The sequence below is a fragment of the Euprymna scolopes genome, chromosome 8, assembly GCF_053919585.1.
Source record: "Euprymna scolopes isolate OS-2025 chromosome 8, ASM5391958v1, whole genome shotgun sequence".
In the NCBI taxonomy this organism is placed as follows: domain Eukaryota; kingdom Metazoa; phylum Mollusca; class Cephalopoda; order Sepiida; family Sepiolidae; genus Euprymna; species Euprymna scolopes.
In genome coordinates this window covers 72,319,473-72,463,651 of record NC_136489.1, presented here as the reverse complement: position 1 = coordinate 72,463,651, position 144,179 = coordinate 72,319,473, and the positions used below count along the sequence as shown (strand labels likewise).

The 144,179-nt window shown below is 33.6% G+C and overlaps 1 protein-coding gene across 1 annotated transcript; it reads right to left on the bottom strand.

Moving 5' to 3' along the window:
• Positions 1–52,329: 52,329 nt before the first annotated feature.
• Positions 52,330–140,239, bottom strand: LOC145284047 (uncharacterized). The gene is made up of 3 exons (XM_080133130.1): positions 140,106–140,239; positions 110,150–111,514; positions 52,330–52,876 (listed from the first exon to the last, which is right to left on the bottom strand). The coding sequence occupies exons 2-3, from the start codon at positions 111,492–111,494 to the stop codon at positions 52,701–52,703; spliced, it is 1,521 nt and encodes a 506-aa protein (XP_079989256.1). The 5' UTR covers positions 111,495–111,514; positions 140,106–140,239; the 3' UTR covers positions 52,330–52,700.
• Between the last annotated feature and the right edge of the window lie 3,940 nt (positions 140,240–144,179).

Here is a 144,179-nt window from a genome sequence, read left to right as displayed (position 1 = left end):
TCGAATCCGTTACGTCTAATTTGGCAGCAAGTTCTCAGAAATGGTGGACGTAGATTGGATTCGACTAAGGCCTTTAATTGATCATTGTCAATATTCGATTGCCCGACGACTATACTCATCATCTTCAAGATTCTCATCGCCGCCACAAAAATTATTAAACCATCATTGTGCTGTACGTTCAATAGTGATTCCTGGGCCAAACGCTTCGTTGATATCGTGAGTGACTTCAGCAGTTTTTTTGTTTTTTTTTTGTTTTTTTTTTTTTGCCTAGCTTGAACTGAAATAAGAAAATTGTGCGAATTTGCTTTATTGTATTCAACGTTTTTAAAGGATTGTTTTAAAACGACTGTAATTCAAACGATTAGATAGAGCGAAAAACGCTCTTTAAAATGGTATATAAAGTAATAAAGGTTATTTTAACTTATTTGAAAATACATCATTTAAAATACAAATTATAAATTTCGCAAGAACTTTCTTTTCAACCTAATAGATAATTTTTATTCGTCAAAATACTATCTCAAGCGAGATCTAAAATTCAAGGAATCTTGTTTAATAGGTGTCTAGCAGATTTGCAATGCATATGATTCATAAATAAAACAACATCCCTTGAGTTTCTATTACGTCGGAAAGTTCTTAAACTCACCCTTAAATTTTAGGTATTTTCTAGAATCAAAATTATTTAAGAAATTTCGATCGAAATTTAAATAAGTCTTATAGACATAAGTTTAAATATCCTTACATCTTGATTTTAATCTTCGTAAGAAGGCATAAAATGCTGAAAAACACTTCTGGTTGGGATATCATTTTAATCGTCACAGGTTAGATTTTATATTATCTATCAAAAGAACTCGCATATATTGATTATCCTTAATTCTTGTGCATATATAATCCCATTTGTTGAGGTCTAGTGGGTTTTTTCGCGTGATTTTGAAAGTATTTTACCAGCGTCAAGGTCGATGGTGCATATTTCTTCACCAAAACTATTAGTTTTACTAAGCTTCGCTTCGCCAATATCTCAATGGTCTTTCTTGTAACTTGCACGCGTGTTGATTCGGTCACTACATGTAACTTTGGTATAAGTTATTAAATAACCACATTAAGGCCTTTAATACATGCATCATAGTCCACTGCATTGATGCCTCACAATCATAATACATCGATGATGCTTGTATTTACCTCTGATGCCACTCCTGTAGCCAAGGAAATTGCGTCTATCCAGACAATATTTTCGTTGCCATTCACGTACGAGTTTCCCTCAGCAGGTTATAATTTGCATACTCTATCTAATATTTTACTCTACTATGCAAGAGAGATAGGCATCTCTTATTCAGACTTCGCGCACTGTCTTGGCGCTTAAAAAAGGGTATTAACCCAACTACATGCGAGGAAATTTACCGCAAATTCCCGACATAGTGTAAATATATGGCTACTGATCACTATGCGATGAATTTTCAGATGCTTATCGCCTCGTCTCTATCGAGAGAAAGACACTCTCTACACAAACTTTCAGATTCAGGGCCTTAGTTCCTTCTCTCAGTCACTACAGATATTTATAAATGAACTTTAAATCTAAAAAGTGAATATGTCGTCGAATTATTTTGACGTGGAGTTTTTAATTTTGGAATGTTATCACTGCATACTGATTTCATGAAATGCGGTTCCACAGTTTAGCAAAACTCTAGATGTGTACGCAAAATCACTTTAACTTGATGAGTAGTGTTTGAAAGAGTCATACACCTTTGTCAACGTGGCTTCGTGGGTAGGTATTTCTAAGATTTAGAAGTAATATATCAGTTCCTTGTCGCACACATCGGCATTAGGAGTAAACACCCCCATAAAGCCGTTCAACTGTTAAATATGAGCGAGTAACACACTTGTATATAAAAACAGTTAACAAAAAAACAGGAAAGACTAGTTCTGTCGGTGTTGGTTTGCTGAATGACAAAACCGTGGGAATTAATTTAAAAATATGTAACAGGGTATTATACAATGATTAACTCTTTGTGTCCTCCATCTCCACTTGTCAGTGACTTGGGAACGACGATCAATTCGAATTAACTTCCTCTGTCTTTCAACAGTTTTGCCTCAACTCGTTTTGAAAGCATACAAAAGGAACTTTGATTTCAAGACGACGAGCTCTCACTCTGGAAGAATAACACAAAAGGTCGCTTACCAGAACAATCGGCTTGCAAGGTATGCATAATAATTGTCAAACTTCCTGTGTTTTTTGCAATAATGGTGGTAGCATGATTTCCTACATGTATGACAAAAAGTTGAACAACTTCCGATAGTCGAGTTCATTCTTATTGTTCGATTAGCTTATTGTTAGGAATTAGCCTTTTGGGTGAAACAAGTTTTCTTTTTCTCATGATATGTTGCAACAGCCATCCGTTACGATGTGACAATGCAAATAATTCCTCGAGCACTGTACTGTTTCTAATTTTTATCAGTCCGATGATCGGAATTCACACAATTCTGCCAAGTGCATTTATCCGCGCTCCTTGATCGTATAAATTCCAGTGAACGGATCCACAATCCGGATATTATGGACTAAACCTATTCGATACTCAACTGTAATTGGTCAGTAGTCCAACTTCATAATCCAACATTGACATAAGGTCTTGTTTAACAATGTCTGTGAGCATCCGGAATTTACCAGCATCCGGAATTTACCAGCATCATAAACTGTTGTCAGTCTATGAACACTTTTACAACAAGAAAATTTCGGTTTTTCATTTCTTTCCCCCTTGGATTTTTTCTTATCACTTGGATAAAAAATGTTTTTATTTCCATCGAATCGAAATCATATTTTTCACAGAAGAACCTACCCACCCTAATATGTGATACTTTCGGGTATTCGTACATACAATTGCTCACAATATTGTTAGATCCAAAGTAATAGTAGCAACTTAACAGTAACAACTTCTGCGCTAAAACGCCGTCGTTCTACGCATGAAATAGCGTATACATGGCCCCCTTCATTATCCGCCATAATAGCACAGGTCAAAAGATGCTCTATATTCATCCTCCACATAGTGGATGAGGATTGAGAAGCAACATTGACCCTTATGCAAACGCCAACTATAGATCAGCTTCTCCAACTAGCCGAGCCAAGCGATACTACGAGAAATAAACTCGCATCCTCCGATGAGGTCTGACGTATCAGAAATGGATCGCAAATAATTACAAACACGTATATGATTTCCTTTGGAAGACATCTGTTCAAATTTGCCAAAATAGTAGGTCCATTTTAGCGATCGTAGCCTGTTAGTTAATTTGTATTCCACAATTGTTGATAATCATATTTCAATTCCACAAATGGAATTCAATAAATTTAAAGTTCATATTATTGAATAAGAAGAGAAATTATATTCTGGGAGAAAATATCTCCGATAAAAAGAAAACATGGTGAGCAATACCGGATTCATGTTGACAGTCCAGCGTTCCGGCGACAACTGCCAACTGCAATACAAAAAATGACGGGTTTAATTATACTGCTTATTAAACCCTTCGAACAATGAAAGGTAGGAGTAGAAAAGGAAGCGGATAGGTGTGAGTCACATTCACAGCACAATTTCCAACACACAAGCAATACATCTCAGCCAGAATGTCGTCTATTGTTTACGCCAAACGAAGATGTCGTTTTACGAATTGGTCGAATACGTTCAATTTATCGATTAGGTATGCAGTGATAAGTGACTTTGTTATGCCTCTGCCTTTTGCTCTTTACTAAGCTGCCTATACACGGCGATATATTGTTTGTAGCGCAGAGTTTATAGAATTATTCTACACTTTATCTTACGAGAATATTGATTGTGGCGCTGTTGACTTTCAAGATTAACCGCACATTGAAGGCCTTGCTGTTCTATCTTAAAAGAAATGTATACGCCGAGATAGATTAAAAGAATAAAAAATAAAAATGGGAAAGCTGGTCACTATAGATGGAAGCAATTTGTTCACCATTGCAAATTTATTACGTGGTATAATTTCTCAGATAACACCGTGTTCATTGCAAAAATGTATTTGTTATTAGATCTTTATCGCGTAGTCGACTTTGCTACAAGAACGAATTTTCTTTGTATTATTACGCTTTTTTTGGACAACTGCTCTCATCCTGAGTGTTAATTTCACAACTTTTCGATTGATGTAATCGACCTTTTTCAAAGTCCTTAGTAAAGATATGTGAGTAAAGTACTTGTGAAAATTCAGTTGTAAGTTATACTCTTCTGGAGGTTAAAGTTTCAATTTTCAGTGCAGGCGACGCTCAAAATACAATTTCGAATTACTTGGGACTTCTACCTAATCATGGCTGACGAAACGAGAGCATGGTACCTTCGTGGATTGAATAAAGTGAATTACGATTAACGTTTTAAGGTTTTGAATAATATTGAGCTCAATTTCCATGTAATGGTTTCCATAGCAATTTATTTCGAATATGTAAAATGATTGCTTTTCATATCATCACACACACGCTCTCTCTCTCTCCCTCTCTCTCTCTCTCTCTCTCTCTCTATATATATATATATATATATACATATACATATATATATATATATATATACGTTTTGTTGTGAGTATTTATGTCATAATCTACAATTTGAGCAGTTAAGAAAGTAGAATATAAAGAGTTTTCTTCCGTTTTATAATCGGATAAATTATGAAGCAAATAAAAAGTAAAAAATAAATGGTTGAAAAGGAATTAAAAAACACAGTCTAACAAATAAAACTAAATAAACACTCAATTCGAAACAGGTGAGAAAGGTGCGGAGCGAGTTGCCACATAAGACGTGTTGGCGCCCTAAGTTATGTTTTGAAAGCAAAGTAATTATCAATCGTTGGCTCCCACTGGCCATTCTGTCGCCTAGTGTTCCATAATACGAATCGGACGCAGAGTAAGAATCACAGCGTGTGACAATTGTAACAACAATAATTACCAGTATTTTTTTTTATCGCTACATCACTCATTAATGGTGTTGTTATTATCGAAGACATGACGCTAACAATGATTGATGATTTGAAGGCGTGTTTAGGGGATAGGTAAGCTTGAAATCGGCGCAGGAACTTCAAAAGTTTTAAATATTCTGAATTAAGGACTATTTTAATTTTACTCTTTACGGCATTCACGTATAGCATTTTCAGTCATGCAAACCATTACGTATATTTTCATCTTTGCATATAGTTTTGCATATAAACTTTAGTATATATATATATATATATATATATATATATATATATATATATATATATATATATATATATAAGTGAACGTGTCTGTGTGTGTGTATATATTTCCATACGCAATAACTCTGTCAATTTTTAGTCTACGGACTGGAAATTTGATATACAGGGTACTGAGATTGAGGAAAATCTTTGTGATCGGTTTTCGGGCAGAAATTTGGCTGTTAAAGGGTCAGAGTTAAACGATTTGACCTTTGAGAACTCTACACAAATTCCTCCGACAATTTTGGATCTAAACACTTGAAATTTTAGATATAGTTTCCTTGGCATGGACCAAACTTAATAACTTGATTTGAGCCCAAAACAATAAACGTTAAGGGTCATAATAGGTCCAAGTTTAAAAAAATTGACCGCTCTTTTTTTTTTTTTTTTTGCTCAACTCAACCTACACCTCCAAACACCCGGGCAACGCCGGGCTGAAATGCTAGTATATATATATATATATATATATATATATATATATATATATATATATATATATATATATATATATATATATATATATAATTATCAGTATTTATACTCATTAGTTTACACGTTTACACACAGGGAATAATCAGAGATTCCTCACTGATAACAATCGGTGGTGTTTCCTGAAGTCTGACTGACAACAAATCTCCACAGATTTCCAGTACATTTCGCTGGCAATGACCATTGGTCATCATTAGAATTTTGATGGCCTTCCCAATGTTTTAGTCCTTTTTACACCCATCCAGTAAAAGTCTGATTAGTGCTACCTCAGTCTTCCTATCTGCCTTGACCCTTCCACTATTTAGTGTGGTGTCAGTCAATGCTGGTAATACATTTTTTATTTTATTTTGTTAGTTTATTGTTTGTTTTCTTTCGGGGGAGGTAATCAATTTACAATTTTTCTGTTTCAGTTTACTTCGCTGCATTTATGTTTTACTTCTATGGCAGTTTTTATTTGTTAGCGTTTTTTTTTTCTCATGTGGATTAGTTTAAGCATCCGAAGGGTTTATATATATATATATATATATATATATATATATATATATATATATATATATATATATATATATATATATAAAGCTGAACGTCTGTGTGTGTGTCTGGGCAGGAATAGGCTCCTATATGGTTGACTATTATAGAAAACTGATCACATATAATGATCGAAGATGTATCGAGACACAGGAATGGGTATGTTTGATCTGGCATAATGATGATTCATTAAAATTGTGGGGTCTGCGTTCGCGCCTGGTCCACAAAGTATGGAAATAAAAAATTTAAAAATTAAAAAGAAAAACGTTTACAAATGTTTTTGATATAGATGTACATAATAATACTTTGATAGGTATGTTTTAACTTAAATAGGGATGGTATAATAAAATTGGAGGGTCTGCGTTCGCGCCTGGCCTCCATAGAATTGAAATAGGCACAAACTTTAATAAAGACTTTTCATATCTATCTGCGTAAGTATACTTTGATAATTATGCTTCAGTTTGAAGAAATATGGTATGATAAAATTATGGGGTGTTCGTTCGCGCCTCACCTCCATAGAATGGAAATATATCACAAAGTTTAACAAGGTTTTTTAGTATAGATCCACAGAATATTGTGATAAGTGTTTCAGTGTGAACAGGTATGGTATAATAAATTATGGGGTTTATCTATCTTATTTTTACTTTCATCATATTTTGCTTTAGTTTTGATACCCCCAAATTCGAAGCTATCTCTTTACAGCCCTTCCTTTTCATAAGCTATCATATTTTCATAAATCAGAGTCCATTTTCTGTAGGCTATTTTTGAACCCAGTCAACGACGGGTACTTTTGCTAGTATATATATATATATATATATATATATATATATATATATATATATATATGGAGAGAGAGAAAAAAAAAGAAAGTAAGAGGGATAGAGAAAGAGAGAAGATAAGTTCAAAAGATAAAGTAGGTTACATAGGAAAAAGACGACATTATAAAAATGTAAAGATAAAAAGACAACACCAATTCAGATTAGAATTGGAAAAAAAAATTAATGAAGAATAATATGATGAGAATAAAAAAGAGCAGAGATATGAAAAAACAATAAAGGCTAACATATATATATATATATATATATATATATATATATATATATATATATCATAATGTTTTTAGGGATACAAAATTTAAATATTGCAATTAGGAAGGGAAGACTTTTATCATTTATGATTAAAAGTAAATTTGTATATATATATAAACATAGATATATAAATATATATATATATATATATATATATATATATATATATATATATATATATATATATATATATATTCCTTTAATCTTCTCTCCAAAAAGGGGAAAAAGGGGAACAGGAGAGGAAAGAAAGAGAAATGGGGAGCCAGCTCACCGGTTTCGACCATCGCTTCTCAAAGCTGTATCGAAGAAGAGAAAGAGGTGAGTCTTGAGGAGGATGAAGTTTGTAAAGTCAATTTTGTGGGTAAAAGTGTTTCGTGTACGACTAGAGAATTAACGCGAGTGTTGTGTTTAAGGTACCGTTTAAGTTTTTAAATATGGGATTTTATATTTCGGCTGTTTCTCCAATATAAAACATAGTACACGAGGCACATTATATTTTGTAAATTCTTGCTAATAAATAAGTTTTAGAGTAGAGGTTGAGATGGTGTTCGATACTGAGTAAATCCTTAATTATTTTCGGAATTGAAGTTACTATTTTTATATCCGATTTAAACTGTTTTTATACGAAAATATATATATATATATAGGATCATTGGGAAAACTATGTTAGGTAATGGCAGATCTATTTTCTTACGTACCTATTTGTATATCGATATCGATAAATATGATTAAAAATGAAATTGTAGTTTTATAGAAGGCAGAACAATGTAGGGCAAAAATAAATAGTGAAATAAATTTCAATGTAAGTTTTATAGACATAGCTTGGTCATCGAAATAGAAGAAAATCTCAATTCATTCTATATATAACATGTTAAAATTAAAATTATCGAAATTAAAAATTAAAATAAAAATGGCAGTTATGATTTCTGCCAGTAAAGTACATAGAGGCTTCGGTATATTTTCATACTACTACAACTAATAATAATAATAATAATAATAATAATAATAATAATAATAATAATAATAATAATAATAATAAATTATTATCACAGCTCTACTCATGTATTGAGCTCTCTAGAAAATGAGAATCTATACACAATAATACCATATACTTTATATTATATGTGTATATACATGTAAAACAATTATATCTATCTATCTATCTATCTATATATATATATATATATATATATATATATATATATATATATATTGCAAATTGCTGTCTGCTCGTTTGTTACTGCTGTCAGCAGACTTTCCACTCTCTATAAACCTGTTGTTTATTAACGAGTCAGTTTGCTTTACTTACTCTGCAAGGTCATTCAGTACGTTAGTCAAACAAACCTTTTTAAGGCAACACTCAGACAGACAAAAGGCAGCGATTAACCGGACAGCATATGAGCCAACTCGTCTGTCCCTTTCATGAGACGCGCCAGCCAGAAACGATTGTATTGATCTTAGTTCGAATTAAAAAGCCACGGACGATCCGGACTTTATTAAAACAAAATAGACTTTGAATTGTACAACACTGCTCAAATAAGTTAGCAACAGATTAGTTAGATGTATTAATATACTACTCGATGTATCCATCTACGTCAGGCTTTTTTTATTATTTGCCTTTTCCGAACGTCACGTGAATGAAACAGGGATATAGTTCTAAATTAATCGAGAATGAAAATTAAAAATAATTGTACACTTGTAGTAGGGATTTTAAGAGCCTGCATCACTTAAATATCTGCTGCTGCTTTTGATGAGAATTAATCATTCATTTCCATGTGCATCCGATGACATTGGTTTTTCTGATATCTTTCTAGTTAGAATTCGTACTAGAAAGACATTGGGTGCTTACGAAAAGGGCAACGTTAAGGTTGCCAACTTTCTTAAGTGAAAGTGTCAGTCCGTGTCGTTAACCACTTAGCTGTTATAACCTTTTTAAAGTTGTTGTTATGGGTAATGCTATTCATGCTGTAGTAATGACCATTGAAAGGTGCTAGTCTAGCCGCACTGATGAGCTGTGATACAACTAAACATTACTGTAGGTGGATGACTATATATATATATATATATATATATATATATATATATATATATATATATATATTAAGTAAAGTGATTTACAATTTAAAAATTAAAAAAGAAAAAAAAATTTTTTTAATTTAAAAATCAAATTTTAATTAAATTAAAAATCAGTTTCATAAGAAGGAACAACAACATGAAACTGATTTTTAATTTAATTAAAATTTGATTTTTAAATTTAAAAAAAATTTTTTTTTTTTTAATTTTTAAATTGTAAATCACTTTACTTAATATTGAATTAGCTCTAGGACATTTAACTATCGAGCTTATTATATATCTAAATTACAACGAGCATTTCCTGTATTTTAATTAAACTAGTAATTTCACTGTTACATTAAAATGCACTTAGCTCTTTAGACTATTATTCTAATCTCCTTTAAATTATATATATATATATATATATATATATATATATATATATATATATATATACCAGCACAAGTACGCGTCGTTGTTCAAAAACAGACTACAGAAAATGGAAATGGACTGTGATTGATGAAAGTATGATAGGTTATGAAAAGGAGGGAGTTGTAAAGAGATAGGTTTTGATGCTCAAAAATTTTACCCTAGCAAAATATATTGAAAGTAAAGACAATTTTCACGAAAATATATTTTTATAACAACTTTGTTTCCATTCGTAGCCAAGAGTGACCAACAAAATGACGTTTCCTTACAAATAGAAAATGTTATATATATATATATATATATATATATATATATATATATATATATATATATATAATAATATCGAAAAACAAAGAAACAAAAACAGTTTGGAAAAATAATGAAGCTTTACTTACTTTATCAAAATAATCCGAAACAGCAAAATGGGATATTAAAAAAGTAAACAGGTAATTACTTTAGTTTTTTTAAAGCAAAGAAGCGATATAAATATGAATAAGAAGAAAATGGCGCCCTTTTCAAGCAGAACAGCTTCGTTTCAGTTTTACAGTATTAAATGGTGTAGTATTGCGCCGTCGGATTCAGGGTTGTACTATTGTAATGTAAAGAACACGCAGAAAGGGTTGTAATCAACTAAATTCCTTCTAGTACACTAACAAAACAAGCTTAAACAGATATATAAATAAAAATAAAAAGGTTATGTAAATCTTTTTAAAAAGACACGTAATCACGTGAGCAGGATGTTTTCCTTCTTTTGACACGATAACAAGTGACGTTCTTATTTTTTATTTTTTATCTATTTTCGAAAGAGTGCCACGTGCAAGACGTGCAAGTAGAGAAGGTAAAAACTAGAGTTATGCAAAATTTGTGTCGAGAATTGTCTAAAGTTCCGACTTTTTTTATTTTATTTTTGGCTTTCGTTTTAATAAGAACGTGAATTTATGAGGTGAATTTATTCGACACAATATGATTCAACTCAAAAAAATTAATAAAAGATAACGTGATTTAAGATTAAAGTTAACGTGTTATTGTGGACCCTCACCCCTTTTAAAAACCCTTGTTAAACTTTGTGACATATTTCCATTCTATGGAGGTCAGGCGCGAACGAACACCCAATAATTTTATTATACCATATTTCTTCAAACTGAAACACAATTATCAAAATATACTTACGCAAATAGATATGAAAAGTATTTGTTAAAGTTTGTGCCGTATTTCCATGGAGTACAAACGCGAACGCAGACCCTACAATTATATTATACACTCCCTATTTAAGCTGAAACATACTTATCAAAGTATTCTTATGTACATCTATATCAAAAGCCCTTGTAACGGTTTCTTTTTGCATTTTCATTTCCATACTTTGGGGGCCAGGCCGAACGCAGACACCACAATTTTTATGAACCACCGTTCTACCAGATCAAACATACTCATTCCTTATCTTCTATCATTATATGTAATCAGTTTTTTAAATAGTCAACTATATAGGAGCCTATTCGTGACCACACACACACACACACACACACACACACACGCACACACACACAGACGTTCAGCTTTATATAATATGTCCATCCTTTCACGAAACAGCTGTAAGAGCTTAACGCCAAAAAAGTGAATTTCTATTCATGTAGGTTGTGATTTTATTCAATTTACGTATATATATATATATATATATATATATATATATATATATATATATATATATATATATATATATAGCACAAGTTGCTAACCATTTCAAGTCAAAAATATTGGAAGGGTCACATTCAGATAGATTTTAACCTCATTGTCTATGCCCGTGCCCTTCCTGCTGGTAACTCTGCCTGCCTTGCACTCATGTTTCCATCATTCACGCTGAAGAAGACCAAAGGATCGGTCGAAAATATTCACTTTTTAAAGAAATATTTTCGGTTTTTTGTTGTTTTTTTCGTCAACACATAGGAAATAAATACGGAAAAGATATAGACATTTGCATATTTTTTGTATTGATTTTTATCCCCCATATATATATATATATATATATATATATATATATATATATATATATATATATATGTCTTCTAACAAAGATTAAAATGAAAATACAATAAAACTAAACTTTAGTTGTATTTTACTTTTTTATGCCAAACAAGGTATATTTCTTCTCAGACAGTAAGGGGCTACTATTTGGGATCGAGTGTAACAGGAGACTATGAGAAGTTGAGCGGTGAGATGTCTGTTCACATTGCATTTAAACTTCTGTAAAAGTGTACAATCAGGGAAGCAGATAACTGGGAGGGAATTCCAAATCATAGCAGTCTGAGGAAGAAAAAAACTATTAGAATAGAAGTCTTTTTGGTATCTATGTACCTCAACAGTGAATGGATGGACGTTTTCTGTTTGTCGGTTAGTCGGGCGGTAGTACGTCAAGGGCGAACAAATGTTATGAATTAATCAAAGCACATTCTATTAAATTCCTTGCAAAACAAGGATTCAAGTGCGGTGATACGATAGAGATTACTCTATGTATGGACAAATTGTGGAGATGGCAAGTATTACAATTTTGATCGATATCAATGGCATTATTTTCAATAAAGAAATAAATTTTAAAGTTTAAGATGTCTTACGAGGGCGTTAAAATTCGGGGAATCTTGCTCAATTGGTGTAATGATTATGGATAAAATTCGATGAAAACCTTATGTAATTGAATTTTATTAATGGTAGTCTGTGTCTATATTGTGTTCGCAAAATCTTTTTAACCCTCAGTAAACTAAAATGCTTGATATCCGATAAAGTATATATATATATATATATATATATATATATATATATATATATATATATATATATACTAGCAAAAGTACACTTCGTTGACTGAGTTCAAAAAACAGCCTACAGAAAATGAACTCTGATTTATGAAGGTATGATAGCTTATGAAACTTATGAAAAGGAAGGGTTGAAATGAAATAGCTTCGAATTTGGGGGTATCAAACCAAAGCAAAATATGATGAAAGTAAAAATAAAATAGATAAACCCCATAATTTATTATACCATACCTGTTTACACTGAAACACTTATCACAATATTCTGTGGATCTATATTAAAAAAAAACCTTGTTAAACTTTGTGACATATTTCCATTCTATGGAAGTGAGGCGCGAACGAACACCCCATAATTTTATTACACCATATTTCTTCAAACTGAAACATAATTATCAAAATATACTTACGCAGATAGATATGAATTATTAAAGTGTGTGCCTATTTCCATTCTATGAAGGCCAGGCGAACACAGACCCCACAATTTCATTATACCATCCCTATTTAAGTTAAAACATACTTTTCAAAGTATTATTATGTACATCTATATAAAAAAACACTTGTAAACGGTTTTTTTTATTTTTAATTTTTTTTCTATACTTCGTGGACCAGGCGCGAACGCATACCCCATAATTTTAATGAACCACCGTTATGCCAGATCAAACATACTCATTCCTGTGTCTCGATACATCTTCGATCATTATATGTGATCAGTTTTCTATAATAGTCAACCATATAGTAGCCTATTCGTGACTAGACACACACACACACAGACGTTCAGCTATATATATATATATATATATATATATATATATATATATATATATATATATATATATATATATATATATACTGACGAATCCTAGCGTGGATGAAACGCGGAATATTCTGTGTAGCTTAATTGCCATATATATTTTTATAACATATTATATATATATATATATATATATATATATATATATACTGTGTCAATTGCTTTATTGCAGATTAATAAAATATCAATATTTCACTTAATATACGTCACAACAAAATGAAAATTATACTATCAAACGACTCCTTTAAGGTTAGTTATTTCCCAAAGTTTTATTCAAATTAATGCGATATTCACGAAGTTATGACATTTTATTCTTTATCGAAGAATTTCCACTGTCCATAGCAGGTCTCTTAAAATGTTGTTTTATGGCAATGTCTTATCTTTTGAACTTTACTTTTTATTATATTTTCTGTTAAAAGAATAATAAACAAACACATGGGCCTCATATAAATTATTTATAGACATATCCACCATTTTTTTAATAACTTAAAAGAATCTTTTGTCCACAAAGGATGTCAATTCTTTGATCTTAAAATGGTTTATGGCTCTAGCAATATCAACTATGTTCCTCCACAAGGTATCCTTAGAAGTAAATTGCTCTCCTCTCTCATGAACTCCTCTTTTTAATATTAAGCAGATATATTCAATGGGGTTAAGATCTGGAGAACACGGTGGTCAGGTCATGAGAGTTTCCCCAATGAATTCTATAGATTCAAGGAATGATGCAGTTGCCTCAAGCAGAATGGGATGGTACATTGTCATGTATAAAAATCATCTGAAAGCGACGTGACAATGGTAGGTCATCTAGCCACGTCGACAAAAGATTATCCAAAAAGGCCGTGTATATTGGTAAGCTTTACACCCTCTGGAACTTGGAATAATCCAACCCCTTATCACTAAGATTCCCAGCCAAAACATGATGCTTCCCCCTCCTTGTTGGCGATGAACTCTGAACGGGTCTGAGTTCCGTTCGGCTTTTAAACTTTGTTCCATCTATCCGGACCGTCAAGAGTAACATGATACCTGTTGGAAATCCATTTTCATGTAATTCTGTGTCCAAGCCATCCGTTTTCTCCTATGCTGTTTGTTCAATGAAGACATTGGAACAGGTTTGATGTTCCTTGCAATCTCATTCAACACATTGTATTTGGCATGCCTGGATCTTGGAGCGATTCCAGCTTTTCAAAAACGAAAGCACTGGTGTTGTTTGTGATTCCGTTGACTTCCCTACGAATTTTCTAAATATCACGATCTAAAAGGTTTCTACCGATGCCCTTATCCTTTCTGGATTTTGTGGTCGGGTCGTTCAATAATGTAGGTCGCATTCCAGCTCCGTGGCTAAATTTTTGATGGGCAATCCTTCTGCGAGTCCAGCAACTATCCTTTGCTTTTCGATAACTTTTATTCGCCTGATTTTTTGGCATTGTAAGAGATCTGTAATAAAGCGATGGACAGTAAAATTTCTTTGACAATAAATAAAATGGCATGACTATATAGCATGAATTTGAATAAAATTTGTGGAAATGACTAAACTTAAAGCAACTTTTTGATGGTATAGTTTTCATTTTTTGTGACGTATATTTAGGAAAATATTGATATTTTTCTCATCTGCGATAAAGCGATTGACAGTTTATATATATATATATATATATATATATATATATATATATATATATATATATATATATATATATATATATTAATCCCACGGAGTTTCACCACAACAACTAAGTTGTTCGGAAATCTATGCAAATAATGTGTTTATAGTGGTGAAGACTGTGTAGAATCATCTGCACGTTTTGGTACAACTACTAATCTCAAAGCTGCCACAAGACCGAACAGACAGTAGACCTCAGATTTCACATCAGAGTTTCCCTTCAACGAGATGCACGACTCAAAAAGACTGGGGGTAATCTCTTCTAGCGGATGAAACGCACGCGTAGATACCAATTTCGGAATTTCTGCGGTATATACAACGCCTAGAAATCTTAAATATGACTGTTACGTCGCAAATGGACAAACAAATAAAGCAAATAAATAAATAATCGGCAATCAACAATCTTCCCTCCCTACTATTCAACCATCATGAGGTTGCTTGCAACCAAGAAGGATGGCATGCTTGTCAGTCAGTTTGCCTCAAACTCTAGATTGGACCCAGTAAACCAATCCCTCCATGATTTTCTTTTGCGGACAGAAGCCATATTAGACGATGTGAAAATCGCCCTTTCTCAAGTGCATGATATCATAAAAATCTTGACACTTCAAAAGCATGTGCACCTGATCTCGTCCAGGCTGCACTCTTAAAAAATGATCCGCTGAAGTTGCTTCAGTTCTTTTCAAACTTTTCAACAAATGCTTTTTACGAATCTTGCTTTCCTAGCTGCTGGAAAACTAGATCCGTGATACTAGTTGACAAGAATTCTGGCGAAAGAACTGACCCATTAAATTATCGACCCATTAGCGTCCTTTCTCTCTTTGCCAAAAACATTTGAGTGCATAATTAATCAAGTTGCTACAAGCCCGTTCTACTGCAGATATTCTAATTGTAATCTCTGAACTTATAAACCATGCACTGAATAAAGCAGGAGAAGGTAGGGCAGTAATCCTAGATATATTTAAGGCTTTTGACAGCGTTTGATACGATGGTCTTCTCAGAAAAATAAGATCATATGGCATTACTAGACGAATACTTGTATAATTATATCCTTCTTAAATAAGAGAAGAAACCAGGTTGCCCTCGATGGTATATGTCAAAACAATATGATATAAAGGCGAGTGCATCTCAAGGGTCGATCCTTGGACCTTTATTATTCTTGATATTCATAAACGACCTCTCTGATAAAATTATTTCTAAGATGGGTATATTTTTCGATGACACCACGCACTATAACAGGCACGAGGGAAAACAAATGAACACATATCTAAGAAAATGGTAAAAATATTAGAGGAAGTCCTCCAATTTGTAGTATAATGGAGACAAAAGTGGATGGTCACATTTAATGCCACCAACACTAAGCATGTTTCCTTCAATAATTACAAGAAACCCTCTCAAGCACCAATAGTCATGACTAAAGATACATTACATGAAAGTACTTCAAACTTTCAGTTTTCAAACTCCTCTGCTTAACGTTCAAAGGGAACATGAGCTGTAACAGATATATTGAGAGCATTGCCAAGGCCGTTGCGAAGAATGTTGTCCCCTCTACCGAAGAGGAAAGCTACTTACACCTGAAAATATCCAGCATCTCTACAAAGCCACCATTCGTCCATGTATTGTCACATTTTGGCTGGTTTACCTGCTATTAGTCTTTCGCTCCTGGACAGAGTTCAAAAGAGAGTCACCAACATGATAGGCCCTGAACTATTCTCTAAGCTTCAACCTCTGTCCCATTGACGAAATGTTGCATCCCTCTGCCTGTTCTACAAGTATTTTAACGGAGAATGCCCCGACGAACTACAAGACTAGCACTCCTTCGACGTAAATACCCCCGACAAACCCGACAAGCAGAAAATGTCACCCCTACACAGTTGAGATTCCTAGATGTAAGAAAGCCTTTTACTCTAATATTTCCCCCCCCAGAACTGCTTGACTCTGGAACTCCCTTTCGGGTTCCTGCTTTCCCAACCGTACTACTGGCATGCAGATGTTCAAGTGTAATGCAAACAGACATCTTGCTGCTCAACTCGCTACAAAGTATTCCTGGAACTAATTTCCCCGATAGTGGCTTCCAACATCAAAGTAGCACTGTGCCTTTTTTGGGTGAAAATGGAATTTAAAAACAATTTAGGCAGTATGTTTTCATTTAGACAGACATTGTTAAATAGCGCTGATTGTTTCTGCTTAATCATTTTTTGGGTGGGAGGTCATTTCTCCATTTTTCGTATGGTCGTTCTAATATCTCGGTTGAATTTGCGTAAGAAAGTTCTATAGTCGTTTTCGTCTATCTGCTTTTGGGGTTGTTTGCAAGTACTTTCAACTGATCTTATTCAGTCGCTTTCGGGCGGTTTTTGATTACGGTTTCGTTTAAAATCTGGATGCTTTTATATGATTCAGTTCTAATAACATGAAAATTACTTTAAATAGTGAAGTGTCTCGTGTGTAAGCATATCGTGTGTTTTTAACGTGTTAAGAACATGGCTAAAATAAATGTACAATTAAAAGCGTGATTTACAAAATGGTATGAAAGTTACAGCTTTTTGTTTCTTATTTAATTAATTTGTAAATTTACATTGTGACACATATATAGATATACATATGTAACTATACGTGCATATATATATATATATATATATATATATATATATATATATATATATATATATATATATATTGGATGGTTACGTACCCAATCACTTTAAAATGTTATTACTGTTTTCAAAGTTTACATTGTACAATTTTGGCTGTTTATATAAAGTGTTTCCGTTATTTTTATATTTTCATGTTTGGATCCATATGAATGATTTTCGTGTTTTCAACTAGGATTTTTCTAAATTGGGAATGTGGACAGCACTCTATTTTTAGGTGAAGGGTGTAGTGTTAATCGTCTGGACAATGTTGTAGATGTTCATTAATGAACATTGATCAAATATATTTTAGCCATTTGTGATAAAACACGGGACAAATATTTTATCTCCTATGTGAACAATAAGTCAAATACGTATGATGATAAAACGTTGAAAGTAGATGATCGGTTGGCTAAAAGGACAACTAAAAATGTTGAACTGTTTATTACTAGTGTTTCGTTTTAAATTATCTTATAGATTATATCGGTTATAATTTTAAACAGTTTTATACAATTTATATAATAAATAACCAATAGCGTAAGATATATGATAAAATTTTATATAAATTCATGATTAAAATCCTTGTTTTTAAAAATATATTAATTCGTACCAATGTGTCGTTAAAACAATCGAAAATGTTTATGAGATTTTAATTTATACATTTCTTAATATTTTATTTCAGAATAAATCAGCAGATTGAATGTTTGTTAATTTGTAGGGAAACGAGAGTTCGATGATTTTCGAATCTTACAAAGACCCAGAAAATATTGTAATGAACCTGGATAATTCTACTTCACAAAAAAGGCAAGCATGAAGGAATAATTTATTATAAAACAAATGACACGTTAAATACATCCAGGAGGAAAAGAATGCAATGCATAATCACCTTTTGAAAGAATTGAAAATGTTGGATCCGTTTTTTCCTCGCTTTAGTCAAAGGCTGAGCGTTTTAATGGTCGCCAGTCATCATCAAATTCTGACGTGCAAGCTAACACTTGATTCTATTTTTATTGCTTTTCATCTTCTCTCTGGGTCATCTTCTCTCTGAATAATGTGGATGCCAAGCTTTCTCCATTCACTCTTTCCACTTTCTTATTTGTTGTCGCTCTATTTCCAACATTAGAGAAATTTTCTTCGTGGAGAAATCCTTGATGGTGAGGCTTCCTGAAATTTGAGGCACAGATAGATATAGTGCTTTTGAAGCTTAGAGTGTGGAACAAAACTGACATATTTGTCTCCGTTACACTGTAGGAAGGAGTGATTTCCCTGTGGGTGCAAATACCTCAGATCGCACTATTTAATACCTCCTTGCAAATTACGATTACAAAGTGGGGATGAAGTGTAAGTAAAGCAATTCGAAGAAAGAAGTGTCGTACTTTTCTACATTAGAGCAGAACCTTCGAGTTGTCTTCGATGATATGAAGTACAGAAAGATTTCCGGCTAATGTGAGGTAGAAAGCAATACTTCATGTAAAGTTCTATATAGTTAATGTTGGTTCAAATAATATAATGTTCGTCTGATTTGTACTTTTTTGTACTTGTTTATGCAATAGGGTTATGGGTGTTTGAAATCACTTCATTAAATGAAATGTAACCATAAGAACATCCTACAACTGAAATTGGCGAATACATAAAAGAGGATGTTAAACGTAAATAAAGAAATCACCATGTTATTTTAGCATCAGTGATCAACATGAAATATACTTATCCAAGTACTTTGGATGATCAAGTTTCAGAATGTGCATGGTTATGAAGATCTTTTTGTAAAAACATAGGATTTGGGGGCTAAGATAAATGTTGTTTAAAATCGTTTATATATATTTTAAGTTGGAAAAATTTTCTTCACGAAAATGTTCTTGGTGGTGATTTTCTGGGAAGTATAAGTGAATTCTTGAATCCACAGATGGTGAAGATTAATTGTTTTACTTTGCCTAAAAGGTTTCAATTATGTTTTAACGAACTTATTTAAACGGATTCCGTCGAATTCTATAATAACCCTAGTAATGTAAATGTTTGTTTCTGACATTTTTAGATGAGGAATGATAACTTATTAAGATTATTCGGATTACATTTCTCATCTTGAGTACTATGTTCACGGCATTTCAATTGATGTAACCACCGCTCCTTTTCAAGTATACCTTGGCGAACTCGGGAATCTTTCTGTCGAACTTTAGAATCTGCGTGGAATTTCGAACGAAATTATCTATTTAATCGGTTTTCATTCTTCGGTCAGTCATTACTGTGTAGACGTCCTAAGTAACTGTTAAATGATTATTTTATCAATATTATTCCTAATATTAGGATTATAAAGATGATTAATGTAAGATAAGTATTAAAATATGTAAACAAGTTTTATTATCATTATTATTACTATTATAATAATAATAATAATAATAATAATAATAATAATAATAATAATAATAATAATAATAATAGCTTCCAGTGAACACCACAGGCTTGTGGACCAATAATAAAAATTCTCTAATACAGAGGGAAGAATGAACCACCTGACGTACATGGACGATCTCAAACTTTTGCAAGGACCAAAAAGGAACTAGAGACACTAATTAATTAGGATATTCAGCCAGGATATTGAAGTGGAGTTTGGTAAGGAAAGAGTGTGCAGTACTAGCTATAAGAAAGGGAAAACTGGAGACAACAGAATGCATGGAAGTACCCAATCAAATGAGATGAAAGCTCTAGAGAAACAAAACGGCCATAAATACTTGGGAATTCTTGAAGCAGACACCATTAAAGCAACAGAAATGAAAGAGAGAAGTGGAAAGGAATACCTCAGAACAAGAAAACTCCTGGAATATTAATTATACAGCAAAAATCTTATAAAAGGTATGAATACATGGCAGTATCATTAGTAAGATACTCTGGACCATTCATAGGGTGAAGAAAAACTGAGACAACTCGATCAGAAGACCAGGAAACTCATGACCATGCACAATGCACTACACCCAAAGGACGATTTTGACCGACTCTTCGTGAAAATGAAAGACGGCGGGAGAGCACTGGTTTGTATAGAAGACTGTGTGCATTACACCAAAAAAAGAACTAGAAAAATACATAATGAAGAACACGGAAAGTGTAATAATGGCAGTGAGAGACACTGAAAAAAATCAAGAAAACAGAAAACAGAAAGACAAAGGATAAGACGAGAAAAGAAAAGTGGGAAGAGAAACAACTACACGGACGATTCAGAGGAATGACAAAAGATGAGAATAACGAAAATACCTGGACATGGATGCAAAAAAGACACGTAAACAAAGAAACTTAATCCTTAATAACTGCAGTACAAAATAACTCGATAAAAACCAACCACATTAAAGCAAAGATCGAAAATACACAAGAAAACAACAAATACAGACTCTGTGGACAAAGGAACGAAACGATAAACCATATAATAAGCGAATGCAGCAAACTAGCCCAAAAGGAACACAAGAACAGGCACGACCAAGTGGGAGGGTAGTACACTGGGAATTATGCAAACAATTGCATTTCGAAAGCACGGAAAAATGTGTACAAGCATAAGCCAGCAACAGTACTTAGAAACGAGAATCGCAAAATCCTATGGGACATGAACATACAAATAGACAACCCCATCCAAGTAAGAAGACCGGATGTCGTAATAATTAACAAGAAAGAAAATTCCTGTCAAATCGTAGATTTTGCTGTCACAGCTGACCACAGGGGGAATATCAAAGAAATGGAAAAACGGAGCAAATACACTGATATAGCTAGAGAACTGCAAGGAATATGGATGATGAAGAAAATCAAGGAAATATCTATAATAGTGGGAGCACTGTGAATAATTCTGAAAAGCTTTGAAAAAGAATGGGAGAAATTGGAATCAGAGGAATGGCTGGAAAAATACAACGCATAACAATAATGAAAAAAGCTGAAATATTAAGAAACCCTTGAATGCGAGAACTAATACACATGAGCCACATGCTCGGGACAGACAAACTGCTGCGGAGGCAATACGTGAAGAAGCCTTACATTGAACCAAGAACATTGAAGTTACATATTTATAAGTTCTCTATCCCCGCCTCCACCAACTCCCATGTCCCGATAACCGCCCCCCTCCAGGAATATGATGTAAAATAATCGAGAACGGTCAAGGGGGATGGAAAGACTGAGGATAAAGCCGTGATCAGACCTCCGCTGTACAAGCACGGAAAGAACTGGGACCACGGGAGGCTTATTGCCACTCAAATTACCGTGAAAACCAATGGCCACTGTCAGCAAGAAATCAATGATAAACAGCTGTTGCGATAACGCAAAGTCATTTGCAAATGTTATCGGAAAAGGTGGAGAGTACTGGAAACCAGGGGAGACTTGTTGTCACTCAGCTTCCAGGAAACACCACAGGTTGTCTTCAAGAAGAAATCTTTGATGACCTGCGTAAAAACTCCTTGTGAGAGAATAATAATAATAATAATAATAATAATAATAATAATAATAATGATAATAATAATAATAATAATAAAATAAGAAGAAGAAGAAGAAAAAGAAGTAGAAAAAGAAAAAGAAGATCAAGAAGACAATATCATAAAGTACGTCGTGATAAGAGTACTAATTGCTACCACGAAAGTCTTCTAATTTGGAGGGGATGATTGTCGTCATATTTTGCCTCACTGAGGTCAATGGCCGAAGTTTTGATGGTCATCATTTCTGACATTGTCGAATTCTGACTCTGAGTCTTCACTAAAGATGCTCACTGATATCTTTTTTCCATTTCATTTAACTTTTTCTGTGGGTCCAAGCCAACACGTGATTCATTTTGTTTGATTTTCTTCCTTTCTCTGGACCATCCTTCTGGCTCTGCTCATACATTCTGGGCACCATCTACTGTCGCTTTGCTCTCAACATTAGAGAAATTTTCTTCATGAATATATTCTTGATGGTGAGGCTTCCTGAACTTTGAGGCACAGATGGATATGGTGCTCTTAAAGCGTAATGTGCGACAAAACTGGTTTATCTCTGTTCAAATGTATTGGGAAGTATTCCTCCATGTTGGAATTACTCCAAATTATCCTACTTGACTCATGCTTGCAAAACAATGACGATTATATAGTGGAGATCAACTGTTAGTAGAGTAATTTGAAGAAAGAAGTTTCGGCCTCGCATGCATTACGGTTGAACCTTCAATTTGCCTTCAATTACATAAAGTGTGATTTAAAAAATAACTTCTGGCTAATGCGGAGTAGAAAGCAATACGTCATATGAAGTGATATATATTTAATGTTGGTTCGAATAATGTAGAAAGCAATACGTCATATGAAGTGATATATATTTAATGTTGGTTCGAATAATGTAGAAAGCAATGCGTCATATGAAGTGATATATATTTAATGCTGGTTCGAATAATGTAGAAAGCAATACGTCATATGAAGTGATATATATTTAATGTTGGTTCGAATAATGTAGAAAGCAATACGTCATATGAAGTGATATATATTTAATGTTGGTTCGAATAATGTAGAAAGCAATACGTCATATGAAGTGATATATATTTAATGTTGGTTCGAATAATGTAGAAAGCGATACGTCATATGAAGTGATATATATTTAATGTTGGTTCGAATAATGTAGAAAGCAATACGTCATATGAAATGATATATATTTAATGTTGGTTCGAATAATGTAGAAAGCAATACGTCATATGAAGTGATATATATTTAATGTTGGTTCGAATAATGTAGAAAGCAATACGTCATATGATGTGATATATATTTAATGTTGGTTCGAATAATGTAGAAAGCAATACGTCATATGATGTGATATATATTTAATGTTGGTTCGAATAATGTAGAAAGCAATACGTCATATGAAGTGATATATATTTAATGTTGGTTCGAATAATGTAGAAAGCAATACGTCATATGAAGTGATATATATTTAATGTTGGTTCGAATAATGTAGAAAGCAATACGTCATATGAAGTGATATATATTTAATGTTGGTTCGAATAATGTAGAAAGCAATACGTCATATGAAGTGATATATATTTAATGTTGGTTCGAATAATGTAGAAAGCAATACGTCATATGATGTGATATATATTTAATGTTGGTTCGAATAATGTAGAAAGCAATACGTCATATGAAGTGATATATATTTAATGTTGGTTCGAATAATGTAGAAAGCAATACGTCATATGAAATGATATATATTTAATGTTGGTTCGAATAATGTAGAAAGCAATACGTCATATGATGTGATATATATTTAATGTTGGTTCGAATAATGTAGAAAGCAATACGTCATATGAAGTGATATATATTTAATGTTGGTTCGAATAATGTAGAAAGCAATACGTCATATGAAGTGATATATATTTAATGTTGGTTCGAATAATGTAGAAAGCAATACGTCATATGAAGTGATATATATTTAATGTTGGTTCGAATAATGTAGAAAGCAATACGCCATATGACGTGATATATATTTAATGTTGGTTCGAATAATGTAGAAAGCAATACGTCATATGATGTGATATATATTTAATGTTGGTTCGAATAATGTAGAAAGCAATACGTCATATGAAGTGATATATATTTAATGTTGGTTCGAATAATGTAGAAAGCAATACGTCATATGAAGTGATATATATTTAATGTTGGTTCGAATAATGTAGAAAGCAATACGTCATATGAAGTGATATATATTTAATGTTGGTTCGAATAATGTAGAAAGCAATACCTCATATGAAGTGATATATATTTAATGTTGGTTCGAATAATGTAGAAAGCAATACGTCATATGAAGTGATATATATTTAATGTTGGTTCGAATAATGTAGAAAGCAATACGCCATATGACGTGATATATATTTAATGTTGGTTCGAATAATGTAGAAAGCAATACCTCATATGAAGTGATATATATTTAATGTTGGTTCGAATAATGTAGAAAGCAATACGTCATATGAAGTGATATATATTTAATGTTGGTTCGAATAATGTAGAAAGCAATACGTCATATGAAGTGATATATATTTAATGTTGGTTCGAATAATGTTCGTCTTATTTGTACTCGTTTGTACTTTATGCCATAGGATTATAGGTGTTTGAAGTCACTTCATTAAATGAAATGTAATCACAATAATATCTAAAAATTAAACTTAAAGATTATGTTAAGCGTGAATAACGACCTCGCCATAACAGTGTACCAACTTTGATTAAATGAAATACACTTGTCCTGGGTAATAAAGTTTCAGAATGTATATGGTTTGGTAAGTCTATATCTAAAAACCTAAGTTTTGGGGGCAAAGATTACAGTCTATTATAATTTAGATTCTCGGAACTTTTTTATATATTTTAAGTAGCGTGTCCCCTCACCTTTAAAGTAAATGTGATAGTGTGGTATCTGCAATGATTCTAGCTTAGTATAATATAAGTAAATTGAATATATAAAGGATGATCAACGTATTATATTTTCCTTCCCATGACCTAATTTGTTAAAAAATTATACTGGATTTTATATATTTTTCGCAATAAAGAGTTCAAAGTTTAGTATCTGTTGTGATGCTACACTACATCTGTTCTATTTTCGATCAATAAAGGAGAAATCTGACTAGATTAAAGATTTTTTTCTTATTTACTTTTTTGTTCCAATCAGAGTACACCTTATAATATAAAAGAGAGTATAACCGTGTATTGTTTTGTTGTATTCTGAAGAACAAAATATAAAACATTAAAGGTTGTGCCTCTACCTCTGATATAATTAAACCCAACCTAGGTTCTACCATTAATGATTATCACCGTGTTATCTCACTGTCTACCGAACACTCAGTGACCCTTATCCTAGACTGACCTCCAGGCTTTAATAAGCGGTGACCAAATAAAAAAAAGAGTATAATGAATCCTTAGAGGATGGGTATTCTAAATAAGATGACTATATAGGAAAGAATTTCCGATCGCATACATTCAAGGTAGAATAATTCTTTCTGGCACAGGACATATATTAATAATCATAACAAACAATATTTACGAAACGAAACACCTACGCACACTGGTCCGCTCCCTCAAAAGATATGCATAGATTATTGTGTACACCCTCACACACACACACACACACACACACACACATACACACATGAGTGTTTTATTTATATTTGATGTTAACCGAATTATTTTCTTTGTATTGATTGTTACTATAGGCGCTGCGAAAAATCCCACAAAAACGCGCTGTGTGTATATTTCTTTGTTTCGACCTTTGTTGCTTCGGGTGGCGCGTTTTGCGCGGAAAAAAAACTTTTAATAATTTTCTTCTCTTACATTTGCTTATGACACGCCCTCAATGAAAATCAAACAAAACGCACGCACACGCGCATACATGTACACGCGCATGCGCAATCATATATATATATATATATATATATATATATATATATATATATATATATATATATATATATATATATATATATATATTGAGGTGAGAAGAGAGTTCTTGGGGAATTTTTAATTTTGATTTCAAATTGTGTATTTTCAGATAAGTTTTCGTTATAATACCTTTAATTTATATATCATTTTAAAGAGCCTTTTTTATCTCTACCTAGTTAAATTACAATCGTTTTAAAACAATTATGTCTTCTTTTCAGAATGTTGAATACAAGATAGAAAAACTAAATTCGCACATTTTTCGTATTTCAGTTCAAGCTAGACCGAAAATGATTCTATTCCTACGATACAGAGTCCTCCTCAGTAGACTCGTCTTTGTAAACAAATAATTGTGTTCATTTATTTTGGCCTTATTCTATAGCCCTCACCCTACAAATACCAATGGAATATTGGTGACCAGCTATGCTGCATGTCTTGGATAATTGTACGTCTTGGACTTTTTCCCTTTCTTGCATATTAGTAAAATAAAACAGACACATAGCCGTTTATATATTAGAGTATATAAATTTTATAGGAACAGCTCGCTATACCAACGAACCACTACTGAACGCACATCACAAAGATGGTTCCAGAAATTTTGTGACGACGACAAGAGTCCTGAAGATAATGAGCGTAGTGGTCGGCCATCGAATGTTGAAAATGATCAATTAAGAGCCTTATCGAAGCCAATCTATGCACAACTATTCAAAAACTTGCTTCTGAATTAAGACGTTACGTATACGACGATTCCAAACACTATATATATATATATATATATATATATATATATTATATATATATATATATATATAGTGTTTTGGAATCGTCGTATACATAATATATATATATATATATATATATATATATATATATATATATATATATATATATATATAGTGTTTGGAATCGTCGTATACGTAACGTCTAATTCACTATATATATATATATATATATATATATATGTGTATATATATATATATATATATATATATAGTCATCCACATACAGTACTGTTTGGCTGTTTCACTGCTCATCGGTGCGGCTAGACAGGCAACTATATATATATATACAGTGGCGCCAAAAAAGGAAATCCATACTTGACATGTTTTCAAATACTGTAAATTTAAGCTAAATTGAATGTATCTGTTTGAACAACATATACCTCATTTCATTCGACTTTTATTCCTCTGTAATTTTACTTGTTTGTATTTGAATTTTAATGGAAGTATCCTATTGTTCACGTCAATTTAAAAAAATTAATTCAGATCGAGAAGAACAAAAAGAAATTCCGCACAATGGAAAATTGTTATTTAAATGTAACTTTAGAATACAACCACAAATACAACCGAAACACAATGAACTAGCTAATATTTAATAGAATAGCCCTTCTGCAATTTGATAGCCTACAATCTTTTGGCCATTCCTTGAATAAGTCTCCGGCAATACTCCGATGAAAGGGCATCCCACTTCTCTTTAATTTTTGTCCAAAGTTCTTCCAGTTTTCAAATTTTATTAACTGTTGCTTGATATAATGCCATAGGTTTTCGATAGGATTGAGATTTGGAGATTGTGCAGGCCATTTCAATTTAAAGGCAAATACGAACAGGTAAAATTATAGATGAATAAAATGTGAATCAAATGAGGTGTATAGGTTGTTTAAATTTACGTTTTTTGAAAAATGACTGGTGGCAATTTTCTTTTTGCTGCCATTGTATATATACTGTGTGGTGTTTTGGGGACAGAATCCAAGCAAAGAAAAATTATTAGAACATAATATTTATTTGAAAATGTTACAAAGGTCAGAAAATATCGGTTTATAATCCGATATAATGAAACTACTTTATAGTCGAAATTATCGAATTTTGTTTAGTCTTTTTATATCTGTTCCCACAAGAAATGGCGATCGAAGGTTTATATTGTTTTCAGGTTGTTATTTATTTATTTTATTTATGTATTTTGTGTGGCTATCTATTGTTGATAAATTACTTTGCTTTTGTTTCCTATGAATCCCACCAATGTGGAACTTTCGGTTTATTGAGTGGCAGGTTCGGAGAAAAAATTCGGAGTTTCAAAATATCTTTTTTATTTAAATTTAACGATTTTTTTTTTTTACATTGGAATTCAAAATAATGACTTTTTTCAAAGGAGATTCCTCTTTAAATTTCAATTAATTTATGAATATCGGGTATTTTTTGTTTTCCTTCATTTTCTTACAGGCGTAAACACACATGACCCTTTATATATATACCTTTTAATATATTTGGGAAGAATTTTTTTCTTTTATGAGTGTTTTGTTGAGCAGCAGGGATAATTGCTGTTTGTTTCTCTTCCCGGCTGGTAAAAACGGATCGCAAAAGAAGCAAATTTGAATTATCCTTGCTGTTCAACACACACACACACACACACACACACACACACACACACACTAATATATATATATTACAACGCTATTTATAGTGGGAGGGATGATACTAAGTCACATTTTAGACTTAAAAATAGATGGCCGTGTTGGAAAAGTGGATGCCAAAATAATTTTGTTTCTATAGTTTTGATTTTTAGTATATATATATATATATATATATATATATATATATATATATATATATATATACATACAAAAAACAAAACCATAGAAACAAAATTATTTTTTAAAAATGAATAGAAGTATAGGTGGCAAAAAATAGAAATAGAGTTACACATGTGCAAAATTTATATATACTAAAAAAATTGGACGATAATAGCATTTTGTTGGGGGGTTAGTCGTATATGTGCTAATAGGATGTTTTAGAAAGTGTGTATCGTTATTTAACCTGTTAACGTCCACTTCTAATCGTTGTGCTTGTTTAATTTTATCTTAAAACTTAAATTAGCTATTAAGACTTTATACTTTCCATGTTAGTTGGTCAGTGTTAAAATGAGTGATTATTTGGGAATACCGGATGCTTTATGTGCTTTCCGCAGATCTCGGCATCTTCATAGCTGTCTTATGAGAAGTTTAGTTGGCGATTGGACAACCATTGCTTTATAATCACACACATAGGTACCCTTAGAGGGAGTATCCATGACTAATTCATTTAATCACATAAATCAATATACGAAAGTATGAATTTATACGAAAACTTTAAGTATTTACTTCAACAGTTCTCAATACGTAGATAGAGCTACGTAGTAAGTTATAAAATATATATGGCAATTAAGCTACACAGAATATTCCACGTTTCATCCATGTTAGGATTCATCAGGCTTGTGCAAGGAGTTGTGGTAGTCTCGCGTTTTTATATATATGTTATATATATATATATATATGTGTGTGTGTGTGTGTGTGTGTGTGTGTGTGTGTGTGTGTGTGTGTGTGTGTGTGTGTGTGTGTGTGTGTGTGTGTACTATTTGAATTTTTCATACATAAATTATCATTTTAATAAACGAAATGAAAACGTTTTGATGTTTTTTGTTTGAGTAAGTGATTTCATCCTAATTTCATTTCATGACATGTATGAGATGATGGTCTGCCTTTACATATGCTTCTTCTCAACACTTGAAATAGTTTCGTTTGGTAGATTAGTTCTACTTGCAAACATTTGATTGGAGGGTCACACACACACACACAAACATATATATATATATATATATATATATACATACATACATACATATTGTATGTATGTGTTTGCGATGTAGAGAGCAACGTTTTTCTACTTACATTCGATATATACTCATTTCACCATAAGTAATACGCTTGTATTCTTTTTAGATTATGGGAACATTTTTGCTGGCGTGCTTTCATCTTGAATAAATATTTTATTCAACAATAGAGGGCGGATTTCAAATAAAATAATAGGTGCCGCTAGCTACTATGGGTATTCACAAACCTTATTAAAATTTTACCAGCTCTTTGGTGTAAACTTATTAAAGCCTTCGAAAAAACACAATATCATTCTCCTATAGGTATAATAGCATTTGGTCATAAATCGGTTATATACAATTATTTTGATATATCATTTATATGCTGCAAAATAAGCAAACTAATCTTTTAAATTATATTTTCTGCAAAAAATGAAACAGATATAGTATATTAAAAAAATAAAGTATATTATTTCACCCGTACTGGCGTTGCCCAGTATTATTTTATTGCTGTTAGTGAAAATCTACCCGGGTGTCATTGACAAATCCATATTTTTAATGTTAGTGTTTCACAAGTACACATGTAATGAATAATAATAATAATAATAATAATAATAATAATAATAATAATAATAATAATAATAATAATAATAATCTCAGAGGAACAAGAAAACTCCTAGAAACTAAATTATATAGCAGAAACCTAATAAAAGGTATAGATACATGGGCAGTATCATTAGTAAGTTACTCTGGACCGTTCATAGGGTGGACTAAAAATGAATTGAGACAGCTCGACTAGAAGACTAGGAAACCCATGATCATGCATAATTCACCACATCCAAAGGACGATGTGGAGCGATTCTATATGAAAAGGAAAGACGGCCGGAGAGGACTGGTTAGTATTCCGCGTTTCATCCACGCTAGGATTCATCAGCCTTGTGCGAGGAGTTGTGGTAGTCTCGCGTTTTTATATATATGTTATATATAGCCAGTAGAGTTTAGTTTCCTAGAAGTACATCCAATGAAACAACATGGGTCTACCAAAATAGTGCTCAATGAGTGAACAGAGCAGGTATATTAACCCAACCAGACCCGAAATTGGAAAGATTAGTAAAAGAATATTAGAGAAAATCAATCTAGAATTAAAACGGCAATTCAACCTGAACCTATGGATAAATACGGCGGATCCGGTAAAATGGTTTCTTGACATTGCCAATAAGAAAAAATGTGCCTTCGTGCAATTTGACATTATGGATTACTACCCGTCAATCACAAAGGATCTCTTTGGAAAGGCAATTGAATTTGCTAAGACCTATACCAATGTCTCCGATGAGGATTTGGATATCATTATGAAATGCCGCACAACTGTCCTTGTCTATAACGGAGAACAATGGGCAAAAAATGGGCAAAACGACTTTTTCGGGGTATCAATGGGATCGCTGGACTCTGCAGAGGTAACAGATCTCGTTGGACTTTATATCATTTATAATTTAACAAAAGATAATATTATTGATAGAAGGGACATGGGCCTATATCGTGATGATGGGCTCATAATAGTGAAGAAATCTACAAGTGTTAAATGTGATCAGATTAGGAGAGCAATCCATAGGGACATGAAAGATTTTGGCCTAAAAGTAGAAGTTAATTCTAACTTAAAACAGGTTAATTTCCTTGACGTTACTTTAGATCTGGATTCGAATACTTATAAACCATATATGAAGGATAATGCTAATCCTATAATCCTATTTATATACACCCGCAGTCTAACCATCCATCATCCATTATTAAAAATATACCATTATCTATTGAAAGTAGAATAAATAACAATTCATCTAATGAAGTAACTTTCAATGATTGCAAAGCTATTTATAATACAGCACTTAAAAATAGTGGGTATAAGGACATAGAGATAAAATATAAAGTAACTAACACTAGCACAAATGGATCTAGAAATCGTGGTAGGAAAATTATTTGGTTCACACCCCCTTGTAATATTATGTTGAAAACAAAACTTGGTACAAAATGTTTACAACTTATTAACAAGCATTTCCCACCAAATAATATATTACATAAAATATTTAATAAAAATACATTAAAATTAAGTTATAGCTGTAGTGATAACTTAGAAAGGATTATAAAAAAGCATAATGGAAGAATTTTAAAGACGACTAATAGAGAAAATGAAAATAATAGTGCAAACACTGCGGTGAATAAATGTAACTGTAAAAAGCCTGAGGAATGCCCAATAAAAAATGAATGTCTGACCTCATCAGTGATATACCAAGCTAGGATATTCCCGGTGGAGAACCCAAGGGACGAAAGATTCTACATAGGGAGTACCCAAATGACTTTCAAAAATATATTCTATTGACATACACGCTCGATGAGTAATCAAACATATGAAAAGGACACTTCCTTATCGTTATATTACTGGAAATTAGTTAGAGAAAATAAAACACCTAGTATAGAATGGAAGATTATTAGGAGGGCCAATACTTGCCACTCATTGAACTCACCATGTCCATTATGCTTATCAGAAAAACTTGAGATAACTAGGCTTAAAGACAGAGAAAAATTATTAAATATTAAAAAAGAAACTGCTATATCCTGCAAATATTTAAGAATGCACGCACTTAAAGAACTCTAAATTAGTAGACTAGAACAACTATGAGTACAACTAACCCCCATAAAATACCCCCCACAAAGAGGATAAGTGAGGTCGCAACTATGATCATACCGGTATGGGTTACGTAAGTCGCTTAATATTCTACTTCATCGAGCAGTTATGGTATTACTAACCGAAACAAGTACCTGTATGAAGGTATATTTGTAACCAAACGAGTAATAGACTGTTTTGTGTGAACCTCGTAATAATGTATGCATATGGATATTTTTGGGTGTGTGCATGTATGGATATAAGATCTTTATATACCCGGGTAGGAAAAGTAATTTATAAAAAAAAAATAAAATAAAATTTAAAAAAATGAAGAAATATATAGATGAAAGAAAGTAAGGAATGAAGGGTGAATGAAGGAAAAGGGGATAAGGAAATTATGGTGAATAAACAAAGATGAAGGTAAGTACTACAATATATAAGCTTGTATACTCGGTTTGTATAACCTAAATACTCTGATTTCTGTCATGTGTCATTATATGTTATTATTGTATCGTGATACATCTTATGTATATCTGCCTTACCATCGAAAGAGTGTTTGCTTAATATGAGGATAGGCCTATGAACTTCATGCTGAATTCAATATAAACTTTTACGTAGTGTAAATTTTTACGAAAAAACCTATAACTTAGGAAACTGTAACAAGCGGGTGGGGCTATGAAATATAACTATGCGTGTGGAGTTTGATAGAAAAAGGGAATTTATATGGTAAATGTATTCATGTCTGTTTCTACTTTAGATGTATCATTTGGTGACAATGTACAGGTATATATGTATATGTCTATATTTGTGTGAGTATGTATATATATAAGTGTATTTTATGTATGCATGTATGTTTGTATATTTATATATGTGTATTTATATATCTGTGTGTATGTTTGTATATGGATGTATTTCTGTGTGTATTGTATGTAGATGTATATATGCATATATATTTCTGAACTATTAGAATAGGCTGCCTCGTATATGATTGTTGTAACAATATAGACTACAAGAATGTATGAATGTCCGAATGTTGTTTATATATATGTTATATGTGTATGTATATGTGTGTATGTATATATGTATATATATGTATATGTATATATATGTATGTATGTGTGTATGTGTGTGTGTTTATATATATATATATATATATATATATATATATATATATATATATATATATATATATATACCCGTCTGGAGTGTGGTAGCATACTATTACATGTACGAAGGGTTTACCACGCTACAAAAGTAAAGAAAAATGCTATTATTCGTCTCTGTATGTCTGTAATGTGTGTGTGTATATATGCGCGGGTGTGGCAAAGTGTAGGCATTTATAAGTATATTGATATACGTATATAGGTACATGTGGGGTTTAGATAACTTTCGTGTTTTATATTTATTCATATTTTGTTTGTTAATTTGTTTTTATTTTATTTTATTTTTATTTATTTTTATTTAATTTTATTAATTTTTGTTTTGTTTTATTTACCTTAATGTAATTTTTAACTCTACTCCTGCGTAGTTTCAGAGTTATTGTCTAGTTTCAGTATGTGAGTCGTGAATAAAAAAAAGCGTACAGCATGGATTCGCTTTTGGATATACGTATTAATGTGTGTGTGTATGTGTGGCGGTGTCTGTGTATGTGTGTGTTGTATGTGTGTTGCATGTGTGTGTGGGTGGATGTAGATTAAAAGGCACCGGTCAGTACTTAGCTGACCATCGCTAAGGTTCTTAACTTACAGACTCCAAGACAAGAAAACTAAATTCTCAAGTACCTTATGCCATAAAACCAAAAGTTAGGTTGGAAGCGGAAGGGGAAATGAAAAAGATGTTTATTATCTTCAAAGACCTCACTCATCCGTTTACCGTTTTTTATGACTCCCACCCAGGTTGCATGCTAACTTGATAAACGAAATAGGAAAATGTATTTGGTGGAAATATCACTTTCGACGGTAATTCTTGGCCTGAAGACGTAATCCCCCAACGTGGGTGATTACAGAAACATGTATGCACATATGTAGCCATTAATGTTTGTATAAATAAAATTGATATATGTTATATATATATATGTGTGTGTGTGTGTGTGTGTGTGTGTGTGTGTGTGTGTGTGTGTGTGTGTGTGTGTGTGTGTGTGTGTGTGTGTGTGTGTGTGTGTGTGTGTGTGTGTGTGTGTGGGTGGGTGGGTGGGTGTGTGAATGACACCAAAAAAAGAACTAGAAAAATACATAATGCAGAACACTGAAAAGATAATTATGGCAGTGAGAGACACTGAAAAAATCAAAAAAATATAAAACAGAGAAACAAAGCATAAGACAAGAAAATGGGAAGAAAAACAACTACACGGAAGATTTGTAAGGATGACAAAAGATGAGAATAGCGAAAACACCTGGGCATGGATGCAAAAAGGACACGTAAACCGAGAAACTGAGTCTTTAATTAATGCAGCACAAGATAACTCGATAAGAAACGATCATATCAATGCAAAGATCGACAAAAGATCAAGAAAACAGAAAATGCAGGTTGTGTGGACGAAGGGACGAAACAATAAACCATATAGTAAGCAAATGCAACAAACTGACCCAAAAGGAATGCAAAAAAAGGCACCCAAGTGGGGAAAAGCAGTACACTGGGAATTATGCACAGAACTGCATCTCGAACGTACAGACAAATGATACAAGTAGAAGCCGGCATCACTTGAAATCGACGACAATCACAAAATCCTAGGGGGCATGGACATACAAATAGACAACCCCATCCAAGCAAAAAGACCAGATATCGTAATAATTAACAAGAAAGAAAAGTCCTGTCAAATCGTAGACTTTGCTGTCCCAGATAACCACAGGATGAATATCAAAGAAAAGGAGAAACTGAGCAAATACACAGAGTTAACCAGAAAGCTGAAAGTAATATGGATAATGAAGAAAATCAAAATAATACCTACAATAATAAGAGCACTAGGAACAATCCCGAAAAAAATGCAAAACGAATGGGAGAAATTGAAATCAGAGGAATAGCTGGAAAGATATAGCGAATAACAATAATGAAAACAGCTGAAATATCAAGGAAACCCTTTGAATGTGAAGACTAATACACATCTGCTGCAAAGGCCAAAAATTAAGGGTTACATGGAAACATTGGAGCTGCATATCTAAAAGTCCGCTATCCCATTCTCCCATTATTTCATCATCGATCCCCCCTCAAAAGTGATGCCAAATAGCCGAGAAGGTTCAAGGAGGATGGAAATATCAAGGAGAGAGCGCTGACCAAACTTCTGCTGGACAAGTACGAAAAGAACTGGGAACTTGGGGAGGGTTATTGCCACTCAAATACCAGTAAAGACCAATGGCCGCTGCCAGTGAGAAATCAATGGAAAGCAGCTGTTGCGATAATGGAGTACTGGAAATCTGAGGAGACTTATTTACACTCAGCTTCTAGGGAACGCCAAAGATTGGCTTCAAGCAGAGATCTTTCATAACCTGTGTGAAAGCGCCTTATGAGCCAATAATAATAATAATTATTATTATTATTATTATTATTATTATTATTGTTGTTGTTGTTGTTGTTGTTGTTGTTGTTCCAGATTCCCTTGTAACAGAAAAAAAATAAAGAAAAATTAAAATAGAAAAAAGAACGACATTGAAGGAAGCCAATTACATCGAAATATGAAGATAAAATAACTATTTCACATGAAAAATTGCGCTGGCTCGATACATTTTGAACTCATCTATTTTAATTATGCATATTTATATATCTGAGTTGTGCTTTAATAAGAACGAACATCATTGGTTATGTTTCACATTAATGGCAGCATGTTAGTATTGTCAGTGGAAATGAAATGGAAGAGTAGCATAACGAAAAGTAATACGCAAACACACACACATACACACACACACACACATATATATATATATATATATATATATATATATATACATATATATATATATATATATATATATATATATAATCATGTGGGTAACCCTAATTCTGGTTGGCAATACAAAAAAAAACACGAGACGAAATAAGTTAGGGACGTAAAAAAAAAAAAAAATTATCGATGTGTGACGCAATAAGTTGATTTACCAATCTCGCGAATAATGGACTTACATAGAGACTATAAATATAGTCACATCTAAACACCGATGTAGCAATTCCCAGCAGTAATGGCTCAAAGAATCAAAACGTGTACTTCTGTAATATACTTTCGCTAATACTTTTTTTTTGTTATTTATACTATTGATTTTGTCTTAATTATTACCATTTCGAAAGGTTACAACAATATTAGGATCCATAGAAAGCCGATTTCGTTAATATGGTTTATACAATATAAATTCTTCCCAAAACAGAATAAAACAGATTGTTCGTTTACTGGGCAACTTTTTGCCTATTTAAATATGAGATTAAAATATTGCTCGCGTAAATGCAATAAACACGCAAACAGAAATAAGATGGGTCATTTGTAAAACAAGTTTATTTTTTAAAATACACACAAATACGCACAATTCAAATTGCAGGACCCTACAGATCAACACGACTCTACTACTGAGGATTTCAGAATTTACCTTATTAAAAGGCAAATTATTGTCACCCAATAATGAACTTGGAAACATACTGTGGCGCTTGATGAACTTAAAAGCGAACTGAAAGCGCTAATTACGAATAAACCATGTACGGAATTCTGACATCTCGTTATACAAAGGATTCATCCTATTTCTTTTTTTTATCAATGTTTTCTTATAAAGTGATATATAACGAATAATATATATATATATATATATATATATATATATATATATATATATATAGTAGAAATGGTAATTAATAAAAACCTTAAGAGAGTGCTCAATGCTGCTGTAGAGCAAATATGCGTTTTATTTTTTATTACCGTATTTTTCTGTTAAGTTACATTATTGTTTCAGACGGCTGAAACAATCATGTAACTTAACAGAAAAATACGGTAATAAAAAATAAAACGCATATATATATATATATATATATATATATATATATATATATATATATATATATATATATATATATATATTAACCAGTGGTGAATGTGTAGCCAGAGCTACAAAAAATAAAACGCATATATATATATATATATATATATATATATATATATATATATATATATATATATTTACCAGTGGCTCAATGTGTAGCCAGAGCAGTATATAAGAAATTTATTACTGTGAGTCCATTAATTTATCCTTCTATTTTTCCGTTTCTTTTTCTTTTCCTTTTTTATAAACAATAAATATCTCTCAATCTCTCCCCGCCCGGCTAAATCACTTTAAACCCCATTTTCAACCCGTTCCTTCCTCCTCCCACCACACCATGCCCACTGACATTAACTCTCCAACCTGTTGCCATGGTTATCCTTTAAATTAACTGTTACTTATGCCGTTATAAATATGAATAGCGTCTTTTAACTTTAAACCGTTATAAACTAAAAAAAAAAAACGTTTATAAGAATTAACACATAATTAATATTTAATTATAAACCCCTCTCTTACCGCATACACTCCTACTACTTTAAATTCCAACGTCCTCTCCCCTCCACTCCCCCCTATTTTTCTAACTCCCCTTCATCTACGATTTTTCCATTCTTATTTGATGTTATAACTTAGTCCATCTATGAATTCTGACGATGCTAGTTGGATATTTCCTCTCTTTGAGGATCTTCCTCTAGTTGAAACAATATGTAAACTCATTTTGGACTCACAGTAATAAATTTCTTATATATATATATATATATATATATATATATATATATATATATATATATATATATATATATATATATATATGTATATATATATATATATGGTAGTCCAGGTTAAGAATAAAAATCTCGAGAATTGTTACCGGGTTTATAAAATAATGCTCAGTAGTAAATTGAGCCACTTATATTAATGTTTATTTATACATGCATGTAACAGTGGCATGACAATGTTTCGATATGTGATTAACAATAACTGAGATTTCATCACGTAAAAATAGTCTGTCTTTTCGTTTAGGTGTTGATATTGAAATAAAGAGAAAAAAGGAGCGGAAAAACTTTAGCTTAAAACTGATGAGCGTGTGATCTGATTTAAAAAATAAAAACTCTTTTTTTCTCTATGGGCACCTACATGAAAAAACAAACTTCTTTCGCCTGTAGAGATATTAGCTATTAGTAACTACGAATCGAAGCATTCTTTTTCCAGTGTAATTTGTTATATGTCTGTATAAATAAATATTAATATGAAAAGAGTTGTGTTTGAATGCAGTTATGGAAACACTGTGGATTATAAAAGAATAATGACAGTAATGACAAAGAAATTTTAATAATTTATAATTATAATATATTTATTTACCAACATGATTGGGTTTATCTATAGAATCAAGCCTCTCCAGGATACTAGCGTAACTACCGTAATATGATGGCCTAGCGACGATTATAATTTAGTCTGGTGATGTCATGAACATCGGTCTGTTGAAATTTGGTCACGTGTCTCATGACTAAACTGGAAGTTGGTTTAAAGTTTTGGAGGGTTAAATAAATTTAAACATGCCGTCGAGATGTATAGTTCCAAAATGGCGAGGTAACTACGAAAATGGACCAAAAGTTACCGTGTTTTCATTTCCCAAAAAAAAGGAAATAATTTACCAGTGGATTAATGCAATAAAAAGAAAGGATTTTACTCCGTCTAAATATAGCAGAGTAAGTGTTAAAATGTTTGAGATATTTAAAAAAAAAACGCGCTTTTTTTATTTTTATTTATTTATTTTTTTAGAACGTATTTTAAAATAAAAATGAAAGTATGTCTATAAAAACTGAATTTTACATGTAATTTAAGTTATGTGCTGAAATAATAAATTATTATTTAGAAACTTATTTAAAATGGGGAGTATGGTGAAAATATTATGTACTTTCACCTAACAATTTAATAAAAGCGATATCGTAAAAACGGAATCCTTGTTTAAATAATTCTAAATAAGAAAAATCATTTATCTTTTTAGTTCAACTATTTTACTGTGCAATATTCATAGGATTCTTCAGGCTTGAAGTAGTTATATATATATATATATATATATATATATATATATATATATATATATATATGCGTGTGTGTGTGTGTGTGTGTGTGTGTGTGTGTGTGTGTGTGTGTGTGCTAATGCAGAGTGATCCGTGCTATTTTTTAAATCGTAAATTTTTACGACGTGCCCCAGCGTATTATAAACACCCCAACCTCCACATGTTAAGAACGGCTTTCGAAATAAACACTCCCAACCTCGAAAGCCGTTCTTAACATCGAGAGGTTCAGGGGGTGTTTATTCCGAAAGCCGTTCTTAATATGGGGAGGTTTGGGGTGTTTATACTACGCTGGGTCAGGTCGTAAAAAAATATCTTATTTTTTGTATTTTTCTCCTTTTTTTTTACTTTTGTTAGTTTACAGAAATTTCCCCAATTGTTTATGCTATTTTTTGCTTATTAAATTGTTAGATGAGAATAAAGTAAGCGACCCCTCTCCTTAAATTAAGAATAGGTTTCTAAATAAATTTATTAGGCACTTCTGCAGTTTAACATTCGCAAACAAATTTAAAAAGCCACTTTCGGCACATGGATGCGGGAAGGCCTTGTTAACTTTTACGTTGTGCGGACCGAACTCTCCTAAAATGAAAACAATTTGTTTGTAGATGTTAAACTGCACTAATACCTGTTATTAGTTACGTAAACTGCATAAATGCCGATTTATTTATTTACCAAATTATATTGTTATATTGAAGTTTCCAGCTGTAAGATGGTTACCATTAAATTAAAGCTTTATAACAATTTTGATTAATTCATAACTTAATGTCCAAACAAGTGCGTAAACTATTAATAGTTAATGAAATAAAAATAGGTTAATTTTTAGATTAAATCCACCTCTACAATTTTATTTTAAATGACTACTTTTATAGGTTTTCGACTATCCTGAATACGGAAATCGCATTGAAATTTTGCAGAAATAAGTAGTTATCGAGATATAAAAAGTTGTTTTATGCATTGTATTCTTTGGCGGACATCTTTTTTACGCGCGTACGCGCGCGCCATAAAGATGGCCGCCAAAGAATACAATGCATAAAACAACGTTTTATATCTCGATAACTACTTATTTCTGCAAAATTTAAATGCGATTTACATAAACTTTATGCCCTATAATCTCAATCACTTGTGAAATATTGCTATAAGTTGACAAAATGTTAATTTGGTTTTGCAAATTTTCAACGAATATACTATTCAAGGTTTGCTAACCTTAGGAAAACAGGAATGCTTGCCAAATTAGTCAGAAATCGCAGAATACATTCAAAAGTTCAAATTTCGAATTGTGCGACCGACGGTTCAGTTATGTAAAGTCCCACTGGTAATTGTTACTGAAACATGTATATGAATAATAAATATATATATTTTTTTTTAATATGTGTAAAACCACTTTCAAGCCGAACAATTTAATCATATAATCAAAAAATGTTTTCAAAAATGTTTCAGCGTTGAATATTTTTACCATTACAATTAAACATTGATTAACAAAAAATAAATGCTCTGCTATCTGGAATAAAGTATTTCGTTCTGAGTAACTTCAAGCCTCTAACTGCAAGCATAAAGACAGTTTGGGCCAATTCAGTCAAAGTTTCTTGCTTTTAAGATTTATATTTAAATAGATTGGCTTATCCAACGATATGCGATTCATTTAAGAGGATTGTGTAATCTACTTTGCAGCCAGTTTTCAAAATAAAAAAAAATGATAGTTTTTATATAAATCATATTTCGATAAACTATATAGTTGAATGATTCCTGTAAATGCTTTCATTGGGAAATTGCATTAACATGAACAGCTTTTTAACATTTAGGACACATTTCGATGTGATTCTCCTGCTGATATGTAAGGAAAAGTACATCTAGTTATATAGTTCTCTCAAATGGCAAAGTTATGTATTCTATAAATTTCTTTTAAGCCGTGAATTCATTATTTGCGGCTAAGGCAATTCTTATTCATGAAATAAGTTATACAATATGAAAAAAAAATCAAACTGGAAATGCTTGAATAATCCTAATGAGTTCTGTGATTAATTTACGGAATTTGGTGAAAAACGGAATGAAAACGTACAATTTAATAAAACCATTTTATTTTGCATATTTGCATAAAATAATACTTCAAGTTCAAAAAATTAATAAACAAAGTGTTGGCGGGATATATTTTGGCTCAGAAAAAAAAAGCAATTATTTTCTCTTTGTCAGAAACATCGCTTATGGAATTTGAGGACTAAAGGACAAAATATTGGAAGCTTCGAAAAGTAAAACATAGGGTCACTTTCTACTCTTGTTTAATTATGCTTTTTAGTCGATGGCCCATTTTTGTTATCCCTAAAAACAATAAACTGCAAAATTGTAATAAAAAGGATTTCATATATTTCTCTACGTGAAGTTACGGATATATTATTGACAATGATATATGATTGTTTTATTGTTGACATTGACATGTTACGGATTTATTGTTGACAATGATATGTTATTGTTTTAATGTTGACATTGACATGTTACGGATTTATTATTGACATTGACATGTTATTAGTTTATTGTTGATATACATATGTTGGTGGTTTATTGCTTACATGGTCATACTATTAGTTTATTCTTGACATGGGCATTTATGTCCGAATAATCACATCATATTGTTTCAAGTGACATTAGTTTGATTATTTGGACTATTGTTTATCATTTGATCTTTTTTAGACGCGTCTTGTCGAACTCGAGAATCTTTCTGTCGAACAACAATCTGTACATAATTTCAAGCAGGACATTAGTTTAATCTGCAGGATTAACTGTCTTTCGTTCTGTCAGTCAAGTCTTAACTAATTCGTAAGTGTATTCTTTATATCGCTTATAATGAAAAATGAACCTTCAACTACAAGAATTTAGAACATTGAACCATAGGTACTTTCAAATTGGTTATACATAGTTATATTGATGATTGTTAATGAACATGAAACTCGTATGAATCGAAAGTTACTTTGACTGAAACGTTGTGAACATAACATCCAAAGTGAGAACAGTAGTTCGAATGATCCGGCTAAGTTTTAATACTGAAAGGTGCATTCCTTTTATGGTAAGCTTCTTCTTCTTCTTCTTCTTCTTCTTCTTCTTCTTCTTCTTCTTCTTCTTCTTACAGTTGCCCTTACACAATTCTTTAAAGAAATAAGTCATAAACAACTTATATGTTCTTTTCAAAATATTAATTACGATATAAATTGGCGTAGAAGGTTTTCTAAAGCAGAAACTTCTTGGGCTAATTTTCTTGCATTTCATCCGCCAAAGTGATGTATCCAATTAATGTTCTTCATTTATTGTTTCATTCAAATTTATTGTTGTAGTAATATCTGCATAAGTCGATTTATTTTCCGAAAGCATATTGGATTTGTTTGAATAAATAAATATACTTATTTATTTCTTAAAAAAAAATGTCTGCACTAGTTTTGATCTTAAAATTGTTAAAGTTTGAATTTTGTATTCCATATATTATCAGTGCTTACAAACAGTGAGTCCCTATATTATATGACACGCGCGTTGACCGACGCTCACACTGTAATGAGCATTCAAGACTTCAACAACATCTGAAGATGTTCCAAGGATTATCACCGGCATGTGACGTAAAAAAATAAATAAAAATAAAAACATTTAAATTTTCCTGGTGAAAAATTCGTTCTAACTCGAAATATTGAAATTATTTTTATAAAAATAAATATTTATCGATTTAAAAAATGTATGCACTAGTTTTTGTCTTAAACCCCATAAAATTTTAATTTTTTATTATTTTGTATATATATATATATATATATATATATATATATATATATATATATATATATATGTTATTTTGTGTGTGTATATATATATATATATATACAAAATAATAAAAAATTAAAATGTGTCCAAAAAGTCACTGAAAGGTTGAAAATATGTGCCATTTTACCATTAATGATTATTTTTTTTCTCTATTTCAGATATTTTACAGATAATATGTTGTAAATTAATTATGGATAAGTATAGCATTGAAAAATGTACGCAAGATCTGAAATTGTTTTACCAAAGTTAGGCAACGCTTCGACGACAACATTATCTCTTTAATGGCGATACCATCACGTTCCCCAGACTTGACTAACCCCGACTTTTTCTTGTGGTGATATCTTCAGGAAAGAGTCATTGTTAAATAAACCCAAACGCTGCAAGAATTGTACTTTAACAACCCCCAAACACTGCAATAATTTAGGGCAATCATCAGGAATTAAAATAAGGGAGTTAAATCGCAATCCAGAGATTCTGCAATTTGTCATAAATAATTTTGTGGAAACAGCAGAAATATGCGAAGCTGAAACTGGGCAGCATTTAAAAGACAGTATTTTTCATAAAGAAGATTGTTTACAGAAATTACAGAAAGATATCATTTTAAATAATAATAATCTATTAAAGTTCCAAACTCTTCGGTGCCATTTTGGACTCTCTCTCTCTCTCTCTCTCTCTCTCTCTCTCTCTCTCTCTCTCTCTCTCTCTTTCTTTCTTTCTTTCTCTCTCTCGTTCGCTCTCTCTCTATCTTTATATATATATATATATATATATATATATATATATATATATATATATATATAATGTTTCTCGGTCTACATAGAATTGCATCTGAAGAACCAATATTTTATTCTGGTTATCCAATACTTAATTTTCTTCTTGAAAATGTATTCTAATTACAGTTATTATTACAATTCTACTTTCTCAGTTGATTGGAAACGATTGGTGGAGGTGCTGCTGCTTCTGTTGTTGTTGTTGTTGTTGTTGTTGTTGAGGAGGAGGAGGAGGGGGAAGGAGGAGGAGGAAGAGGACAAGAAGAAAAAGGTGAGGCATTATACATTCATTTCGCATGAATCAGATGATCATTGTTGGTATTAGTTTCCCAGATATCTTTGTAGTTAGAATTCTATCTAGAAAAACATGGGTTATTATATGAAGGACCATGTGAACTTTGCACATCCAGCTTGCTAGTCCGTGTCGTTAACCATATAGCCAAAGTCATCTCTGCTGCTGCTGCTGCTGTTGCTGCTGTTGCTTAAGTCTTAAATCTTTAATAAAAAAAATCAGTATATTGCTCCAGTGTTCAGAACTTTCTGATAAAAAGTATTTCTTTAAATTTCGCTTTTGTTAAAGCATTTAAATTGCAACTTTTTTACTCTTGTTCACCCCAATTGCCACTTGGACGTAAGTAGCTACTATTTGAAATCATGTCTTGTTGATTTTTTTAAACGATAATACGATTAATTAGCGTCTTCTCCTTGAAGATCATTTTTCATAGAAAATCTACGGACATGAATGTTTCGAGATCTTATCCCTCTTCAACATAGCTTGACTCTTTCTAGGAATCGAACCTTAGACCATATGTATTACGGTTTGGTGCGTTATCCGTTACGCCACGAAATTTTAGATAATTCTACTGCTATTTTTCATCGTTTTTAAACTTATGTAGATTTCTTGTTGACTTTTTTAACGATAAACACGTGTATTTGTTTATTCATTTTCAGATGTTATTTATTATCTTTTAGCCCACTGGTGCCATTCCGATTTTTGTTGAACGATTTTGCCTGTCGTTGAATGCTCTCTGTCTGTTCAAGTTATTTTTGCAATTCTACTTTCTCAGTGGATTTTTCTTGATAAAGACTTTGAATTGATAAATGTTTAACTTCCCCCTCAATCATTTTGTTAATTGCTTGTGGGTGGAGGTAGAATGCTAGCTTACAGAGACAAAGTTGACTTTGTGATTGGGTTCGAATCTCCTGACTAGCAGTAATTATCACTTCCTACACTTATGATTGCGTAAGTATGAAACGCTAATGTTTGTAAGGCGTGAGATAATTGTCAATAAAATTACCTTTATATATATATATATATACATATATATAGCTTTAAGTAAAAGAGAAAAGAGAAAGATCAACTCCAGCATTGGACAATGTCCATCCGCTGAAAAAATACAGTTTTTCGCCAGCCAAATTAGGAGGAATAAAATTCACCAGACAAAAACATCCAAGAAAGACCAACCCAAAAAAAATATTTTGAGAAATATGGAAATTTAAAGGACTGCTATAAACTATACTTTTGGATCTCTCGGAGATTAATACTACTACATAAGCAGTTATTGCGATTCGATGAACCTGTACCTCGTGTTTACAAACGAAAAAGTATGTATTCATCTTTCTAGGCCTGGTCTGTCTATATAAACATAATTTTGATGGCCTTCTAATCGAACTTCAGGAAATTTACCGTTCCCAGTGAAGCAATCCTTTAATTTAAACCCACGGGCCTTTGTTCACCGAGCATTTACGCTTTCCAGGCTTATTATATATCCATTTTTTAATACGGATATATTTATGTGTATGCGTACATATATATATATATATATATATATATATATATATATATATATATATATATATATATATATATATATATATATATATATATATACATACATATATATATATATATACTCTATTTTACTTTATTTATACGAGTCCACTCACCACTAACCCCTAAACCCCATTTCCTGCTATTTAAACCCCCCCTCCCACCTGCCTGTATCCTTTTATTTTACGCAACCCTAATGATTTAATATTAGCAGTACTTACATTATTATTATTGGTAATGGTTGTGGCGATGTTTGGAGGTGGTGGTAGAAGCATTATCATAATTATTACTGCACTGTTTTTTTACGCTATTACTATTGTTATTATTATTACTGCTTTTATCATCATTATTATAATTATAATCTTCATTAAAATTGATATCATTATTATCACTCCCGTAATTGCACCATAATTGCTACTATTATCTCAATCTTAACTGTCATTAACAGTAATTTGGAATTTAATTTTATCACAACTATTGATAACATTATATTTAATGTTTAAATTTAATGTTTATTTTTAATTTTGCCTTTATTTTCATTTTATTTATTTTATTCTATTTTTCGTAATATTAATTTTTTTTATATTTAATTTTACATCTAATTTATATCCAACTTCATTATTACTACTATTATTATAATTGTCATTACTATTATTTTCCATACTATTATAATTACCCCACCATTATTTGGCATATTTTCACCACTCTCATAAGTAGCTATGGTTCCCTTACTCTCCCATTTAAATATCAATATGTATACTTAACCTTTTACACCAAGTTATACGCACTCATAGTCATTGCCACCCTAATCTCCGACCACCACCAAATTAATCAAAAATTAATCTCCCACCACCACCAAATTAATCAAAAATTACCCGCTCCATAGAAAATAGACACCCCATAAACCGTTAAAATAAATCACCACACAGCAGCAATACACTCCCTATTCAACCATAACACATTTACCCCTTAATCTCAATACTATGTTCGGCCCTGTCGGTGGGGTATTAGAATACACCGACTGCCTCCCTGCAGAGGGTAAAAGTCCCTCAATGGGGGGTCCTGGATATGACCTTAAACTATATCCAGTGGTAAGGCCCCAGCTTGCGGGCTTTGGGGAGTGTGGAGCCACCCTTTAATTGTCATTGCTCCCAGGTCAACTCTGACCCGGAGTGGTAGTACCTGTCATGGTTCCAACTATGGGTTAAATAGAAACCGACTTGAAAACAGCAAATATATTCTATTAAAAATTTTTTCTTCAAAATCTTTGGATTCGGCATTAAATAACCCGAAAAGGGTTGATATGCCGTAAAACAAAAACAACCAACAAATCAATACTATGTTAAAGACAATTTATATTCTTATATATCATACTATATATAATAAGCTTCTCCTTATTTATTTAGAATTCATTAAATATTCCCCCAACGCTCTATAATTCCTCTCAATCGTTTTTATCCCTAACGAACCTTACGCTAGACGCCACATCTCCACCATGCTAGCTAGCACCTTCTCTACTTTTCTGATGAGAAGCGTTAGGCTTCGAAATGCCCTGGCATAAACAGTCCCTTCTATCCCCCAAATGTTGCCTGTATTCCATTATTCAATAAATGATCCATTCTATATCTACCTATATATAGTTTTGTGTCTTCATTTCATTCTCTTGTTGTCCTATTATATATATATATATATATATATATATATATATATATATATATATATATATATAAAAGAATTATTTCATTAATAGAAAAACGAGAAAAAAATTAATTTCCTGGAGGTTGACTTGAAACGACGTGTTCAGGATTAAATTAAATAAAAATAGATGACAATAAAATAGGAAAAATAACTATAAAATGATACGTAAAAAAGTCCCCTTTGCATTTTACTCGAAATATTCATGTATGAGTGCATAAGTTGTTGTTCTTCATATTAAAGATGAACCATTTTAATTGAGTATCCAAATCTCTCGCGCGCGCGTGCGCGCGTTCGCTCGCTCGCTCGCTCTTTCTCATTCTCTTTATATATAAAGCTGTACATATTTATGTTTATTTCATCATTTTTAAGCGACTTAATATAACCAAAAGGCCATCCAAATCGATGAAGGGTCACCATGTACATATCAATCATCAATACAATTGTAGTCCTTTTCTTTTATATTCCCGTGGATAGCTCTGCTCTTGGCGGAAATCGATTCTGGAAGCTCTTGATCTTTCTTTCTTATTAAGTCATTCTTGAGGTTCATATATCGGATCCATTGCTTCTCCTAAAGTACGTTCTTTCTTTCGCTCATGGCATTTTCTCAATTATTTATTAGTCACATATCTCCACAAATCTGCTTTCAGGCCTTATATAGAGTATTGTTGCCATATTTGGTGAATCTCTATCCCATTTCAGGGTTCTGGATTAGGTGCAGAAACATAGTCTTTTTTTATAAATACTGTTATGGTATGCGTTCTTCAGAACTATCTGATATATTCCATGCTTCCTTTGCTGCAGCTTGTTTGACTTGTTTGTCTAGTGGTCTCCATCAATTCGCTATTTTTTAATAAATAAATCACCACTTATCAAGGCCCAGAGGCCACTCGAGGATAAGGATTTAAGAGTGTACAGTAATCAAAGGGACAATATCATATGAATCATTAGAAGTGTAAATTTGGTAAATTGGATTACTTAAGGGAAATGGCTCATTTGAATACCTCATTTTCATTGAGCTTCCTATTCTTGTAGCTTCTTTTCAAAAAGTGTACACTATAGAACTATCTTCTTGCTGACCTTCGTTGTTTTAAGACTAAAGTCAATAGGCATGTCCTGTCTTTTGTTCCTGTTAGTTTCTTACATTAAGTGGCTTCACGATTTTCATAAAAATTCTAAATATCCTTTGAATTATATGCTATATGCTTCATTAGGAAACTTATATGCATTCAAATAACATTTCTCCTAAAATAAATGTAATTTGTATTATTTAGATTGTTTGTACTACAGTTCCCATTTCATAACAGTTTCAGCCGATGCAATTTGCTGTCTTCTTCAGGTACATATCGATCGACAAACTCTAGAATATGTATGCTAACCTCGAGAATTTTTTAATGGAAATCCTTCAGTCAAAGCATGAAGCCATTTGATGTAAGGAACTAAAAAGGTAATAATATTTTAAGGTAAAAAAAAACTAATCAATAACAAATGTTGTATGGATAGATCATTGCTCATTGAATGTGCGGACTAAAGTACAGAATAAGAGAATCAAGAGTTACAAAACTGAATAAGTTCGGAATTCCTTTATTTAATCCACGGATGTAGATTCCTTTCTTTTCTAGCAGTCATGACTTGGTAGGTCTTAAGTAATTTGTAATTGTATTGTTAGCATCGCTCGTACTGAATATTGAAGATTAGAACAGCCAGAAGACTCTTATTTAAAACTAATTATTTCGCCACGGGTTTTTGCGGAAAGAAAGAACAAGTGAACAAAGGAGGTTAGGAAAAGAGAATGAAAAATGAAACAGAATTAAGATAAGAAATGAAGAACATAAAAAAAAGAAAAAACAGAGGGGAGAGAAAAAGACAGAAGAAAAACAATTAACGAAGCAAAAAAGGAGACAAACTAATAAAAACAGCGCCTTACACTTTACACATGGCAGTAATACCGGATTGTGACAATAGTTGAATAATAAACCTAGCAAATTATGCACACTAATTTAATAGTCACATATCTGGATCTTATTTATTGAAGGCACGTAACGTAAGAAAAGTAAGAGAGAAGGTTGTAGAAAACTGCACAATAAAGATAAGCTTTATTTTCACAAATAATGTACTTAATCACCTTATAATCTTAACAAGTGTAGAGATCTTTTTTCGCCCACTCCTTGTTCGGACAAATCAGGCTTTGGACTGAGATAACCACGACAATTCTTGGGTCGGATTACGAGATTTACCAGGTAAAATATGTTTGCTTTGTTTTTAATGAGATTCAGATCGTTAACGAATACGACCCAGATAGCGACGAAAAAAGGATTGGTAAATTTAGTCAAGCATTGAACTGAATTATAATACAGGGTGTCCGCAAAATCGATGTTCGAGATTTTTGCCGAGGGGGGGGGGGATCAAAACGTATAACTGACTTATTACTAGTACCTGGTGGAAATATTCCTGAAAATGATACTCACCGAAGATCACCCTGGTTGGCAAAGTAATTATCCAAAAGTTATAAGAAATAAAAGCAACGGCCTGATATTGTTCTGTCGTCAAGAACATAGAAAAGACTCATCCTCATGGAATTGACAGAACTTTATGAGAGCCGGGTAGAAAAGCAACATTAATACAAGATAGAGAAATATGAGGATCTACAAAGAGAGCTGATCTGTGAAGGTTATGTTGTAATCCTTCGAGCTGTTAAGATTAGAGCAAGAGGTTTCCTTGCAGGTTTTTTATATCAATTTTTAGTGAGTTTGGAATTAAAGGCCGAAAAAGAATCGCAGCAAAACAACGCCCCCATAGAAATAACTGAACACTGACTTTGGGCAAAAAGGAATACGGCATGATATAGTAGCAAGTGTCTACTGTGTACTTATCTCTAAGTACATTTATTTATTAAATCATTTAATTATTAATATTTCAATTTTATGTATTATTTAAATTATTTAATTTGTTTTATTTTATGGGGGGTTTTTTTTCAATAAGAGCGCGTCTTAAATTAATGAAGTCTTTAGACGCAGTCTTTGAACATTTCAACGACACGCGCAAAGCTGTTGCTCGTAACAGAAAACGTTAAATTATTAATCGTAAATTTTTATTGTATTGTGCAGTAGATTTCAATGCAATTAAAATAATCGTACCTTTTATCAGTGAGTGGGTCTATATGCCAAAAAGTCGTCGATGGAAAAGCCCCTAAACGGTACGTATTCTCTCCTGACGACACGATATTACTTAGAGGACGAAATGAAATATTCCACCGGAAAAAAACACAATAAACACGATTATATACAAGTCTACGAGTGATTTAACTAAGAAAAGAAAGGCTCTGAAATGGTTCGTTTTCTTTCCTGATAAGGGATATTAACTGGAAGCCGAAGTTTCTTCACAAGTGGAAACAGCTGAAAAACATGATTATATACAAACTTACAAGATAAGCTGTTTCTCTAAAAACAATATATTCTGCTGTCCGCTTGCTTCATGGTGAGTTTCTGCTACGTTGTGGTAGCAATTTTATTCTATATTTGTTACGGGGTTAGAGGCGCTTCTTGTGCGAGATTTAATCCATTGAAACAAATGTTGAACAGCATTTGTTTATAAACATCTAACACATACTATATATGTGACCATGAAATATCATCTCTACATAGAGAGGGATAAACACTATCCTTGTGATAGGAACGCGGTACAAGTAAGCCTGCACCTGGTGTTGCAACATACACGAATAAAACCATCGTTTCAGGTACAACTTCTCACCGTTTCAGTTTGAAGACTGATGCGTTAGCATATCTTTACTGGTCTACATCTGTTAAATCGCCTGCTTGCCACACTTAGGTTTTGTTAATATTTTTTAGTCGTACGAAATTTCTGGACCAGGATATAGAAAATAAAGGCTTATAGAACAACGGTCATGGCATGAATGTGCCAGCTATACACAGTAAGACATGACATATAAGGTGCTAGACAGAGCCATCGGTTTCTATTTCTGCTTCTAACAAGTAGGAAGAAAGAATAGGCCGAAAGTTTGAAAAACCACGTCCATCTGAGATGTAGTAGATGTTTAAATAGTAGCTTATGATAGGCTGTTTTTCCTCCAACCACAGGACACATAACTAATATTTTCAATAAATTCAAATACATTTTTCATCGCATAATGCACAAATTGAATTGGCATATCTTTAGAATTTTTATTTTGAGTTTTAAATATTGTTTTTTGGTCTCCAGTAAAATTCCTTCGTTTATCCTTGAAACCATGTTTCGTCTGTTGGTCGCTGGTTAATCCAAACAAGACAAGACAATTCAATTTAATAAATATAGTTTTTATTTTTATGTACATATTTTATGGAAAATAAAAATGCACCCGTCGTTCACTCCAAAAGATAAGTTTAAATATACGTTTTTTTTTTTCTATAATACATTTTAATTTAATTTAAATGTATGTATTAATATTTTATTACTTTTTTATTTTATTAGATATGATTGGATGAAACATCAGATTATATGTGATTTTGATACCAAAAATAAATAAGAACTATACAATAGCGAATATCAAATCGACCGGACCTCATGTTTATTTTGATGATATGTATACATATATAAAATAATAATTAAATAACAATTATTTATATATATATATATATATATATATGTATATGCATATATGTATATGCATATATGTATATGCATATATATATATATACGAGATATATATATATATATATATATATATATACGATATATATATATATATATATATATGTATGTATGTATATATATGATTTTAAATATTTAACAGGATTCAAGGTAATTTATTTCGCTGACGATCTCAGATATACATTATCTTGTATAGCGTGTAATATTGATTACAAATTTTATATATAAGTCACATTTATGGTGCCAATAATATAGTTATATATATATATATATATATATATATATATATATCAGTTTATAAAGTTAAATTAAATTAAAATAAAAATATTTTTATTGTTACATATTCAAAACCAAAAGAATTTGATTTCATTAGATGAACCATTTTTAAATTTAGAACAAATAATTACAGATATTCATTTTTGCCTTTATCTTTCTCTCCTTTAATTCATTAATCCTGGATCGTGTCCTCAGAAGCAAAACGTCTACTTTTCATTTATGTTTTGTCACGTGTGGGTCTTTAAGTGTTTGCTGAGGTGATCTTTTCGAGTAAAAGCTTTTTTGCAGATGGGGCAAATATGCGGACGTTCCCCGGTGTGGATTCGCCGATGCCGAGTCAGTTCTTCGTTTCGAATAAAAGCCTTTCGACATTGTGGTTCTTGACAGACGAATGGTCTTTCTCCTAAAAGGAAAAAATAATTTTTTTAAATGTCATATTTGTTAAAGTTTAATGTTATTAAATATTAAAACGTTTTCCCATAAAATATCATGGCAAAAAGAAATCAGAGTAAATTTCAAAACATTCAGTTGGTTGTAATCTACTAATGTTATAAATAAGAGATGTTAGTTCTGGAATGAGTCCAAAAGGTAAAGTTCTGCTAAAGTTAGGCAGAAAAGTCAGAAGTCATTATTCAGAAATACGTTATTTAGTTGTGAAGTTTTAGAGTAGACGCTTATTAATGTTTGTAGTACGTGGTACGATCAGATTTAACTTCCTCTTCTCCCTGTTCATTTCACCTTAATAGGAAGCGTGTGGTTAAAGTTTAAGGTCGGGTTCAAGATTTATCATTTGTTTATTACAATTAAGCAGACTTCCTCTAAATAGCCGATGCTATAGCAGTTACGCACCGCCTGAAAATTCATTTAAAAAAAACGATTAAATAGGTACTAAGAGAATATTGCACCGCTAAAGTTGAGTTTTGAAACATACACAATCGACATTCGTTTTTAAATGGTTTTTTTGTTTGTTTGTTTTGGTATCAGATTTTATACTCTCTCTGGTAAGTGGAAGGTTGTTCGCCCTCTTGAAGACAATACATACGGTGATTATTTCGGCTGTTGGTACATACATTTACACACATGCACGCACAGACATACACACACACCCACACGCACGTGTGTTTGTGTGTGTATGTATATATATATATATATATATATATATATATATATATATATATATATATATACTAGCAAAAGTACACGTCGTTGACTGGGTTCAAAAACAGCCTGCAGAAAATGGACTTTGATTTATGAAAGTATGATAGCTTATGAAAAGGAAGGGTTGTAATGAGATAGCTTCGAATTTGGGGGTATCAAAACCAAAGCAAAATATGATGAAAGTAAAAATAGATAGCCCCCATAATTTATTATACCATGCCTGTTCACACTGAAACACTTATCACAATATTCTGTGGATCTATATTAAAAAAAACTTGTTAAACTTTGTGACATATTTCCATTCTTTAGAGGTCAGGCGCGAACGAACACCCCATAATTTTATTATACCATATTTCTTCAAACTGAAACATAATTATCAAAGTATACTTACGCAGATAGATATGAAAAGTCTTTATTAAAGTTTGTGCCTATTTCCATTCTATGGAGGCCAGGCGCGAACGCAGACCCCACAATTTTATTATACCATCCCTATTTAAGTTAAAACATACTTATCAAAGTATTATTATGTACATCTATATCAAAATCACTTGTAAACATTTTTCTTTTTAATTTTTAAATTTTTTATTTCCATACTTTGTGGACCAGGCGCAAACGCAACCCCCACAATTTTAATGAACCACCGTTCTACCAGATCAAACATACCCATTCCTGTGTCTCGATACATCTTCTATCATTATATGTAATCAGTTTTTCAAAATAGTCAACCATATAGGAGTCTATTCGTGACCAGACACACACACATACACGCACGCGCGCACATTCAGCTTTATATTATAGATATATTGTTTTAAAAATATGATTATCTACTGATACGTGTTTCGTCGTCTACGATTCATCAAAATGGCTGAATTTAACGAGATTCGATATCGAATTCGAAATACACACACACACACACACACACACACACACATATATATATATATATATATATATATATATATATATATATATATATATATATATATATATATATATGTTTACAGAAAGTTATAGATGAGAGAAGTCATTGGTATCGTCGGTTTCAAACTCGAAAATTAGGGACCGTTTTAGATACCCATATCAAGCTCTCTTCAGTCAATACTCATCTCATATTCAGTATTGGCTGACGAGGGCTTGATATGGGTATCTAAAACGGTCCCTAATTTTCGGATATGAAACCGACGGTACCAATGACTTATCTCATCTAAAACTTTCAGTAAGCAAAATATAAATAATACGCTCTTATTTTCGGATTTTCCTTATAACTGAGCACTTTGCTGGATTTCTTTTTCAAAAAACACTATTATATATATATATATATATATATATTCTCTTTATTTGTTTTTACATAAGCAGTAATAGGTTGCTGCACAGTCATGAGCATGTTTCGATCAGCCTCAGAATATATATAATCATTAGCTATTATTCCAAAACCAGAAACTGTAATTAATTCATACTCATATGTATGTATGTATGTATGTATGTATAGTCATGTCATATGCTACTGGTACCATGTACCCTAGTACTACCTGCCTCATGGTCAGGTCACCGGCGACTGAACTGGTTCCCCACCAGACTTGCTTGGCGAGGAGGGCGACTAGTCTCCCTGAAGGATTAAAAACAAGACCTTCCAAAGGGCGAATGAATCATTTGTCGAGGTCAACGGCCAACTAGCACCGTGTATATCTGTGTGTATGTATATATGTGTTGGGGTGAAGAGGGCTCCCGTAAGCCCTGGTGAAGATGACCTTTCTAGGAGAAGCAAATCTCTGATTTAAAAAAAACATTAAAGTGGGAGACCAGTACTCGCCTTTTCTTTGACTCACGAAATGAAGACAGTTCGAACATTTGAATTCAACGAGTACTGTCTTCATTTTATGAGTATTCGAAGATTTTAGATGCGTTGTAAATGTCTGTTCTCACGATTTTAAGACTGCCTATGTCAAAGCCCATTCGATATGCACTGTGTAGTTTTTAAATAAATAAATAGATAAAAAATAAATAATCTATATATATATATATATATCGTATGTGTGTATGTCATATATAATAGTTTTTTTTACTAAATGCTTACTTGAATATATTAGAAGGTCGCAAACTTATTCTAAACACATGTAATTGTTATTAAAACGCATGCGTCTAGTCTAATGACAACGGTTATCCTTTCTAAAAAATGGTGTTTTAGTTAAGCAATAATTGAATCAGTTTGTATAGATTCAGTGAGAGGAAAACGTTAAGAAAAAAGTCAGAACTTTAATTATTTTATTATAGACAAAATAAAACATGCGATTCCACAAGAAGGCTGTCTCGCACTCATTAAAAAAAAAATGCTTCTAAAAATATTGAGTTTAACTGCATCTTTGTTGTTTCGTACTATGCAACAGAGTTCACTTGTTTCTCATTCAGATTTTTTGTTTTTTTACTCAAATGAAACAGTGGATGCATTTCTTCTCCCGGAAGTAGCTCGCTATATCAAATATGTATTAACCGAAAGATATGGAAAATAGTAGACATACAAAAAAAAAATTTAACCTTATTTCCGTTGAAAGTTTTATTGAATACCGCATAAAATTTAACCTTGGTTATTTCTTCGAATTCACGTTTCAAATCATGTTTGTTTACTACAGTATTAGTCAGATTACCCGAGTTCTTTAAGTACTTCGTTTAACACATAATTTTACATCTGGAAAGAATAGAAACAACTTTTTTATTTTATGTATCATTACTCTGTTTACACAGACCGACATCCATTGAGAACTTTCGTCAGTTTTGTGAGAACAAACAGACTAACGTGAGAAAATATGAAAACTTTGTACAACTTTCGTATCAAATATCATAAAGAGATTGGAAAAAATTATTACGAAAATTTGAATTTAAAAAAAAAACAATATAAATTCCTTAGATGAAAGAATTGGGTTTGAATGCTATTTGGCACAAAGCAAGCAACCAATTGAATATAGGCTAACAAAAGCAAAGAATTCGAACGGTCTTTTTTAAACTTCTAAAACGCCGACAGAAACACTTATAAGGAAGGAAAGCATGTACTTTACATGTGTTATCATGTGATTTAGGGAACTAACAATCTGAGCGTTCCAAGTTCGAATCCAGTTCGTTGTACAAAACCACTTCGACTTAACCTTCACGTGGTACCTTCTCGTAAGTACTCGATGTTTTTCTAGAAAAAATTGGATTAAAAAATATCAAGGAAACTAGCGGCAACAATAGAATCTTGTTTGTCATGAAATACGATATGATGATCATCATGCAATGTAGACGAACATAGTTTAACCTCAAAGATAAACGTCGTAATGTGATGGCATACGAGTACTTTTTAAGATTCTAGTCAGAAGCTACTTATAGATGATGAGCGAGAGCCACTCGTGGATAATGAATGCATTAAGTTAGAGGTCTACAAGGTTTTGTAATAGGCATGGAAATATTGCTGAATTTTTAGAGCTACACAGGCCAAAATAAAATAAATAAATAAATAAATAAATAACCTGGGTGTGTTTTATTCTGCTTTGCTTAATTTCTTTGCATTTTTAGTGAAAGATACAATTATACCTCATAGGATTAGCGAATCTCTCGACGGAGGCTACCGTTCTAGTGCAATTGTTCTTGACATATCAAAGGCCTTTGATAGAGTATGGTATAAAGGTTTACTTCACAAGCTCTCCAGCTACAGTATAGCTAGAAATGTCTTCACAATTATTAAATTATTTCTCTCTGATAAGTTCATAAGAGTAGTGGTTGATGAGCAGAAATCAGAAGCTTACAGTATTAATGCTGGAGTCTCTCAGGTGTCCATCCTGAGCCCAACTCTTTTCCCGATCTACATTAATGATCTTCCAAATCACATCCTTATATCGTTCATAGACATTTATGCTGATGACACTAGTATCTATGGTAGCACATCTAAGACCGTAAACGACCAAGTTCTCTTCGATTCTCTCTCCTCTGATCTTGAGCAAGTGGCACAATGGGGAAAGAGGTGGCTTGTTACTTTTAATGCATCTAAAACCAAGCTTTTATCTTTACATCATCAACGCTCTGATCCCCGTCTGGCATCAATTGAAATGAATGGCACTCGTCTTGGGGAGATCTCATGTTTTGACAAGCTTCTGGGATTGACCTTTACTCCTGATCTGAAAATAAATCCGTTTCCAAGGCCGCTGGAAAAATGGTGGGATCTTTCTATCGATCCAGTAGATATCTCACTGCTGATGCTCTTCTCTATCTATATCAGAGCTAGGTACGTCCAAGGATGAAGTACTTTTGCCACATTTGGGCAGAAGCTGCTAGAAAGGACTTACCCTGCCTTGATAAAGTTCAAAATAGACTTCGTAGCCCCGTAGGGGTTGTCCTTTTCTCTTGCCTGCAACTTCTTTCTCACAGAAGAAATGTTGCGAGTTTGTCTCTCCTTATTTTCATTGCAAGTGCTCGGCTGAGCTCCAATCTATGGTTCCCCTTCGCTAAACTTTCACAAGAAACACCCGTCTAGCAGAAAACACTATCACTAATTTCCCCCACTCTTTATCTGTGCCTAAACCTAGATTCCATGAGCAAGCAAAGCTTTTTTTCTTAGAACTGCACGCCTATGGAATTGTCTTCCGTTTTCCTGCTTTCTAGCTGGCTACAATATGGTTGTCTTCAAGTCTAACGTAAACAAGTTTTTTATGAGCTAACAAATTTACCGAATTTCCATTACTAACGATTACATTTTGTCTAATTTCTACTGAACACTCTTTAACTGTTATCCTCGAGTGGCCTCTTGGCCTTGATAAGTGTGACGCCTATGAAAAAAAAACTTTCATTCCAGCCATTATATAAAAAAAACTTTGTAATATCAACCGTAGATACTCTACCGTGCAATGTAGACTACAATCTATTGTGGAATACGCTACCGCATGGGTGAAGCTTGATTTTGGTGCACCGTAATATGGATCCCCGACTAGAGCAGGCAATCTATCGATTTGATTGAAAAATGGGCTATTTCAACGATTTCAATGACAATAAAAGTATTGGAAGTGTTTATCTTAATTCAATCACGGGAAACATCGATTCTTCCTGTTAAAGTATATATATATATATATATATATATATATATATATATATATATATATATATATATATATATATATATATATATTACAAAAACAGAAGTGTTGCTTTATAGATAAACTTTTATTTTTATTAGTAGCGAGTAGAAAGGGGGGTCTGTTTAAAGCAACACTTGTTTCAATTATTTTTTCTTTTTCTTTTTTTCTTTTTTTTTGGGGGGGGTTAGAATTCTAATGTGAAGAAGTTACAAAAAAGTACTTGACCGATCTCTCCTCCACAAAAACACGACCGGAAGCACTTCCATCATCCTTGTCGTCCGATTTGGTTTCCACCCTACTCGTTTATCTCGCGGTGACTCAAAATGGTCTTCCTTCCACACGCCTTTGAGTTTTACACTCTTTTCTATGTTCACGTGATAAAAGGGCAATTCTAAATAAAACAAAGCCAATGTGATTATCAACATTGTTTTTTGTTGAAGAAGAAATGTCAGCTAATATGAAGTTTTACGGGACATTTTTATAATGTGCTTAATGTAACCTTCGTTGAACTCATACGTTTATTATTACAACATAGCTGAGTTAATAAACATCTGTTTATCTAAGGTTTGTCGGTATATTTTAGTAATACGAAATACCTACCAAAATATTCTTTAGTTTGGAGATTAAATTATTTTTGGTTAAAATCCATTTTAACTAGCGACGAACTCACCACGTGACTCATATCTTATTAAGATTCTAAAATACTGTTTATCACACTTTCCTATCATATTACCCTTACTCTTATTTTATATACTTTATCTCACGATTCATCACTACACTCTCTCTCTCTCTCTCTCTCTCTCTCTCTCTCTCTCTCTCTCTCTCTCTCGTTATCTTTTTATTTCTATTTTTATATCCATCTACGCGTTATTAACAATCGAATATAATAAGGATAAACAAGAATTGGAAGAGTTCATCAGGAATATATACTGAAAACACCACATTATTAAAATTCTTTCGACAAAGAGAAAAAATCGAGGTCAAAGACAGCGAACAAAACGCAACTAATTTGCGATTTTTTTTTTCTATTTATCATTTGCAAATTCAGGTTTTCGCTTTGCAAATTCGTTTTTGCTTAATTCAAACAAACTAATTTAAGCGTAATGAGTGATTCTATGGCTCTAATTTTATGCTAGCACACACACACAACACACACACACACACACACACACACACACACATATATATATATATATATATATATATATATATATATATATATATATATATATATATATATATTAAAAGAAGTGAACCATAGCGGAATTGCCGCTATGGTTCACTTTTTTACAATTATTCTAAAATTTTGCCAATCGAATAAAGTTATATATATATATATATATATATATATATATATATATATATGTGTGTGTGTGTGTGTGTGTGTGTGTGTGTGTGTGTGTGTGTGTGTGTGTGTGTGTGTGTGTGTGTGTGTTTGTGTGTATATATATATATATATATATATATGCATATATATAGGGAGAGAGAGAGAGAGAGAGAGAGAGAGAGAGAGAGAGAGCATCTAATCACGGTTATATCACTTATAAATTATCGCAATTTTCGAATACAAAGTAACTTTTATAGAGTCGATCTGAGAAATAGGAAGAAATCCCGGATAATCTCGAGTGTTATCACCGAACCCACCCCTTCATTCATCAAACAGATGACGAAGTTAGAAAGTTAGAGAATCTCGAGGCAAAAATATCGACGGTAATTTTGCGATCAGAGATCATGACGACAAAATCAAACACAAAAGAAAGTCTAGCAACAAGCAGCAAACCTTGAACAAAAAAAAAACATTGTTCAAAATATTGTATCAAAGTTATTTTGTTTCGAAATTGATTTTAAATCATGGAATGATGTAAGTTTTTTTTTAGAAAGAAATCCAGTAAAAAGCTCAATTATGAGGAAAATCCGAAAATAAGAGCGTATTTATACATATTTTTTGTTTACAGAAAGATATAGATGACATAAGTCATTGGTACCGTCGGTTTCAAACTCGAAAATTAGGACCGTTTTAGATACCCATATCAAGCTCTCGTCAGCCAATACTCATCATGTGAAGAATCATCAAACAATCTAAAATATTCAGAACTGTAATTAACCCATCATTACGAATTTGGACAGATATTTGCAAGAGCTGCAAAAAAATATATGTATATAACGTCGTCATTCCCCTTTACAAAGATATGCAAGAGTCTGAATACCGCTTGTGAAATTTAAAGCTAAAGCTTAAGGAATCTTTAGATGAATATAAATTCAGGGAATCCTTCTGAATGCCCAATAATTATAAATCAAATGTAACGCAACTGTTAAGTATTTTAATTTTTAAATGGGGGGGGTATGTCAATATTTCGTCCTTAAACTCCTTTAAAATACTTAGAAACTGAAAATTGAGAATATATTTTTTACATAGGCATCATCACTTAAATTATTTAATTACCATTTACCATAAAACTAAATATCGTAAATTATCTTACTCGCTACTTAATTTAGCTGAAAAAATGCGAAGCTCGCGGTTTGTTTACAAACAAACGTTTGAGCCCTCTACGAGTGGCGTACGGATGTTTATTTAAATAGACATTCGGACAGTTTAACTTCGGCCACCGATTCCGTAGTCAGGGGGTAGAACTGCCGACTGTCATCACGACGGTTCTAGGTTCGATCCTCGGCTTGGGAGAGGTGTTAGTCTAGCGGCACTGATGAGTTGTGAAACAACGAAACAGGTCTGTATGTCGATGACTAAAATATATTTTATATATATATATATATATATATATATATATATATATATATATATATATATAAAGAGAGAGAGAGAGAGAGAGACTTGTATGTAATATACTGAGTTTTATTGGGTTCGTGTAATTCGGTAAAATTTTCATATGATAATAAGTTTTAAGCCAAAGAGAGGTGACTTAAACAGTAAGCTACAAAATTATCATATTTCATAATTGAGCATTAATATAAACAAAACCAAGACTTCAAAAAAAAGGTGTTGATAGCAATAGAAAGTGTATTAAAATTTGAATGGACTTTTTTCACGGAGGATGCCTCCAGGTTAAATGTTTTTTCACATGCTTCTTTTTCGTTAAGGGAATTTTCTCTAAACAATGTTCTATTGTCAAGAGTGTTTTTATTCAAGAAGTCTGAAGAAATTCTGGTTGTGAAAATTTTCAAACGCCATAATGCTTGAAATTGCCGAACTGGTATGGAAACAATTGTAACTTTAAATGAAATACACTTTCTGTTGCTATCAGCATCTTTTTTGAAGTCTTGGTTTTGTTTATACAGTATATATATATATATATATATATATATATATATATATATATATATATATATATATATATCATCATAAAGTCACTTTGCGTGTGTGCACGCGTGAGACCCTTCCTCATAGGTTCCGAAACGGCTGAGCTTAACGTTTGCAAATTTCACACAAAGGTAATTTATATGTGTTATTAGTGTTTTTTGTTTTGTTTTTTTACAAGGTAGTCACCACTTATCAAGGCCCGGAAGCCACTCAGGGATAAGGGTTATTGTGTGTACAGTACGTTAGTTTTGGAGATCTGATAAAGTGTCTTACTCAAGGAGGCGGTTCATTTGGAACTTGTTCATATTGGATTTGAAGACATCCAGATTGTAGTCAGGTGGGAAACAGGCAACCAGAACAGAGTTCCACAGGCGTACACTTCTAAGAAAGAAGCTTTGTTCATGGAATCTACGTTTTGATTTTGGTTCAGATAAAGAGTGGGGAAAATTTTTGATAGTGGTTTCAGCTACGCGGGTGTTTATCGTGAAAGCTTGGTGAGAAGGGACCAGATATTTGAGTTCAGACAAGCACCTGCCATGGTAGTAACGATAAAACAAAGACACGCTCGCAACGTCTCTTCTGTGGGAGATAGGTTGCAGGGAAGAGAAAAGGGCATCACCCACTTGCCCATGAAGCCTATTTTGTACTCTGTCAAGGCAGGATAGGCTGTTTTTAGCAGCTCCTGTCTAGATGTGGCAGCAGTACTCCATCCTTGGACGTACTTGGTTTTTATACAGATAGAGAATTTCATCAGGGGTGAGATATCTTCTGGAGCGATAGAATGATCCTACCATTTTTCCAGTGATCTTGGCAACTGACTTGATGTACGTATTCTATTTCAGGTCAGGGGTAAAGGTCAAGCCCAGAAGCTTATCAAAACATGGAGCTTCCCCTAGACGAGAGCCACCCATATCAATTGATGCCAGATGGGGATCAGAGCGTTGATGATGTACAGATAGGAGCTTGGTTTTAGATGCATTAAAAGTTACCAGCCACCTCCTCCCCCAATGTACCACGCGCTCAAGATTAGAGAAGAGAGAATCTGAGAGAACTTTGTCATTTACGGCCTTTGATGTGTTGCCATAGATGGTCGTGTCATCAGCATAGATGTCAACGAATTATTTAAGTATGTGTTTTGTGAGATCATTGATGTATATCAGGAAGAGAGTTGGGCCTAGGATGGACCCCTGAGGGACTCCAGCATTAATATTGATGGCCTCTGATTTCTGCCCATCAACTACTACTTTTATGAGCCTATCGGAGAGAAATGATGTTATGATCGAGAAAACATTTCCAGTTATACCGTAGCTGGAAATCTTTTGAAGTAGGCCCTTATGTTATACCTTATCGAAGGCCTTTGATATGTCAAGAGCAATTGCCCTAGAGAGGAAGCCTTGTTCAAGAGAGTCACTAATCCTATGAGATATAACAGTTAGCACATCCGCTGTAGATCTGGCTGGACGGAAACCATATTGCATGTCACTAAGAAGATTATTTCTGCTGAGGTGGTTGACTTCTTCTCTATTTAATATGGATTCAAGCAGCTTACTCATGACACACCGGAGACGTATTCGTCAGTACTGAGAGGGATATAACATGTCACCTGAATTCTTAAATACAGAGCATAGTGATACAGAAATTCGTTCGATAAGCATCGACAATCGAAAACTTCTTATCTTAAAAATATTGTTTTCTTATACAAAAGAACTTTTACAGAGAATTTTTATACGTTGCACCCTACATTAGCAAATGATTTCTTCTTAAAAACACAACAAAAAAAAAACAGAATTATTGGCATCTGAAGATATAGGTCAGTGGTAAAGCATTTGACTACAGATCAAATCATTCCCTGTTCAAGTCCGGGTGTATTTCACCATTTTATTTTTATTTTTTCTTATTAATGAGTTAAACTGACGATCAAATAACAGGTACCATTTAAAATCGCCGCAAATCATTTCTTCGTTTGCTTATTTTAAAACTAAACATTGATCAGAAGTGACTTTTTAGTGCATTCAGCGTCAAGCCCAAATATTAGCTGACGTGATAGTGTAAACCAACACAGACGAAATTTGATGAACGACATTATCATTATTATTTTTTAATTTATTTATTTATATTTTGCGGGGAAATAATTCCTTGTCATATATATATATATATATATATATATATATATATATATATATATAAGCTTATCAACGTCTTCTAACATTCATAATGGTCGATAATTTGTTTAGGAGTGAATCCTATACATGATATATCTCATTATGCACATTATACGACATAATCATGTTTACAAACCGATTATCGTTAGATCACCGAAGTTAAGCAACGTTGAGCCTGGTCAGTACCAGATAAGTGACCATCTGTGAATACCAAGCGCAGTATGTAAGAGGACGTCGGCACCTTCCTGCAAGAGCTGCCTAAAACATAACGCCGTCATCTCCCCCGCTAAATATATGCAAGCGTCTGAATACGGCTTGTGAATTTTATATTCCCATGAAACTTCCTTCTTCGGAGGAAACCGATTCAATTCGTCTAGGTTAGCACCGTTTCGATGCCGTGCGGGGTGGATCGTGAATAATAACAAGTACGAAACTGTGATAGTTGCTCGATGCAATAAACGATGATGAATCTAACGATATATATTGTTCACTTCTTAAATTTTATTACGAAACGAACATGCTTCATTGATTTATTTTAAAAAAAAAATGAAAAATTCTTTAACCTTATTTTTTACATAATGGTCACTCAAGCATTAGCAACCAAAGCGAATATATGAACAGATGAGTTCACATTTCGTCACGGGAGGTTTTTCAGTGAAAATAAGCTATAGCTAAAACAAGATATAGTTAAAACAAGCTATAATTAAAACAAGTTATAACTAAAACAAACTATAGCTAAAACAAGCTATAGTTAAATCAAGCTATAGTTAAAACAAGCTATAGCTAAAATATGCTATAGTTTAAACAAGCTATTAATATACTCTCATTATTTTGTACTAATAAAGTCTGTGTATTTTTATGTGAAATACGAATTAAAAAATAGTATAACAAATAAAATGAATTTTTTCGCTGATTAACTTAGAAAACTACCAAAAAGAAGTGTGATTCGTGTTGTCATCCATTAAACCTGGATTAAATTGTTAGAATCAGAAAAAGATGAGTGTGCAAATCTTATTAAATGTTGTAAAATACAAAGGCAAAACCTCAAAATAGTTGCATTCTTCTCTCTCTCTCTCTCTCTCTCTCTCTCTCTCTCTCTCTCTCTCTTTCTCTCGTTCTCTCTCTCTCTCTGCCTCTCGTTCTTTCTCTCTGTCTTTAATAAGCATGTTTGTTTACATTGTAGACAAAATAATCTCATTAACAAAAGGGTGTTGCTTAACATTAATGATTTTTTTTAATTTAAATTAAATATTTTATTCGTAAAATCACGATTAACAGAATAGAAGATTAACATATTTAAATTAACAGACACGTGTTTGCTTATTTATTAAAATACTAACGACTATTGATGCGTTTTTATCAATTCAAAGTCAAGTGAAATGTAAGAATTTATAAAGTTATTTTCCTAAAATTAATGAAGCCATTAAAATGAAAATTAAACAAACAAAATTGTCTTTTAATTCAGAGTATCTTGATTACGAGAATAAAAACAAAGCGATATCCGAAGTTTGAAAATCATTCGTATTCGATCACCTAAATTTATTAAAGAATAATGGTTTGGTGCTTGACACATAAAATTGATAAATATACATTGAATTACGAGGGGTGTTTCAAAAGTAATGCCTCCTTGATTTTATTCCGCTGAAATGAATCGGGGATTGCAAATTGCATTGTTATGATAAATGAACTTATGCATTCATATCCTGAAAGTTTCATCTTTCTGTTGGAGATATTGACGGTGTTAGACTCTAAGATGCCATGGATATGCGCCAGAAGCAGTGATGCGTCATTGAATTCCAAGCAAAAGTGCATTTAGAATGATGGTGTAGAAAAATGAAGTTGGTCGCTCGTTTTAATGGTACTACTCTCGTCTTCGTATCCGCAGGAATTCCCCTTCTGGACAAAAGTATCGTAGGTTTGCAACAACAGATGCCACCTAAAAATTCAATAGAGCTAGCCACTATCTTATGTAGCTTTAAATCGTGATAATAAAAGACTACATTACATCCTACGAACAACATTATCATAATCGCAACATCGTTAGGGGAAGAAATCCTTATTTTTCTCTCTAAATATTTAGTCCACCTGGAAGAATTCTACATGTTCGACAGATTCTGTAATTACAGCGACCGTAATTGGCACATACATACATAGATCTAACATAATCTTTCCAATTTACAATTCATGAATAATAATGCCTCCCTTGTCAAAGTCCGTCTCTTGTGATTGGCTAGGCTCTGATAATTCACATATTCTGGAATCCAGTTCTTCACTTTATAAACGAACGGTTACTAACATTAAAATGTGGTGTTACTAAGAAACGTGTTATTTCGCCTGGCCTCAAGTTCATTTGATGAATAGGTCATTTCAATCATGTAAAATCGAAAATACATTAAAAGGACGTTAAATAAACAGTTTAATTGCTTTCTTTTAGAAAGTTTAAAGCACGCTATCCACTATAAAAATCTCCTTCATCGTCAACGTCATCGTCAAAACAACTACAAATAAATTACACAGTCCTTGTGATCGAGTTTTTTGACACTTCGTAATACAGACTGTTATTTCGTTCCTTTTATATGTTTTACTCCAGTTTACATACTGTCTTTCGCAAATTTTAACATTATACTTTCTTTTAGAGGTAAATGTGTCCAATAGTTAACCCTAATTGGGGTTGTCACACTATAAAAAATATTTAAAACCAAATCTTTCAGAAAAAAGACCTAAAAAACTCAACATTGATAACTATATCCAAATTTGCACAAAAAAAGCCAAATTGAAAAAACAAAGAGTTTGTGCGTAAATATATAAACATTTATGTATTTTACACGTAATTATTATTATATTTTGTGTGTGTGTGTGTGTGTGTGTGTGTGTGTGTGTGTGTGTGTGTGTGTGTGTGTGTGTGTGTGTGTGTAAATTGATAGTGGTTAAAACCCACACATAACATATATATTTATATATTATACAGTTTAGCTCCCAAATATGTGTGTCCTTTTTATTAAGATTTTTACGAAAAAAATCTACGGAATTTATTTGTTAATTGTTGTATTTTTCCTTGCGATTTGATGGTATTTGTAGGCTTTGGGGTATTCTGAAAATGAATATTGCATGTAAAATTGTCATCGACAAATAGTTTTCATGTGATAACGGCATGCTTTCCAACAGCAAGCCAAACAACGCACGGGCGTTGTTTGCTTATTTCAAGATTATTTGTCACCGACAGTTTTACATGTGTTATTCGTGTTTTTTGAACACTAGCATTGCCCGGGTGTTTGGAGGTGTATGTTGAACAAAAATAAAATGTGGTAGTAGTCAGGCAGGCTCGACCTCGTACCGCGAAGGATGAAAAGAATGGGTAAAAACGTGACGTCTTCGCTGTTACGACCACCGCCAAATCGGAAGTGACGTAGGTTTAAATTAATGCTAGACAATCGAAAAGAGGGGATGACTTTCGACAATATCGGCGAAAAAGCGGTCTCTCCCTGTAGAAAAGTGCCCAGTTGAAGGTGAAGATATCAATGTTTTAGCCAATTTTTCGATATTTGTCGTATGAAAGGTGGACCTTCAAAACGATAGTGATCTTGGTAAAATCTGTTGCCTCTGTTGAAAGTTTTAGACAGACATGCAAACATACATACATACATTTATATATTGGTAGCTCAAATTTTTAACCCTAACCGATTAAAAAGCTTGCCCTATCTCTGAATACCCTTTATGTAAAATTTCAAATGTTTAGACCAGAAATTATCTGAGTAATTTGGTAGAGACCGCAGCGGTCAATTTTTTTTTTAATATTGACCCCTATTATGACCACTTAACATTTATTGTTTTGGGCTCAAATCAAGTTATTAAGTTAGATCCATGTCCAAGGAATCTATATCTAAAATTTCAAGTGTTTAGACCCAAAATTGTCGGAGGAGTTTGGTAGAGTTCTCAAAGGTCGAATCGTTTAAGTTTGACCTCTTAACAGCCAAATTTCTGGCCGAAAACGATCACAAAGATTTCCCCAAATCTCAGTACCCTGTATAACAAATTTCGAGTCTGTAGACTAAAAATTGACAGAGATATTGTGTAGGGAAATGTACACGGACAGACAGACGGACAGACAGACACTTTCACTTTATAGATATATAGATTGAACTTTTCCTTTATTAATGCTATATAGAGAAATTGACTATAATGAAGATGTTAACTCTGGACTAAATTGATGAGGTTTGCATTCAAATATTTGCTTTTTTTTTATTATTAGTCCTAAACAAAATATACGGAAGTTTATTTACTGAAATTAAACGAACTAATTTTTTGCAACAATTTTATTGTTTTATTTTTTATCATTCTGCAGTGCCTTCCACAAACGCGTTTGTCTTTTTCTATGTAATAGCGTCATGCTTTCCGTAAAATATTTTTTTTAATAAAATGCCGTAATTTCTTTTTTCTTTTTTTTTCGAAAAATATCGTAATAAAAAAGACGCAAATATTTAGGATTTAAACTCTTCAATATCTACATACCCACGCACACAAAAAATAACAATGATGACGTAAAAAATGTATAAATGTTTATATATTTACTCACACAAGCTTTGTTTTTGTTTTTAATTTGGCTTCTTTGTTGTTGAAAATTTTACCATAGTTATCAATCTGACCTTTTTTTTTTTTTTTGCCTTTTTCTGAAAGATTTGGCTTCAGATATTTATTAGAGTCTGGCAACCCAATTAGGGTCAGCTATTTACATTTACCCTTTTAGAATCTTTAAAACACACACTATCCACTACAACACTCTCGGTCGTCGTCGTCGTCGTCGTCGTCGTCGAAAACTACAACAAAAAAAAGTTCCCTCGATTTGAACCTTTCGCTCGGGTTTTTAAATAAGCCGGAAGCCCAACGTTGCTTCGGATTGAATGAGGTTTAACGAATGTTTCATCCGCCCATAATTTATTGTCATCGAAATCTATGAAATCAATCACTTTTCAATCAAATCGATTAATTTCCTGCTCTAGTTGAGAACCCATCGTGGTGCACCAAGTCGCATGCCTCCTTGCAGTGAATTAGTCCATAACACATTGTAGTTTACGTTGCACTTCAGACAACCTACTGTTGATTTTATCATTATTTTTATATAATGACTTCAATTAAAGTTTAAAAATGCAAAAGCCAAATGTCATGCCTTAAGCAGAAACATTCGTTTTGAACACGTGCCTGTCATATCAAAGAACTTACTCTGCCGGGCCTTTCTGCTTGTGTGTTGATAAAACTTGTCAAATACACTTGTGATGCTTGGTTTATAAGGCGTTAACTTTATTAAAAATCGCCTGTTCCCTCTTTGATTGGATTTTTTCGATTATCGATACTTATCGAAGACATTCTGATGCAAAACCTATCTACTAATAACACATAAAGTACATTTGTGTGAAATTTCACAGAAAATCGATGCACCCATTAAGGAGTCCATACAGAACTCACTCACAGAACAAGTTCATTTTATATAATAGATAGATAGATAGATAGATAGATAGATAGATAGATAGATAGATAGATAGATAGATAGATTTATGTCTAACGACATTCAAGTGACTATATCCCGGAAAACAATGAGAAATAGAAAGTGAGTATATTTAAGATAGCTGATAGTCATTCATATTTACTCGTAAAATCGTAAACCTTACAATAAAATTGCTGACTTCCCACTCAATGTCAGCATGTATTCTCTTCTCTCCCTCATTCTCGCTCCTTATATTTCTCTCTCACACATACTCTTTCTCGTGCTCTCTTTTTCTCTTTCTCTCTCTCTCTCTCTCTCTCTCTCTCTCTCTCTCTCTTTCTCTCTTACCTCTCTCGCTTATTTTTGGATATACATATATGTGCGTGTGTACGCGCTTGTATGCGTGCGTATACGTATGTGTACTATACTTCTCTTTTATTCCTCTCTTTCGGGCTTACTCATTCTCTCTCTTTTATCACCCTGAATTTTTCATCTCACACACTCTCACGCTACATATATATATATATATATGCGTGTGTGTGTGTGTGTGTGTGTGTGTGTGTGTGTGTGTGTGTGTGTGTGTGTGTGTGTGTGTGTATGCGTGTATTCTATACTTCTCTCCTTTTGTTCCACTTCTCTCTACGTTTATATGTGTGTATATGCGTATCATTACATTTTAGGTCTGCGTATAAACACACTATATATATATATATATATATATATATATATATATATATACATACATATATAAGCATGTGCATATACATATATACACACAGAAACGCGCATGCATGTGTGTGTGTGTGTGTGTGTGTGTATTCTTTCTATATTTATTTATTTTTAGTCACGACGTAAGAAGATAATATTTGTGTTTACTTGCACTTGGTAAGCGGGGTCAACCATCTTATTGACTAAAAAGGGCGTGAGCAAACAAGACCCAAAAGCTATCCCGTACGTCATACGACCACGCAAGCGTTAGACAGGTCAGACTTTTTAAAAAGATATCGGCGGTTGGCACAAAATTAAAATAGAGAGCAACGTAGAAACGGGCGCGAGAACTGGGTGGGTTTCATTCAAGCGTACATGACAGTAGACAATGAAAGTAATTGAAGAGGGCAGAACGCCCCCGGAGCGTAATTTCACTGCATTTGATTGGGCGTGCGCGTTTAGTTATAAAGGTTTGACTATTTTACAACATATCGATCCCTTTTGATGATAAGTAATCGCTAAAACCAATATATTTGTAAATTGTAAGCTGTTATTGAAAAAAGGAAGTGCTTATTTATTTAAAGCTGAAAAGAATTTTTAAAAAATGCAAGAAATTTAATTAGACTCACTTTTTTCGTATTACGCTCTATTTATGTTAGTTAATCATCTTTAATAAAACGATTAATAAAACAAAAGAGTATGAAAAAAAACACGTTTCCGATTAAAAGTAATATAAAACTAAACTCTTCATTTTTATAATACTAGCATTTCAGCCTGGCGTTGCCCGGGTGTTTGGATGTGTATCTTGAGCAAAAAAAAAAAAAGTGGTAGTAGGAAGGCAGGCTCGAACCCGTACAGTGAAGGATAAAAAGAACGGAAAAAATCATGACGTCTTTGCTGTTACGACCACCGCCAAATCGAAAGTGACGTAGGTTTAAATTAAGGTTAGACAGTCGAAAAGAGGGGATGACTTTCGACAATATCGGCGAAAAAAGCGGCCCCTCCTTGTAGAAAAGTGCTCAGTTGAAGTTGAAGATATTAATGTTTTTAGCCAACTTTTCGATATTTGTCATCTGAAAGGTCGACCTTCAAAACGATAGTGATCTTGGTAAAATCTGTCGCCTCTGTCGAAAGTTTTAGGCAGACGTGCAAACATACATACATACATTTATATATTGGTAATTAAAAATTTTCAACCGAAGCCGATTAAAAAGCTTGTCCTGTCTCTGAATGCCCTTTATATAAAATTTCAAATGTTTAGACCAGAAATTGGCTGAGTAATTTGATAGAGACCGCGGAAGTCAAATTATTTTAATATTGACCCCTATTATGACCCCTTAACATTTATTGTTTTGGGCTTTAATCAAAGTATTAAGTTAGATCCATGTCCAAGGAATCTATATTTAAAATTTCAAGTGTTTATCGCCATCTTGAGACGAATCGCCAATTCAAACAAATCATATTAGCTGGGTGTGGAGCATGCGTAGACAGAAAACAACACTGCTTTCTATTTCAATAACGCCTAAAAAAATTATTATTATTATTATTATTATTATTATTATTATTATTATTATTGTTATTATTATTATTATTCCATTAATTTCACAATGTTGTGATGTTTTACACCGGTTTTTTCCCCTCAAGAACAGGCTTTTACACCAAAGCTAGTTAGGATAGTCAAAGAGTCAGTTAAATAGAAAGCACTTGGCTTTTTGTTTGATTTTTGCTAAGTCAAGCAAAAATGACTTCTGGGAGACAGTGATGTTGTATCTGATTTCCATGGAGTTAAGCTGTTTCATAAAATCATCAGGAATTGAGCCTAGCAATCTTCACCCTCTGTTTCTGATAGTTCCGTAGTTTCTGATTCGTGTTAAGTTGATGTTTTGGCAAGCCACTTCAATAATTTGGCATTCATTAGTCATTTTGTTCACAACTACAATATCCGGTTTCCTGTGAGTTATCTCTTGGTCACACTGAATCATGAAATCCCAGAGAATCTTAACGTCCTCATTTTCCACTACCCCTTCTGGCTGATGTTGGTACTATTTATCCGTCACTTGAATTCCACACATTTGGCACAAACTCCAGTGCAGATTTGTACAAATTTTGTCATAACGACGTTTGTCTTTTTTTTTTCAGCAAGTATAGAACACGCACTAACAATGTGTGACAGTTTCAAGAGATATACCAAACAATCTGTACTTATCAGAACAGTCCTTCCCATAATTTTTTTTATTTATTGCATTTGTATTTAGTGCCTGTTTCTGAGCAGCAAATATAAGATTTTATGTTTCTCTTTTCAAGTCACCTTTAGAGAGAAAATTCCACGTGTCCTGACACTTTTGTGCCTTAGTATCTTGCTCAAATTGACCGTGAAGTTTCACTCTTACCAACTTAGACAACTTTTCTGCTTCAGTTCTTTCCTTATAATTCCGCTTATATTCCATTGCATCTGTATCTAGCTCTTCCTCTTTCGCTACTGCCGTGAGTAACACTTCATTTGTTAGGCAAGTAGTGGTGAACACTTCTAAGCTCGCCCCAGACACATTCTTCAATCGCAATCCGCCGTCTTCCTCCTTTCTTCCTTGTGATAAACAGCATGAGCACATCAGAATTTGGGTGAAGCGCTCCATACTTGATCAATAGTTTCTGTGTGTCTCTATCCAGCGTTTTCATTTCTTCCTGTGTCCATACTACAAAAGCTGCACTGTATCGAATTACAGCAATCGCCCATGAATTGATGACTTAGAACAGTTTCCTACCATTAAGTCTATTTTTCAGGAGCAGTTTGAGTCTCCTTACATACACTTCTTTCGTCTTCTCTTTTATTTCACTGCAAAGCATCGTATGAAATTCAAGCACCTCCAGGCTCCTCTATTCCTTCGTTAAAGAGTAACTACTGCACATTTGGAAATTCCAAATTTTATGTTTATGTTTTCACTCCATTACTGTATAGTTTGAACCTGAGAGTGAATTTGGCTCACAACAGGCTTTCACACATTATTATTATTATTATTATTATTATTATTATTATTATTATTATTATTATTATTATTATTATTATTATTATATTATTATCATTGGTTCACAAGGAGCTTTCACACAGGTTATCAAAGATCTCTCTTTGAAAACAACCTGTGGTATTCCCTGGAGACTGAGTGGAAACAAGTCTCCCCAGGTTTGCAGTACTCTCCACCTCTTTCGATAATATTCGCAGATGACTTGGCGTTATCGCAACACTCGCTTACCATGGTTTCCTCGTTGGTAGCGGTCATTGGTCTTCACTGAAATTTGAGTGGCAATAAACCTGTCCAAGGTTCTCTTCGCATTTGCCCAGCGGAGATCTGGTCAGTCCTCTCTCCTCGGTCTTTCCTTCCTCATTGACTCTACTCTACTAATCGGTTTTACTCTTTCGGAGGAGCGGTGATGTGGTGATGGGGGGGCGAGGTTAGAGAACTTATAGATATGCAGCTTCAATGTTCTTAGTTCCATGTAGCGCTTCATGTTTTGCCTCTGCAGCAGTTTGTCTGACCCGCGCTTGTGGTTCATGTGTGTTAGTCTCCACATTCAAGAATTTTCCTTAAAATTTTCATTATTCTTATTCGTTGTATCTTTCCAGTCATTCCTTTCATTCCAATTTCTCCCATTCTTTTTTCAAAGTTTTTCGGAATTGTTCCTAGTGCTCCTACTATTATAGGTATTATTTTCATCATCCATATCCCTTTCAGCTTTCTGGCTAGCTCTGTGTATTTGCTCCCTTTTTCATTATCACCCTGTGAACAGCAAAGTCTACGATTTGACAGGATTTTTCTTTTTTGTTAATAATTACATCGGGTCTTCTTGCTTGGATGGGTTTATGAGTTTGTATATCCATGTCCCATAAGATTTTGTGATTCTCGTTTTCAAGTACTGTTGTCGGCTTATGTTTGTATCATTTATCTGTGCGTTCGAGATGCAGTTTTGCGCATAATTCCCAGTATATTGCCCTTCCCACTTTGTCGTGTCTGTTTATGTATTCCCTTTGGGCAAGTTTGCTGCATTCGTTTACTATATGGTTTATCGTTTCGTCTCTTTGCTCACAGAGTTTGCATTTACTGTTTTCTTGTGTTTTGTCGATCTTTGCTTTAATGTGGTTGGTTCTTATCAAGTTATCTTGTGCTGCGGTTATTAGGGGTCCAGTTTCTGGGCTTATGTGTCCTTTCCGCATCCATATCCAAGCGTTTTCATTATTCACACGAAAGTATTGGTGTGTCTGGGGGTGTTTTTTATGTGGGCTTTGTATCGGAATGCATCTGATAAGTATCGAAAATCCTATTAAAGATAAAAGTCCGATTTTAACCAAAGTTAACATAGTTATACCATCTAACATCAAAAGCGCATTTGAGAAGTTTTATCGCCGCAAAAGCAGAAAGGTCCAGACAATAAAATTAACTGTAGATTATTTTATAAGACAGAGGGGCGCGTCCGAAATCAATGTTCCTGTTTAATAGCACAATTGAACAATGATACTTGACTTTTGTATGTTTAACCTTAATTTAAATAATTATATAAAAATAATGTCATAAAAACAATCAAGAAGAAGAAAGTGAAAAATTAACAACAATAACAAATAAGATGGCGCATATCAATTCAGAGCAATTTCATCTGCTAGAAAAAACATGGAATTAACTTGTTTTCGCTTACAATACAATTAAGTTAATATTATGAGAACCAAATTTGCTGATGAATCGGCATTAGAACCCCTGTTAACCGGCTGATTAATCGGTACTCGGCTTATTTGCTTATCGCTGCATCCCTATTTAGTAGTTCGAAGAAAGATGGAAATAGATGATAAATCTTCTATGCTTTTCATTAAATTAAAAAAAAAATTTTACATGGAGGTCATCACTTATCAAGGCACAGAAGCCACTCGGGGATAAAGGTTATTGTGTTTACAGTAATCAATGGGATAGTATTTTAGTAATCGTTAGTATTGGAGATTTAATAAATTGTCTTACTTAAAGGGGCGGTTCATCAGGAATTTGTTTATGTTGGACTTGAAGACGTCCAAGTTTTAGTCAGGTGGGAAACAGGCAAACGGAAGCGAGTTCCACAGTCGTGCACTTCTAAGAAAGAAGCTTTGCTCATGGAATCTACGCTTTGATGTAGGCACAGATAAAGAATGGGGAAATTTAATGACAGTGGTTTCAGCTAGACCGGTGTTTATCGCGAAAGATTGGCGAGGGGGACTAGAGATTGGAGCTCAAACAAGCACTTGCCATGGAAGTAACAATAAAACAAAGACAGGCTCGCAATGTCTCTTCTGTGGGAGAGCGGTTGCGGGGAAGAAAAAAGGGCATGCCTCACTAGGACACGAAGTCTATTTTGTATTCTGTCAAGGTAGGATAGGCTGTTTTTAGCAGCTCCTGCCCAGATTTGCCAGCAGTACTCCATCCTTGGACGTACTTGGCTTTTATACAGATAGAGAATCGCATCAATAGTGAGATATCTTCTGGGGCAGTAGAAGGATTCCACCATATTCCCAGCGACCTTGGCAACAGACTTGATGTACGTGTTCTATTTCAGATCAGGAGTAAAGGTCAAACCCAGAACTTGTCAAAACATGGAGTCTCCCCAAGACGAGAGCCATCCATTTCAATTGATGCCAGATGGGGATCAGAGCGTTGATCATGTAAAGATAGAAGCTTGGTTTTAGATGCATTAAAAGTAACCAGCCACCTCTCCCACCACTGTACCACGCGCTCAAGATCAGAGGAGAGAGAATCAGAGAGAACTTTGTCATTTACGGACTTTGATGTGTTTCCATTGATGGTCGTGTCATCAGCATAGATGTCAATGAATGATTTAAGTATGTGTTTAGGGAGATCATTGATATAGATCAGGAAGAGAGTTGGGCGCAGGATGGACCCCTGAGGGACTCCAGCATTAATACTGTGGGCTTCTGATTTCTGCCCATCAACCACTACTCTTATTACCTATCAGAGAGAAGTGATTTAATAATTGAGAAAACATTTCCAGTTATATCGTAGCTGGAAATCTTGTGAAGTAGGCCCTTATGCCATACCTTATCGAAAGCCTTTGATATGTCAAGAGCAATTGGCCCTAGAAAGGAAGCCTTTGTTGAGAGATTCACTAATCCTATTGGATATAACCGTTAGCACATTTGCTGTTGATCTAGCAGAACGGAAACCATATTGCACGTTACTAAGAAGGTTACTTCTTCTGGGGTGGTTGACTACTTCTCTATTTAATATGGATTCAAGCAGCTTACTCATGACACACCGGAGACTTATTGGTCTGTACTGAGAGGGATATAACACCTGAATTCTTAAATACAGGGCATACTTTCGAGGCTGTTGGAAAGCACTTCTCCTTAAGGCAATGCTTAAACAGTTTTCTAAGTATGGGGGCAAGTTCTGGTTGAAGCTTTTTCAACACTATAATTGGAATGCCATCAGGGCCAATTCCTTTACTGGAATCAAGGTTATTGATTAGCTTGGCAGCCTAACGCACAGATATTTGTATGTTGCATAGCGTGTTGTCTGTTATAGGAGGAAATACGAGGAGTTGATGGTCTTCGTCGCATAGAGTAGAATTAGCTGCAACGACCTTGGCAAATATATAAGCAGCACTTTTCATTCTCGTACAACGCAGAGTGCGTTTGCTGGTAGCTTTAAAATTTATACATTTTACCGCACAAATAGTTCCCACCTACATAAGCGCACTGCAAGATGTTTTTCTATTAATGCAATTAAGATTACATCGAAACGTAACCAGGTTACATGAAACGACACCCTTACTAGTCAAATGATTTAGTAGATCAATTGACCAGAACTTTCCTCGGTAACCGAAATGGGGAACACATATCCAAAAGCTTTTAAAAAGAGAACAAAATCCAGTAACGTGCAGAGAAGTTTTTCAAAGCAGGTTTTTGAGTAAAAAAAAAAGAAAATGACAAAAATATAGTAATTACAACCGTAACCGGTGGGCATATTTCTCTAACTAGGGCACTTTGAAAACAGGAATAAAAGGCCAGGTGCTTGGCCACCCTAGCACCACCACCTCTGTACGCCTCTGGTGAAAGCGCTTCCTCACCGTCATTGGTAATTGCTCTTTGCTGAATGAATGGTACGGTGATCCTTACTAAGAATTACTACGCAATTCTGTATAAATAGTGATACAATCATGATATATATATATATATATATATATATATATATATATATATGTGTGTGTATAGTAATTTATAAAATATATATGGCGATTAAGCTACACTGAATATTCGGCGTTTCATCCACTCTAGGATTCGTCAGGCTTATGCGCATAAGCCTGACGAATCCTAGAGTGGATGAAACGCCGAATATTCAGTATAGCTTAATCGCCATATATATATTATAAATTACTAACTAGCTCTACCTACGTATTGAGCACTTTTGAAGTAAATACTTAAAGTTTACGCATAAATCTATACTTTCGTATATTAATTTTATGTGAGTAAATGAAGTAGTTATATATATATATATATATATATATATTTATTTATATAATCTATGTAAAGACAATTAAGAAGATTAATTGAATGTAAGATACTTAAAACAAAAGTAAAAAATAAGGCATTATATGAAGAGAAGTAACCATAAAATTAAATACGAAAATCGTAGACGTCGACAAGAATCTGGTTATTATTTAAAAAATCTTGTTATTATTTTAATAGTAAATAAAATTCTGATCAGTAATTCATGTACGTAGACAAAAACGAAAATTTATAAATATTGAAAGGGTGCAAAATTTTACTGTCTCAAAAGAGAATATGCAATTAAGTGGTTGACAAATTGTAAGCAATGAAATAAGAATTTGTAAATAATTTCCGAAATGAAATCGTAGGGATGAAAATTTACACATCATCATCATCATCATCATCATCATCATCATCATCATTATCATCATCATCATCATCATCATCAAACCATTTTTATTATTATTGTTATTATTATTAAATCGTTTTATTATTATTATTATTATTATTATTATTATTAAACTATTTTTTAAATACACAAAATATATACAATAGAGTTTAAGCTATTTTCATAGGAAATAATTATATTAATTACAGATATATTTTGGGTAAAAACATATATGGAATTGTCTTCCTTGGTTGGCGGCAAACAGAAGAATTCTCAATCCAACAGTCAGAGCCATCAATTAGTTGGTTCTTTCTTAAGACAGGATCACGATCGACATGAATTTCTTTATTTACAGCACAATCGAACTATAATATTTGACTTTTATATAAAAAAGTCAACAAGAAATACATATTATAATAAATTAGTAGATTTATATAGTATATATAGTATATAGTATATATAAGGTGACTTCAATGTCCATAATGTGGAATGGCTGACCCACTCAAATAAGACAGATGACGAGGGGAGGTTCTGTCATGATTTTGCCATTGCCCATGACCTTACTCAGATTGTTCACGAACTCACCCGTGTGCCCGATACTACCGGTCAGTAGGCAAGCCTTCTAGACCTTTTTCTCACAACTTCCCCAGAGCTATGTTCATGTTTCGTTCTGTCTCCTCTGAAATTCTCCGATCACCCCGTAGTATCAGTTAAGATAAAAATCAACTGCAATAAGTCTTCAGACGTACCTCTCCACTGCACTGTATATCGATACTCTATGGCTGACTGGGATAGCTTCCGTGCATTCATATCTGATCTACCTCTGCATTCCATGTTTAAAAAGGGTGTGTCCTCTATAGTATCAAACTTGACCGAATGGTTAATTGTAGGCTTAGACCGATTAATACCATCCAAAAATTCAAACAAAAGCCTAACAGCCAGCCATGGTTCTCCCCAGAATGTGCTACTGCTATCGCGCACAGAAATCGCTTTTTTCAATAGTTACCAACGTAATAGATTTACTAAGACTACAGCTGCTTTCAGAAGTGCCAGCAACCACTGTAAAAGAGTAATAAAAATGCAAGAGAGCTATATGCCCAGTCCGTTAAATCCAAAGTAGCTGAGCAGCGGCTTGGTTCCCACCAGTTTTGGCAAATAGCGAAGAAGATCCTGAACAGATGCGTGCGTTCTATCCCAACCATCATCAATGGATCTGAGGTAATCTCGTCAGCATCAGACAAGGCCAAGCTATTTGCCAAGGTCGTTGCAGCTAATTCTACTCTATGCGACGAAGACCATCAACTCCTCGTATTTCCTCCTATAACAGACAACACGCTATGCAACATACAAATATCTGTGCGTTAGGCTGCCAAGCTAATCAATAACCTTGATTCCAGTAAAGGAATTGGCCCTGATGGCATTCCAATTATAGTGTTGAAAAAGCTTCAACCAGAACTTGCCCCCATACTTAGAAAACTGTTTAAGCATTGCCTTAAGGAGAAGTGCTTTCCAACAGCCTCGAAAGTATGCCCTGTATTTAAGAATTCAGGTGTTATATCCCTCTCAGTACAGACCAATAAGTCTCCGGTGTGTCATGAGTAAGCTGCTTGAATCCATATTAAATAGAGAAGTAGTCAACCACCCCAGAAGAAGTAACCTTCTTAGTAACGTGCAATATGGTTTCCGTTCTGCTAGATCAACAGCAAATGTGCTAACGGTTATATCCAATAGGATTAGTGAATCTCTCAACAAAGGCTTCCTTTCTAGGGCCAATTGCTCTTGACATATCAAAGGCTTTCGATAAGGTATGGCATAAGGGCCTACTTCACAAGATTTCCAGCTACGATATAACTGGAAATGTTTTCTCAATTATTAAATCACTTCTCTCTGATAGGTAATAAGAGTAGTGGTTGATGGGCAGAAATCAGAAGCCCACAGTATTAATGCTGGAGTCCCTCAGGGGTCCATCCTGCGCCCAACTCTCTTCCTGATCTATATCAATGATCTCCCTAAACACATACTTAAATCATTCATTGACATCTATGCTGATGACACGACCATCAATGGAAACACATCAAAGTCCGTAAATGACAAAGTTCTCTCTGATTCTCTCTCCTCTGATCTTGAGCGCGTGGTACAGTGGTGGGAGAGGTGGCTGGTTACTTTTAATGCATCTAAAACCAAGCTTCTATCTTTACATGATCAACGCTCTGATCCCCATCTGGCATCAATTGAAATGGATGGCTCTCGTCTTGGGGAGACTCCATGTTTTGACAAGTTCTGGGTTTGACCTTTACTCCTGATCTGAAATAGAACACGTACATCAAGTCTGTTGCCAAGGTCGCTGGGAATATGGTGGAATCCTTCTACTGCCCCAGAAGATATCTCACTATTGATGCGATTCTCTATCTGTATAAAAGCCAAGTACGTCCAAGGATGGAGTACTGCTGGCAAATCTGGGCAGGAGCTGCTAAAAACAGCCTATCCTACCTTGACAGAATACAAAATAGACTTCGTGTCCTAGTGAGGCATGCCCTTTTTTCTTCCCCGCAACCGCTCTCCCACAGAAGAGACATTGCGAGCCTGTCTTTGTTTTATTGTTACTTCCATGGCAAGTGCTTGTTTGAGCTCCAATCTCTAGTCCCCCTCGCCAATCTTTCGCGATAAACACCGGTCTAGCTGAAACCCCTGTCATTAAATTTCCCCATTCTTTATCTGTGCCTAAATCAAAGCGTAGATTCCATGAGCAAAGCTTCTTTCTTAGAAGTGCACGACTGTGGAACTCGCTTCCGTTTGCCTGTTTCCCACCTGACTACAACTTGGACGTCTTCAAGTCCAACATAAACAAATTCCTGATGAACCGCCCCTTTAAGTAAGACAATTTATTAAATCTCCAATACTAACGATTACTAAAATACTATCCCATTGATTACTGTAAACACAATAACCTTTATCCCCGAGTGGCTTCTGTGCCTTGATAAGTGATGACCTCCATGTAAAATTTTTTTTTTAATTTAATGAAAAGCATAGAAGATTTATCATCTATTTCCATCTTTCTTCGAACTACTAAATAGGGATGCAGCGATAAGCAAATAAGCCGAGTACTGATTAATCAGCCGGTTAACAGGGGTTCTAATGCCGATTCATCAGCAAATTTGGTTCTCATATTAACTTAATTGTATTGTAAGCGAAAACAAGTTAATTCCATGTTTTTTCTAGCAGATGAAATTGCTCTGAATTGATATGCGCCATCTAACCTGCATTTTATTTGTTACTAGCAATCGGTGCCCGGCGTTGCCCAGGTGTTTTGAAGTGTATGCTGAGGAAAAAAAAACGGTCAATTTTTTTTAAATTTCGACCCCTATTATGACCTCTTAACATTTATTGTTTAGGGATCAAGTAAAGTTAATAAGTTAGATCCATGTCCAAGGAATCTATATATCTATAAAAACAGAGATGTGTGTGCCACAGACGATTTCTGATTGGTTAATCCAATAATCACATCTCCTAAAAAACAATCGTTTCTACGCTCTTACCTTTACCATAAAATATTATGGCTTTATTTATTGTCCATCTTGGAAGGGTTTAATTTTTTAATAACTTGTTATTTACAAATTAAAAAAATACGAAACTATTATGCGAAACTAAACTACACGAAATACGCGCACACACGCACACACACACGTTCACTACCGTCACGTTGTTATGGCAACCAAACCCGCTGACTTCTTTTTCTCATTTCACTCGTGGTCTTAAATTAGATTCGAATAAGTTGCCAAAAAACAAATATATAACAAATAAATGTTATCAAAGGCAAATTTTTCGTGTTTTTATTCAATTTAACATGTTTAATCAGCTCGAAAAGCATACAGTGTTTACCGATGTATTGGAAAATTCAAGATGGCGGCCGATTCTCTCTTTAACACGGTAAGTTTGGAAAAAGGTGTAATAAATAAAAAACCGGTTAAAATACTGTTAAAAACTCGCTCAATATATGTTACCGTGACATAGGTTGACATATATTCGGCGGGTTTTTAATAGTATTTTGTATAGTTTTTTTATTTATAACACCTTTTCCCAAACTTACGGTGTTAAAGAATGTGTGAGACGCCATCTTGAATTTTCCAACACATCGGTAAACACTGTATTCTTTTCGAGCTGAATAAACATGTTAAATTGAATAAAAACACGAAAAATATATCCAGTTTTTATCGGTTTTTTACCTTCTCTGCAGAAATACAAAAAAAAAAAAAAAAAAAAAAAAAAAAAACGGAAGGTACTTTCACAGAATCTTAAACTAACCCTAACCGATGTTTTATGTTTAGTTTAGGAAAAGTCAGAAGAAATAAAAGTCATTATTGCATGAAATATACGTATTTAGTTGAAGTATTGTTTATGTCAATTCTTTCGAAGAAATTTAGCAAGAATACCTGTAAACCAGGAAATCGGTAAAATGTCATCATGGATGAATACTTGTCTATTATAATTTCTACCCTTGACAAAAACTTAGCCATAACAAAAGAGATTTATTGTTCAGATTGTTTTTGAGATTGATTTCTAAAAAGATATTTTATAAATAAAATCGACTTTAAAATTAAAGACTTAAATTACAATAATTGAATTTAAACATTCTTATTTCAATATTTGGCACATAACACCTGCAAAAATGATCACAATGTCAGGATTTCATTTTATTTCAGAATCGATGGCAAATACTAATATTTAAAACATTAGTTTATCATTTAAGCCGATAAAAAGCCCTTTTTTTTCCGAGTCATAAAAGGATTTGGAGTTTCCTAATCAACCTTTCGGGTGCAGTTGCACGCTCTCAAAATAACTAAAGTGTTGGCTTTAAAAAAAATTGGTTCATTAAAACTAAACAGGTTTAGTTTTAATAAAAAAAAAAAATTAAAAAAAAATCGCTTTGGTAATTAGATATGTCGTATGGTTATCCCTAATCGCTGAATAAAACCGCTAACGAGTTGAATGATTACGACATAAAATTAAACTCGGGTTCCTGAAACGGAAACTTCGTTTGTTTTTGTTTTTTTCTTATCAATATATTTACATTGTTATTTTGTTTTCATTTTCAATCATTCGAACAGTTTTCTTTTTCAAGTAATCCAAGTTACAAAATTCCCACTGTTTACTATGCTAAAATCACAATGACTAATGTATACCTATTAACCCTTATCCTTGAGTGGCCTCTGGGCCTTGATAAGTGGTGACACCCATGTAAAAAAAAAAAAATCACTCGAACAGTTTTCTTTTTATAATGTACAGTTTTAAAAGTTTAAAAACTATATAGTTTTTACTTCAGGAAAATTAATGGGTCAGTTTTTACGATGTGCCCTGTTAAAATACTGTTAAAAACTCGCTCAATATATGTTTCGGCGGGTTTTTAATAGTATTTTGTATAGTTTTTTATTTATAACACCTTTTCCCAAACTTACGGTGTTAAAGAGGGTGTGAGACGCCATCTTGAATTTTCCAACACATCGGTAAACACTGTATGTTTTTCGAGCTGAATAAATATATTACATTGAATAAAAACACAAAAAAGATATCCAGTTAGGTAGAAAAGTAACTTATCTTGCCTTTGATAACATTTATTTATATATTTGTTTTTGACTATTTTTTCGAATCTATGTGTACAGTAATCTTGCCAGGATGCGGAGGAAAATGAATGAAGGGGGAGGGGAATAAAATAAAAACATTTTGGAAACAGAGTAAGTTTGAAAGAATTGCTTTGCACAGAAAGAAATTAATGAAAAAATAAAATTAAATTTCTTTTCTTTCTTGATTTTTTTTTTTAGTTTTTTATGAAAAAGGAAGTCAAAATTAAGACTATAAAAAACAATTTTTATTAAGAGCGAACCTCAGTCGTCAGGTCTGTAAAAAAAAGACGTGGAATAATAAATGTTTTCTAATACAAATTGTTTTTACTTATGTGTTCATTTGTCTCTTTGAAGTTCGTTTGTTTAATATATCGGTTTGCAATATAATTTTGTCATTCTGTCAGACTCAAATTTTAAATCTATATATCTATAAAAGTTAAAGTGTGTGTGTGTGTGTGTGTGTGTGTGTGTGTGTCTGTGTACATTTCCCTACGAAATAACTCTGTCAATTTTTAGTCTACAGACTCGAAATTTGATATACAGGGTACTGAGATTTGGAAAAATCTATGTGATCGGTTTTTAGCCAGAAATTTGGCGATTAAGGGGTCAAACTTCAACGATTTGAGCTTTGAGAACTCTACCAAACTTCTCCGACAATTTTGGGTCTACACACTTGAAATTTTAGATATAGCTTCCGTGGACATGAATCTAACTTAATAACTTGATTTGAGCCCAAAACAATAAATTTTCAGGGGTCATAATAGGGGTCAAAGTTTAAAAAATTACCCCCTTTTTTTTTGCTCAGCATACACCTCCAAACACCCGGGCAACGCCGGGCACCCATGCTAGTATATCTATAAAAACAGAGATGTGTGTGCCACAGACGATTTCTGATTGGTTAATCCAATAATCACATCTCCTAAAAAAGTATAGTTCTTACGCTCTTACCTTTACCATAAAATATTTTGGTCTTATTTATTGTCCATCTTGGAAGGGTTTAATTTTTTTCTAACTTGCCATTTACAAATTAGAAAAATACGAAAGTTACAGACATCACAATCTAACCTCTGACTCAACGTCCGCCATTAACACAAGAAAGCAAACGCTGGACAGATTATTAGTACTACTACTACTACAAACAATACAGCACGAAAACACGCGCACACACGCACACACACTCACGTCCACTACCGTCCTTGGCTACGTCACGTTGTTATGGCAACACGATAAATACACAGTAAATTTGATTTTCTTCATTTCTACGCAAATATTACGCAAATATAAATCATATAGAATATCTGTATGATTATAATTACACGTAATAGTTAAATAAAGATGATCATTGTATAAGAGAACCGAAAAAAAAAACTAATAGGGAATTTGTATAAAGTTGTATTTTCTTTATAAATAAATAGAAAAAAGGGGTGTTGATAAGACTATCGATACTTATACAGTTTAGTGACGACATTAAAAAATGGAAATATTGAAAAAAATTTTTATTGTCCGTAACTGTTATAGACTGAAGTTCTCCGAAAAAAAATTCTTACAGCGAAAAACAATTATTTATCACGACGACGTCAACGTGGCCATTTTGGAAATGTACCTAGCAGAATACCTCCATTTTAGGCCAAATTTCGCAATCTAGCCTTTTTTTTCTCGCCATATTGAGATGCGCACAACACATCTGAAATTTTTTTACGTTTTTTTTTTTTTTTTTAATCTGCAATTTTTTTGCGTATTTTTTTTTTTATAAATAAGAATACTATTGAATATGCAAAGAAATTGAAGAATGCAAAGAATTGAGGAATTTTTATACGAGATTATTTTCGAAACATGCTCAGTTGGACACGCATGGATAACTTCGAAACTTCGTTTATTTACTTCTGTTACAAATTAAAAAAAAAAAAAAAAAAAAAAAAACACCCCAAAAATGGCATCTGTCTTCGCAAAAAAAAAAAATCTCATTCTGGTGGAGGTAAAAAAAGGGCTAGATTGGCCTAAAATGGAGGTATTCTGCTATGTACGGCAGTTACCTGCCCTTGGGGAATTCCTGGGCCTGCAATAACATTTCCAAAATGGCCACGTTGACGTAGCCGTGATAAATAATTGTTTTTCGCTGTAAAAAAAAAAACTACTTGATCAAATGAAGTGAAATTTTTTTTCGGAGAACTTCAGTCTATAACAGTTACGTACAATAAAAATTTTTTTTCAATATTTCCATTTTTTAATGTCGTCACTAAACTGTATAAGTACCAGACTATCAATACACACAAAAAAATATAGATTTATTTTTGGGTAAAGTTCCCCCGGGTTTTCCTTTCACTTCAGTAAATAATGGTCTTTTGTTATATATATATGGCGTACTATTATCCTTATATATATGATGTTTATGTTTATATATATGTATAGGTGATAGTGTCTGTGTGTGTCTGTGTGCATTTCCCTACGCTAAAACTCTGTCAATTTTAAGCCTACAGATTCGAAATTTGATATACAGGGTACTGAGATTTGGGTAAATCGATGTGATAGGTTTTCGACAGAAATTTGGCGATTAAGTGGTCAATATTCAACAATTAGACCTTTGAGAACTCTACCAAACTCCTCCTACAATTAAAGGTCTGAACACATGATATTTTATATATAGACTAGCATGGGTGCCCGGCGTTGCCCGGGTGTTTGGAGGTGTATGCTGAGCAAAAAAAAAGGGGGTAATTTTTTAAACTTTGACCCCTATTATGACCCCTGAAAATTTATTGTTTTGGGCTCAAATCAAGTTATTAAGTTAGATTCATGTCCACGGAAGCTATATCTAAAATTTCAAGTGTGTAGACCCAAAATTGTCGGAGAAGTTTGGTAGAGTTCTCAAAGCTCAAATCGTTGAAGTTTGACCCCTTAATCGCCAAATTTCTGGCTAAAAACCGATCACATAGATTTTTCCAAATCTCAGTACCCTGTATATCAAATTTCGAGTCTGTAGACTAAAAATTGACAGAGTTATTTCGTAGGGAAATGTACACAGACACACACACACACACACACACACACTTTAACTTTTATAGATATATAGATTTAAAATTTGAGTCTGACAGAATGACAAAATTATATTGCAAACCGATATATTAAACAAACGAACTTCAAAGAGACAAATGAACACATAAGTAAAAACAATTTGTATTAGAAAACATTTATTATTCCACGTCTTTTTTTTACAGACCTGACGACTGAGGTTCGCTCTTAATAAAAATTGTTTTTTATAGTCTTAATTTTGACTTCCTTTTTCATAAAAAACTAAAAAAAAAAATCAAGAAAGAAAAGAAATTTAATTTTATTTTTTCATTAATTTCTTTCTGTGCAAAGCAATTCTTTCAAACTTACTCTGTTTCCAAAATGTTTTTATTTTATTCCCCTCCCCCTTCATTCATTTTCCTCCGCATCCTGGCAAGATTACTGTACACATAGATTCGAAAAAATAGTCAAAAACAAATATATAAATAAATGTTATCAAAGGCAAGATAAGTTACTTTTCTACCTAACTGGATATCTTTTTTGTGTTTTTATTCAATGTAATATATTTATTCAGCTCGAAAAACATACAGTGTTTACCGATGTGTTGGAAAATTCAAGATGGCGTCTCACACCCTCTTTAACACCGTAAGTTTGGGAAAAGGTGTTATAAATAAAAAACTATACAAAATACTATTAAAAACCCGCCGAAACATATATTGAGCGAGTTTTTAACAGTATTTTAACAGGGCACATCGTAAAAACTGACCCATTAATTTTCCTGAAGTAAAAACTATATAGTTTTTAAACTTTTAAAACTGTACATTATAAAAAGAAAACTGTTCGAGTGATTTTTTTTTTTTACATGGGTGTCACCACTTATCAAGGCCCAGAGGCCACTCAAGGATAAGGGTTAATAGGTATACATTAGTCATTGTGATTTTAGCATAGTAAACAGTGGGAATTTTGTAACTTGGATTACTTGAAAAAGAAAACTGTTCGAATGATTGAAAATGAAAACAAAATAACAATGTAAATATATTGATAAGAAAAAAACAAAAACAAACGAAGTTTCCGTTTCAGGAACCCGAGTTTAATTTTATGTCGTAATCATTCAACTCGTTAGCGGTTTTATTCAGCGATTAGGGATAACCATACGACATATCTAATTACCAAAGCGATTTTTTTTTAATTTTTTTTTTTTATTAAAACTAAACCTGTTTAGTTTTAATGAACCAATTTTTTTTAAAGCCAACACTTTAGTTATTTTGAGAGCGTGCAACTGCACCCGAAAGGTTGATTAGGAAACTCCAAATCCTTTTATGACTCGGAAAAAAAAAGGGCTTTTTATCGGCTTAAATGATAAACTAATGTTTTAAATATTAGTATTTGCCATCGATTCTGAAATAAAATGAAATCCTGACATTGTGATCATTTTTGCAGGTGTTATGTGCCAAATATTGAAATAAGAATGTTTAAATTCAATTATTGTAATTTAAGTCTTTAATTTTAAAGTCGATTTTATTTATAAAATATCTTTTTAGAAATCAATCTCAAAAACAATCTGAACAATAAATCTCTTTTGTTATGGCTAAGTTTTTGTCAAGGGTAGAAATTATAATAGACAAGTATTCATCCATGATGACATTTTACCGATTTCCTGGTTTACAGGTATTCTTGCTAAATTTCTTCGAAAGAATTGACATAAACAATACTTCAACTAAATACGTATATTTCATGCAATAATGACTTTTATTTCTTCTGACTTTTCCTAAACTAAACATAAAACATCGGTTAGGGTTAGTTTAACATTCTGTAAAAGTACCTTCCGTTTTTTTTTTGTTTTTGTTTTTTTTTTTTGTACTTCTGCAGAGAAGGTAAAAAACCGATAAAAACTGGATATATTTTTCGTGTTTTTATTCAATTTAACATGTTTATTCAGCTCGAAAAGAATACAGTGTTTACCGATGTGTTGGAAAATTCAAGATGGCGTCTCACACATTCTTTAACACCGTAAGTTTGGGAAAAGGTGTTATAAATAAAAAACTATACAAAATACTATTAAAAACCCGCCGAATATATGTCAACCTATGTCACGGTAACATATATTGAGCGAGTTTTTAACAGTATTTTAACCGGTTTTTTATTTATTACACCTTTTTCCAAACTTACCGTGTTAAAGAGAGAATCGGCCGCCATCTTGAATTTTCCAATACATCGGTAAACACTGTATGCTTTTCGAGCTGATTAAACATGTTAAATTGAATAAAAACACGAAAAATTTGCCTTTGATAACATTTATTTGTTATATATTTGTTTTTTGGCAACTTATTCGAATCTAATTTAAGACCACGAGTGAAATGAGAAAAAGAAGTCAGCGGGTTTGGTTGCCATAACAACGTGACGGTAGTGAACGTGTGTGTGTGCGTGTGTGCGCGTATTTCGTGTAGTTTAGTTTCGCATAATAGTTTCGTATTTTTTTAATTTGTAAATAACAAGTTATTAAAAAATTAAACCCTTCCAAGATGGACAATAAATAAAGCCATAATATTTTATGGTAAAGGTAAGAGCGTAGAAACGATTGTTTTTTAGGAGATGTGATTATTGGATTAACCAATCAGAAATCGTCTGTGGCACACACATCTCTGTTTTTATAGATATATAGATATAGATTCCTTGGACATGGATCTAACTTATTAACTTTACTTGATCCCTAAACAATAAATGTTAAGAGGTCATAATAGGGGTCGAAATTTAAAAAAAATTGACCGTTTTTTTTTCCTCAGCATACACTTCAAAACACCTGGGCAACGCCGGGCACCGATTGCTAGTAACAAATAAAATGCAGGTTAGATGGCGCATATCAATTCAGAGCAATTTCATCTGCTAGAAAAAACATGGAATTAACTTGTTTTCGCTTACAATACAATTAAGTTAATATGAGAACCAAATTTGCTGATGAATCGGCATTAGAACCCCTGTTAACCGGCTGATTAATCAGTACTCGGCTTATTTGCTTATCGCTGCATCCCTATTTAGTAGTTCGAAGAAAGATGGAAATAGATGATAAATCTTCTATGCTTTTCATTAAATTAAAAAAAAAATTTTACATGGAGGTCATCACTTATCAAGGCACAGAAGCCACTCGGGGATAAAGGTTATTGTGTTTACAGTAATCAATGGGATAGTATTTTAGTAATCGTTAGTATTGGAGATTTAATAAATTGTCTTACTTAAAGGGGCGGTTCATCAGGAATTTGTTTATGTTGGACTTGAAGACGTCCAAGTTGTAGTCAGGTCGGAAACAGGCAAACGGAAGCGAGTTCCACAGTCGTGCACTTCTAAGAAAGAAGCTTTGCTCATGGAATCTACGCTTTGATTTAGGCACAGATAAAGAATGGGGAAATTTAATGACAGGGGTTTCAGCTAGACCGGTGTTTATCGCGAAAGATTGGCGAGGGGGACTAGAGATTGGAGCTCAAACAAGCACTTGCCATGGAAGTAACAATAAAACAAAGACAGGCTCGCAATGTCTCTTCTGTGGGAGAGCGGTTGCGGGGAAGAAAAAAGGGCATGCCTCACTAGGACACGAAGTCTATTTTGTATTCTGTCAAGGTAGGATAGGCTGTTTTTAGCAGCTCCTGCCCAGATTTGCCAGCAGTACTCCATCCTTGGACGTACTTGGCTTTTATACAGATAGAGAATCGCATCAATAGTGAGATATCTTCTGGGGCAGTAGAAGGATTCCACCATATTCCCAGCGACCTTGGCAACAGACTTGATGTACGTGTTCTATTTCAGATCAGGAGTAAAGGTCAAACCCAGAACTTGTCAAAACATGGAGTCTCCCCAAGACGAGAGCCATCCATTTCAATTGATGCCAGATGGGGATCAGAGCGTTGATCATGTAAAGATAGAAGCTTGGTTTTAGATGCATTAAAAGTAACCAGCCACCTCTCCCACCACTGTACCACGCGCTCAAGATCAGAGGAGAGAGAATCAGAGAGAACTTTGTCATTTACGGACTTTGATGTGTTTCCATTGATGGTCGTGTCATCAGCATAGATGTCAATGAATGATTTAAGTATGTGTTTAGGGAGATCATTGATATAGATCAGGAAGAGAGTTGGGCGCAGGATGGACCCCTGAGGGACTCCAGCATTAATACTGTGGGCTTCTGATTTCTGCCCATCAACCACTACTCTTATTACCTATCAGAGAGAAGTGATTTAATAATTGAGAAAACATTTCCAGTTATATCGTAGCTGGAAATCTTGTGAAGTAGGCCCTTATGCCATACCTTATCGAAAGCCTTTGATATGTCAAGAGCAATTGGCCCTAGAAAGGAAGCCTTTGTTGAGAGATTCACTAATCCTATTGGATATAACCGTTAGCACATTTGCTGTTGATCTAGCAGAACGGAAACCATATTGCACGTTACTAAGAAGGTTACTTCTTCTGGGGTGGTTGACTACTTCTCTATTTAATATGGATTCAAGCAGCTTACTCATGACACACCGGAGACTTATTGGTCTGTACTGAGAGGGATATAACACCTGAATTCTTAAATACAGGGCATACTTTCGAGGCTGTTGGAAAGCACTTCTCCTTAAGGCAATGCTTAAACAGTTTTCTAAGTATGGGAGCAAGTTCTGGTTGAAGCTTTTTCAACACTATAATTGGAATGCCATCAGGGCCAATTCCTTTACTGGAATCAAGGTTATTGATTAGCTTGGCAGCCTAACGCACAGATATTTGTATGTTGCATAGCGTGTTGTCTGTTATAGGAGGAAATACGAGGAGTTGATGGTCTTCGTCGCATAGAGTAGAATTAGCTGCAACGACCTTGGCAAATAGCTTGGCCTTGTCTAATGCTGACGAGATTACCTCAGATCCATTGATGATGGTTGGGATAGAACGCACGCATCTGTTCAGGATCTTCTTCGCTATTTGCCAAAACTGGTGGGAACCAAGCCGCTGCTCAGCTACTTTGGATTTAACGGACTGGGCATATAGCTCTCTTGCATTTTTATTACTCTTTTACAGTGGTTGCTGGCACTTCTGAAAGCAGCTGTAGTCTTAGTAAATCTATTACGTTGGTAACTATTGAAAAAAGCGATTTCTGTGCGCGATAGCAGTAGCACATTCTGGGGAGAACCATGGCTGGCTGTTAGGCTTTTGTTTGAATTTTTGGATGGTATTAATCGGTCTAAGCCTACAATTAACCATTCGGTCAAGTTTGATACTATAGAGGACACACCCTTTTTAAACATGGAATGCAGAGGTAGATCAGATATGAATGCACGGAAGCTATCCCAGTCAGCCATAGAGTATCGATATACAGTGCAGTGGAGAGGTACGTCTGAAGACTTATTGCAGTTGATTTTTATCTTAACTGATACTACGGGGTGATCGGAGAATTTCAGAGGAGACAGAACGAAACATGAACATAGCTCTGGGGAAGTTGTGAGAAAAAGGTCTAGAAGGCTTGCCTACTGACCGGTAGTATCGGGCACACGGGTGAGTTCGTGAACAATCTGAGTAAGGTCATGGGCAATGGCAAAATCATGACAGAACCTCCCCTCGTCATCTGTCTTATTTGAGTGGGTCAGCCATTCCACATTATGGACATTGAAGTCACCTTATATATACTATATACTATATATACTATATAAATCTACTAATTTATTATAATATGTATTTCTTGTTGACTTTTTTATATAAAAGTCAAATATTATAGTTCGATTGTGCTGTAAATAAAGAAATTCATGTCGATCGTGATCCTGTCTTAAGAAAGAACCAACTAATTGATGGCTCTGACTGTTGGATTGAGAATTCTTCTGTTTGCCGCCAACCAAGGAAGACAATTCCATATATGTTTTTACCCAAAATATATCTGTAATTAATATAATTATTTCCTATGAAAATAGCTTAAACTCTATTGTATATATTTTGTGTATTTAAAAAATAGTTTAATAATAATAATAATAATAATAATAATAATAAAAAAACGATTTAATAATAATAACAATAATAATAAAAATGGTTTGATGATGATGATGATGATGATGATGATGATGATGATGATGATGATGATGATGATGATGATGATGATGATGATGATGATGATGATGTGTAAATTTTCATCCCTACGATTTCATTTCGGAAATTATTTACAAATTCTTATTTCATTGCTTACAATTTGTCAACCACTTAATTGCATATTCTCTTTTGAGACAGTAAAATTTTGCACCCTTTCAATATTTATAAATTTTCGTTTTTGTCTACGTACATGAATTACTGATCAGAATATTATTTACTATTAAAATAATAACAAGATTTTTTAAATAATAACCAGATTCTTGTCGACGTCTACGATTTTCGTATTTAATTTTATGGTTACTTCTCTTCATATAATGCCTTATTTTTTACTTTTGTTTTAAGTATCTTACATTCAATTAATCTTCTTAATTGTCTTTACATAGATTATATAAATAAATATATATATATATATATATATAACTACTTCATTTACTCACATAAAATTAATATACGAAAGTATAGATTTATGCGTAAACTTTAAGTATTTACTTCAAAAGTGCTCAATACGTAGGTAGAGCTAGTTAGTAATTTATAATATATATATGGCGATTAAGCTATACTGAATATTCGGCGTTTCATCCACTCTAGGATTCGTCAGGCTTATGCGCATAAGCCTGACGAATCCTAGAGTGGATGAAACGCCGAATATTCAGTGTAGCTTAATCGCCATATATATTTTATAAATTACTATACACACACACACACACATATATATATATATATATATATATATATATATATATATATATATATATATATATATATATATATATCATGATTGTATCACTATTTATACAGAATTGCGTAGTAATTCTTAGTAAGGATCACCGTACCATTCATTCAGCAAAGAGCAATTACCAATGACGGTGAGGAAGCGCTTTCACCAGAGGCGTACAGAGGTGGTGGTGCTAGGGTGGCCAAGCACCTGGCCTTTTATTCCTGTTTTCAAAGTGCCCTAGTTAGAGAAATATGCCCACCGAGACGGTTGTAATTACTATATTTTTGTCATTTTCTTTTTTTTTTTACTCAAAAACCTGCTTTGAACAACTTCTCTGCACGTTACTGGATTTTGTTCTCTTTTTACACGCTTTTGGATATGTGTTCCCCATTTCGGTTACCGAGGAAAGTTCTGGTCAATTGATCTACTAAATCATTTGCATTTGAGGGTGTCGTTTCATGTAACCTGGTTACGTTTCGATGTAATCTTAATTGCATTAATAGAAAAACATCTTGCAGTGCGCTTATGTAGGTGGGAACTATTTGTGCGGTAAAATGTATAAATTTTAAAGCTACCAGCAAACGCACCCTGCGTTGTACGAGAATGAAAAGTGCTGCTTATATATTAAATGAAAAGGTCTGTCACAAACACTAAAAATTAAACAGTTTGCATTTCAAATTTTAATTATTATTCTTCCAGGGTAATACTGATCAAGAATACAGTAGAACCCCGGGATACGGCATAAAAATTAGTAACAAAATACAGTATAGTATATATAATATGCATGTATATAATCAAATAACATTATAAACTAAGAACATGGTTACGCTCGCTGACAGACGCGACAATTTTGAAAATGGGCAAACAAAGATAAGTTTTGAATTTAACAAATCCTAATATTACCAAAATGGCAACTGCTTTTTTTTAAATTTGACTAATGTATTTTAACTATATTGTCTTTAACTCTTGCTTCCATGCGAGCTGTTTCTATTATTTTTTATTGTTTTTATTTTATTTTTTTTCCTCTTTTAGCCTTAACTAACTGTTTATACCTTCTCTTTAAATTTATTTATTTAATGAATTCTAATTACATATGCGTAGAAATGGTCTTTAACATTTTAGTTCCATGCGAGCCGTTTTGTGAACAGAACTTACTCAGAAACGAATAGTCTATACAAAAATACAGAACAGAGCTAGGAATACCTTTCTTTATACGATAGAAGACAGAACTACTTTATTTAAGTAGTATACTTAATATATGCAATCACCGTACGTTTGCTTGTATTAAAGTGTCCTCCATGATACCCATACCATACCAAACCACTGCACTGCACGTGGCTCAAAATTTAACTGTCACTATATTTGTAACTGCAATATACATAATCCCAGCTGTGATACTAGGGCTAATTTTCTGAGTAGATGCAACACTCTGCGCCTGACCTTAATGACTACAATTCCACATCCCAGCGAACTAGCTGTTCCTATAACTGGGAGGAAAAAACCTAATAGCTAGCTACGAAATCTTATACATTTTACCTCCAAGACGATTGCGTTTGTCTTACCTGCATGCAAAAAAAAAAAGTTCCACCCTTCTTCAAACTAAACCTTACCTGTAACTCAAATCCTAATGGAAATCTATCTGTAAATAAATAACCCCTCTTCTCTTGAACGCTAACAATCTACTCCTTCCAACCTATCCGCCACCAAACTCCCACATTGCCCCGCATCTGTAGTGGAATCGCTAGCTCGGGCACAACTCATAGCTCAATTCTTAATACCTACTCATACTGTAACATTATCCTAGACCTAAGCTAACATAAATAAAATAATTAAAAAAAAGGGGTAAGACTAAAATCACATTATCTCCTCCCTAACAAGCCCTCTTACAATCATAGACGCTTACACTGCATGAACTTCACCCACCCCCTTTATCCATTAACAAGTAAATAGCATGTCCCTAAATCACTTTGAGGAGTGTAACTAATCAGTAGAGATATAATCCCCCACAAACGAACCCAGTAACACTAACCACGCGAGGTCGCAGAAATACCTGGATTAGAACCTAGGCGCGGAGAAAACCCTCTCGGGGCTGACGGACCCAGTAGGTCTTCCCAGATCATCCGTCTAGGAGAAGGAAAACTCTGAAACTAAACCAAAGGGGAGAGAGGCCTCTTCAGTCCTGGATGACAACCTTCCTAGAGCTGGTGACTCAAACAAATTCACCGGTTTGCAAACCTACATTGCTTAAGGAGTAGATAGGCTCTGTCTATCGCCCGGCTTCCATACTCCTTCTTTGCCTATTAGTCAAGCGCAGAGACACTATCTCAGTGATTCAACAGAAACACCCAGCGGTAGATCTTGTTTCCTGGCTAGGGCAATGAACGCCGTTCTTCCCCATTCCCAGCACGCCCCACCCCTAAAACTGAACATTTGGGAGTGCTGGAGTATATGATATGACTGAGCGATTAGATTGGGTTGACCTTCTTCTAAAGGGTTGAGGGTACCGGATTGACAGTTCCTGGCTGCTGTTCCCGACTGGTAGTACAGGAGCCCTAACTCTTTGGTCACACTTAGAGCGGCTGCTCCATCAACAGTTGAATAATATCGGGTTGTTTGTAGTGCCATGACGCGCATGGAAAGGGACCCTGCACTCATCCCCGGTGGGCTTTCCTGAGGCCACAATCCTAATTGGAGAAAGGTCAGCTGATGGTCTACTTGTGATGCATGTCTGAAGCTCCGCATAACCTCTTGTTTAGCTCCCCCTTACCGAAACTCTTAAAAAAAAAATATGACGACAGTACAATCTAAAAATAAGCTTAAACCAGGATTAGGGACAAACAAATTCAACTTGCCTGCTCCCTTGAGGCTCTCATTCACAAATATCCGTGGGCTTAGAACTAACTTAGCTGATGTTGAAGCATTTCTCTTAACAAATACCCCGGATATCTTAGCACTAAGTGAGACTAACCTACACTCCTCCATTCCCTCTAACCACTTTAACATGCCTGGATATCTCCCACTCTGCCGTAAGGACTCTGACAGACATATGCACGGACTTGGAGTTTACATTCGTAATACCCTTCCCTTGACTAGAGAAACAAACCTAGAAACAGATGATCAAGCCTTTATGTGCTTTAGACTAAACATGCAACACAATATTAGCTACTATTATTTTCTCTACCGCTCTCCCTCGACTCAGGACTGCTCCATAATAAACAAAGTATCTGACAGCATAGACACGGCACTGACCCCCGACACTAGCGCACAAATACATGTGTTTGGTGACTTTAATGTCCACCACAAAAACTGGCTTGGATTCTCTACTCACACAGATGCAGCGGGCAGCACAACCCATAGCTTCGCTATATCTCACTCCCTATCACAAATTGTTACGTTTCCAACCCGTTTCCCTGACCAGGAAGAACAACACGCATCACTTCTAGATCTGTTTTTGACCACAGTTCCCGATGACTGCATAACGAAGGCCCACAGACCACTCGGGAACGCTGATCATGCAGTGATAATGGTTGAAATCGCCCTAAACTCTAGACCCAAAACTGAAGAGCCAGTGCTCAAAACAACGAGATATTATAATAAGGCTGACTGGGAAGCCATCAGGGAACTAATTAGAGATGCTCCATGGAAAAATATTTTCTCTCTCCCTGCTGAACAATGTGCAAACGAGACCACTGAGTGGTTCAAAACTGCAATCGAAGCGCATGTTCCCATGCGGAAATTTTATAGTAAGCCTCACTCTCCCCAATGGTTTACGTCGACTTGTGCAACTGCCATTGCTCAAAAGCAGCATGCATACCGTAGGTTTAACCGACATAAGTCCAGTTCAAACAGACTGAAGTATATAGAAGCTAGAAATAACGTTAAGAAAGAAATAGCGACAGCTAAGAGAGAATTTACGGAAACCACTAAAAAGCGCATCGAAGCACAAAAACTAGGAACTCGAGACTTCTGGAAAATCTACAACAGTGTAGTAAATAATGGGAAATCAACAATTCCCCCACTAACCAACAATCACGAGGTTGTCTCCTCGGCAACCGACAAGGCTAACATGCTTGCCAGTCGGTTTGCCTCAAACTCCACACTGGACCCTTCCAACCACCCCCTACCTGACTTTCGTATGCGGACAGACGCCACACTAGACGATCTGAAAACCACTCCTGCTCAGGTGCATGCTATCATAAAAAACCTTGATACCTCAAAAGCATGTGGACCCGATCTTATCCCAGCTGTGCTATTAAAAAAGTGCTCAGCCGAAGTAGCTCCAGTTCTCTCCAAACTCTACAACAAATGCCTTAATGAAGCTTGCTTTCCGGGCTGTTGGAAAACTGCTTCTGTTGTACCAGTATTCAAGAATTCTGGCGAAAGGACAGACCCATCAAATTATCGCCCCATTAGCCTCCTCCCACTTTTTGCCAAAATATTTGAGACCATAATTAACCATGCTCTAGTCCATCATCTTACAGATGCTAAACTATGTAAAAAAAAAAAAAAAAAAAAAAAAAAACGACTGACTGACAAACAATATGGATTTAGACAAGCCCGTTCCACAGCAGACATCCTAACTGTGATCTCTGAACGTATATACCATTCACTGGACAACGCGGGGGAGGGCAGAGCGGTAGCTCTAGATATATCTAAGGCTTTTGACAGGGTATGGCATGAGGGTCTCCTCAGTAAAATCAGATCATACGGTATCACTGGTAGAATACTTAACATAATTAAATCCTTCTTAGATAAGAGAAAAGTCCAGGTTGTCATCGACGGTCGTACATCTAAACAATATGATATAAATGCGGGGGTGCCCCAGGGTTCTATCCTTGGACCTCTATTGTTCCTGATATTCATAAATGACCTCCCCGACAACATTGCCTCTGAGATGGGTATATATGCTGATGACACTACACTCTATGGCAGGCACGACAGGAAGACGAATGAACACATTTCTAAAGAAATGGCAGAAACACTAGAGGAAGACCTCCAATCTGTAGTGGAATGGGGACAAAAGTGGTTGGTCGCGTTCAATGCTGCCAAGACTAAACTAGTTTCATTCAATAATTACAAGAAACCCTCTCTACCACCCCTAGCAATGGCAAACGACTCTTTATCTGAGAGTCCATCTTTCAAACTCCTTGGCCTAACATTCACAGGAAACATGAGTTGGAACAATTACATTGAAGGCATTACCAGGGCCGCTGCAAGAAAGGTGGGCTCTCTTTACCGTGCTAGAAAGCTACTAACACCCGAAAGTATCCTGTACCTCTATAAGGCCACCATTCGCCCATGTATGGAGTATTGCTGCCACATCTGGGCTGGTGCATCTGCTACTAGTCTCTCGCTCCTTGACAAGGTTCAAAAGAGAGTCGCAAACCTGATAGGCCCTGAACTGGCATCTAAGCTTCAGCCTCTGTCCCATCGACGAAATGTTGCATCCCTCTGCCTTTTCTACAAGTATTTTAGTGGTGAATGCTCTGACGAACTGCAGACACTTGTGCCCCCACGACGTGTGCACCCTCGACAAACCCGACAGGCTGCTAAATCCCACCCCCACACTGTAGAGATCCCTAGATGTAAAAGATCTTTTTACTCCAATAGTTTCTTCCCCAGAAGCGCTAGACTCTGGAATTCCCTTCCAGGTCCCTGCTTCCCCAACAGTACTGACGTGCAGAAGTTCAAGTGTAACGTGAACTGACACCTTGTTTACATTGGGCTTGAAAACGACCATGTTGTAATCTACAGTAAAGCAGTCCTGTAGTAGTAGTAGTAGTAGTAGTAGTAGTAGTAGTAGTAGTAGTAGCAGTAGCAGTAGTAGTAGTAGTAGTAGTCCATAGATGAGAAAAAACTGTTCATTGAAAATTTCGTTTTGTTTTAAATACAAAGACAGAAAGTAAACTTTTTATTAGGTAGACGAGTTTTCTATGGGAATGTTTTACAGGGTAAAACAAATGATTAGACCCCAATCGAGCACCTATCATAGCCCCCGTTAAGACTTATAAGACAATGAGTACCGCCTTTAAGGTTGACTGCGCGTGTAATTGTGAAGCAAGAGTTGTGTAATCTTATTCCACATGTCGACACTGCTTTACTCCAATGGCAAGGAGAAACCCAGAAGTAGTAGTAGTAGTAGTAGTAGTAGCAGCAGCAGTAGTAGTAGTAGTAGTAGTAGTAGTCCATAGATGAGAAAAAGCTGTTTATTGAAAACTACTAAAAAAACAATGCCGAGACAACCGGAGAGCATATACATAAACTGGTACTCCTAACCCATTTCAGTACTAACAAGCTCTAATATTGCTGAACTTCGGTAATCTAATGCGGACCAGTCAACGTGTTCATACTGTATATAACATCTACCATGGAACAAACGATAAATAACATCTATAATATAAATCTCACCTGTCTGTTTAAATGTATGTATGTATGAGAGTTCGATCTCTGTAGAATTCGATGTGTTAATCGTTAGAGCATTCAAATAAGTTGTCATAATCCATGGAAAGTTTCTTCCAATTTCCTATAAGATTATTCAGGGAAACTATCGAGTATGTCCATGAAATAACCTAAATATATTAGAACATAAAGTAACCAAATTCAATTTTTAATACATTTTCTTTGTTTCATAAAAGAAAAGTTATAATAAAAAATAAAAAAATCTTGGTGAAAAGTGCATTTAAAAAAAGTTTAAACATTTAAACGATTAAATGTTAACAGAATGGCACAGTAAAATCTCTCTCTCTCTCTCTATATATATATATATATAAAAGTTAACGTATCTGTGTGTGTCTGTGTGTGTGTATCTGTGTACATTTCCCTACACAATATCTCTGTCATTTTTTAGTCTACAGACTCGAAATTTGATATACAGGGTACTGAGATTTGGGAAAATCGATGTGATCGGTTTTTGGCCAGAAATTTGGCGATTAAGGGTCAAAGTTCAACGATTTGACCTTTGAGAACCCTACCAAACTCCTCCGATAATTTTGGGTCTACGCACTTGAAATTTTAGATATAGGTTCCTTGGACATGGATCTAACTTAATAACTTGATTTGAGCCCAAAACAATAAATTTTAAGAGGTCATAATAGGGGTCAAAATTAAAAAAAATTGACATCTACGGTCTCTTCCAAATTACTCAGACAATTTCTGGTCTAAATATTTGAGATTTTACATAAAGGGTATTCAGAGATAGGGCAAGCTTTTTCATCAGTTTGGGTCGAAAATTTTTAGTTACCAATATATAAATGTATGTATGTATGTATGTTTGCATGTCTGCCTTAAACTTTCAATAGAGGCGACGGATTTTACCAAGATCAGTATCGTTTTAAAGTTCGACCTTTCATACGACAAATATCGAAAAATTGGCTAAAAACATTAATATCTTCCCCTTCAACTAGGCACTTTTCTACAGGGGGGGGTCACTTTTTTCGCCGATAATTTTGAAATTTATCCTCTCCTTTAGATTGTCTAGCCTTAATTTTTTAAAAATGTCGCTTCCGGTTTGGCAGTGGTCGTAACAGTATAAACGTTGGGTTTTACCCCGTTCTTTTCCTCCTTTGCGGTACGGGTTCGAGCCTGCCTTTCTACTACCACTTTTTTTTTTTTTGCTCAACATACACATCCAAACACCCGGGCAACGCCGAGCTGAAATACTAGTATTAAATAAAAGCAAATGATTCTGATTTTTTTAGATGAAGATTGATTATCTGTATTATTCGGATTCTTCGGACGACTGTGATTTTAAATGTTATTTGCGCAACGTTTTGGCCAATGTAACCTCCGAACTTCTTCAGGTGCATCTTGTCGAACGCGGGAATCTTCAATCGACAAGGATCCGTGGCATAGTGGATAAAGTACTTGATAGAGTCAGTTTTAAGCTACACTTTTCAGGAGGTTGAAAGTTCAATCTCCCAACACTCAAAATATCATTGCGAATTACTTAGGACGAGGTCATGGCTGACGGAACGAGAGCATGTTACTCCCGTGGATTAAATAAAAGGTTCAGTTTAAAATTCTGTGTAGATTCCTAAGTTTCACAGAAAGATTCCCGAGTTCAAAAAGATACATCTGAAGACGGTCGAATGTTACATCGACCAAAACGTTGTGAAAATAGCACCCAAAATGAAAACAGTTGTCCGAATACTACGAAAAAAACAAATGACTTTTCTTTCTTGCAAGTGTTCCAGTTGCAATTACTAAATTTCGTTTTGCAATTCTTCTTCCGAAAAAATTGTAAACATAAGTATATTTAATATTATGTTGGGTTTTTTTTTTCTGAAAAACCTTTCGACCAGTAATATAACTCCACAAAGGCAACGCCGGGTGAATAAACCTATTAATTAGCTATCACGCCGTTTGACGACAAAGGGAACAATTAGAGTTAAGTAATAGCTTATGACATGAAATTGGAACAATGGTTGAATCGAGGTACTGATAGGTTTGTAACGGCTAAAACGTAGCAGCAATGAATGTAATAAGAAGCAGTGGCGCCCCGAAGCCTGGGAACAGCCAGTGTAGTCACTATGGGGAATGCACCACGGGCGTCTGGGTCATGTGAATACAATTGGCTTTACTACAATCAAATCAAAAAGGAATTGAATCGCGCAAAAATCTTTCATTGTATGTTTTCGGCTTGGCCTTTTATTCCTTTTCTCATTCCCGTTTGTTGTTATGATTGTTGTATTTTGTTTCTTTGTTGCACGGCGGGTGTCAAAGCGTCTTCTAAAGGAACGCACTAATTGACAAAAGCTAATGGTTTGTGTTTGTCTGTTTGCTTGACTTTAGCTTACTTTAATTCTGTATGTTTGCAAATATACACACGTGTGTATATACGAGTGCCTCTCTCAAGTCTGGGATTTTTTGTTATTAACTACCTTAAAGTTAGACAAAGTAACGAGACAAAATATTATATTACCTCCAATCCTCCAAAGATTGCTGGTCTTGTACCTAATCATGCTTATGTTTAAGTGTAAATATTGTCTTACTAGACTTTTAGCCCGGACAAAAGTTATAGCCCGTTGACTTAGAATGAATGGTTTATGCCAAATTGATGGTTACACTTATGTTCATTTTTGCATTAAACACCAATACCCATTGATCCCTAATCATGGATCGAACGGATACCATAATATTTTGTCGCTGCACCTTATCATAAGAAAGTTTCATACAAAATTTCAGTCAGATATGTCCAGTAGTTTCTGAGAAAAATTCGAACGAACAGACAGAGAGACTAAGAGAAATATAATAGAGACTGTAATTATAAAGACTTACACGACTCTATTTTTAAGAGAACAGCGGCATGAATGAGAGAACGCTGGTCTGTTTACACACCTCAGAAAAATGTTTGAATTCAGCAATAGGTATACTACACCAATGTAATGGGCCAATTTTTTTTTAATTTTTAGAATCTACATAACCATCGGTTCCTTATACTTTATTTCTATAATAAAAGATAACTAATATTCAGTGTGGGGGGGGGGAGATCTTTCATAAATTTGTAAGAAAACCAATAAAATGTTGGTGTATAACGAAGGTCATATTTGAATGGAAACGTTTAAGTGACACCTGAGGGATACAGGTGACCTCAAAACGAAAGTCGATGAAGCGACACGACTTCCGAACGGAGATGTTCTGTTTTTTTCTGGTGCCGTATCCAATTAGGACGGGCGTGAACAATGTACCTAAGTGTGGGAGATGAGCAGAGATTTTCTGACATGCTTCTAGCACTGTATCCAATGGGGACGGGCATGCACAATGTACCTAAGGGTAGGGAGATGAGCAATCCGTCTATTTATCTGTTTGCCTTTCCCTCTCGTCCACGCGATTGCTTTTTTCGTGCTGTATTCAATGTGAATGGTCGTGCATAATGTACTAGGTGTAACCATACGGGCAATCCGTCTATTTGTCTGTCTGTATGTAACATGTTGACCTACATAAGTCTTTGTCCACATAATTAAGTTTTACATCCAGACTTTCAATTCTGTGATTTATATCCCAACACTTTTGCAATAAAACATATTTCTGGTGTATGTGTAATAGCATTACACTTGTTAAGACTTGTTACAATTACCCCAGCAGTAACGAATACGGCACCTAGTAATAAATAATTTAGAAATATTTATGAACAAAAACCATTATTCCAATTTACTTAAGAAATCTTAATATCTACATATTACATATATACTTCTAAGTGTATATCTGCAAATCTGACTGCTTATTTTTTTAATATATAGTCAGAAAGTACGCCGAGAAGTTCAACCGAAAGAGGTAGATTACGATCCAAAGTTTTTCAACAACTATGAAAACTAAACCTACGCTAACCTATAAAATGTAAAAATAAGATTTTAAAAAAGAATTTCTTATTAAAATTGGGCGTCAATCAAATGTTAATAAAATAAAATAAATGGACAATAGAAAGAGATCATAATAATTAAATAAGTGAACCTAGTAAATACAGTAAATAAAACATGCAATGTTCACGCATGTATATATATAAATATATATATATATATATATATATATATATACATAATTAATATATACATAATTAAACTCGCCCTTGTTTAGATATATATTTTTTCTTCTTACGACTCATGATGGTACTTTTAGGTGGGACACGTCCGTTTAGTTGTGTGTCAACTGCTTTGTTTATATATATATATATATATATATATATATATATATATATATATATGTCAACATATATATTTTTCTTATGTTTAAAAGTGCCATCACGAGGAGTAAGAAGAATATATATATATATATATATATATATATATATATATATATATATATATATATATATATATATATATATATATATTGACAAGGGCGAGTGTGTTCGCCGGAATATATCGATAAACATTATTTTTACATTGTTTATTAATTTTTACGTTGGATTGTTTCAAAACGTATTTCATATACGTGTTCTATTTGATTTTCCTATTTACAAACGCTTTTAAACAGGAAACCAACCAATTGTTCCTTTAGCACACGACATGTGCATTTTTGGACTGTATATAAAACTGTTGACCAACAACTAAATGGACATGTCCAGCCTTAAAGTACCATCATGAGGCGCAAGAAAAAATGTATTTTGCCAAGGGCGTTTCTTCGCTGAAATATATCGATAAACATTATTTTTTAGATTGTTTATTATTTTTTTCGTTGGATGGCCTCAAAACGTATTTTATATACGTGTTTTATTTGATTTCCTTATATATATATATATATATATATATATATATATATATATATATATATATATATATATATATATATATATAGACAAAAGATATATATATATATATGTAGACAAAAGATTTTGAAACATCAGTTGTAGATATTTATTTATTTAAAACCACCTGAACAGTGAGATTTTTTTTTCCTCACTGTTCTTCCAACTGAAACCAAATTCCCTTCTTTCCTCATTCGTTTCTTAGTTTTTAATTTATCATTCTGACGTTTCCTCTTAGAGGGTCAGACGATAAGGCCTTAAGGAAATTTTAATAATTTCACCTGCCCGTTTTTTTTTGTTTTTTTGGTATTGAAATTAAATTATGTTTCCTCTGAAATTTCTCCTTCCATTTTGCTGTACCAACAATTCACTTATAAATCAATATATATATATATATATATATATATATATATATATATATATATATATATATATATTATGAAGCAATATATATATATATATATATATATATATTATGAAGCAATATATATATATATATATTGCTTCCAATATATATATATATATATATATATATATATATATATATATATATATATATATATATATATTGCTTCCAAATGTAAGTTATTTTATAAATATTTCATGCACTTCCATTATTATCGGACTGTAATTTTTTAATTTGGTGTGATTCATGATCTATCATCATTCTATTAATTTTACTTACAGATCACAATACAGCATTACGCCTGTTTTGACATTTCTATTACATAATTTTATTTATCCATTCATTAAATTTTCTTCCTTAAATATCTTATTTTCTAAGCATGTTTTTTTTTTACTTATTTATATTTTTTTTTTTTTTTTTTTTTTGGCGAAACGTTTCAAAATTTCGGTGATTTGAACGCTGAATTTATACATTTTTTTTGTAAATTAAATATTGTCTCTAAAAATAATCAGTCCAGTAGAATAATTATAGAGATTTTTTCACCATCAGAGGAGAAGCGTTACACATTTGCAATACAACTGAAATATATCTACCATGTCCACAATAGATTTTTTAAAAATAAACAACTTCCGTTTGTGTGTAGATAGACATCGACAGATAATGTATTCAAAAACTATCATGAACTATTTTTTATAATTGTTGACATCCATGTGCATTTCTATATACAATTTAAGTATAAAATTCGAACTAAACTGAATTTGTAAAAGGAGATAAATTTATATTTTTTTACTTATCAATGCCAAGAGGCCACTCGAGGATAAGGGTTAAAGAATGTACAGTAGAAATTGGACAATATAGTAATCCTTAGTAAATGGAAATTCGGTAAATTTGTTAACAAGTGGAACGGCTAATCAAGAACTTGTTTACGTTAGACTTGAAGACAACCATATTGTAGTCAGCTGGAAAGCAGGAAAACGGAAGACAATTCCACAGGCGTGCAGTTCTAAGAAAGAAGCTTTATTCATGGAATCTACGTTTAGGTTTAAGCACAGATAAAGAGTGAGGGGGGAGGAATTATTGATAGTGTTTTCAGCTAAACGAATGTTCCTTGTGAAAGTTTCGCGAGGGGGGGGGGGATAGACTGAAGCTCAGTCGCACACTTTCCATGAAAATAACGATACAGTAGAGACAAACTTGCAACATCTCTTCTGTGAGACAGAGGTTGCAGGCGAGAGAAAAGGACATCTCCTACGAGGCTACGAAGTCTATTCTGAACTCTATCAAGGTAGGATAAGTCCTTTCTAGCAGCTCTTGCCAGATGTGGCAACAGTATTCCATCCTTGGACGTACCTGGCTCTTATATAGATAGAGAATAGCATCAGCAATGAGATATATACTGGATCGATAGAAGGATCCCACCATTTTTCCAGCGGCCTTGGCAACAGATTTGATGTACGAGTTCCATTTAAGATCAAGAGTAAAGGTAAAGCCCAGAAGCTTGTCAAAACTTGAGGCCTTCTTAAGACGAGAGCCATTCATTTCAATTGATGCCAGATGTGGATCAGAACGTCACTATTCTATGCATATATCATTTCTGTATAAAATCTTATATATTTATTTTAAGTATTTATTTAAACAGTGCTAGAGATAGGTAGCAAGTTTTTAAAGTATATATAGAAATAGGCCGACAAATATTCACGAGGATGAAACATGAAATGGTCTGTGTGCCGTAATTGCCATATATGCTTTCAAAATGTACTATGTATATATATATATATATATATATATATATGTATATATATATATATATATATTATTTCGTGTATTGACCCAATATATAGTAATGATTTAAAAATTTAAAAAAAGAAAATGACTCGTGCGCCGCCACCGAGAATTGAAACCAAATTTACTTTAATTTTTTCTTTGGCATTAATGAGCTATGAAGACATTTTTTCTGCAAGGATAAAAATTAAAACATGAACCAATAACTATTACGTTATGCATAAGTTCAAACGTACGCACTTAAATTCGTGTTATTTTTCCTTTTCGACGGTATCTTCAGTGATGTTCTTGGCCTAGATCATTGAGCGGTTTCGGGTCTTTCAACATCATACCGCCCTCCCTAAGCCGACCCCACCAGAGCAAATCAGTCTCTATCGAACCCTCGTTAAGTGGCATACTGCAAAAACACAAAACTAACTTAATCGGGCTCTTTATATAAAAGATTGGCGGGCGAGTTCATTCGAGTTGGCCAAGGTGATCCACGCTTCCTAGTCACTTGGAAAAATAATCATGAAAAGAATAACATCAAAATAAGACACCCCTACATGTTTCACTTAACGTATAGAATTCATTTCTCTACCCCGGCACTAATTCGTTAATAAAAAGAAAAATATAAAAATAAAAACTTATAACTATTACGTTATGCATATATATTCGTAATGCCGTCGTTCGACCTTCACATAGCAAATTTCATTTAATTTTTACATATTTACACCGATTTTTTTCCAGCTAAAGCCTAAATATAAAGTTTCGCGTGGGTTCGGATACCCTTTATATGAAGTTTCATGTCCGCAGACGAAAAACTGACAGAGGAGTTTGGTAGGCAAAATATTTTAAACGAATATATATGTGCATACATAAATATACATAGAAAGAGGTTTGTTTTTACTATAACCCTTTTTACGTAAATATTTCGCAAGTATAAATCATGTAGAATATCTGCATGAATATAATTACGCGTAATAGTTAACTAAAGATGATCATCCCATAAGAAAACCGAAAAAACTAATAGGGAAATAATTTAAATGAATGTTTAAAAAATATATACAAATTAGCTAGATGAATGCAATTTCACGACCTATATATAACAAAGTTGTATTTTCTTTTTAAATGAATAGAAAAGGGTTTCTTTTTTTAATATAAATATCAATACGCACACGAAAAAAATATATTGGAGTATATATAAGTCCACGATTGAAAATCTATGAATACGAATATTTACCTTTATGAACAGGGCTGCCTACCTGTATGAATGTGAAATATTATTACCTGTTCTTTAGAGGTTTCATTATATGGCCATGTAACATGTTGAAAAGCTAAAGCACTAACAGAAGTACCCTCTAAACTAAAAAACATTTCTGAGTAGCCCTGTCGGCATTCTCATGTAAGGCCACTTGAAACTATTAGTAATAAACCAACTCTTTTTTTTTCAAAAAGAGAATATAACGCTTGTATGTATAGACCTCCTACAACTGAACACAAGAACACTCACAATCTGACAGATAAAGGCAACGTAAGAATGATTGTCGAAGACGTATCCTTGAATTGTATGTATGTAGTTCAGATGAATGCAATGCGTTTGCATTTATTCAGGTAGGTTTACTAGAGATTCAAATATTCTAGCGAAATTTTTCATTTTCTCCAGATTAACTGGATCTCTTTGTTTTATGGCATATGAATACATTCAGGTTGTTTGTATTATTTAGATTTTTCGAATTACTATTCTCATATTGAGTGGGGGGGGTTCACGACGTTTCGATCGGTGTAACCTTCGGCTTTTTTTATGTATATTTTGTCAAACTCGGGAATCTGTCAAACTCGGGTATCTGCACGAAATTTTGGACGAAACGCCATATTTAATCCACAGGGGTAACATACTCTCGTCTCGCAAGCCATGACTAGGTAGAAGTATTAAATAATTCGCAATTGTATTTTGAGTATCGCTTACACTGAGGATTGAACTTCAAAAAAGCGTGTATTTTACAATTGAATTTTGCGGACAATTATAGTATGAATATTCGGAGTCTTAAATTTATTCCTATTTTCTTTTTTTAATTATTCTAACAACTTATTACTATACATCACTATTACTGCAGAATATATATATATATATATATATATATATATATATATATATATATATATATATATATATATATATATATATTAATACAATAGCGTGTGTGTTATTTTCTATGTCACGCTTAGATCTGGATCTTTTAATTGTTATGTACTTCCATTTCTTGTCATGAATAATTTTACCAAGAATTCTTCATAAGTTTTGGTTTCGGTTCCGATTATATAGTCATCTATTTTTTTATAAATATTTTTATCGAGAATACTTCATAAGTTTTGGTTTCGGCTTCGATTATGGTTGAAGGAAATCAAGTTTTATATATATATATATATATATATATATATATATATATATATATATATATATTCATTCATAAGTTTTTATTTCAGTTTCGATTCAATCTAATGCACCCAAGTCATATGGATATTTTTTTTTTGAAATCGCAACTTTATAATATATAAAAATCGATAGAACATTAACTCTCTAATAATATATACCCAATCTGCAAGAATTAAAATATCATACTTAAGCGTACTTTACGGCCGGGCTTTGCCGGGCGCACGTGCTAGCTTAAATAAATACTTTTGCAGTGTTAACAAGAAAGCTACAATAATATCAGAGCATCTTCATTTACGCTGAACACCCACAGAATGCCAACATCAATATATTACATATGAATGAGTTTCTTTTGGAATTTCCACATGTCCCGCTAGTTTTTATTAATTTTTTTTAACAAAATACCTGAACAGTTTTGGAAGTTACATTGACCGAAACGTTGTGAAAATAACACCCAAGAGGAGGACAGTAGTCCGAATAATCCAAATAATAATTATCACATGTTGTCTCAAAAGTTCAGAAACATTTTTTGATTAGTTAATATTTGTATTACTCCAAATACCTACCTGTATGAATGCGTACATGGCCTTGAAGCTGACCACGGTTACTACAGGAAACATTGCAAAATGGACAGTGGAAATTCTTCAGTTTCTGAATTTGTCGTTTTTCATTCACAATATCCTTTGGGACTTTGTAAATGGAAGTTGTTTTGGCGATGGCTGCGCCATTTTGATGTTTAGTGCTGTTAGTGGATATAACGGAATTTACAAAAGGAACCTCCGAATGATACCGTTCAGTGATGTCTTTTCTGTCGGAATATTTGAATCGTTTTTCGAGGCTTGGTGATTCTCTATCAATGGTGTACGGATTTAATTCATTTTGCAAACCAGAAGAATCGATACCGTCACGCAACACAGGTTTAGGATCGTACGTGAAGAACGAGGATTTTCGTACAAGACATACAGATGATAGAGATGACGGAGTAGAAGGAAGATTAGAGGAAGACGAAGAAGTTGTTGGAGCAATATTAAAAGACAGAGATGTGGACGAAGATGGCACCGGTAGTACCGATGAATTGTGTGTTAGCCATGGCCAGAAAAATCGACTTGATTTCGTAATATCACAGCATGAATTACCAATCGAAATAGGTAATGTTTTCGTTACACAAGAGGAAATTGGAGAGGATTCGACACTATCAACTACAGAAGTTATAGATTTTTTAGATGTCTTTGAACCATTGAAGACATCCTCTTTAAGAAGGTGATACTCTAAATCAGGATATATCCACCGATTACTCCAAATTGGTCCATCAAATGTTGGAGCATAGTTCAAATCTAGGATATTTTTGTTTAAAATACTCGAGTTGAAAAAAGTCCATCGCAAAGAATCGCTTATCGGATTGCTGTAGAATTTGTCATCTTTGATTTTGACAATGTGAGGAAGGATCGTTCTTAAATCGCGAGAATCTTTCAATTGTTGAAGACAATTGCTGGAGAAATCCGAACAGCATTTACAACATTTAGTCAAATATTTCATCGATTGAGACGTCCTGCTGAGTTCGTTCCAATAATTGGGACCGCTTTCACTTACAAACCCCTGGTCACTCAAACCATTTCGGTTAAGAGGTAAACATTGCCTTACAGTTAAGGGTTCGCTGTCTGCTTTCATCATCTTATGAATTGGCTGTTTTCTATCAGACTCTTTAAATTCCAGTTCCACTCGTTCTATTTTATTGTATGAACACGTTTCAAGATTTCCATTCAAAGACGATGCTGTGAAGGATTTCGTTGGTGGTTCGCATTTGGGTTTATCGAGTTTGTGAGTGTTTGTATTTCCGTCGTAATCTGTCCGATGTATTAAAACCCGGGGAGAGAAAGTCTTCGGAGAACAACTTACTGTGTCAGACGCCATCTTTTTTTAAAGCTGTACAACTGTAAAAAAAAAAAAAAACAAACAGCACAAATTACATTAAGAATTACTGCATATATAGTCATAATAATTGTATAAAAATGCGTAAATATTATTATAATGGAGAATTTGTGTCCGTCGATAAACAAAACTCCACCACGTTACGCTATATTTAATGGACTTTTTTTATTATTCTAACAAATTAATAATTATTTTCTTTAATCACAAATTAGAGACTATGCGATAAAATGTATACTGCAAAATTATTTGTGATATGGAGATACAGATAAACTTATCCAAGCCAGAAAAACGGACGTCATAATAATTAACAAGAAAGTATGAATCTGTCAAATTGTAGATTTTGCCGTTCCAGCAGACGACAGGGTGAAGAGCAAAGAGTCAGAAAACGAAATAAATATGCGGAACTCGTCAGAAGGCTAAAATGAATATGGAACTTGAAGAAAATCAACATAATACCAATAATTGTAGAAGCATTAGGAACAGCCCCAACTAACTTGAAAACAAGACTAGGAGAAATCGGAATCAAGGAAAAGACTCAGACTACGCAACGGACAGTAATGCTGAAAACAGCTACAGTCTTAAGGAAAACCCTAGAATGCGGAACTTAATATACATGTATGACAATCGCTAACCTGTGATATAGAAAAGACGGTATTTGTGCATCCTTTGAACCAAATGTAATTCAGCGTTCGCTCGGCTTTCTTCAGAGCATGATGTCAACAGCCGGATAATGCCGAGCGTTGCTAATGAAATCATAGCAATGCTACGTAAAATGAAATCGTAAAATTTTAAATGTAGAAACATCAACAGAATAAAAGCAAAAAACTACCGTAATTTTTAATTTTTATTAAATGTGTGGGTGGGTTTTTTGTGTTGAATAAATAATTTTTAAGAATTTTTTTCAAATAAATAATGTTAGCAAATGTTGAGGGGGACAATAAATAATTTTAAGTAAATGTTCTTTATGTTTTTTTTTATTTTATGAAGGAAAACTGAAACAAACTTTTTATGTTTTCCAATTATTTTTTATGAAACAACAAAAGTGGGTAGAGTGGGGTTGTTTTTTATTTGCCAGTTGACTGAGAGTAGTTGAAATCTTTTTTATATATATAATGTCAGTAAAACTTCCTTAGGAAGATGTTTCTTTTCCTCAGACTTTTGGACGGCATCAGACGAGAGCAAAGTGGCAGCGGAGAGAAGAGTAAGCGAACATGCAAGGGCACTCTTCACCAACCGGGTAGCTTTCGGCCATGTAAATTAATATGGAGACAAAGGGATCGCTACTCAATTTTTGCCTCCACTTAAACTTTAAAAGATGTCCAAAAGCTTCTTGCTGGTTCCGCATTCTTGTTTGTTGCGCTGTTTGACCTCCTTCCACATTCGCTCCACATGATTAATAGTTGCCTGCGTTTCAGGATCTACGAAGTAAAATCTGTGGTTCACCGCTAAATGGTAATACCTCTTTCCTCCCATTTTGCTATATGCCTTCCAACAGTCTGATACAACCGTGGTCCCAGGCAAAATATATTTTTTTTTTTTTTTATTAGTGGAAGGGTTCGAGTTTCTGCATTTCCGTTTGGTATGTTCATCAAGAAACACTCCTTATCGACGGGGTCGTATTCACCGAAGACCCAGACCGCTTTGAGTAGTCTGCCGATGTTATGTTTGTGTCGGTTGAAAACAGAGTCGTTTATCTCTACTGTATGGTCTGGGCCTCCTATCTTCCGGGGATTCCTAAGAAAATAATGTCTCATAGAAAATTCTTCCAATCGACTATATTGTGCGCCGATTCCAACCCACGTTCGCTCTGGAGGTTTTTATTCGTTGCTATCTCGAACGCCCACAGGCATATCAGTTTGAAAATGCATGCGATTTTCAGTCTTGATTTTGCGAAGAAGGTCCGGATCCGGATTGCTGTCCACCCTCGACATTTAACATTCCCACATCTCCAGCCATAGCCGTCTGTTATGCTCCCTCATTTTGCTAGGATGCACTCATGTCCACAAGTTCCACATTTTATCAATTTTGTCATTAGTTTCCGCTGTTTATTACGGCGTCCAGTGTCTGGAGCTGTTGTGCCAAGATAGACAAATTCATTTTTTTTTTTTTTTTAGATCTCTACCCTTCCTGACTTGTATGTAAGAAATGGTGGATTTTTTTCTCTTCCAATTGGTATCCAAATTCTCGTCTGCTGCTCGCACGCGCGCACGTGCATCGAGTTGAACTCAGCGCGCGGCGTTGTGATTGGGTGATCGCCATGTTATGTCAGACAGCAGCTAAACCCGAGCTGTTGACATCGTGTTCCGAGAAAAGCCGAGCCTAACGTTAAGTTACGTATGTTTCAAAGGATGCATAAGTACCGAAAATACAGCAGAAGTAAAACAAACATAAAAGCATGAATAATGAACACTCCCTTTCTTCCTCCTCTTCAAATATTTTTCCTTCCTTTCTCAATTCTTCCCCCAAAAAAAACAAAAAAAAATGTAGTGCTAGCATCAGCTGGCATAAACCAAGTAGTCGAAAGGTCGAGGATGGAAAGACTTACCAGACCTCCACTGAATAGGTACAGAGAGAACGTGGATTTGAGGAGATTTATTACCTCCCAAATTCCAATAATCATCAATGGTCATTGCCAACTAGAAACAAACGGTAAATTACTATTGCGATAACGCAAATTTATTTGCAAAGGTTATCTATAAATCTATATAAAGATGAAGTGTAATGGAAATTCAGGGAGACTTGTTGGTTACCCAGACTTCGAGGAATATAATCGGTTGTTATCAGTTAACAGTCAATAATGATGACTTTTGTAAGAACTAGCAAGTTAAATAATAATAATAATAATAATAATAATAATAATAATAATAATAATAATAATAATAATAATATCAATAATAATAATAATAATAATAATAATAATAATAATAATATTTGGTAAGAATGTAAAAGCAAGTAAGTCTTCATTGGTCTTACTTAAAAAAGCACAAATCAAACAATTCACCAAATGCTTAAACGATTGAAAAATAATGCAAATTATAACTCATACAATCCCTTAACCTTAAATGTGATATATACAAACTCCTTGACACATCAATGCTGTGTAGTTAAGAAATAGAACTCGATAATTTTTACGAATTTTTTAAATAAACATGCTATAAAATACGATTGACCACAGATGTAAATTTTGTGATTAACAAAACATTAATGGTACAGATACGAATGTACTAAGATACGATTTTTTTTAAATACGATGATACATTGTATTTATATTTACGTCCTAAGATACGACTATTTTTTAAGATACGAATTCAAAAATCGCGTGACGCCAAAAAAATTAAAAAAACGAAAAGCCCCCCAAAAAATAAATACAAAAGGAAAAGCCAAAAAATACAAAACGCAAGGCAATAAAAATTGTGTGTATGTCATAGGCTATGCTATTTCAGCCCTCCTCTCTCTCTCTCTCTCTCTCTCTCTCTCTCTCTCTCTCTCTCTCTCTCTCTCTCTCTCTCTAGTTTCTCCCCCTAGCTCACCTTCGTTAGCCATCCATCCCAGTCTCCATCTTAAGTTTGTTTTCAATTTTATTCTTTATTTTTTATTCATCCTTTCTGCTACATTAAGACTTAAATATTAAGCTTCTAGTAAGTTCATCTTGCTCCTTTTTACTTACCATACTGTGTGTGCATGGTAGCCTTGTTTCTCCACCCTATGCATCCAGTCCACTAGCAGTATCCTTTTAATCGTTTTTATTAACATTTATATATCAATTTCTGTGTCTATTGTATTTATCTTTCTTTAGTGATTGTTGACTATAATTTGCGATTGTTTTTTTTTTGTTTTTTTGGTTTTGTTGTTTGTTTTTTTGTTTTGTTTTTTTTGTAATTTCTTATCCACGGAATGGATTGATTTTGTTTTGTTTTGTTTTTTTGTTGTTTGTTTGTTTGTTTAAATGGAAATAATTATTTTCAGATACGATATTGTTGAGATAAAGTTCGTATTAAGGTATTACTGTACATTAATATAAAAGGTGCTTAATCTCAGTATCTACTATAATATAATGTGATATGTATAGGTCTCCGGTTAGAGACATGGTTCTTATTTTATCACACTTTTTATAAAATTAAATACAATCGACCAGATAAATCTTTTAAATACTTTAAAATAGAATATGCTTTATTATAGAAATATCAGGTCTGGAACAGGTCTGGATATGAAGACTGTTTCAAAAGTAAAGCCTCCTATTTTTTATCCGAAAAAGTTGAAGAGTTACGAAGATGGTAGTAGTACCATTAAAACAAGCTACTTTTATACTCCAGAATTCATTTTTCTATATTGTCACCATCATTCTCGATGCCCTTTTGCCAGTGATGAATGATGGCTGTGCATCAGCATCCGGAATGTGATTTATCATACGAGGGTCATTCCAAAAATAAAGCCTCCTATATTTCAACTCAAAAACTTAAAGTGCTATGAAAACGTGAGTGGTATCGTTAAAACGAGCGACCTTTATTTACATTTCTATAAAAGCACCACTATTCTCAATGCACTTTGCTAGGGATTCAATAACTCATCTCTGCTTCTGGCGCACGTCCATCACAGTAAGCATTTTCTTAGAGTCTCACACTGTCAATATCTGCAACAGAGAGATAAAACTTTCAGGTCATGAATGCATACGATAATGCATTATAACAATGCAATCGCTCTGATGCATTCGACCGAAATAAAAAAAAAATAGGAGTCATAACTTTTGGAATGTTTCTCGCATTAATAAAATATTAAAATGTAAATCTTTTAATATAGATTTCAAGAATTAGGCACATGAAAGTAATATAGTTGCAATCGTAATTGGGATACGAAGTTTTATTACGCAATATTCAAATTAAATCATTGGAAGCATCTTAGCAATAAAAATTTATGAAGTTTCTTTGTCTAGTGCAACATCGTAATTATTATTATGATACGATTTCTAAGAAGAACTATTGACATATTTTAAATAAAACAAGCGTTATGATATATATATATATATATATATATAGCGTTATGAAATATATATATATACACCATAATAATTAAATACCTACAGGCCACTAATGTATACATTTTATTAGGACACCGTGTATATATATATATATATATATATATATATATATATATATATATATATATATATATATATATATATATATGATTGTTGAGCTGGATTAAATCCGACGATATGAAATAAAATGGAGGTGAAAGGACCTGATTACTCAACGTTTCGCCCGATTTATACCGGTTTATACAAGAGGGATGGTCATTGACGAGAGGGTTGGAAGATTTGGGGCTATATATAATTATGGGGGAGAGCAGCGTGTTTTCCTTATGTAAATTAGATGTCTATGTATATATATATACATTTTATGAATTTATTAGAGTAAACTAGCGCAGTGGATTACGTCTAAAAGTTAAAATATCGTAGAGATTTAAAAGATTGCGTCTGGAAATATAACCGTGATAGATTAAGCAAACAAAATGAAACCAAATTACGAAGGGAGTTTTTAAAAATTAGAGTAAAACACGCTGCTCTCCCCCATAATTATATATAGACTCAAACCTCCCGACTCTCTCGTCAATGACCATCACTCTTGAAAAAGCCCACATAAATCGGGCGAAACGTTGAGTATTCAGGTCCTTTCACCTCCATTTTATTTTATATATATATATATACAGGATGTCCCAATAAAATGTATACACTCTTTAAATTACTTTAAACAAGCATTTATTATAAGAAAGTAAAGTTTCATACATCAAAATACTGTTAACAAATATAGAAACTAGTTAATAAGCGAAAGTGTGCAAATTATTAGCCATTGTAGTCCAATGCACACTGATTAAATTGAACACGTTCTTAATCAGTTCACTTGGTATGTTGGCACATCTTCTTTCAATAGTCGCTTTAAATTCATTAATTGCAGCTCGTTTTGTGGTGTGAACCCTGTGTTTAACATGCCCCCCCCCCGCCTAAAAAGAGAAAAATCCATGAGGGGCGCAAATCCGGTGAGCATAGACAGTACTCTATACTTCCTCTTCGTCCTAACTATCTATTTCGCAGGTGACTATCAAGATATGCTCTTACGTCATGATGATAGTGGGGAAGTGCTTCAGTGGGTCTAAGGCGGGTCGACATGCTAGTATATATATGTGTATATGTATATATATATATATATATATATATATATATATATATATATATATATATATATATATATATATGTATGTATTTATATGGATAAAAATGTGGCACGCGTCTTCGGATGGAACGTGGGAAACATGACAGCTAAATCAAAATTGCTTCAATATTTCTCACGAATATAAACAAAATGTGTTATGTTTGAGAAGGAATGTAGCAATTAAAGGAATCTAGTTATGTTTATGTTTTTAAAAGTTGACAGAAAAAGTGACACAAAAAGATTGGCAGATTGAGATTTGATTGTCAACCAAGCGGACGCATCGATATACTCCTCTCTGTCTCTCTTCCACTTTTCTCTCTCTCTCTCTCTCTCTCTCTCTCTCTCTCTCAACCATAACAGAGATACAACGAGGAATAAAAACGGACTGTTGCTTATACCAAATGTGTTTTTGTGTATTTGAATTCTAGAAAAAAGGTTCATAATATAACAAGTATATTTTAATGTGAATGCATGTTATTAAATATATTTTAACGTGGATGCATGTAAGTATATTTTAACGTGGGTACATGTTATTAAGTATTTTTTAACGTGGCTACATGTTATTAACTATATTTTAACGTGGATGCATGTAAGTAAGTATATTTTAACGTGGATGCATGTTATTAAGTAAGGAGAATAATTTGTTTGTATGATTTCTGAAAAGTCAAAATTTGTTGTCTACATATACAAAGTAGACTAAAGTTTTATGAGTCCTGAGAACATTTGTTTCTCATAGACTCCCACAAAAATGTTTGCTATCATTCTTCCCATGAATGAGCCCATGGATATTCCATCTATTACATTACATCGTTAAAAACCAAATTCAGCGGACGTTTTGGCAAATTTTATCAGGTCAACGAATATGCTTTCGTGAATGGAGGTGGGTGATAACTGACTCCACTATAAAAGATTAGCACATATATATATATATATTGTTTTTAAAATAGGGATATAGATAAATTATATAAATAGATAAAATTATGTGCTCCTGTGATATTAATACCATATTCTTCGTTGTTTTAATAAAATTAGCAAAATAAAATTACTCTTTTAGGCAGTATTTACTATAATGCTCTAATACTGGTTGTAGTTAATTGAAGATTCATCTTTCAACTTTTTTGCTGTGATTACCCTACCACAAAAAGCCTGAGCCTTAGAGGAATACACGGTTTATGAGTTTTAGGTAAGCTATATAACATTTAGCAGATGGAGCCTGTTAATCTAATCTCACTGACAATATCGGAAGGGAGTACATCGCTTTTCGCCAACTTAACCAATTGCTTTTGGAATTTTGTTTCTAATGGAAGTTGTTGCATCATGGATGTCGACAGGACCCAATTTGGAAATTCATTCTGTGTCATTCAATACAACAAACATTTTGTTGACTTAATCCTGATGATTCAGTACAACAACCCTTGAACCTTTATCCGGTCTGGTTAATACTTATTTTGTTGTAGAATTTTGATGATAGAAAAATGTTTTTTGTCCCATTTAAACTCTGAATGAGATACTGGTGTATTCGCATGTGAGAAAGGTCGTTTAATCTTGATTATTTTAGTCGCTTACTTTTATTTTAGAAACAGGTGAAAGTTTTACTGCTTGAGGATTGGGAATTTCAAATTCTGAAAATACTTCTTCATGCTTAATATAGAGTGTTAAAAAGTCACTGAAGATTTTTTAACTTAAATAGACTTTATTTTTTATGATATCTTTCCGTAATTTTAACACAATCTGATTAAGACATTAGGGATTTTGTTTTTAAAAAAGCAAAATTCAAACAATTTTTACTCATGAAAAAATAACGTCTTTTAAATGTTGTCCATTTTCAGCTTCGCATATTTGTGCTCTTTCAAAAATTAATTGCAGAATCTCTGGATTGCGATTTAACTCCCTTATTTCGTTCCTGATGTTTTCCTTCAATTCTTGCAAAATTTGGAGTTTGATGTTCCGAAGTCAGCCAGCTCGCGGAGCGAAATAAGGAGTTAAATCGCAATCTAGAGATTCTGCAATCTGTCATGAGTAATATTTTCCAAATATATTTTTTTCATATTGTTTGAATTTTGCATTATTTTTTAAATTTCTTAGTCAGATTGTCTTAAATTTCTTAGTCATATTTTTTTAATTTCTTAGTCAGATTGTGTTAAAATTCTTAGTCAGATTTTTTAAAATTTCTTAGTCAGATTGTGTTAAAATTACAGAAAGATGTATAACAAAAAAAAACTAAGGAATCTATTTAAGTTCAAAGCCCTTCCGTAACTTACTTTTTGGCCGCCCTGTACCAGAAGATAGAATACAAAATCCCAAACAACGATCAAGTACTAAAAGTTAATAAGAAGACAACTTATGAAAAGATAGATTTAGAACGTTCGTGCCTATAATTGATTTGAGAAACGCCGAAACGTTTTGTATATTAAATGTTGCAATTTATTATTAAATTGAAGAACTGTTTTTTTACGACCACACTCTTGTATAATTGCGAAACGAACTTTATCCCAGCAAGAAATAGTGCTCACTCTTTCGCTCCATAATTGTACATATTTATTTCATGATTTAATGCTAATTTATCCAAGACATTATGGACTATTGCATTCTCGATTTTATGTCCTGTGTATAACTTCGCCTTTTTTAATTGAAATAATACTTATCTTACTCTTACTTATCATAAAGGAGAAAGTTTAATTTCTAAATTAAAATTGAGTCATACCTAGTCTTATAATATTTCATGTTTTTTTTTTTTTTGGAGGGGGGTACAAACTTTTAATTACGCAATTAGGAAGAGAAGACTTATTCTTTAATATTCATGATTTAAAAGTGATATAAGTTATGAGGAAGACGGGAAAAAGTCAGCCGACCTGTTTCGCCTTCACTCGTAAAGAGCTGCATCAATAATTAATATTATTATTAGGGAAAAAACGAGGGAACTATATATTTTTTAAGTAGAATATTTAAAATAAGCCAAATATGTTCGTACAAAGACAAGAAGGCAAAATCAATTATACGGGTGAGTTAAAAAGCTGACTAGAGAAGAAACATTGGAAAAGGTTGGATGAAGATACGAAACTTGAACATAGAAACGCAATCACTACTAACGACCACACAAAACAATGTGATCAGAACGAACTATGTCAAATTCAAAATTCAAAACAGAAATCCAGTAAATGTCGATTCTTTGGACAAATACAAATCGGCAAATCACATAATAAGTAACTGTAACAAATTGGCTTCAAAGCAATACAAAAACTGACTCACGTAAACTACAGACGCTGACCAGTCACATGTAAGCTGAGATATAATTAGGGATAGAAACAATACAAAAATATTAGAAAAGTATTACACGAATCCAAAGCAACTGGAAGTGGTACAACTCCCATAATCTGAACTTCCTCTCAAAATACACACCTGCACATATACCTGGGAAATAGCAAGTAAGATGGAAATTCCGGAAGGAAAGGCACAAACTAGACCTCCACTAGAAGGGTAGATGGATACTGGGACATTGGAGAGGCTTATTTTAATCAGATTCTAAATAAAACCAACATTCGTTGCCAAAAAGAATTCTTTACAGAGGAGTCATTACGTATCAAGGCCCGAAAGCCACTCGAAGATATGGGTTAACGAGGTATGGGAGAACAGTGCAGTGATCGTTAGTGGTGGAAATTGAGCATACTTTGATTATTTATGGGAAGGCTCAATAAAAACTTGTTTACATTGGACTTGAAGACGACCACATTGCACTCAACTGGAAAACAGACCAGCTGAACAGATTTCCACAGGCGGAAGTTCTAGGAAAGAGGCTTTATTCATGGAATATGCGTTAAGATCTAGGCAGAGAGAGGGAGAGAGAGCGTGTGTGTGTGTGTGTGTGTGTGTGTGTGTGTGTGTGTGTGTGTGTGTGTGTGTGTGTGTGTGTGTGTGTGTGTGGAAGAAATTATTGATAGCAGTTGTAGCTAGGTGAGTGTTTTTGTGAAAGGTTAGCAAGAGCAATGGTACATATCTGTTGCGATAATTGCAAATTATTTGCAGCGGTTATCGAGGCTGAGACAACTAGAATTCTGAGATATTTTAGCAATCAAATTTCAAGAAATACACACACAAGCAATGATCGATAATGACTTTTCTGGCGACTCGTGGTGAATGATAATAATAATAATAATAATAATAATAATAATAATAATAGTAATAATAGTAATAATAATAATAATAATAATAATAATAATAATAATAATAATATATATATATATATATATATATATATATATATAGTCTTGGAAGTTTTTAACCTTTAAAACTATACAAAAAACTTTTTTCATTCGTTATAAAACTATTTAGTCAGTAAACCATTCAATAACCTGCAATCACTGCATAAACTTGCTCTCTCGAATTCACTAAAGTACCAGTAATAATTTACTTTTCAAGGGATCATCAGTTGTTTACCATGAAACACTGTTTCGGGGATTTAAAAACAAAATAGTATATTATATCATGGCTCCCCAGCAGTGTTGATAAAACACCACCTCCCTTAATGTTAGGAAAAAAACATGTTAAAAATATTAGATCTAGTTTCCTATTCTTAATTACTTTATCTAACCTATTCATGTTATAAAAATGAATTTCTTACCTGTGCGATTCATCTATTTCCAAATTCCAAATGGATAAATATTTTTAATTTACCAGTCTTGTATTTATAAGATAAGGATTAATCCATTTGACTACTTATCACCCCCACTATGTATTTTGTATATTTACATTCTTATTTATTGAAAATTAAATATATAGAGAGGTTAAAAATATTTATACATATATACATTTTTTGTTGTTGTTTGTAAATACATTTTATACATTACTAATAAAGTTTTGGATTTCCTTTACTAATATATTCTGGTTAATGTTAAACGATTCAAAAGCATCAGGATAACGAAAAACTGCTTTATTTAACTGTTTAAATATTTTAGTTTTATCCCCACCTTGTTTTATCATCCTTATTACTAAGCTAGAAACTGGTGGTATAAAACCTATTAATTTTAAATTAACGCGAGCTATTCTCAAAAACTCTGACATAATGGTTCCATAAAACATAAAAACAGGGCAGGTAATATATTTATGCGGCATATGCACTATTTGAAAGGGAAAACAGTTTCTTTTATCAAATATTTTATAAAGAAAAATCCCATCCTCAATTTTTATATCTAAATCCAGAAATGTAGCCTGTTGTCCTCTGTGTTCACAATTCAATTATAACTCCTTTGGATAAATAAGATTTTTTTTTAATTCATCGTTATCGTTTATGCATATAAGCTCATCTATAAATCTTCTACACCCATGAAAATTATATGTTTTAGATATATCATTTTTTATTTGTGATGACATATATATATATATATATATATATATATATATATATATATATACTCGAGTCTATGTAAATACAGATTTGCCCAAAATGGGGCAGGATCCAATTCCATTGGGATACCTATCGTTTGGAGTAATATTTTATTTCCTATTTGAAAATAACATTCTTTCATCAGATGACTTATAAGTATTTTAATATACCTTTAGAAACACTAGTTTTGCTATTTTTACACCAGAAAGCTTTAGAGTTTGAAAAGTCTATATATTTATCTTTGCCACTTTGTCCATAATGTGAAATGGCTGACCCACTCAAATAAGACAGATGATAAGGGGAGGTTCTGTTATGATTTTACCATTGCTTATGACCTCACTCAGATTGTTCATGAACCCACCCGTGTGCCCGATACTACTGCTCAGTATGCAAGCCTTCTAGACCTTTTTCTCACAACTTCCCCTGAGCTATCCCGTTCTATCCCCCCTGGGATCCTCTGATCATACAGTTGTATCAGTTAAGATAAAAATGAAATTCAATAAGTCTTCAGACTACCTCTCCACCATATTGTATATCGATACTCTATGGCTGACTGGGATAGCTTCCGTACATTCATATCTAATCTACCTCTGCATTCAATGTTTAAAAAGGATGTGTCCTCTATAGTATCAGACTTTACCGAATGGTTAACTGTAGGCGTAGACCGATTCATACCATCCAAAAAATTCCAACAAAAGCCTAACAGCCAGTCATGGTTCTTCCCAGAATGTGCCGCTGCCATTTCCCTCAGAAATCACTTTTTCCATAGTTACCAACGTAATAGATGTACTGAGACTAAAGCTGCCTTCAGGACTGCTAGCAACGACTGTAAAAGAGTAATAAAAAATGCAGAGAGAGATATATGCTCAGTCCGTTAAATCCAAAGTAGCTGAGCAGCGGCTTGGTTCCCACCAGTTTTGGCAAATAGCAAACAGGATCCTGAACAGAAGCGTGCGTTCCATCCCAACCATCGTCAATGGACCTGAGGTCATCTCATCAGCATCAGACAAGGCCAAACTATTCGCCAAGAACTTTGCAGCTAACTCTACCCTCTGCGACGAAGGGCATCAACTCCTCGTATTTCCTCCTACAACAGACAACACCTTATCCAACATACAAATATCTGTGCACGAGGTTGCCAAACTAATCAAGAACCTTGATTCCAGTAAAGCAACTGGCCCAGACGGCATTCCAATTATAGTGTTGAAAAAGCTTCGACCAGAACTTGCCCCCATACTTACAAAACTGTTTAAGCGTTGCCTTAAGGAGAAGTGCTTTCTAACACCCTGGAAAATCTCGTCAGTATGCCCTGTATTTAAGAACTCAGGTGATAAATCACCCCCTCTCAGTACAGACCAATAAGTCTTCTGTGTGTCATGAGTAAGTTACTGGAATCCATATTAAATAAAGAAGCAGTCAACCACCTCAGCAGAAATAACCTTCTTAGTGACATGCAATATGGTTTCCGTTCTGCAAGATCTACAGCTGATGTGCTAACAATTATATCCCATAGGATTAGTGAATCTCTCGACAAAGGCTTCCTTTCTAGGGCAATTGCTCTTGACATATCAAAGGCCTTCGATAAGGTTTGGCATCAGAGGGATGGTTGAGAAGATACAACGGATAACGGTAATGAAAACGGCTGAAATATTAAGGAAACCCCTTGAATGCGGAGGCACAAACTGGATATACAGAAATCGTTACAGATGTAAAACACAAAGGAGGATTACATAGAATCATGAAAAATGAAACCGTATAAATTGTAAGTTAACTTGCTTCCCCTCCCCATTTTCTCTGTGTGTATGTGTGTGTGTCACCAAAAAACTGACGTCACCAAATAAGCTAGAAGGGTCAAGGAGGATGGAAAGACCGAGGAGAGAGAGCACTAACCAGATCTCCGCTGGATGAGTACAAATATGACTGGGGCCTTGGGGAAACTTTTTGCCACCCACCCAAACTCCAGTGAAGACCAATGGATGCACCAAGGAGAAATCAATGGGAAGTGGCTGTTACGATGACGCATATTCATTTGCAAAAGTTATCGGAAGAGGTGGGGAGTACTGAAAATCTGAGAAAATTTATGACTCCAGGGAAAACTACAAGTTGTTCTCAAAGAGAAATCTTTGATAATGGCCTGTGTGACTACTACTACTACTACAATAATAATAATAATAATAATAATAATAATGATAATAATAATAATAATAAGAAGAAGAAGAAGAAGAAGAAGAAGAAGAATAAAAAAAAAAAAAAAGAAGGAATGGAAAGAAACCAGAACACAGAAAGACAGCAATAGGCACCGTCAACATAAACATCGTAAGAGGTAGCGAAACGAGTCACAAAAAGAAATTGTGGAGAAAAACAGTTACATGGATGATTCATAAGAATGACAAAAAAGAAACCCACGACAACACTTGGACAAGAAAAGAAAATCTGAACAGAGCAACGAGTACAGAAGAATAGGATTAGAGCTAACTGCATTAAAGCTAAAATGGATTAAACCCAGAAAAACAGTAAATGTAGACTCTGTGGACAAAGAAACAAAACGGTAAATCAAATAATAAATGATTGCATAAAATAATATAAAACAAGCACGATAGCGTGGAAAAGGCAGTAAACTGGGAACCATGCAAACGACTGCATTTTTAATACACAGACAAATAGTACAGGCAAAACCGGAAGCAGTACTGGAAAACAAAAATCACAAAATGCTCTAGGGCAGGGAAATACAAACAAATGAGCTCATTCAAGTAAGAAGACCAGGCATCATACGAAAGTGGTCCCAAAAGTAACGCATCCTATTTTTAACTGAAGTTGAAGAGCTACAAAGATGTGAGCGGTGCCATGAAACGAGCGAAATTTTGTGCTCTAGAATTAATTTTTCCACATAGTCACGATCATTCTCAATGCACTTTTGCCAAGAATTCAATGACGCATCTCTGCTTCTGACGTACATCTATGACAGGGTTTGCTTTCTTGGAGTCTTACATCGTCAATATTTGCCACAGAAACATGAAACTTTTAGGTTACATATTAATATATTCAGTCATCATAAGAATGCAATTTGTAATCCCCTGATCCATTCGGGTGGAATAAAAATAGGATGCATTATTTTTGAAATGCCCTATGTAATAGTTAACAAGAGCAAAAAATTGTCAAATTTTAGATTTTGCCGACTATAGGGTGAAGATCATTGAGATAGAAAAAACGAAGCAAATGCCAGAGAACTGAAAGAATATGAAATATGAAAAAGTCAGTATAATATCACTAACCATAGGATCGCTAAGAACAGTCCTGAAAAACTTGGAAAAAAGACTAGGCGAAATTGGAATACAAAGGAAGACTGAGAGTGTACAATGGATGACAATAATGAAAACAACTGAAATCTTTAGGAAAATCTTCGAATGCGGAAATCAAGACATAAAAACTATGAAGGCTAGTTTACAACCTGGAAGTGGCAAAAGAAAATACATATTAGACGGAATACTATGTGAACTCGAGAGAACTGAAACTGTAAGAAATCTTATAAACCATCCGCTTCCTCAGAACAGTGATGACATCAAACTCGACTAATGCCACACAAAATAGTCATTAAAGGTTAAGATAATTGAACATCTTATAGGACTGGAATTTGTTGGTACCACGAGAAATCGTCATGAAGTATTAAGGAAGGGTGATCGTGGAGGGAGGCTGCATAAATGCCTCTACTTGAAGGGTACAGATAATAATGGTATACTGTTTCAATAAAACCCAGAAAATTGATACTATAAAATAAGGTTTTCCGGCATGATCGTATGACATTATTGCACTCCGTTTGATAAAAATAAAATATACTCATTAAAATACTTTTGATTAGAGTTTAAAGCGATGTCTATAATAATGGGATTTATGTTGATTTCAATATTACCAATAAAATAAACTAGCGGGACCTGTGGAAATTCCACGGGAGATTCTTTTCATATGCAATATATGGATGTTAGTATTCCGTGGATGTTCAGTGTAACTGGAGACACCCTGATATTACTGTAGTTATTTTGTTAAAACTGCAAAAATATTTATCTGAACTAGCAGGAACGCCCGACGTAAAATATGGTATTTTAATTTTATGCAGAGTTCGTATATATTATTATAGAGCAAATTTTAATCGATTCTTATATATTATAAAGTTGTGATTTCAAAAGTAAAAGAATATCTCCGTATGACTTGGGTGCATCAACTTGAATCGAAACCAAAACTTTTGAAGAAAAGAAATATGTATATCGATGTCTCTGTTCAGTCTCGGACAACAGCGCGCGTAATTGTGAGGCAAGAGTTGCACAATCCTCAACGACACATCTCCTGAATCGACACTGTTCTAGTCCAGTGGCAAAGAGAAGTCTACGAAAACTGGAATCAATGCCGAGATGAGCGGAGAGCACATACAGCACCTGGAAGTCCCAAATGGTTACCCATTTAGTATTGCCCAGGTTCAACGTTGCTTAATTTCGGTGATCCAACGAGAACCGGTGTGTCAACGTGATTATGCCGTATATATATATATATATATATATATATATATATATATATATATATATATATATATATATATATATATATATATATAAACTTCAGTTTTTTCAGATATAATTGAAACCGAAACCAAAATTTATGAAGAGATCTTGGTAAAATTATTTATTACAAGATAACGCTGGAAATGTTTTCTCAATCATTAAATAATTTCTCTCTGATAGGTTTATAAGAGTAGTGGTTGATGGGCAGTATTAATGCTGGAGTCCCCCAGGGGTCCATCCTGGCCCCAACTCTCTTCCTGATCTACATCAATGATCTCCCAAAACACATACTTAAATCATTCGTTGACATCTATGCTGATGACACGACCATCTATGGCAACACATCAAAGGCCATAAATGACAAAGCTCTCTCTAATTCTCTCTCCTCTGATCTTGAGCGCGTGGTACAGTGGAGGAAGAGGTGGCTGGTCACTTTTAATGCATCCAAAACCAAGCTTCTATCTTTATATCATCAACGCTCTGATCCCCCATATGGCATCAATTGAAATGGATGGCTCTCGTCTTGGGGAGGCTCCATGTTTTGACAAGCTTCTGGGTTTTACTTTTACTCCTGATCTGAAATGGAATACGTACATAAGATCTGTTGCCAAGGACGCTTGGAAAATGGTGGGATCCTTCTACCGCTCCAGAAGATATCTCACTACTGATGCAATTCTCTATCTGTATAAAAGCCAAGTACGTCCAAGGATGGAGTACTGCTGCCACATCTGGGCAGGAGCTGCTAAAAACAGCCTATCCTGTCTTGACAGAGTACAAAATAGACTTCGTGATTTAGTGGGGGATGCCCTTTTCTCTTCCCTGCAGCCTCTCTCCCACAGAAGAGAAGTTGCGAGCCTGTCTTTGTTTTATCGTCATTTCCATGGCAATTGCTTGTCTGAGCTCCAATCTCTCGTCCCCCTTGCCAATCTTTCACGAGAAGCACCCGTCTGGCTGAAACCATTGTCAATAATCTTCCCTACTCTTTATCTGTGCCTAAATCCAAACGTAGATTCCATGAGCAGAGCTTCTTTCTCAGAAGTGCACGACTATGGAACTCTCTTCCGTTTGCCTGTTTCCCACCTGACTACAACTTGGATGTCTTCAAATCCAACATAAACAAATTCCTTACAAACCGCCCCCTTATGTAGGACACACTATCAAATCTCCAATACTAATGATTACTACAATACTATCTCATTGATTACTGTGCACGCAATAACCCTTATCCCTGAGTGGCCTCCGGGCCTTGATAAGTGGTGACCCCCATGTAAAAAAAAGAAAAAAATGGAAGGTCATAGCAATTAAGCGACAATCACTCGGAAGATAAAAGAAGTAAGCGTGATACACAAAATAACACACACGTTATCGTATAAATATATAGATTTGACCAGTGGAAACGCAGTCTCCATGATATTATCGTACCACTTTAATTAAAGTGATTAAAATATTATCGTGCCATTGAGTGAGTTGTGGGCCCAGAATCCCCTTAGAACTCCAAATACGCATATTCGATTTTTCTCATGAGTGTCATTTTAAAAATCGACTTAAACTATCTTAAAGTATCACACTGAAAATATCGAGTGCACGGTTTAGATTCTGGTTTTTATTTTAAAATTTATATAATATCAAATGACATAAAATATACCTAGTTAAATATTCTGAACCATTATATATATATATATATATATATATATATATATATATATATATACATATGTGTGTGTATGTCCGTGTGCTTGCGTGTGTGTAATAAAAGAGGGCACTGCTCGGTTTGCGTGCATATCTAACAACGAAGACATACCCGGAATTGTATTTTAAATATAAGTGCATTCACATGTATAATTTGCATATGAACATCTGCGTCTCAAGACGTTGCTTTAGGAATTCATGATATTTTGAGCATTAAAAGAATTGAATTTATTTATTCGAGTATGCTTAATATTATTACCATGTATCTCAATAACACAGTAGGTAAAATATTAATGATGACAATATAAAAGATACTGTTAAATAAACTTTCCTTAATATGTTGTTGCACATGATGTTACCTCATACTCTAACCCGAGAAACAAAGACAGCATGCACTCCGCCGGTTTGTGCGTCAAAAGTCAAATACAAATATGCAAAAATTCGTAGATGCTAAAAAGCATTGTAAAAGAGAAATAGTGACAGCCAAGAGAAAGCATGCTGAAATAATCAGTGAGGGCATAGAATCGCAAGAGATAAGGACTCGTGATTTCTGGAAAATAGTGTAGTAAATAAAGGGCAATCAGTAATTCCTCCAATATCAAACAACTAGAAGGTCGTATGCACAACCGAGAAGGCGGAATTGCTTGCCCGGAAATTTGCCTCTAACTTCACCTTAGAGCCAACAAACAACTCCCTCTCAAATTTCCCTATACGGATTGAAGTGACACTAGATGATGTAAAAATCACACGTACTCCTGTCCGCGATATTATAAAAAAATACTTAGACACTTCCAAGACGTGTGGGCCTGATCTCATTCCTTGCTATACTAATTAAGAAATGCTCAGCAATAAATGCCTTGCTGAATCTTGCTTTCCTAATAGCTGGAAGATGGCCTCTGTGGTACCAGTGTACAAGAATTCATGTGAAAGGATTGCCCCTCTCAAGTATCGCCTTATTAGTATCCTCCCCCTCTTCGCTAAAATCTTTATTAATCAAGCATTAGTCCACCACCTCGCAAAATCAAATCTTCTCTCTGACAAATGTCGTTCTACTGCAGATATTTTAACAGTCATCTCTGAACGTATATGCCATGCACTGGATAAGGCGGCCGAAGCCAAGACTGTAGCCCTTCATATATTCAAGGCCTTTGACAAAGTCTGGTACAAAGAGCGCTGCTAATGGAAATCAAATCGTACGGTATAACTGGACGTATACTAAATATAATTAGATCCTTCTTAGACAATAGGACCATCAGATTATCATTGATAGACGTACATCTAAGAAGCATAACATTAATGCACGAGTGCCTCAGGGGTCAATCCTTGGACCACTATTATTCCTCATATTCATAAACAACATCCTTGATAATATTGTGTCGGAGATGGTCCAAATAGTAGCCCCTTGCGTCCAAGTGGCGATACACTTTGTTGTTAGAGGTGAATGTGTTAAATAAATGCTAGTTTATACAACAAATGTAAGTAATTGTGACATTATAATAAATGTATTTAATATATGGTCACTTATATTATCCTATCATCAAAAGTTTTTGTTATTATAAGGCCCTCATTTATCACGACCCCCTCGAGATTAAATATTATAAGGCCCTCATTTATCACGACCCCCTCGAGATTAAATATTATAAGGCCCTCATTTATCACGACCCCCTCGAGATTAAATATTATAAGGCCCTAATTTATCACGACCCCCTCGAGATTAAATATTATAAGGCCCTCATTTATCACGACCCCCTCGAGATTAAATATTATGAAACGAAAATGATTGACAGACGAAAGGTGAAAACACTAACATTGAACAATAGTATTAACTGATTATTACTTATAGGCTGGTTCTTGACAAACATTTTTTGGCATTGACTTTGAAGATGTTCAAATTATAATCTGCAGGGGAGCGGTTCTATAGTAATGTATTCCACAGACGGGAAAAATCATCGAAATTTCATCTGACGCTATACACTAGGATGGATAAAAAAACTATATTTTGGATATGGTAGCAAAACGGATTCCAGCTGTGAATAGCTTTCTCGAAGAAATAAAAGATTGGAACCCGATCGAGCATCTTACACTGAAATAAACTAGAAACATCGCTTCTCATAAAAGAAGGAAGAAGAAATCACTTGCTCTAAAGTTTTTAAGTCGTTTTGTAAGAAAGAAATGGTGATCTGTATAGCATTTCCAAGCATGTACCGTTTTTATGACATAACAGACTCTTCATCTGAAGTATGGAACCAAGTGGGGCAGTAAAATGACCTTATCATTTTTTTCCATCGAGCAACGCACTGGAAGTCTTCTAATTTAGATCAGTGAATTCCAATTTTGTTAATCTTGAATTTCTTACGTTTGAATGCAATATATATATATATATATATATATATATATATATATATATATATACCGGCATTTAAACCCGGCGTTGCCAGGGTGTTTGGAGGTGTATGTTGAGCAAAAAAAAGCGGTCATTTTTTTTTACTTTGACCCCTATTATGGCCCCTTAACATTTATTGTTTTGGGCTCAAATCAGTTATTAAGTTAGATCCATGTCCAAGGAACCTATATCTAAAATTTCAAGTATTTAAACCCAATTGGCGGAGGAGTTTGGTAGATTTCTCAAAGGTGAAATTGTTGAACTTTGACCCCTTAACAGCCAAATTTCTGGCCGAAAATGCAGTACAAAGATTTTCTTAAATCTCAGTACCATGTATATCAAATTTAAAGGCTGTAGACTGAAAATTGACATAGTTATTGCGTAGGAAAATGTACACACACACAGAAACACGTTCACTTTTATACATATAATAGATATGCAGGTTCAGATCAAACAGGGTACCATAGGTTTTAATATGGAGAGCACACTCATGCGAAAAACTTACAGGTTTCTCAGATTATAACTGTAAACTGCTGATGGTTTTTCTTCGGCTATACTTAATGACTGGAAAAAAATCATTGAAGAATTTATAATTAAAAAACAAAAAAAGCTAGAACTTTTTCGCCCCCAGATACAAATGTTACACGTGAACTTCATTTTCCTTCCTATGGTTAGTCTGTTTTGGACCATGACTTTGACTGTGAAGATAATAGTAAAAGCTTTTTCCTCGATCTGTGAATATTGCTTTTCTGCCGGGAACAGAGATCTTGACGCGTGTGCAATCAGTTTTTTTTTTACTTTGCGTCCGGCATTTTATGTAAGATACAGGCTCTTAATCCATATGAGCTAGCACCGCTAGCGGCTATTATATCTAGTTTTGGGTCATAGTGCGTGAGGAATAGATCTAATGTCAGTTTTTTTTTTATTATTTTATCGAACGTCACGTGGCGTTCAGGTGTCCATTTCCACACCCTGTCTTTTTCAATGGCTCGTTCAGTGGGGCATATTGGGAATGTGTGTCTACTAATAGTTCACTAACCCAAAAAAGTTTAGTAATACGGTAATACTGTTGGAGCCGGAGTATCATTTTTATCAGTGGCTCTTTCTGCCGTTTTTGTCTATTATGTGTCCCAAGTATTTTATTTCTTCCATGAAAAGATAGCACTTTCTTTTATTTTAAATTTAAAATTTTGTATTTGAAAGAATACCGTGTAAACATGTTCTCGATGTTGTTCCCTGGTCTTACTTACTATCATGATGTCATCCGGGTATGCTATCATACAATCAAGGCTGCTCAACATAATATCCATGATTTCTTGAAAAATGGCGAGCGCTACGTTGGCTCTAAAAGCTAACATTTCGAATTGGCGGATGTAAATACAAAGCAACTTAGATCTATTTTCTTCGACTGGAATTTGAAGGTATGCGTCACTCAGATCGACTTTAAAGATTTTTCCCACCGTTTAGCTTAGTGAAAAAATTTTCAGGACTAGGAAGTGGGGAATGGTAGTCTTTTAGTACTGAGTTCAAACCGGTGCAAAAGATTTAGTCGATTTATAGAAGGGACATATTAAGCCATCATAATTAATTTTGTGTATATTGTTATTACTTATCACCATAAATAATTTATAACATTTCTTTCAGATTGTTAAAGCATTATTCATGTCATAACATGAAAACGACTCAACAAAAACGTGGTCACCTTCCATGATCATAATGTTCGTTCTCACACAGCACTACTGATCAAAGAACTCATGGGGGAATTTAGTTATTTCGAGGATTACAAAACTATTAGACTTATGAGTTCAATATGAGTTAAATCTATATTTTAGATAAAAACCTAAAGAACTTTATAAGTGATGCATTAAGCTCGATGAAACGGCGTTATATATTTTGGTTTCGATTCTAGCTGATAGCACTCAAATCATATTTTTTCTACTTTTCAAATCATTGCTATATATTGAGAATAAAATGATAATCAATAGATAATTGGCGCTATAATAATAAATACGGAATCTGCATAATTAAAATATCATATTTAAGCGTATTTTACAACAAGACAACATACGGTCGTAAAATACACTCAAATATGATATTTTAAAATATACGCTTAAATATATTTTCGCTTAAAATGCGCTTAAATATGATATTTTCGTTTAAAATACGCTTAAATAAGATGTTTCGGTACACACACACACACACACACACACACATACACACATACATATATATATATATATATATATATATGTTGTACATATATATATATATATATGTTGTACATATATATATATATATATATATATATATATATATATGTTGTTGGGTCACAGGATGACCCAACAAAACGGGTCCCAACTCTAATTAGGCCCCGTTTCTTAGTGTTTTGTCCGAATGAAATTAAACTTTGGTCATAACTAGTTTATTATATTCAAAACATCACGTCAAAACACTACGGTCTTTGGCCTTTTTTTCTCCGTTCTATAACATATGTTTTAAATGGCCTCCATTATATATATATATATATATATATATATATATATATATATATATATATATATATATATATATAGGGAAGAAAACAGAAGCAGCAAAACTGAAGCTGGCCTGCAGGACACTATGTATACAAATGTAGGCAAATTTGGGCATATTTAAAATATAGGTTCTCTTTTACCAATTGTCACAAAATTTTTACCATAGAATTGTATTATAATCTTTAAAAAGCCTGCAAATTATCATGTAGTTTCGTCGCATGGAACCAAAGATATGAGCATTTCAATATTCAATTTGGCTACCAGTATTGATATATTTATATATTAGTGGCCTGACAAGGACACAGAAAGGACAATACGCTATCAACTTATCCACAGTGGAATTTTCATTTACAAAAATTAATATAGTTTCTATAATCGTATCGTTGTTCTATCATTGTTACTAATCGACGACATGGAAAAAATGGCTTTATCGATGATAGATATATTTAAATAACGGTTTCAATTGTCAATTGGCCTTTTGGTCAAGATCAAAGTGTAGTATCTGTTCCGGCAGATGCTGCAAGCTATGACTAGCAAAGACCAGATGTGGGGGCAACCCCACATGCCTGACCTTTAACCAGCTCCCATTTCCCACCTCTCGGGAGCTGGTCCCCTTTTTCCCTTCCCCCTCCCTTCATTCCTCACATTAAAAATCGGCCTTGTGCCTAATTTGCTCGGTGGGGGAGCAAATAAATACCATCTGTTCCGGCAGATACTGCAAGCTATGACTAGCTATGACTAGCAAAGACCAGATGTGGGGGCAACCCCACATGCCTGACCTTTAACCAGCTCCCATTTCCCACCTCTCGGGAGCTGGTCCCCCCTTTCCCTTCCCCTTCCCTTCACTCCTCACATTAAAAATTGGCCTTGTGCCTAATTTGCTCGGTGGGGGAGCAAATAAATACCATCTGTTCCGGCAGATACTGCAAGCTATGACTAGCTATGACTAGCAAAGACCAGATGTGGGGGCAGCCCCACATGCCTGACCATTAACCGGCTCCCATTTCCCACCTCTCGGGAGCTGGTCTCCTTTTTCCCTTCCCCCTCCCTTCACTCCTCACATTAAAAATCGGCCTTGTGCCTAATTTTCTCGGTGGGGGAGCAAATAAATACCATCTGTTCCGGCAGATGCTGCAAGCTATGACTAGCTATGACTAGCAAAGACCAGATGTGGGGGCAGCCCCACATGCCTCACCATTAACCAGCTCCCATTTCCCACCTCTCGGGAGCTGGTCCCCTTTTTCCCTTCCCCCTCCCTTCACTCCTCACATTAAAAATTGGCCTTGTGCCTAATTTGCTCGGTGGGGGAGCAAATAAATACCATCTGTTCCGGCAGATGCTGCAAGCAAAGACTAGCTATGACTAGCAAAGACCATATGTGGGGGTAACCCCACATATCTGACCTTGGTCACTGAAGGGGCAACCCTTCATACCAACAGTTTCTAATCCGGCTCCCACTTCCCACCTCTCGGGAGCTGGATCCCCTCTTTCCCTCCCCCCTCCCCCTATCTCCACATTAAAAAACGGCCTCCTGCCTAATTTGCTCAGTGGGGAAGCAAATAAATAAAAAGATCAAAGTGTAGTATCTGTTCTTCAGATGCTGCACTTCCATTTCTTGTTCTCTTTCAGTGGAGGAGAAATCCTTTACGACTGAGACAATTTTTATTTTTGTACCTTTTCTCCACGTTAAAAAACGACCCTGGTGTCTAACTCTGTCCCGTGGGGAGGCATTGTAAATAGGTATAATTATCGGGAGTATTCTGAGACAAAACTTACTAAGATCACTCCCAGATTTATACACTAAAGTTCTGTAAATTTAAAAGAAAATCTGTTCAGTCGTTTCGGATTCTATAAGAAACGAACTCACGCACACACAAAGTTGCATTGATATATATATATATATATATATATATATATATATATATATATATATATATATATATATATATATATATATATTCAAGCGAAAATTATTAAATGCATCGGAGATACTTTGCTTTATGATACTTTTTTTTTATTTTTTCGATTTTCCGTATAATCTTTTTTATATCAAAATCGAAAATATTAATGGAGGTTCCATAATTCATAATGCATAATACGGTTTATTCGATATGTTGCATTAATTTACTAACGTAATCTTTCTATGTTAAGGTTGAAAATAAGAATAAACTACACTTATTTATTTAATGTGCTTGTTCAGCGAACAGTATTAGTTAATAATTGCTTAATATTTCTTCCTCTCACTTGTCCCCACTTGAACATAACCTTCTGTCGCATGGATTAGTCTCTTTCGCCATAACCCTCTTTGTTCATTAAATGAGAAGAAACTAATTCTGAATGCGAAGTTATAGCAAGAATTTCACCTTATCTCACCTTATCCAACATTAAGTTCAGTGATCTTAAAGTTAATCTGAATAACTTAGAACATTGGTACGCAGTTACGTCTATGGCTGTTTGTGAATCAAAGTGGAATAATGAATATTCCGGTACTATTAAGGTATTTTGTCTTCGTCAGTTCAACAATGAGTTTTAAGCATGCATTATTTTTCGTTATTTCCCCTAACAATATGAGTTTGATATACATGGAAGCTAATTCTTCACTTTGTTTTCTCGATGTAAAACTTTCTCCGATTCTTATATTTCGATATACAAGGAACCAACTCGTATTTGTTTGTATACGCGTTGAAACTCATGTTCACCCTCGAAACAAATCAATAATCTTATTTCTAGGTCTTTAATGGTTTGTTCTAAGAATAATCTGGATGTGAGAATTAAATTTATTATTAACATCATTTGCAACAATGCTTAGCAATTACACATTGTTAAATCCACTATCAGAAGTAAAATTTATCATTTCTGCAGAATAAATCAGCAAGTATGGACAGGCCTACTAACTTTATTAGCAATATTAGCGATAGATTCACCAAAAAGATCTTTGTGTATGTGCAGCAATGTATTTTGCCTCGTATACACAAGTTGTTTTTTCCCGCCGAATAGATCTGTATGTTTATTCATAAAACATTCTCCTACCCGACTGTAATAATTCTATTATTTTTATTTTGCACTACGTTGAAAGGACGTCGCAAATAATCGACAAGTCAATCAAATTATTGTAAGATGTTTTGTATTTTATCGCTAAGCATCTAATGATTTCATTGCTGACTTATTCTCTATTCTAAATAAATTACCATCCCTATCAACTTAAGATTATAGAAACTATTTATATTAAATTTTTGTAAGCTACTTTTGTAGGCAAAAATAAATAACTATTATCGGACTGCATGTAGTTTCTATTTTATTTATTTCCTTCCGTTTTTCTGGCTCTAATTCTCATAGAATTATGTCATTTCTTTTAATTCTACTCCGATTTAATGCTGTTCAGCGAAGTATGAAACCGGTTAGATAGCTTAAGCACTATTTTAATTAATCATGCTTAGTAATAGAAAGATGGTCTACTTATTGCAAAATAAAATGTTTTACTATATTTCCAAATATAAATGTTTAAAAATGTTATAAATATTTAGAAATTGGAATTAGTGCTGAGTATTGTTATAGTGTTTTGTTTTTGTTTTGTTTGTTTTTTTTCACCTCTTTTTTTTTAATTTTAATTGTTTTATTTTATTATAAACTAGCGGGTCTGTGTACCGTCATTTTCCGAGAAAATCGACGATCCCAATAAACTCATACTCACATATCTGTACCTCATATAGATATTTTACTCGACTATTTAATTATCTATAACTGTTCATAGTAGCATCATGTAAGTATACAATTTATAAAAATAAAGGGTATTTAAACGTCCGTATTATTTTATAACTATAAAAGCGTACTTAAATAAAATATTATGTCTATGAATTAACACTGGAAAGATAGATAATATTTGATAGGAATAAGAGTATTTATAAATGAAATGATTTTCCAAGTATTATTTTTCATCAGTGTTTAATATAAGTGCAATAACTGTCTCTTGATTTGAATAATACGTTATATATAAATTATATTTAAATTAACGTAGAAAACATTTTAAAAATTAAATGTCTAAATAAATGAATACTGGAAATAAAATACAAATTTGTTGGGATAAGATAACATATAAAATAATGGATAATTTTAGGACAAAAAACGACAAATAATCATAATGAAATAGCAAACAATTTGGAGGAGATAAAGTAAAAACATACTAATATCTATGTATACAATTCTATGAGTATAAAAGAGAGTAAAATAAAAAAAATGTTTATGCGAAGTAAGTTACATTTGTAAAAAAGAAAATAAGACAAATTCTACAAATATAAAATAACTAAATAATTTTAGAACAAAAATCGAACAATTAATGAGATTAAAATAAGAGATAAACTTTTGGATAACTGACAATTTTCAGAACAAAACAACAGAAAATTAATTAGAATAAAATAACAGACAATTTATTGATATAATATAATATACATAAAACATAAATTAAGGGGCACATTTATCAGCGTAAAAAAGAACAATTCATGAGATAAAATAGCGCACATTATTTTATAATATGATAAATTTATGTTTTAGAATAAACTAACGAATATTGTATTAGAATCAGATCACGTACAATTCTGTGATTATAAAATAACAAGATTAAAAACGGACAATTTTATTGGAATAAAAGAGCAAAATATTATAGTAAGATCTAATTTAACTGAATGCATGGGATATGATTTTGCATAATTGAAACTACTTATATCAGTATCAGAACAGAAATTACCCAGTCTGTAGATATATATTTTCTTAAAAAATGAAATACATAAAATTTTAGGAAATTTTAAAGGATTAATAAACAAAACAAATCAATTTTTTTTAAATAGTTACACAAACGCATTATTTTTTCCTTGTTTCCGTGTTTTAAGTGTTTATTTTAGGAGTTTTTTTAAGATCTCTAAATAGCTAATATTAAGTTTTTTTTTTAATTTTTTACTCGTATGACTTAAAAGTTTATTTCCTTTTCCATCTTGGATCCTTTTCAGTAAATAAAACTGCATTTTCTTATGGATTTATATGGGTCTCTGATGAGTTGTTGGATCAATCTACTATTCAACAAAACACGTGTACGATGTACCATACAGTCGATAAAAAACATGAGTGTTATATAAATGACTTGTGGTAATGGAATTGTTTATTATTTAGTTATTTCCTAAAATATGTAAGCTTTTAAATAAAATTCATATAATAATTGAAAATTAGAACAAATAAATAGGATAAGATCGCCGATTTTGTTTCAAATATTTTTCATAATTTAGGATACCATTTAAAAATAAAGAATAATAATTAGTAAAAGCGGCACAGTTTTATCAAACAACTATAAAATATTAAGTATTTTTCTCTCATCGCTCCATAAATATATATTTTTTAATATATTTTGAAATTGTACATATAGTTATGTGTGTGTGCGTGTGTGTGAATCTCTCACCCTAGAACTACAAACTGAATAGCATCATTACATGTGATGATACTACCTTTTAATTATACTGAACTAGTGCAATGGTTTTGTTCTATGGTTTTACCTTTCTGCATTGTGTTAGACTTGTTAATGAACGTAGATAGATAGATAGATAGATAGATAGATAGATAGATAGATAGATAGATAAATGGGATAGAGACTGAATTTAGAATGAATAAGCTATGGAGTACTTTAACATTTATTTTGTGCGATTAAAATATAAAGGGAAATCTTTAGGGAAACAAACGAGGAAAGTGCCACAGAGAGAGAGAGAGAGAGAGAGAGAGAGAGAGAGAGAGAGAGAAAGGAAAGACAGGCAAACAGTAAAGAGAAATAGAGAGATAAAGAGGAAGTATGTAGAGGTCGGTAATTAATTACCTTTTACTTTGGTCATCGACGAATTAAATTATTTCCATTTGAAAGTGGTTTGTTTTGTTTTGCCAGCAAGACAACGATCCCTTGCTCGGTCATCGGAGCAACACGTTGAGTGTCCCGCCTCGCCGTCCGTGATTCTGATAGTAGCCTTGTACATGTGTTAATATGTACACTAATTTTCTCAATCAGGCATATATATATATATATATATATATATATATATATATATATATATATATATATGCGGGGGGGGTGAGTGTGACAGAGAGAACAGGAGAGGGAGGGAAAGGAAAATATGTGTGTAAAAGTGCCGGTGGGAGGTTGTCTATTGTTCGGCAGTGAACAAGATCGTCACCCCACGGGAACCCAGCGGCGCTTATTACACAATGTTTGCGAGTATGTTTATGTTTTGTAGACAAATAAAGAGAAAAAGAGGGAAACATAGACAAATATATACGTGTGTGTGTGTGTGTGTGTGTGTGTGTGTGTGTGTGTGTGTGTGTGTGTGTGTGTGTGTGTGTTATACATAAGGATAGATTAAAAAATAAACGATGGTAGATTAATAGAAATTAGCACGCACACATATATATCTAGACATACACAAGTGCGTATATATATATATATATATATATATATATATATATATATATATATATATATATAGTGAGAGAGAAAGAGATGAATAGATAGATAGAATACAATAGAATAGAAAATATAAATTTAATAGATGGATGAGTAGAAATCAAGACATACATTTATGCATATAAACACATATAAGTATATTATATATATATATATATATATATATATATATATATATATATATATATATATATATAGAGAGAGAGAGAGAGAGATAGAAAGATAGATAAATGATGTCATATAGTAAACATAAAAGTATTTCAATCATTTAGAAGCCAAATCGTTGTGACACAAAATATATTGCCGAACTTCTGTCACGATTTCCTTGGACACACAAAGATGTTGCATAAGAAAGTGAAGTTAGAAGAAATACATAATTATTTATTTAATGAAATTAATTTCATTTTTATGATGACTTTAAAAAAAAATACCGGCATTAATTAATACATATTTGTGTTGTAATTTTCTCCACCAAATATTAGTCAATATTGAGAAAATGCTACGTGAAACGATTTCCAAAATATTTACAGAAAAACTCTGTTTTAAAGAAGTGTTCCTATATTTGTTTTTATACAACGAAATAAAATTAAAGCTATTTCTATTTTAAATACATTGCCATTTATACATTATACATTCAATACAAATGTCAAAAAAACGTAAAGAAATAAAATTATTAGCCCTCATAAAAATTGTGCCGGAAACGGGCATATTAGCTGATGAAATCAAGCTCTATAATAGACATGGGGGGAAAACGAATGTACACATATTCAAGGCAATGGCAGAAGCTCTAGAAAATTGCCTATAACCTGCAATTGAATGGACCCGTAAATGGTTGGTAACACTTAATTCCACTAAATAACACTCTACAAAAAAGCCCATCTTTCAAGCGCCTCGGCTAAACATTCACAAGCAACATGAATTGGCACAAATACATTGAAGACATTGCCGAGGTTGCAGAAAAGAAGATGGTCTCCCTCTACTGTGCTAGAAAATTACTCACAGCAGAAGACATCCTATATGTTGTCTATTTTCTAGTAATTTTAAGTGTGTATCACTTTATTAAAAGTGTCTAAAAATGTATATTTTCGGTAATAAAACAATGTTCTAACTTCATATTTCTATTTATGTGAAATAAAAAAAAATCCTATAACAATATTAACCAAAAACAAGAACGAAGTTCACACTATTTTGTTTAAGGAAATATTTTTTCATCAACAGAACTCCCATGCTTCAAAATCACTTTGAATAGTCATTTGTAAACTGATGATGTCAATCGCCGGATTTGAAATGATGTGATGCTTAGGGAAACTTCTAAAATCTTCCTCCAAATTTCATCCTTTGACGAAAATTGAACACCTCCTTCATACACTTTCATGTTTATTATTGACCAGGGTTGTCATCAAATCCACTAATGCCTAATGACTTAAGGTAGGATGTTGTAGCTTTAGCTTAGTGGGATGATGTATTGTCGTGCATAAAAATCAATTTGCGTGGACGCCTCAATGGAAGGACATCAAGCCATGGTGGCAAATGCTCATTTAAAAATAACATATAAAACTGGCTTGTCAGCTTGACATTTCTGTCACACGAAATGGACCAAATTGCAGATTTTTCCAGCCCAAAACATGACATGTCCACCTCCCTGTTGACGACGGAATCGATGAGGGGTAAGGAATCTAAGAGGACTCCAAACTTTGGCCCACGCATCTCGTGCATTAAGGGTTGCCTGGCCTCATCGGTGAAAAGAACATTTTCAAAGTTGGTTTTCATGTATTTCTGAGCCCAAGCCCAACTTTCTCCTTATGAGTTTGGTTTAAAACAGGTCTTGCTATAGGCTTAATGCTTCTTGCAATTTCGTTTAAGACATTGTAGCGTGTCTTTCTGGACAAAGAAAGTATTCCAGCTTTGTCAAATATAGCATCATCATCATAAACATCATCATGCAGTCCACCAGCCTTGACGATGACTAGTCGGGGCTTCAGTACTTTATCCTTCAGTACAGGACTTTTCACCTTGGCTCCTAACTGGCTTACGCAGTTTAGGTGTAGTATCTGTTGCGCATCAGATAAACACCCTCTGAACCTTCAATGCTGTGATAAGGCCCACAAGGCAATGGTGTTTGAGCTTGGGGTTGGTTTCCCTAGTCTTCACACACAAGACAGTGGGGTAGGGGTTGATAGTGTGCTAGGACGTGTCCACACATTGGTGAACCATAACGCACTACCTCTAGAGTCCCCTACTACTCCGAGACCTCCAACAAGTTTAGCCTGGGGTCGCAAGGCATCCAGTTACCGTGTGTGATCAACGTGAAGGCACTGTAGGAGTCTTGTTGATGGAATGGCTATGTACTTGCAGGGAAGACTTGTGCATAGCTGCTCCCTTTTAACCATGAGGTTAGTCAACGGTGTTAGCTGGAAGCGAGAAGGCATGCGAGCATGAACTTACTAACTTATACCGATGTGTGTGTGTTTGGATTCTTAATCCAGCAAGGAAATGTGATGCGTCTAGTGCAAATATAGTAGCACTGTTGCTGTTCTACTGCTTCATAAGTTGACAGCGAATTTTTCTAACATTACGAGCAGAAACTGACTTTCTTGTGTTTTTGTCCTTCCTTGGTTTGATGTTTGGATTTCCAACGAATGAAGGCAATGTTCTTCGATCTCTTCCAAGCTCCTTGGCTAGATTTATGAGAGATAAATCTTCTGCAAGGCTTGCAAGAACACGTTCCTTTTCACTAGCTGTCAATCGACCCTTTCTGTGCATTTTGGGAGATCTATAATAAAGTGATACACACTTAAAATTATCAGAAAATAGAAAAATCAGCATAACTTTTCAAATTTTTTTTTTCGAATTCCACAAAAGTCAAGGAAATAAGGCACCTTGTTAGGCTCTTTCAGTGTATTAAATTTCACGTCTCTGCATTTCATAGCAATTTCAAAATTAAAAAAATATTGACCTGCAATAAAGGGATACACAGGGTTTATGTACATATATATACACATATATACATATATCAATACATATATACACATATAAATCTATTTACATATATATGTATACGTATATATACATATATGTATACGTATATATATAGAGAGAGATATAGATATATGCATACATATATACACATATTTAAATATATATACATATATATATACACTACGTGTCAAATTATTAACGAGATAACATTTTTTATCAGTTTCAGAAACTTACCGGTAGTTTCGTATCAAAAGCTTCGAAAACGTTGGCAATGCTGAGCTGCACATACTGTGAAATTTTCGTATTGTTCCACACAATGTAAACAACTTGCCATCGTAATTGCTGAATCCACGGTATTTGAAATGTGTGAAATTATTAACAAGGCAGTTTGTTTCGTCAATAAAATTGGTCGTAAAGGTCGTTTGAGTAGTTCTGAAAAGAGTTCTATTACACAAA

Excerpts from the sequence above, each read along its gene's own strand:
- LOC145284047 (XM_080133130.1), bottom strand. The coding sequence starts at position 111,494 with ATGGCGTCTGACACAGTAAGTTGTTCTCCGAAGACTTTCTCTCCCCGG. Across the intron at positions 52,877-110,149 it reads CCATGTACGCATTCATACAG|GAGAAAGACCATTCGTCTGT; the intron begins GTAGGTATTTGG and ends TTTTCCTTTTAG.